This window comes from Ammodytes marinus (genome assembly GCF_949987685.1).
Source record: "Ammodytes marinus genome assembly, chromosome: 21".
In the NCBI taxonomy this organism is placed as follows: Eukaryota; Metazoa; Chordata; class Actinopteri; order Uranoscopiformes; family Ammodytidae; genus Ammodytes; species Ammodytes marinus.
Window position 1 is genome coordinate 12,001,175 of NC_137225.1, and position 121,443 is coordinate 12,122,617.

Sequence of the window (121,443 nt, forward strand, 5' to 3'; positions counted from 1 at the left end):
TGGTTCAATTCTTATCTTTTTAACAGAACCTGTGTGGTCACCATCGGCAACCACTCTTCCTCGACAACCCAAATAGCCTATGGTGTAGGCTACATAGCCTACTGTATATGCTCCCACTCGGCCAAATCATCCAGCGGAACAACACAGATATAGGCTACCTCCCGCTGAGATCCAACGATCCGAGAAGCCTGGCTGCAGTTTTAGATCCGCGGGTGAGGCCCTTACTGTTCCAATGCCGAGGCTCAAGACTAGAGGTGATCGGGCCTTCTCCACCACCTCGGCTTTGGAACGACCTGCCCGTGGAGATAAGGCTGGCTGAATCAGTAACCTCTTTTAAATCACTTCTTAAAACACATTTTTATAAACTTGCTTTTACATGATGCCATCTATGTATTCTTATTATTCTCTTCCTCAATGTCTTTTTATCCTAGCACCTATTAATCTTGTTTGGTGTGTTGTGTGTGTAGCCTATATGAGTATTTATCTTTTTGTATGTGTTTTTTGATTAGTATGTATTTATTTGATTGTACTTGCTCATATGTATTTTGTTAAAGCACTTTGTAAACCATAGTTATTAAAGGTGCTATATAAATAAATATATTATTATTATTATAATATGAGTAATACAGAATGTGGTAACTGCTGTGTGGTTTAAAAGCTATTGCTGCCTCCGCCTGTGATGACATGAGTGAATGTGTTTAAATGACAAGGTTTGTCCGTGTGTGGCTGATCAAACAAAGCGGTGCATTGCCACATGTTGCCCTCTACCTTTGTTGAAAATAAGAGTATACAGTAGCTGCCCATTTAACTAAGTGTTAATGACTGCTTCGTTAATGCTTGATTAAAAAGAATTAACAAAGCGTTAACGGTTAATTAATGTACCCTTAATGTACCCTTATCGTAAAGTGTTTTACGAAATGTTTTTTTTATCTTGTGATTTTTCACCATTTTGAACAAGTCGTTTTGATCTCTTAACATTTTCTTACACATTTTGTATCCCTCTCCCACATTTCCATAATGACTTCAATAATGGACAATGTTTATTTATATTTATTCATTGCACTTTAATAAAAACCATGCCATACAACTTCTAAAAATACCTAATAATCTCAAATCGCATTTATTGGTCCATGTCACATGTTGTGTAAGAACATCAGCTGAAATCATACAATTTAATCACGAACATTACAAAAGTGGCAGGATGAATTAAGCATAGTAATCCTCAGCCCCACTGGAAATCTGCAACAATATTTTTAATAGTATATGGACTTCTGATATATATATTTTTAATATCGAGCTTGATTCAAAATAAGAAAGGCATTTCATGAGACTGTCAATAGTGTATTACAAGAGTTGGTGCTAAAATGGACTGACAACCATTTTATGAGTAAAAATGTTAAAGCTTTTATGTACCTTCTTAAGAAAAATCTTTGGGCTTTAGCCTGTAAACAGCCAAGACACTGAATTGGTAAATTGGTCTCAAAGGCACAATTGGGCTATGTTGATTAGTGTCATGCCAAATTGTGTGAGTGAACAGAGGTAGTGACGTTAGCTTCTCTACATGGCAAGGTTTTTTTTTTTTTTTTTTTACAACTTCACAGAAATCTTCACGGAAATCTAACCTTCGTGTTGAGTGAACCAATGATTGAACTTACCATGTCTACCTTTTGTCCACATATAACATGTTGTACCAGCGAAAACCTGGTTCAATCTTAAGTTCTCTGTGTACATACACCCAGCCAGTGACTCTAGTGATTGCACCCTAATGATCTAAATCCTGTGCCATCAGTGACTTCCTCCCTATTTCAGGATGGACTTCCTAACGCTATGGTTTTACTTGTGCACTCTGTCCTCCAGTGCCCTCAGCTCAGCCTCCACCTGAGCTGGCAGATCAGCTCCGACCTGCTGACTGAAGTAGGCTCTCAGCTCCTTGGTCTCCTTCTGCCAGAAAGGCGTGGGCACGTCGAACAGGGCGCCCATATCCACATTGCCGCTCAGACCTTTAGTGTCGATGGCGCCATCTTCTGGCACCAAGCCGATAATGCTCTTCTTGGCCGGGGCTTCCTCCCTCTCCCGGTTGCAGCGCTTGAAGATCCACTCCAGCACGCGGGCGTTCTCACCGAAGCCCGGCCAGAGGAAGGAGCCGTTGGCGGGGTCCTTTCTGAACCAGTTGACGTGGAAGATCTTGGGCAGGTGAGTGGGGGCCTTGCGCTTCTCCATGCTCAGCCAGTGAGAGAGGTAGTCGCCAAAATTGTAACCGAAGAACGGCCGCATGGCAAAGGGGTCGTGCATTATTTCCTTGCCTGAGGAAAAAAAATTTAATTATAATCAAGAATTGACTTTTAAGAGTAAGAGTAACTTCCTTATTCCCATTAATAGTCACATTTTATCCTAATTTTCAGGTTCAAATTTGTAATTTGGGTTTGTACTAGAAACTTTGTAGCAGTGTTTCCCCTAGAATTTTAGGCCCGGTGGTAAAAGCTGACCAAAAGTAACCGTATTATGGATGAACCTCTTTTGACAGCCCGCTACAAATTAGGGCATAGGGTTATGCCTTCACATTCGGTACGTTTGTACATTTTGTGTTTCCCTCAGGATTTTTTGAGACTGCTGGGGGAGAATGGACCTTCTAGTGGGGTCTTAGGGCATGCCCCTGCGGAAGAAAACATTTAACTTTTTAAAGTTAAATGCATCAATCTGGTAGCCTGGCATTCCCAGACCTGCCGCTAGGCGCTGGCAAATTAAATTTGCTGCGCGTGTTGGTCTGGACACGCTCCGTTGAAGCTTTATCAAGAAGACCAGAAATCTGGGCTCACGTTTCAATTGGTTCTATCTAATATGGGCGCGCCAGAGCCCTTTATATGGTGCTCTGGGGAGGACGTAACCGGATGACGACAGTGACGTGCATGCGACGTCGAAGCCGTGATAGTAAACATCAAATATGGCTGCGGATATGTTGTGTGAGTTTGAGACTGCTTTGGCCTCGATCCTTAACGATTTGGAAGACGGCACTCAAATCTTTCATTAGCAAGTAAGTGGAATGTTCTATTTTGCCGACCAACAACGGCAAACGTTTAATTTAACAGTTTAACAGCTGTTCGCTAAACGAAAGGGGCTTACGTCGCCTTGTGCATCGCTCTGATTGGTTGTAGTGCTATTCAACTGCGTGCAGTGGCATTTGAAATGCACGAGTAGGAGCCGCCCCTTGAGTTGAAAATTACTAATGATCGTGGCCAGACCCTCTATCGTTCAAGATATCAGGGTCTGGATTTCCAGGCTATCAATCTGGTGCACTTTTATTTTTATTTTTTTGCTCGGTAAACAGCTGTCATATATGTCCTGCCTAAAACAATTTTCTGCTTTGCTTAATTGACCAAACCCCATCATTCTTTTACTAGTCCGACATTAGTTCTGGAATGTGTGGCTAGCTTTCAGTATTCTTACTGTTACAATATGTGTTGTTATGGTAGTTTCAGAGTGAAACAAGTAAGTGGATCAGTTTACCCCACAGCTGAGGTAAAGTGAGCCACATGACAACTTTTTTTAAAACAATCATATTTTCACTGCCCTTTGTCTTGAAACAATTCTGCTAATGCCCATTTCTAGGAAACATCCTGAATTAATGGGAAATGTGTAAATTTGAGTGATAAATAATTTTAGCTCGCTTAGAGAGGAGCAAATGTAAAAAGTGGCTCAGATTATCCTGTTCTCCCCTATATATATATATATTAGTGGTGGGCCGTTATCGGCGTTAACGTGCTGCGTTAACGCAAAACTCTTATCGGCGATAAAAAAAATATCGCCGTTAATCTCTTATTCCACCTCCTGTTCGGCTCAGGGGAGATGGTTCCCTCCAGGGCCGATGGCTGTTCGCCGTCAGGGTGAACCCCCTTCCGTGTGTTCTCTGGTCGGGTAATAATAGCCGGGGGCCGTTGTTGACACTTGAGGAGCCTTTATTGCAGGAGCGAAGCTTCTCTCACACACCCGCCGCTCTCTCTCTCCATCACTTGCCCACGACACACACCACCTGGCTGCAGGATCGCTAATGTAACACTCAGCGCCAAACCCCCTTCACAAATCTGTCTATTCAATGTTTACTTATGAATGTATCCATGTACGTAACTCTGACATGTACATAACTTAATTTATTGTTAATAATATGGTCTGTTTATAAATTCGGCATATGATTAAAGCATCTAAACGCCCGTAATCATGTTAAACGTTTACTGTTTTTAAGTTATTAATGCCACTCGCTCCCGCAGATACACAGCAGAGGGAGGTCTTATATTCAGCCATTGCTAAAGGGAGTGCTGTATTATGGAACGGCCGCTGTGGTACGAAATTCCAGTCTCAACAATGTTTCCTACACGAAATTATAACTCTAGCGTCTACAGCCCGTTGTTTTCATGTAGTGTAACTTGTGTAATGTGTTACATTATTCAGCTGTTGCCGTGATGTCGGCTAACGCTGATGCTAATGATAACTAGCTCTCCGTCGCACAATAGACTGTAGGGTGGTGTTGCAGCCAGCTGTTAGGTGAAGCGCTGTCCCACAGGTAAAAGCCATGGACCTATAAAGCCTGTCCAATATTCACTCTAGTCCAGCTTCTTGAAAAGTTTATAAGGACTTTATTATTTATGTAAAAATTATATTTAATGTTTCACTTGAAGCACAAAAGTAATGGCTTTATTTTCTGTTATAGCCTATAGCCTACCCAACAAATTAGTTTTTTCGTTTTTTTTAAGCACAAAAAACAGTGCAATGTTGTGATTTTTAGCCTTATATCTGATTAAATTGTTAGAATATTATTTGTTCGCAATAATTAGACACTCGTTCTGATGACGAAATGAAAGCCACCTGGCTTGAGAAACACGTTCTCAAAGACTTACTTTGAGTCATTATTTAGGGAGCACACACATATTATGAATGAATTCAAATGAGCCATTTTAATCTAGATTAATCTAGATTAATTCCAAAATTAATCTAGATTAATCTAGATTAAAAAAATTAATCTATGCCCACCTCTAATATATATATATATATATATATATATATATATTTTTTTTTTATATAATGGTAGGGGAAACACTGTTTGTAGTGTCCAAAACCAACCGTTTTTGTTTCTCACAGTCTCATTGCGGAAACGCTCCGTTATAGAGGCAGTCTTTTTAAGCCCCACCTTCTATAAAGCCCAGTTTGCTCTGATTGACCCTGAATCTAACTGCCTGTTTGAATCCAACTGGCAGTTAGATTAGATACTTAAACCACACCGGGGAACCCATACTAATGTTGAAAACCATAAAAAAGGGAATTTGCATAATAGGTGACCTTTAAGACACCTCTTCAACAGGACACCACTGATGTCTGATGTATTACAGGTGAATTATAAATAGTTACTATAAGAGACCATCCAATCAAGTCATTTTTTCAGAGCTGTAAATCAATACAAATGTACTGACAGGACATTCAGGTGTCACTTTGTACCTTTATGCTCAGCAGCTGCCGTGGCCTCAGACCTCATGGAGGCTCCAACAAAGACTCCATGTTGCCAGTTGAAAGACTCGTAGACCAGAGGAACTCCTGACAACGTCCACATTTCATCATGTTTATTGCAAAAGTAATATGTTGATATGTAATGCAAATGCGGTTTGTGTGAAACTATTTAGAGAAAAACTCTTGGTGTGTGATAAATAAAAGCAATACCAACCTTCCGGCCTCCTGCCACCGAAGATAATGGCATCAATGGGAACGCCCTCGTCGCTCTCCCACTGGGGGTCAATGATGGGACACTGAGCCGCCGGGGTGCAGAAGCGTGAATTGGGGTGGGCACACGGAGTGGAGCTTCCTTTTGACAAAGAGGAAACAACTGTTTATGCAACCTTCAATTCTTTGTAAACATCTACACCACGGTTCCTACTGCGTCTGATCTTTAGATCACTCCATTTCTAAGGATTACATTGATTTGTCATACTCCGTATGTTAAGATATACAGTCCCCTCCATAAGTATCGGAACAGTGAGGCCAATTCCTTTATTTTTGCTGTAGACTGGAAACATTTGGGTTTGACACCAAAATATGAATATGAGACAATAGATCAACATTTAAGCTTTCATTTCCAGGTATTCACATCTGGATCTGATACACAACTGAGAAGATAGCATTTTTTGTAAAGGAACACCGCATTTTTAGGTGAGCAAAAGTATTGGAACAGATAGACTTAAAGTAAATTAAAGTGAATAAGACTTAATATTTTGTTGCAAATCCTTCGTTTGCAATAACTGCATCAAGCCTGTGACCCATTGACATAAAAAAAAACTTTTGCATTCTTCTTTTGTGATGCTTTTCCAGGCTTTTACCGCAGCCTCATTCAGTTGCTGTTTGTTTTGGGGGGTTACACCCTTCGGTCTCCTCTTTAGCAGGTAAAATGCATGCTCTATAGGGTTTAAGTCTGGAGATTGACTTGGCCAGTCCAACACTTTCCATTTCTTGCCCCATATGAACTCCTTTGTTGTTTTTGCAGTTTTTTAGGGTCATTACCTTGCTGCATAATGAAGGATCTTCCAATCAGTTTGGTTGCATCTTTCTTTAAATTGGCAGACAGAATGTTTCTGTAGACTTCTAAGTTAATTTAGCTGCTGCCATCATGTGTTACTGTGTTGTTGTCAAGATGAACCTTTACCAAAGTGATGGAAAGGCTAAAGTTTGGAGAAAGAAAGGATCTGCTCATGACCCCAAGCATACAAGCTCATCTGTGAAACACGGTGGAGGCAATGTCATGGCTTGGGCTTGCATGGCTTCTTCTCGGATGGGCTCATTGATCTTCATTGATGATGTAACACATGATGGCAACAGCTAAATGAACTCAGAAGTTTACACAAACATTTTGTCTGCCAATTTAAAGAAAGATGCAACCAAACTGATTGGAAGATCCTTCATAATGCAGCAAGATAATGACCCAAAACACACCGCAAAAACAACAAAGGAGTTAATCAGGGTCAAGAAATGGAAGGTTTTAGAATAGTCAAGTCAATCTCCAGACTTAAACCCTATAGAGCAAGCATTTTACCTGCTAAAGAGGAGACTGAAGAGAGTAAACAAACAGCAACTGAATAAGGCTGCGGTGAAAGCCTGGAAAAGCATCAAAAAGGAGGATTCAAAAGTTTTGTGATGTCAATGGGTCACAGGCTTGATGCAGTTGTTGCAAGCGAAGGCTTTGCAACAAAATATTAAGTCTTATTCACTTTAATTTATTTTAAGTCTATCTGTTCCAATACTTTTGCTCACCGAAAAATGTGGTGTTCCTTTACAAATAATGCTATCTTCTCAGCTGTGTATCAGATCCAGATGTGAATACCTGGAAATGAAAGCTGAAATGTTGATCTATTGTCTCATATTCATATTTTGGTGTCAAACCCAAATGTTTCCAGTCTACAGCAAAAATAAAGGAATTGGCCTCACTGTTCCGATACTTATGGAGGGGACTGTATATTCAAAAGACAGAAAGTCTGCAATGAAAGTGATGGTGGTTCTACAATGTGTAATTTACTACTTTTAATTTCCACATACAGCAGACCTGCTGTACTGCAGTGAGTTCCAATGTCCAGGCTCCAAGGCCTTTTTATAATCACAACATCAGGGAAGATAACTGTGTTGGCTGAGAAACAAACCTGATTAAACCCCAAATTAGTTTAATAAATATGAATATTCATTAGAGTCTACACGATAAATACAAATCATCTTTTTTTCTAGAGCTGCTGGGCTGATACCTTTCTTCCAGGTGTTGCCGTGCCAGTCTGTTAGAGACACGCCAGCAGCAGGAGGCTCAAGCCCCTCCCACCACACTCCTCCATCGCTGGTCTCCCCGACGTTGGTGAACACGGTGTTACTGGCGATGGTTGCCATGGCGTTCGGGTTGGTCTTGTCTGAGGTGCCGGGAGCCACACCAAAGAAGCCGTTCTCTGGATTGATGGCTCTCAGTTTACCTGCAGAGACAGGTGTGTCGTGTAAGTTACGCGCAAATCTGCCACGCTACCAATGGAGTAACAGTGTGACTGCATGTGTGTGTGTGAGCAATCCTCCTCATCCCTTCTCACCTTGGCTGTCGAACTTCATCCACGCAATGTCGTCTCCCACACACTCAACCTTCCAGCCTGGCAGAGATGGTTTCATCATGGCCAAGTTGGTTTTACCACAGGCACTGGGGAAGGCCGCGGCTACGTAGCGCTTCACTCCCTGAGGGTTGGTGATACCCAGGATCTGAGGAGCGGAGAGAGAGAGAGAGAGAGAGAGAGAGAGAGAGAGAGAGAGAGAGAGAGAGAGAGAGAGAGAGAGTGGTGACCTCTTAAGTTCTCCAGCTTTATTTGGTGGCGGGTTTTAGGCAGCAATGTCACAAACTCACCAGCATGTGTTCGGCCAGCCAGCCTTCATCTTTGGCAATGCGGGAAGCAATGCGGAGGGCGAAGCACTTCTTCCCCAAGAGAGAGTTTCCTCCATAGCCACTGCCGAAGGACATGATCTGCCTCATGTCGGGGAGGTGAGATATCAGCACCTTCTGTGGGTTACAAGGCCACGAGTTGATCAGAGGGGCTGGAGAGAAATGGACAGACCAGAGAGAGAGAGAAAGAGGGGATTTTTAAGATCTTTTAAGCAATACAAAAGCACAAGTAACTTATTTCAGTCATTTGGAAATTGTACCTTTGAGTGGTAAAGGTCGCCCCACAGTGTGCTGACAGCGGACAAACTCCGCTCCTTCGGCCAGTCTGTTCAGGACAGGAGTGCCCATGCGTGTCATGATGCCCATGCTGGCCACAACGTACGGTGAGTCTGTAACCTGGAAAAACAACAAAATGTTTATCACCTTGATATACAACCCAAGTAATTATCAAAAAGTACAGCAGCATTCATTATGATATACTGGATGATTAATGACAGCAAAGAAGCACAGCACAGCAGAATGTATAGCTTTATTGCACACTTTTCTGTCAGTATCAAGTGTCAAGAGGAGCACGTATCTTACCTGGACACCATATTTACTCAGACTAGAGCCTACAGGTCCCATGCTGAAGGGAATCACATACATGGTCCGACCTAAAGAGAGGACACACAGAAGCAGAAACAAAACATTAACACGTTTTTTTTAAACAACCACACCTCAACATTATTCACCACAAATATTGACAATTAGGTTGTATTTGACTGGAGATATACCCCGTGGAGTCTTTAACTACTTGTAATCCTATTCAGGGACATAGGGGACGTTTTCCATGCTGATCCACATTTGGTGGAAGTAACGTGCATAGCAAAATGTGGTGGAGTCACCACCACATCAGCTATAAGATTAAAGATAACAATTATGGAGATGAATATATGAGGATATTATTAATAATAATAATAATAATAATAATTGATAGGATTTATATAGCGCTTTATTGCCTAGGCACTCAAAGATGCTTTACAGGGTTCCAGGTTCAATTCGTTCACACACAGTCATGTGTCATACCGGTGGTGGTAAACTACGAGAGTAGCCACAGCTGCCCTGGGGCAGGCTGACTATTAAGCCCCTATCTCACTGGGCTGCGACTGTTTGCGACAAGTTGGAGACTGCATTCACGAGGGAGTCTCTATACTGTCTCCAAACGTTCGCGGAGGTCTCAATTTCCTCGCATGAGTCGTAGAGCCGCGAAGTCCTGTCGCATGAATTTTGAACATGTTCAAAAAAAGTGTCTAGTCTCAAAATAGTCTCAGAGTGGTCACATGTGTTTCAAACGCGTTGCAAACCCTTCTCAATTTAGTCTCCGTGAGTCAGAAAGTGCGAGCAATGTCAGACAACTTTGCGAGGGTCTGGCGACATATGAAACTAAATTGTGACTGATTTGAGACAAAAATGAGACTGACATTCCGTTCGTGCGACGCTCGCCAGACGTTCGCAAGACATAAATGCTACCTCCTGGCAAGTGTTGGGCAGGACATTCGCAAACGTGTCGTGAGGAACCAACTCAGTGAGACTGCAAGTGAAAATTGTCGCTAATTCGCATATTTTGTCGCAATTTTGTGTCTCCAACTTGTCGCAAACAGTCGCAGTGAGATAGGGGCTTAAGGAGTAGTTTGTGGAGGTTTGGTTTCCATTCTTGGCGTGAACAACATGTTCCATCCTTGAAGTGATAAAAAGGGGAGCTGAAAGAAAAGATTAACCTGTCTGCAACAATGTACCATTGCTACCATTCTAAGTTAGCTACAGGAAGCCAGTGCAAAAGGTCTTTTCACAAGCTCAAGAGTCTAAACAGATATTTAACAGATGAATTACAACCGATATTAAATCTCTAAAATTATTATTTTTTGCTATAAAAACAACAAACCAACAATGGCTGTAAAAAGAAATGCGGAACTTGTTAGACCTTAAGAATTCCCACGATGTGTTTCATCTGGAAAAACTGAATGTTAAACATTACCATTATTAGTTTAGAAGAAAACCCAACAAGGCAGCTTTAACAGAGTTTTGTGACCTCTGCTGTTTTGCATTTTTATGCAACCACATTGATTCGTTTGGGACGTCTGATGTTTGTATTTGTAGTGACACTTTCACCTAAACACATTTTGTCAAGCAACTGTTTAGCAGTCACTCACCACACCCTAAAATGTAAATCTTGTCTATGCTGACATCCATTGGTTTAACTTCTCACCCCACTGCAGTGAAATATTGGTCTACACCAAGATTCCATTGACATCACTGGTGGGTGTGGTTACAGTTGCAATAAAGCATACTTCATTTTTATTTAATTTTTCAAGATTAAAATGCCACCATTCATAAAGTTCACCTTAAAAAGTTAAAGTTTAAACAAACCTCTCCTGGCATCAAATATTTCATAACTAAGGTAACACTGTACCCGTCATGCAGCCGGGGAAACGCTCCTCTCTGGCTTTCTGCCAGTCGGACTCGCTCATCCAGCTGCCCAGCTGGCTCTTAACTCCTTCGGCAGGGATAGGGACGGTGTCCCTCTGGCTCTTGGTCACAATCACAGTCTTGCTTTCAACGCGGGCCACGTCCTTTGGATCCGTACGTGCCAACCAACTAAAAAAAAAAGATCAGGAATCAGAGCTTGATGCAGACAAACTGAGAAACTTCAGAAGATAATTGAATAGAGGCAATTATCCCTTACCAGTTCTGATATTTGGGAAGCCTCTTGACCATCCCATCCCTCTCCAGACATGCCAGGATGTTGGCTGCTTCCTCCGGCGTGCCCGTCACCACATGGACTCCGCTGGGCTTACACTCGTCCACTGCTCCCTTCACAAACTCAGCCACCGCCGGAGGCAGCAAGGGGATGGAGGCCAGGGACCGAACCCCGACACTGGCCCCAACACCACCATGTCTAAAACAGAAGGGGAACTTAAATGATCGACCCCTTTTCTCACCCTTTTACCTCCTTGAAATTCCATCTACACCAATTGGACATACAGTAAATCATAACCATGCGTTTCATCTTTTGAGATGCCAAGTAGAAGGACAGTATTCTTTGGGCCTGTCAAGTGTAGGATATTGGCATCACTAGTTGCTTTTCGCCACTAACACAATCATCTTTATGTCCAAAGGGATATACGTAATCCGTGAACTGATATGAAGCAGACGTCACTCAAGAGGGAATTGGTTATCATTTAAGACGCCAGTTGGCCGTGACACATGTTATAAATAGAACTGACACTTATGATGTAGACAACCTTTACAAAAGTAACTAAATCTTCTAGCCGTGGTGTGGAATGCATTCCTGTGCCAAGGCAGCATCCTGCTAGACTTGCCACACTAGGTTCCTACAATAATAGAGACACATAAAAACAGTCTTGTGATCTATCAGACGTAATGCAGTGGCCTACTATTTGTACATTGGTAATATTCCCTCACCTGACGCTGCTCACTTCCCTCCCTCTGCATTGTTACATTTCCAGAAAGACTTCTTTAGCAATATATCAGGAGTCAGAAAACAGTAGAGTTGTATGGGAGAAAATGAGCAAAAGCGCACTGTTATTGGTGCTATTTCATCTTTTATACCAATTGATTTTTAAGTCACTGAAGAACATGAGCTTTATGTGACAAAGTAGAGATAATGAGATGCCTTTGCTGCCCTGTGGCAGTTATGCTACCTGTAGCAACCTGAGAGCCTCAAACATATGTCAAATGTTCGAGGGGGCCATTGTTTGTTAGTGGCATGATATTCACAAACACAAGTCACTGAGAGGGCTGCAGCTATGCAAACTGTTTAAACACTAGCCTGTCACTCTATGTGTGTATGTGTGTGTGCCCTCTCTGTCCCTAGCAATGGAATGACAATGGAATAGGCTATGTGGGTATGTTCTTTGTTTTCGGTCCGTGGACAGTGTGTATTACCCCAGATGACCTCTTTATAAATATGCTCGTAAATAATCCTGTATCCTCAAATGAGGAACAAGGAAGAAGAACACTTTAACATAAGTAGTCTAAAACTACTTCAACCTAAAGTTGACAAACAGGCTCACTGCTTTCAAAAATCAGCGGCTAATTTGACTGGGAATATAAATCATGTCTTCTACAATGACAGAGTTGTCCCCTCCAGTGTTCTCAATTAAGGGTGTCATTATACATGCAACAACACACACGTACACACACAAGTAAATCCAGTCGGAGTGTAAAACGGGCATGAGCAGGAGGCATGCTGAAAGGCTCAAGGCTCACAGTGAGTAAGAGATAACATGTTAGTTGACAGTGAAGGGGCAAAGAGCTGACAACAGTAGAACAGTCTAATGCCAGCCTCAGGGTTCAAACTCCCTCCAGATACGTGACTGTACCATGCCAGCTGTTTAACCATTGATGTAGGAGCAATTAATTATGGACAGACTCCATACAGCCAGAGAGGCATATTTTAAAAGGTGGAGTCAGCGATTCTGCGCTTGTTGTCAAAATCAGTGAATATCTCCTCAATATTCACTACCTGTCCGCACTGTGTGTGCGCTGAAAAATAGAATCTGGTGTTAATACACAGCCTAAGCTCTGTAGACTGGATGTAAACAAAGGGGATGTAAACAAGGAGGCCCACCCACTGAAAAGAAGAGACACAATCACTACTCAGGACTGAATAAAAGTAGCCTACACTCCCAACTGTTTTTTTTAAGACTATTTGCATTCACAATTAAAAATACCCCAAAAGAAAGATCCTTGAATTTAGCATCAGTCACAGATTATCTGGAGGGGAACAATGAGAACAATAGTGTTACTGTAGAACACTCAAGATGGTATTTTAGACACAAGAAGACCAACAAATAAAAGGCCCTTTGTCAGTCTTATTTGTGACATTACATGAACCAGTCTACTTTAATCAGCCCCGACCAAATTAAATCAATTACATATGCTTCCAATCATCCACCAGGTCATGCTACTAATTACGGTAACCACTCGAGTGGTGCAGAATATTACCTCAGGAAAACGGAAGGAGAGGATATGACGAAATTTGAAATTAATGAACAGAAAGTTATTATTTAGTTGCAAGACGTGACAAAAAGATAAAAGCAGGGGGCGCCCTTAGCTCAGTTGGTAGGGCGTCCCCCCCATGGGCCTCGGCCAGCAGCGGACCCGGGTTCGATTCCAGCCTGCGGTCGTTCTCTGCATGTCACTCCCCTCTCTGCCCCATTTCAACTCTGTCTCTACACTATCAATAAAGCATAAAAATGCCAAAAATATCTTTAAAAAAAGGTAAAAGCAGCAGGATAGATTAGCAGCTTTGTTCATGCTTCTTTGCATTGAAAAAAGCTGCATTCTGCAAAAAAATCCTGAGCTACATGTGGGTGACCTTTGACCCCTATTTCCCCACAGTCATTCATCCTCCAATGCCTTTGTCTTTCACCTCCCCATCCCCCACACCTGATGTGGACAAGCATTTGACAACATTAGCAGAGATTGATCCAGACAATTCGGAAGCATTGAAACAGGGACTTTATGCAGAGGGCGAAGTGAGGAATGTGGAGGAACACATAACCCTGATATCCAGTCTATAGCTTCCAGGGGAGCAACTTTTCCTCCAAAATCAGCAAGCCAATCATCACACAGCACAGGCAGACACGCCTACACACTCATGGATCCTGTTCAATAGCCTGTTCAGGGCAGAGTACACACACACATGAAGTAGTGCCACTTGGAACATGCACACGTGCTGCAGACATTATCCACACAGTGGGCACAGCGAGTACACAAGGTGAAAATACAAAGAACATGCTCCACGACACACAGGCAAATAGAGGAGCGATCGATCCCGCCATTAACAGTCAGTCAGTGAAGTACAAACAAAATGCATAGGGACATGGGCCTCTTAGTGGCATGCCCCCTACGATGGTGTCAGTCACTCACATGCCATCTTAATGATAAATTGACAAGAAAGCAACACGCAATGCAATAGAGTGCTCACAGAGTCCCTGTGTGATGGGGTGTCATCACAACGCCTGAAGGGGAAAAGTGGTGAAGAGAAGGAATGCAGAGAAAGTCGGTTTAAAAGAAGAACAAGTGTTGTATCCTCTGAGATCAAGTCTGACAGTAACTTACAGACAACGAAGACTAATCACAAGCTCACACTTTTTTTTATATTCTTGAAAAAGCGCGATAGCCTAGCCTACATGATGTACTAAAAAAGGGCGTTCTAACTCAGAAAACATTGACATGATACATTTAAGTATACGCACTAGACCTAGCCTATTAAAGCTACCAAAATAATAACCGTCTACTGAACCTTGTAATCTCACCAAACATTCCCGTAAGTATATGAAATATGTGAAACACGAAAAAAAAAAACTCACCTTCGTAAGACACCCAGCAACAGGCACGACATCTTCGGAGCAGAAACGATAGTATCTTATAAAAAAGGACAAAGTGTGAAAAGGCACATTGAAGTGAGCTGGAGAGAGAAGCGTTGTGCTAAAGCTGCTCGTAGCAATGTCTGTGCTCTGAGGGGACCTTGCACTTTGCTCAACATGTACATACACCCGGTGACGCTTTGATGTTACCAGTGTACTGGACGCCAACCGAAAGACCGACTCGGCTGCGTGTCCCTCCCGGATGATGCAAGTTTCAAGAGATCCTGCACGTTCGCGCAAAAACACTCAAGTGCCCCTGACTGCAGATCGAGGAGGGGCTTAGATTAGCCTAAATTTAAGCCCCTCCTCGTTCTGCGAGCTGGCTGCAGTCAGGAAAACACAGGCGCGTGGAGCAACAACCCGGAAACACAAGCGAGGGCTGGGAACAAGATCTCAACCCCATGATCTCAACGGGTGACATGCATGGTGACATGCTACTGTGAACACACCAACACACACACCTTCAAGTTACATGAAGTGTGTGTTATAGCAGCCTACTATATGCTACTATGGTTGTGTACATACCAGGCCTATGCCACAAGTGGGTATCAACATAATCCAAGTTTGCTTTTGGTTTTTGTAGGAAGATTACTTCCAATGTTCTTATAATCCATGAAACTGATCTGAAGGCTACTTTGTAGAAGCCTATAGGCTCAACTCTCAAATGCAATGGCTACTGAAAACAAAAGTATATCTTAAAAACAATGTTGTAAGCCTATTTCTTATTCCTGCACATTACCTTTAGCCTACATATTTCTCAATAATGAAAGATATATTTGGTGCAATGCAGGCTATTGTTTTCTGCCTTGCCTCTTTGGCCCAGGTGTGACATGACCTGCAAAATTGAAACTTGACAGGCTACTTTCTGATCAAGCTCCATACAAGGTTTGTAAGCCTAAGGCCCGAGAAAGTTTGTAATGACATTGTCCAGATCATTTCCCCAATATTTTAGACTAGAAAAGGTGACCTGTAGCCTACCATGCCTGTCATTTAACCATTGATGTGGGATTCCTTAATTGTGTAAAAACTAGAGTTTGTGCTGAACATGCACGCTCGACATACAGCAAGAGACAGATTAGCATAGTAATGTTTATATTCATTTGACAATACTTTGGATTTCACACTCAATTTGGGGATAGGTGGTAGTTGATAGTCAGCCAGGATGCAAGTGTGGACTTTTTTTTGCCCTGGGCTTTTCCTTTCAGGCTACTTAAAGGCTATCTTGACGGTGGTTGTTGGTTGACGTGGAGGTTGTTCCATATGGTTGTTTCCTTGTATGCAGCCAGTTAGGAACACCTGCAGAATCTACTCAGGGCTGAAAAAGGCAGACTTTACTCCCAACTGCATTCCACGTCCACATTATCTTGTGGTACATGTTTTTCTTATTACGGATATAAATCACGGATGCAAAGTATTATCTTCTGCCTTGCTTGTTTGTTGTGGCAAGCAAAACTGAATCCTGATACTTTTAGTTCTTGGAACTGATCAAGTTCCATACAAAGTTTGTAACTCAGGCACTGAAAAAGTTTAATATGATAACATTGTCCGAATAATTTCCCCAAACTTAAATACTTGATGAATCTGTTTTACAGGCTGATAAGCGCTCTTCACGAGGAATACACTGAACCTACGTAATTAGCACAACATGTCCTTTATTTGTTCTTATGCATGTAGTAAAGTTAATATATTTTGAGTTTATGAATGTTTTCAATGAGGTTACAAAGAATGAAACCTTCCCAAAAAAAGTGAATTGGAGGGTTAAGTGACAAAATGCAAGTAAGGTTAGGGGTTGACAGCTTATTTAATGGTGTGAACCTTTAACTTTCCATGCAGCAGTTTCAAGGTATAGGCCTACATTAGTAATATTTGAACTATAAATAAAAAGCTAAGTTAAGTTATCAGTTATCAGTGTGTATGTTGGGCTTGAGTAACAATTATTTTAGTTATCTTTTTATCTTCATTACAATTATTCTTGATTATTCGATGAGTGACTCATCATGTTAGTGACAAATGCCTTTCGCAATATCCCATCGCCCAAGCTGACATTTTAGGTGTTTGCGTTACTGTTTGAAAAACATGCAAACACTTTTAGAGACATAGGCTTCAGTTTCCTATCTCAAGGACAAATACAATGAGAAAGAAAAGAAAACAGACTAAAAAAAAAGTGGAAAAATCTTCCCTTTCTTGAACTCCAAGAAAAATAAAAATTTGGGAAAAAAATTGCCATCCAAAGACTGTGAGAATGCCCACTGAGGCTTTATAGTAAATATTGCCAGATATTGTTGTTGTTATTATGACTTTTACAACATTGATAAGCTTATTTTAATTAGTGAAATTGTTCTGACTGTGAAGCATGAGCCAGCAGGAGGCTTAAACTGTACATGGCGATCAAGATCAAGGGCATCAAAAAGTGAGTGTCTGGGTGAGGTGTTCACAGACATATGCACACACACACACACACACACACGGGAGCTGAGAGAGAGATACGGGTAATAAAGTGGGTGTGGTTGGACATAGGTAGAAACAGTATAGACAAGGTAAAGGGATACACAACAGTCCACCATGTCTGGTCAAACTTCAGCTATACTGTCTCACGTTCCCTGATAGGACCTGCAGAGTCAGCAGCCCACCAATGAGGCACGCAAAGCACATGTACACGCACACATTCACTATGAATGAATGCATACAAGCTGTACGTCCACAACTGCAGGCCACGGTTATGAAAGGGAACATTCAGAAAATGCTGCAACTGCCGAAAACAAAAAGAATCCATTACAAGCTGCAACCTTTCTACTCTTAAATGATTTAATTGTGACAGGTTAATTATTTGTTTTATTTTAGTGTACACAGGAGTGGCTATTAGACATCTTATTTGTCTTTGAAACGCAAAAGTTGCTGGTCACACATCTGCAGTCATTGAAAATATTCTGTGTCTATTCATTGAGTTCAAATAGGGTTAGCATGTTACTGTGGAGGCAGATGATGAAACTCTTGTGAACACATGAACACTGCAGTACAAGGAGATCATTTACTGACATGGCCACGAAATCCTGAAGCTCTCATCTGTCGCTGCCTGACTTTTGTTCAGGTGCCCGACCTTTGTCCTGAATACCTCTGTTAAGTTTTAATCACTCACTCAATCAAATTTAGAGAATCAATAGCTAATGATGCTCACACTGTAAACAAGTGCAACCTTCACCCTTTGGATCCAAGCTCCAGTAATAGCTCATACCCGATTGTGATTAACTGTATGGTGTGATTCACGCCGACGTTCAGACATATATTAAAAAGACGAATGCAGCAGTCCTGAAAATGATATTGGTAATTATCTTGTATTATAAGGCTATACATATATGGTCGCATAGAGTATGCGGGGTCTGTTAGTCTCCTGATCTGATTAGACATGATGGCTTTACTCGTTTGACTCCTAATCTGTTACAACATAGAGCCTGTTGACGTAATAATGGTAGCATGTAACAGTGCAGATGACCATGACCGTGTTTACAAAGGGAGGCTCTGACGTCCTTTCTGTCCACTCAGGATTTGTTTTAGGTTTGAACCAGACTGGGTCACCCCCGGCTCTGTCCACACAGCTCCTGATGAAAGGGCCCATGTGACAGCAGATGTACCATAGCAGCAAATAGAATAGTGGTCTCAATAGCAGCCACACTTTGGCTTCAGGTTCGTAGCAAGCTAAATGCTGTGTTCAGTCAAGTGTCAGTGAATGATGGATTCTTGCACCCTTTGATATACAGTATAATGGCTGTATGAATCATTAACATGTGATCTGATAAAAACAAAAAACACAGCATATGACACAGGTTTCACAGGTTTACTCTGGTGCTGTTAATCATTATCTGTTGTCTGTAGTTTGATACAGAGCACTTTGACTTACTCTGCAGCGGCGCCCTCTAGTGGACACGGACTGAACAGGACGTTTGAATAAATGTTTCCTAAACTGGCTATAATAATTTCCATTCATAGATGTAAACCATGTAATAACAGAATTTTTTTATAAATCATTCAATAAACAGAACATAATTTTTATTTAATATTGTATTTGTATTGTGTGTTTATTTAAGATCTACATTTTAAATTTGTATTTAATTTTTATTTTGTAAATTAGCACTAAAAAAAGCAAGTTTGTGATTGGATTTGTAACGTTTTTTAGTTATTGTTTTTTTTACATTTCTTATTACATCTTGAGAGTACTGGTAGTATAATTAGTCGTTTATTTTGGTGTTAGCCCTATGACATGAATTTCTGTTTTAGTTTATGGTGTAAAAACAATGATCATTGCTACCAACTAATACATATGAACTATAAGAATTACAATATTATTTTGTATTATTGTGAATAGGCTCATAATAATTAGGCTATTTGAAAAAAAAACATTAATTTCACTTTCATTCCGAGGGACTGCCTTGAGTCTTCTTTTGGAGGAAACCGTTTCCTTCCCCCTTAAAAGAAGGGCTATGGATTCACTTTTTAACATAACATAGATAGCAGCAACCTGAATAGCATGCCATTTAGATGCTGGTAAAACTCGCTGTGGTTGTTGGGGCATGTTTCAGACACCCATTTTCTCTGAAGGCTGGAATATTTTTTCAGCATTGGAGTGGTCCACTGGCGAACTACATGTGCCACAATGCAACGGGGCCAGTCGATTTTAAATTGGGGAAAGTACGGAATCGTCCCTGACCATTTACTTTCATTTTCGCTTTTTATGCTGACTAACTGCGCGTTTGTGCGTGACTCGTTCGGAATTGAATTCTTCAGACAAAGAGCTAACTGTTATATCGTCGCTTCGTCGACGTTTAAACGCTTTTAAAAACTTCACCAAACAACTTTCCTTCTGACGACATGACTTCCCTGGATATTTGCGTGGAGTCGAAGACACGGGTGAGCACGAAGTCTCGCTTCTGCAGCAGAGGTTCTGCTAGAACAATTTGTATGTGCTAGCAGACGATTTTATTTATTTAGCGTGTTTTATGGTAACATTTAAGCCTCTCAAAGCACTCAGCCGGGTATGGCTATCGTATCAGGTGAGCAGGTGTTCTGATTAGTGTTGGTGTTGATACCTGTACAGACAGCAAGGGTCACGCGAGGTGAACAGGTTATGAGCTTCAAAGCGGCCTCTATAGGCTTTAGTTCATGTAGCGTCACTGTCATTAAATAACAGAAAGAAAAACGACTTCATATCATCTCTCCATTGCAGGTGGATGATTTCTGCCAAAAGCTCACCAAGGAGGTAATTTATTCAACATTTACACATCTTTCCCAGCTGGCATAATACATTTAAGTGTGTCTCATTGAACTGAATAGTGTCATAATAATTTTAATATAAATTGATTTTTAATGAACAGGCTGAGGAGCTGGTTTTAAAGTTCTTCCCCCAGAAGATTGAAGAGCTGGACATGTTGCTGAAGGTATCAATCTGGGAACATATCAGTAGTCTGGCAGGGGGTCTCAGCAGCAATTCTAACAAGACTTCCTGTTCCTTTCCTTTTTATAAAAGGGTTAGGGTTAGGGTGATACAAAAGACACATTTTTAATTTAATTTTTCATCTTCTGCCAGACGTCTTTCAGCTGTGATGACCTGGCCTCCCTGAAGGCACCACTGGAAATCCCGATTCCAGACCCAGCTAAGGAGGAGGCCAAACGCAAGAAGAAAGAGGAGGTGGGTCCCTCCCATCCCACGCTCAGTTCAGCTGGAGGCTTTTATTGTCATACATTTTTTTTTAAAACAACTCCAGGTTCGAAGAAGTCCATATAGGCATATCAAGCATTGGAGGGTTGTTGGGGCATTTCAATGCGGTAATAGACTCTAGGTCTAATCTTGTCATTAAGGAGCACATTCCACTAGATTAATAGCAGAGCACATTATTTCTAAGTAAAACAAAGACACTTTATTAGGAAAAATAAATGTGTTGACATCGGTGTTCATCAGCCAAAGTAGTAAGAAAACACCTCAGAGCTTGAATGGAAAGAAAACACTAGCCACATATTATGTAACTGTAACAAGTTTCACAGTATGTATTTGATTCTCCTTCTATCCCGTTGCCATCCTCAGCCATATTCTCCATTTCATAAAATGTCAAGACAACACAGTTAGTGTAGTCAGATGTACAATGGCAACTGATTTTTACAACAGGCCTTTTTTCATATAATTCTTCAAATTAGCATATTTAAATTGTTGGGTGGTTTTAAAAAGTCTCTCAAGGGATACCACTCCTTAAGTAAAGGTCTTAAAGTGAAAGAAGAAGTCACTGAATCATCACATTACTTTAAGATGAAAGCAGAAAGGAAGTCACCTGAGGATAAGATATTCTTTCCACCCTTTATTTATCCAGATGTTTGCTCCACTTTAGCAGCTGCTGCAGAGAAGGAAAGAGTGCAACGCTGCCGGTGTCGTTAAAATGGGTTGAAAGAGTATTTGGGAACATACGGCGGTCTCACTAATCGGAGTGCAATCGAAGGCTATGCACAGGGAGCAGGGGCTGCTGGAACTGGGTTACATTTCAATTACAAAAAAAAATAAAAAAACACACATTTGACAAGTTCATTTAGCCAGCCTAGCCGGCGCGGAGTATGGGCACGTGGGTGAGCCGTCGGAGAGATTAATAGGCAACGAAAATGCTCTTGACCCACCGCTGTCTGTTCTTGTGATGCAGAAGGAGAAGAAGGCCGGGAAGAAAGACAAGGACAGCGATAAAGAGGACGAGGAGGATTCAGGTAAATGTAAAAACTTGCATAAGAAAGAAGTGTTAAAGCAACACGCTGGTTGAATTTGGATAGAAGTATGTTGTTAATGATGTCAAATCCTGAACCACGCAGTCATTTAAATAAGGATAAACCTGTTATGACTTCAAGGTGGTAGACTTAAGAAAATATAACTGCCATCAGATACATTATATGTGAGGATGGTTTTACAAATCTAATTGCAGGGAGCAGTTCTAGTTTTACATTTTTTTTATATTTACTTCAGCTAAAACTAATGAGAAAACAAAGACAATTTCCCCCGACATTCATTAGCGGTAGCTGGGGAGCAAGTGAACCATTCTTACGTTCCCGTTCTTAATTGAAAGAAAAACCATATGATATTGCAAGTAAGTAAAGCGGTGTTGTTTGGTTGTGTTTTGTCCACCAGGGCCTCCCTGTGGTCCCATCTGCTGCAACGAGCAAGTGGAGAGAGTGCTGGGGAAGGTGAAGCCTCAGATCCAGACACTGAAGGAGAAGCTCAACACGGTCAGACACTCTCTTATTGTTGTTTTATACCAAGAAAATCAGTCTGAATGTAGTTTATTACCTTATTTAAAACATACAGGGGAAGTTTTTTTTTTTTTAAATAACAGGAATAACCATGAACCCTATGACAAACTGAGATGTTGCACTAAATTCAGATTTTCCCGACAGGTGTCGATGTGGGTGCAGCTCCAGATCCCTAAAATTGAAGATGGCAACAACTTTGGGGTGGCCGTACAGGTTGGTGACTGGTGACAATTTATCTGGAAACTCACCACACATATCTTTAATGGGTCCTGTTGGGTTCAATATATTTTTGTTCCTGTGTGACAGGAGAAAGTGTTCGAGCTGCTGACCAACACACGCACCAAGATCGAGGCATTCCAAACTCAGATTTCAAAGTAGGAGCCCACACCGTTGCAGCTGATTTGCTAACGATTTTTAATTAATTTGTTATTGAAAACGATTAACAAAAGATGCGTCATCTCTTTCATCAATGCTGATTAGTTGTTCATGTCCCTTTTCATGTTAGTAAGCAAAATGTAAACATTGCTGTGCAACAGACATTACTGAGATGGTTAACAGACTTCATTAGCTTAGCATTAGCACTTACCCCTATCTGTCACTTCTAGCCACAGTGGTCGCTGTTAAGTCTCTGCGTTCTTGAATATCACAACTGAACACACATTTTGACGTAAAGTGAGACACTCAGGGGTTTTTAAAGGTGATAAGAATGTTAAATATCTTGTTGACAACTGTTAAAAATGTATGAATAATGCCTTCTTCTTTTGTTTGTCAGATACTACAGCGAGAGAGGTGATGCTGTGGCCAAAGCCTCCAAACAATCCCACGTGGTCAGTGTCCAATGTTGTGTATCTTGATCAGAGTGGTGCACTGTAATATCAGTGTTTCTGGGTTTCAATGCTCACACTCTCTCGGGATAGAATTAGTTAAGATGAAAGATACATGTTCATTGTGTGCCACCTGCACACTGTGCTCTACTCGTGTGTAAAATAAAATGCTATAATAATGTTCTGCACTGCGCAAATTGGGTACATACTGAAGCAGATGTGCCATCTACTGTATGTTTTTTGCATATAAACGGTTTGTTGTTTCCTTCTTGCTGCAGGGAGATTACAGACAGCTGGTCCATGAGCTGGACCAGTACCAGTACTGCGAGCTCCGCCTTGTGGTCCTGGAAATCCGCAACACATATGTAAGACACCTAGATTGCTTTGTGAAAAGGCTGTAGTTTCTGTATGTAATGTATGTGTGAGCACACAACTGATCATGACTTGATTTCACTGCATCAAAGACAGTGTTGTAACAACACACTGTATTCAAAGTAATATAACCATCTATACAAAATTCCAGCCATGTCTCAGCTGCAGGGACGGTGGCTAAATGGAATCCATTCCTTCTTAATAGGAGGGTAATTAAACTAATTGCTGCGCTTGTGTTAAATTGATCGGTGCTCCATCTCCCACCCATTAATCACTCTTGGTCAACTCCTTCTGGCTATTGTCCTCCTGTGTTTGATGCTAAGAATGAACACGGCAGTGCAGGTGATGATGAAAAGAACAGTATGACACGATTACGGCTCTGGATCTGGCCGTCTCTCTTTTATTACCCGCCTCTAACCTTTTCTTTCTCTCTTGCGCTGTCCATCTTCCTTACATCTTTCTCACGACACATTTCCGCTCACATCTTTCCGTATTTCTCTCTCCAGGCGGTGCTGTTTGACATTATTAACAAGAACTACGACAAGATTAAGAAGCCCAGAGGAGACGGCAAGGCTCTCATCTACTGAGGCTGACTCCAGCACACTCACAAGCTTCCTAACAAGATACAACTAGTGTCGTATTACACTCTTTATCAAGTAACAACACACCTACTTTGCAAAAGAAGAAGCCATTTTTTGTCATTAATTTTGGTTCAGGTTACAAAATAAAGCAACATGATTCTCAAATTTCTGTCTGCACTTGTTTTGTCTGAATTGAATTTTAAATAAGGTTTTAGACCGGCATTCAATTCATGTAATTCCAGTTATGCATGTAAGGATGTCACAGGCATTGCAATACACCTATATTCTTAACTAAAAATGTGTGCCTTTTTCTTTGAAAGTTAAAATAACATCCCCAAAACATAATCTACTGAGGCTGTCTGCCGATGTCCCTGGTGGTATGAAGCCCCTCTCCTGGCAGACCGGGACATCCCCAGCTGGCTTTGAGTTTGTACCAACCCTGATAGAGGCCTCTCCATCCCAGGTAACCAAGAGCACCCCCTAGCTGCTGGGAGGGGAACTTGGGGAAGTGTGTGAGCAAACAAAGCAGCAGGACCATCCAAACAGCGAGTAGAACTACACACAGGAGGAAGATAAACCTCAAAGGGGTGCCAGGCGACCTCTTTAGGGGCTTAATTTGAGCCAGGTGGGGGCCAAAGACAGACATTTCCTCCACAAGCAGCAGGCAACACAAGCAGAGGATGAGGACGTCCTGGGACACTTCGTAACCTCTCCACACCATGTTGGCTTTGAGGCAGGAGGCCTTGGTCTGGTCCTCGTGCAGCAGCAGCAGGGGCTGTATTGAGGAGGCAGTGCCTTTGATATCCTGGGTAGGGGCCATGGGTTCATAACAGGTTCCTGATGCGTCCTCCAGCAGGGACAGGAGCCGCTGACAGCCCCACCAAAGCAACCCAATGACCCCTAACCGAGAGAGGTGGCGGAGGAGGACAGAGTGGGAGTGGTGGGCTGAGATGGAGAGAAGAAGGATGAAAGAACCTGAAAAGATGAAGGTCCAACCCCAAGTGGATCTCAGGAACTTCCTGTGAGGGGAAAAACAAATGTAACAATACGATATAACTGCAGCTTGTGACTTCACATAATGAGAAAATTAGTTAGCACTGAGCAAAGCCTCATTATTCAGTTCATGCTAAAACTTGTATTAACTTCCTACACTTCAAAATTTCCAGTTGGAAATTTACCAATATGGGTAAAATGTATCAACAATATATCAATATACAACTTTTTACATCTTAAAGGTGCAGTGTGTAATAAAGTGCATTTTGGCATCATTTAGTGGTGAAAGTTAAAAAATAACGATAGTGATTATATAATAAATTACAATATACACACAAGGAAAGGTTGTGAATAAGACCCTCCCCCCTCGCATTTGGTTTGAGAAATGGTCCCACAATGAATATCGTGTGTAAAGAGGTGCGAAAACTCGAATTTGGTTTAAACACACCATAATCAAAACAAATTGATGAATATTATATTCCATTTCTATCAGGTCTGTTCTGAAAAATGCCAATTCCCTTCCCGCACTGCATCTGTAATAATATACAAACGTTATAATAAACAACATTAACTGAACAGTGGCAACAAGTGACATGGTCGTGATAATAGTGAATGCTAAATCAGAATGTAATAATAGAACAATTCTGGAGTAGCTATTATCAACTATCATTAGCCACTGGACATAGCCTACCAGACCGCTGTAGCAAGAGTTTTTTTTATTGCTCAATAATTCAAATGTATTAGACAAAGAATGTGTTGCATCCAAACTCCAAAATGACATGATCCAGCTTTAATTATAAGGGAAAGGTCCGCAGAGCACCTATATTAAATTGATTCTTGCATTTGATCTACATCTGATCTTAAATGTATACATTTAATAAAGCAATTGATGATTTATGAACTAGGTCATTACTTATTTGTATGTAGTGTCATACACCTTTAAGGCCATGTTCAGCCATGACAATGGCATGTATTACTTCTGCTTCAAAATCCTGCTCATCTACATTTGGTGTGAAAGTGCAATGATGATACATTTTAAACTGAACTCAGGACAGGAGCACGCAGGTCCAACTTAAGTCATGCAGCCACTTTATTTTACAAATAGTTATGAATATGAGTTTTTTTTTTATTTAAAAAGCAGAAGAACAACCATTCACTTTGTATCTCCAGTGCTCTTACCTGTACAGGTAGTGGTTGCTGTTGGCAAAGATGCTGTACTTTGACGCCCACAAACTCAGCACGGGACCAAACAGAACCAAACCAGACAGCATCAGGTGGAAATGTCCTCGGACCAGGCTGCTTCCTACAATTCTGGCCAGTAAGTTTGTCACAAACTCCAGAGCAGCGTTGAGGAGTCTGAGGAGCACTTTTCCCGGCAGCACCAGCTCTGCAGCCATCATGTGTAACTTTTCCAAGTTGATCTCTGGTGTGAAGCCATTTGAAGAGTTCTCAGTGTTTGGATCCATGTTTGTATTCTCAGCTTTCTCTACTTAATGACACCTTGTGTAGTTATCCTCCCCTCTTCCTCTCTCTTTGTATCTAGCCTCAAGGTGGAGTCTGCTTTACTTTCTTTGTCTTTGAAAGGCACACACCGCTTCAACTGTGGGAGCCTCTCTACTTTATCACTGTCAGGCATGCAGGCAGAGCACATGGTTTATAAAAATACAGCCCTGCTGTCCCCTTTCCCTTCAGAAGAAGCCCTACCCCCCTCCACAACAGACTCAGAGTGTGTACATGGTAATGGTCTGCTTCTGTAACTGACCCCATTATTCTTAAAACAACAATCCAACACGCTCTGAATTTGATCCCATCCAAACAGAAGATAGCTGATGATAGAAAAACTGATTGTGTTTGAAAAATAACTCCAAACTGTGGATCACAACTACTATGCAATCAGACTGGCTGCTATAATGCAACATCGTTCAATTACATTTTCATTTTAGCATCAAGAACCGTCTCGTTTGCTCCTGCGGAAAGAAAATAAAACATTCAGACATGAAATGGATCATTTGGCTCCTTCTTTGGTTCTCCTTCAGTCTCTCTCTCTCTCTCTCTCTCTCTCCATTCTTAGAGTCAGCTGCTGGAGCCAAAACTAATTTAAGTTATAAACTGTTGCCAGACTGCATTTGGCGCCATAAACAGCTGCGTTTCTCTCAGCACTTTGTCCTTTTTTATTTCCAGGCCCACTCCTCCTCAGCCAGAGCCTCTTAAACCTTTATTAAGTAAATTAAGTCTTTCCCCGGGATTTTTGCTCAATAAAACAGACTAGAACTGGGTTCCCCAAGCCAGGACATCTAGTCCCACCACTAATATAGAATCAAAAGGCATGAGGAATACAGCTGGAGTCAATGTGTGAAAAGGTGGTTATGTGTTGTGTAAGGTTAATGATGTGTCAAGAGAGGAGCTTTCTAATTATCACCTATTACTTTCTTCCACTTGTCTACCTACTCATTCAACTTTAAAAACAGATTATTAAGAGATTTTGGGATGACTTTTCTTCCTTGATTCAGCAGTAGTTTTGCTGAGCTGTGACTTACTCTTCTTAATAACAATCTTAGCCATTCCTATTTATTTTTACTGTAACCGAGACGATATATTATTGCCAACTTTGTGTTGGTGGGTTGTTATAAGAGTCAAATGTTGTATAATGTAGGAACAATAAGTGTCAATGACACCAGACATGCCAAAGAATCTGTCTAATTTTAGACCACTTCCTGCACTGCTGTCATTACAATGACCTCCACGTGACTTAGCTATGGAGTCGGTGGCTGGTAATGGTCAGTTGTCTTTTAACTGCTATTCTTCCAGGTACTAAAAAAAATTAAAAAAAAAATGATCCCTTAAAAACTATTTCATGTGACGTTGGTCCGGTGTAAAGACACTTAGTGCATTTAGTTCACTGCCAACATGATATATATGTTTTCTGTGAAATAACACAACTTGACATAAACAGCAGCAAACATTTAGTAAAAAAGCTTTAGACCTCGTAGATTTAAAGAGGTTTTATTGTGACTGTAAAACAAACAGTCTGAGGGTGAAATAAGGGCTTTGATATAAACACCTGAAAATTGCATATACAGATCAGTGTGTAAGTTTTTGATTCGCTCTCTCTCACGCGCACAGACAGACACACACACACACACACACACACACACACACACACACAAACACAAACAGTCCCTTCACCAAGTCCTGACCTCTACACATTATCACACACAATCAAATCTTTTGAACAGTTCGCAGGGTTATTTTATCCAACAAAATGTCTCTTCATTTTCTATTTATTTTAAATTCAACTCAGCGCTTGTGTTTCCAGAGTTGAGTGCTGATCCAGGGTCAATAACGTGACTTCAGACCCTCGCTGTGTCATCGAGGTATGCTGGGATATTTTCTCCACAGCGAGCAGACTATCAGGAAGTTGCCTGTGAACAGCTGACCAGTAGTTAGCTGATGAAAGCTACATGATAGCCACATTAAGCAGTTGTCATTTTGTGGCAACTGGTAAATAATGTACCGGATTATTGTAAAATACTGTTTGAATGTGAAGTTTGGACCTTCAAATAGGACACAGCTTGTGTATTCATAACAGCAACGTCAAAACAGAGTCCAGATCAGCACAACGACACCGATCTAAATATGCTCCCTGAAAACATATACCATTGAAATACTATACATTTATACACAATCATCATCCCCAGTGTCTCCCTGCAATGTCCAACATTGATTCTTTTATATAACTAACTTACCATTACATTTCAATAGCTCATTGAAGTGCAGTGCTTAGCATTTTCAGCACATCTGCATGAAGTGTTTCAGGCCAGATCCAAAAACAGGCCTAGGCCTGTTGACCGTGTGCAGAACAGCAAGACAAAAAGAAGATGAATAACAGAAGTAGGCCGTCCCACTGTGCCTTAATCTGCACTTTACTGTGTGAGGCTTTATTGCCTTCCAAAATGAACACTTCACAACCACGCTATAATCGTAATTATTAATAATCCAGCATTGAATTTAAAAGATAGCTAAATCTCTCCCATTTAAGTCATTAGTCCAAAGCTTATTGTCTTTTCCTTTTAGGGCCAGCCTCACCCCTTCTGCGTTGATGTTACTGAATGCAACATATTTTCCTTTGTCTCTCTTCTTCTCCTCTCGCCATATCAAAGGTCTTTCTCCGTTCGTCAGTTTTTCTCCCGCTCTGTCTCCTCCCGCTCCCTCTCTTCCTCTAGAGGATGAGTGTGTCTGTGCTCCCACATTCGCACCATTCCGTCCCACTGTGGACAAAACAATTGTTACATTTAAACTCCCACTTTAACTGGTAAGTGTCTTTGCATCATCAGTCACTTCGCTCTGGATACAACCTTGACTACTTTCCGTAGGAAAATGCTTTCTTGCATTATAGCCATTTTTGTATAAAACAACAACATCATTTAAAATAGTGGATAAACTTTTCAAAATGTGCATTGTTTGCACAAGGTGTAGAAAAAGGGAAAAAGCTGGCAGCTTATCAAGTTATTTATTTGACACTGTTTTGCCATCAAATCTTTTTTTGGAGACAAGGGTTAAGTAGTTTGCATTCCCCATGTAGTGTGAATTCACTCAACTAGTCAGCGCATTTTATTACACTACCAACTTTTTTCTTGCCGCTGTGGAGGGTGACAACATTGGAAGACTTCATGAATTCAGCTCAAATGCTTTTCCAGCTTTGAGTAAACTAAACTGTCCGTTTTGTATGCTAAAGCTAAATACAATATACATTCAAAACAAAATGCACCCGAATATTTCTGTAAACCGCCATATAATTCTCTGTAATTAACAGGCAACACATTCTCCGACTTCTCAGGAAACCCCGTCTGGTTTAATTCCTCCTCAATAAAAACCTTTCATAAGTCCTTCCATAGATTTTATGTAATGGTTATGTTCACAAGCGTCCACACTTTGACTCCAGTTGAACTCCAGTTTGCATTCATGCTACTCACAGAGCTGCTGATGATGGTGTCCTCGTACGGGTGCCAACTGACGTCCCTCACGCACGCGTCGTGGCCCGACAGCCTTGTCACCACGCCGCCCGTCAGCACGTCGTAAACTAGACAGAAACGCAAAATATTCCAACGTGTTCAGCTGCACATTCTGAATGCATTCATTTTCCACATTAAACTGACATTCCACTTATAATGGACATGACTACACATTGCGTGCACATACACACACACACACACGGCGAGACTCACTGATGATTTTGCCAGTGGAGCAGCCAGAGTAGATGTACTTCTGTCCAGTGCTGAACTCCGGAGAGAAACGGCTGCGGATGAGCGTGTGCAGAACGCCGTGACCGCGGTACGTCATCACAGAGGTGTCGCCCATCAGCTTGTGTTTCTTCAGGGCTGAAAGAGAAAACAGGCCAAGGAGCTGAATGCACATATTCGGAAACACAACTTCGAGCTTTTCATTAAAACCCTATAGAATTAACCTCACATCAATTTGGTACAACATTGTTCATTTACACCTGTAACATCTACACATTCAGGCTTAAAAGCAGCTATAGTAAATCATTTGTTATAGGTTTTCTTCTCCTCCATTCTCCCCCCCTTCACCTCATTATCCAAACCCCTATCCTTCATCTCTCCTCTAGCCCTCCTTTTTGACTTGTACAGTAATCACTTATCTCTCTAGACCTGGTTTTAATACTGTCCTATCCCCTTACCCTCACCACACCTTTCACCTCTCTGTCATTGGCCCCCTCTCCCTTCCATTCTTTTAAACATAATTTCATCTTTACCTCCTGCTCTCTTTCTTCCCAAAATGTGACCTCTCTTCCTAAATTCTACTTCTCTTGTCTTGTTCCCCACGGGTAGCTTCCTCCCTCTTTCCTCACCCCTCTGGGGAACCTGCTGCCAGCGGTAATCCCAGTTTTGTTGGGTGACGGCCAGGCGGGAAGCTGCCAGACCCTCTTTGGGAGAGAACTTCCTGATGTCCCAGAGCTTGATGGACTGGTCCTTGGAGTTGCTGATCAGGTAGCGTGCGTCACCCTGCCGCGGTCAAGACACAGGTTAAATAATAAAAACCCAGGGTTAGACCAACATACTCGGCTGAAGATACAGTCCACTGGGCTAATAATGGCATTGAATCCAAATCAATAATCTTACAACCAATCATCAGTCAAATCAAACCACCCAGGAGGATTAGGAGGCTTTTCCCTGACAGATTGATAGAATACCAGTAGCATTCCTGCCTTGGCTCCCTCACCTTGCTGTGTATGAAGGTGATGCCGTCTCGGTGGCCGGCCAGCTGTCCCACAGGCTGCGGTCTGTCCTCCCGCAGCGTCCGTCTGTCCCACACCTTGCACAGCGCGTCGTCGCTGCCAGAGAAGAGCAGCTGGGATGAGCTGTCGGCAAACGCCACCGCATTCACGTCGTCCTCGTGGGCATCAATCTGACGAGTCGAGACGCAAAGAAAGGGAGACAGTCGGCATGTGTATGTGGAGGGCGAGCAGGCCAATCATAATGTGTGTGTGTGTGCGTGTAAGATTGTGTGAATTCCTACGTTAGAGACAGTGTGTAGTACACATTGTATGTACGTTATGACCAAAGAAGGATAAGTTGGCTGGCCACATTTTTCTAGAACTGCACTAGTTCCTATCTTTCCTATTCATTTCATGGCACATCACATTTTTATGCAAATAGTTCAAGCTTTGGGAGTGTTATCTACTCAAGATGTACTGTACGTGTTAACCATAAAGTCTATGGTGTTAACTGAACTACTGTATATATCTACTACTTCTACTATTAGATGACACATATTCTGCATTTTCTGTACGCCGTTATTTTGTATGGCTGTAATGACAAAGTCTTAAGGGTAGACAATCGTAAAAAATAAATTCAATAAATAAATAAACTTTCTTTTGAAAAAAAGCTAAATAATTACTGAAAAAAGCGGGACATTGTAGTTTTAAGCAAACATTACTCATACCAAAGTAAACCAAGCATTTATTTTGCTACTATTTTCACACCACTTTGGTGCTCTATTGAGTATTTACGTTAACAAACGGTGTGTGTGGGATCGACTCAAAATAAACTACAATGTCTGATGTAAGAAAGGAATGTGTCATTCAGTCAGCCGTTGTGTTGGTGAGTACTAGTAGATCTCTTTAGCACGGAACAATGAGACATATTAGGCAATGGCTAAAAATGGGCCGAAAGAACAAGGTCAGAGATAAAGCGCAGACACACAGAGGTAATGGGAGGGAACAAATGAGATAGAGCGCAAGACAGTGATAAAGCAGATGGTTGAGGCCAGCTACTGACTTCTACGCAGAGGGGGGTTGTGGGAAGAGGAGGAGGAGAAGGAGGGAGGGCGCTTTAACCCCTCCCTGTCTCACTGCAGGGTGGAGTCTGTGCTGCTGCATTACAGACAGGCAGGGCAGTGTGAAACTCCATGTGAGCCGGAGTTTCACACTTTCAGCTCTACTAATGTCTGGCTCACCTTGAGCGAAGGGATGAGGCACAAACAGACGGTGGAGGACTGGACTCAGAAACCGGTAAGAAAAAGGAGAGTGCACACGAGTGAAGGGCAGCGGCAAATTCACTAACCTTCAACGTTCTTTTATTCTGCTCGAGATCGAAAACGTAAAGGCAGCCGTCATTTGCTCTGAAAGGAGAGAGGAGAGACAAATACATTCTCATTAAAAAGGTTAAAAAGAAAAAGAAAAGTATGTTGAACTTCAACCGTGATCAAACGGCTATAAGAACAAAAAGAGCTGCTTGAAGTGAAATTTCTGAAACAGACTTCAGTGCTCGCTCCTTCAAACATACAAGGAAATCGTACTCACCCTCCAAGGATTTCATTGCCATCTGTGGACGCAGCCAGTGAGAACACACAGAACCTCCTCTCATCAGGGCTACAAAGCACAACAGCAAACACAGACACAGGTTGAAACTAGAGCAATAGAACCATTGTTAAATCAAAACTACACCTACTACTGTGCGACCACCCACACCCCAAAAAAGCTTGATGAAGGCACACAATAGCCTGTTAAACAATTCATTTGCCAGGCGTGCTATGGCAGCCCTTTTTGAAATAGTTATCTCTTCAGCACACACACACACGCACAGAGAGAGAGAGAGAGAGAGAGAGAGAGAGAGAGAGAGAGAGAGAGAGAGAAAGAGAGAGAGAGAGAGCACACGGGAGGATGGATGTGAAGGTGACAAGTTCTGACAGCATCATTCATCCAGGTGGTAATGAAGGCAGAGAGAAGGGGCTGGCTGCTAGGGAATGATAGATTTCCTGCTCAGTTATGTTAGAAGTTACTATTAGGGAAACACTAACTTGAGGTCCAGGGCGGTGTGGTTTTCACTGTCTCCGTCTATACTGCACAAATGAACTGTGAGGGAAAACACATACATTGCAGAGATTAGAGGACTTGTGAATAAATCGACACATGGTATGAATACATATTAAAGAGGTGGAGTCAGCAATTCTGGATAATGCATCAAAATCAAAATCACTTTTTGTCAAAATCAGTGAATAACTCCTCACGATCCACTAAGTGTACATCCTGTGTGTGAACTGAAAAAAAATCCAGTGAGTGTTAACACGCAGCCTAAGCTCTGTAAACAGTCATGTTGCTAGCTACGGTGGGCCCCCTTGTTAACATACCAGTTTAAGGAGCCTAGGCTGTGTATTAACATTGTTTTTCAGTGTACACACAAATACGGACAGGTAGTGGATTGTGAGGAGATTTTCACTGATTTTGACAAAAAGTGATGACAACAATAGTTCTCAAGAATCGCTGACTGGTGGCAGCAGACATGTATTCACAATAAAAAGACATAGATATTATTTTCAGTGTTTTCCGTTTAATCAAGTACTTTACTTCAAGGTACTTACACATAACTATATCGGTATTAAACTTTTTCAGCAGTCCAAGCCATGACTCGTGTTAACAACACACTTGACTAATTGTACAGGTCTCCTAGCCTTACTGTAGTCAGACCAGCTGGAGTAGAGCACGTGCTGTGCGTCAGGGGTGAAGCAGACGTCCAGCACACTCCAGCCAACATCCCGAGCCTTCACCGTTCGCCGTAGGCTAAAGCGGCCCTTACTCGTGTCGTACAGGCGGATGTTCTGGTCTGCGGCGAGCAACAACAAAAAAAAAAAAACACAAAAAACTGTGTGATCAAAAAATTGGTGGTTGCAATCACATGACGTGGAAGATGTTTGAAGGTCTGTTGTCACTTGTTGTTACTGTTTGCTTAAAAAAACCATAGGCATCGTTTAAGGTAGTCATCATATGGAAAATTGTTAAAAAAAGAAGCCAAAATTAATGAAAATTACATGTTTTGTCACTTTCATTTCTGTTTTTTTTGTGATTTTGTTTGTTGTTTTTGGAAATAGCAAATTAATGTCAACATGTTTTTGAAGGTTAATTTCCTCCCTTTTGATCCTGATAAAGAAAAACACATTGATTTTCAATTTAAAATTTCAATGGCTACAATTTAAATTTATATTTTTGTATTTTAAAAACGAAAATCAAATAACCTGTCATTTTTGTATTTTATTATCCTTTTGTGAAATGAAAATCGAATGACCGAAAGATACACTGACCATGGTGCTACATGATTTGGTATTGTTTAATCATTCCTTCAGTTTGTTTTGCACAAACAATTCTCTGATAGTTTGGGGATTGGCATCAATAGATGTTCACAAGTGATTCAAAAGCTGAGCAGTTTAAAAAAAACATGTCAGATGTGATTGCCATATCAGATTAATTTTCTCTGGGTTCTCTGGTTGGATCCCAGGCTATTTACCTTGGCAGGCGGAGAGAAACATGTTGCCATCCTCGCTGTATAATCCACAGAAGGCTTTCTGCTGGTATTTATCCCGATGGGACACATAGTTTGGCAGAAAACTGCGGAAGAACAAGGGTCAATATTAGCCGACAGACACCAGCATGAGTCCGCTTGTAAACATCACGTCTCATGTGTTGTTGTTTTTTTGCAAAGAAAATAATATATAGACATCAGTCGCAAGAAATACAACTAGAATAAAATAAACTTTAAAGAACTGATTGATTCTTATTCTCTCTCTCTCTCTGACAGCTTTTGGTAACTTGTTCAGAAAAAGTGGAAATTGAAACAATAACTTACTGTGTGCGGATACGACTGCACTCCCCATGGGAAAAACTGGAGCCTCTACATCTGCCTTGTTCCCTCTGAAAAGCAAAGAAAAACACCAAACTGTTCAGAATTGATTGGAAAATGATGCAAACAGGCCACAAAAAACATCATCTTTAAATTTTTGACAAAGTGAGTATGAAAAAATTTACATTAAAGTAGTTTTCAGTATTATTATTTCAAACATTTTCTTGTAAAACTGTGGATGAAAGTGATGAAAAAGTGTCATCATCATTGTCTTCTTGCTACATCCTTCGTGCCAGAAAGTCTGACCTCTGTCAGCATGCTGGTGAAACTCTGTCTGCCTTTCAGGGTAGAGGATGCAGTGGCCAGCAGGATCTGTGTTCGAATCTCACTTTGGTCCACCTCATGTGTGTCTGGCTGGGTGTCCACTAGAGATAACAATAAAAAAATAAGTTTTGTAATGAATTATAATCTGACATCAAACTCAAAGAAGTTACTACATTCAGTACATTCAGATTCAACAGTTGTACATATTAATGAGAACAAACTACTGGACTTTTCTACAACTGAAGCATTTGGTGGTTGGTTAGGTTTCGTGATCTTTTAAAACGATACAGAGGATCAGATTGGGAAAGTAAATATGTACTCCTACCATCTACTACTCAGTAAACAGTAAAGGTAAAGTAAAACCCTCATTTGTTAATTAGGTTAAATATTTATTTTCTGTTAGCAAAAAAAAAAAAAAAAGGGGGGACTCTTCACTATTGAACAAGATACAATTGAGTGTTCTACCTTTGGGCCTGGACAGTAAGCAGTGGCAGTAGAAAGTTACCTGGTGGATTGTAGCGGTCGCCCAGCCGACCCTCCCAAGCTCCGTCGCTGTCCTCATCAGAGTCTGAGTAAGACTGGACCAGCTGCAGCCCTGTGGCTCCACTGCCATGGACCAGTCTGACCTGGCCCCTGCATCCACAAACACCACGTCAGTTTGAGAAACAGATGTGCTGCATAAACCGACTCAATTGACTAAATCCGGTACATGAAATGTCCAATCAAAAAACTTAGTAGCCAAATCGGCCAGTGTGCTGTGGGTTAAGCTACATTCTTGGAAGGGTTTTTTCCACTCCAGAATAGCTGAATGCCAACTGAAACGAGACAGGACTGCATAGTCCAGTCAACTCTCTGGCTTTCTAGTTCTGACTCCTCCTCTGTGTTATTACTAGAGGACCGTGACACTGTCATGGATCAGTTCCAAGTGCTGGAAACACTTCTTTTCTTGTCATACTCAAAAAAAGAAATTCCCATCCACTTCAACACATTAAAATCAAAGCGAAACAAGGAACTCACAAAGTAACACCATGTTTCAGTTATTTGGTGTCTTTCGCCAGCAGTAAAAAATTGTAATAAGCTTTCCCCTCCACATTGTGTCATTTGAAGAGTGCCTAACCACCCAGATGTATAATCACCTTTCTGGCAGCTAATATACAGGTGTGGAGAATACTGCGGAATTTGAAACATCTAGCATTAGGTATCTATTTATAAAGAAATCAGAAGTGATGAATTGGTGTATAGGGATAATTAGAGCTATGTATTGCAATATTTGGTATTCCAAACAAGAACTTGACTCTAAACTCGAAATAATCAACAATATTATTATTGTTATTATGCATATATTATGCATCAACCATGCATAATAAGCCTTGGCTTCAGCCTACACCTTTTTGGTCATTGTTTTATTGATCTACCTACGGTGTATGTACTATGCTTTGCTATCATGGACCGAAATAAAATAATAACTACTACAATCAGACATTATTGTTTACAGTTAAACACTGTATACGTCGGCATATAGTTGTGTTCTTGTTTGAGGAGTGTATACCCTTGAACCGTCTTGAAAAAAATTGTAAAATTAACAAAACGGAAATGTTGTCAACACATGGGGAGGTGGGAAAGGTGGGACAATTCAGTAGGCAATGTTCTATTTGCTAGCTTTTAATTTTATTTTTGTATTAGGTTTTATTTGTTCTGTAAAATGTAACCACCTTCATCCTCTAATAAAAAGATTTATTTTAAAGTGATTAATTGATGTTGTGTTTATGTTTTGTTTCCTGACACTCAAGCTACGTGCAAAGTGACAAGATAGGCAAATATCTCCAAACCATCTGCTACTGTGTGTGTACTGAAAAAAAACTGTTGTTAAATCACAGCCTCTGGCTCTGTAAACTGGTATGTAAACAAAGGGTATGTTAAGAAAAAAAAACGGCCACAGTAGCTGGCAACATGCCAATTTACCCATCTAGGCTGTGTGTTAACAACACTGGAGTTTTCTTTCAGCGCACACACAGTAAGGCCAGGTAGCAGATCATGAGGTGATATTTGCTGATTTTGACAAATTGATTTGGACAACAAGGTTCTCCAGAATCCATGACTACACCTTTAATATAATTTAATACGGCATAATGCCCTGCATCACACAGAGGTGTTTCTATTTTTCTACTGGGGATGACACTAACACACACATAAAAAAAGACAAGTGTTTATCTTTGTTTTTTGTCTGGGACCAGAAAAGTGCTAAGGGCACATGGGATTTGTGGTGTTAATATCAGGGTGAGTATCTCCCACTTCACCTCCTCAATAGGTACGCCAGAACTTCAGCTAAGTCAACGTCCTCCTCAGAAGCGGGCTGTCTGTCTCCTTGCTGCCTGTCTCCCGTCCTGCGGCCTCGGCTGCTACTGCTGCTGGTCTGTTCGGATCCTTCTGCTTCAGGCTGCTCAGCTGGGTTGCCACTGGAAGAGCCCCTTCCACCAGACATCCCAGAACTGGACTGAGAGCCCATAGACTGTAGAGGGCCTGACAGGGGAGAATGATTGACAGCTTTAGTTTCACCTGGGGGAAGATAGGTGAGCACAAATGCAGTGTGTGTGTGTTGAGTTGAGAGGGAATGATGAAACAGAAGTTAGGTAACAGGGACACTGCATGCATTAAATTGACTTCAATTCAAGTGATTCGCTCGAGTCACCGTACGCTACTCCCACTTCTTAAAACTACGTTTTCAGTGAAGGAATTGGCCGGTGCATTTAAGTACAAAAACTAGTCGCGATTAAAGATGCAGAGGCTGTTTTTTTGTTGAGCTAGCTTATAATGCTAACGTTAACATTACCGTTGGACGGTCTTCCTGACAGCTCGTCGGTCCAGCTATTTTAGTCGTTTCGGTGCTAACTGAACAATTTGCCCAAAGCGCGACTATCCGCGAGGTCTACCGTCTACAAGCGCCTCTGCCACCGGAGAAGCTGAAGGTCTGTCAGCTCGGAGTTTGCTCAGTCGGCTAGCAGCGCTAGTCCGTGGATCGCCATGTTGTTTACAAAAGTGAAATAAAAACCCTGCGCGTGCCCCTGCCCTTTCGCCGTCACGTGACCCTCACCGCTGTCGCCCCCTCACCACAAACACAGCAGCAATGTTTAACACTAGACAGTAACACTAGTTTAACACTTTAGGCTACTAAACTATGTTTAATGTGCTTTGGGCAACACAAAAACAAACAACCAAAATTAAATAAACTGATAAAAATAAACAAGGCAGAAACCAGTAAAACACTAACATCAAAAGATAGGCTATGGCTACATCAATAACATAAAAAAATAGGCCCAACAAGATGTAAAGCACATTTAGAGGCTAAGCAATTAATGTATTCCGGTGTAAGAGAAAGTCACCCTTATAGTCTAACTATTTTAATTGGTCTACCTTTTTTTTTTATTATTCTGGTTTTACACATCAGAACTCCCTCCCAAAAAAGCAGTAGGCTTATATAAAAGGAGAATGAAATGAACTCATTGACAACGCTTATATTGAGACACATAATAAAGTAATATAGCCTAGAATTATCTTTATTCGTTTGATGTATTACACTTCTACAGTTCATTGCGTTATCAACATTGTTGGGAGATCATGAAGTCCTAGGTTTTTAGAATGAACCTAGACAGCAACAAGCTCGTCAGCCCCATGTCAGATAAGACCTTATATTTCTTGTTGGAGAGTGAAAAGACTCAGTCTAAAGTTTGCAGTTTTTGCTCTTGATTTTGGAATATGCAACTGAAATGTGAAAGGGCTTATGACACATCTGGTATCAAGATTCAAGATGGTTTATTTATATGCGGTATTTAGGCTACTGTTTGTATATCCAGTAAATCCCTGGGAAGGTATGGTTTATTGAGTTTCTAGGTAACATATTGTGTAGTCATGATTAGTTTGTGTGTACGCAAAGAAAGGTTGGAGATGACTACATCAATACACAGAGAGCAGAAAGAACAAGTGGGGCAAGGGGTGCTTGTTCCCAAAAGGCCCAGGCCTCCATAGCTGGTTAATCCGGCCCAGCTGACATTGATCTTCCTGAGAAATCATCAATGGTTGTTTAACTCAATGCAAACTTATTAAAATTTTTAAATGTTTAGTTATATTCCCCTGATGGAGTCTCTTTTCCGGCACAGAAAAAAACTATATTGGTAACACAGCTGTATCTTGATACGCCCACAGTAGCCTACTGCTAATGGGGAAGGATATATATAGACAGCCCAAACGTTAATTTGCATATACAGTATATCTTAAAAATGTCTTGTTTTAAACTTTCCTATTTATATTCTGATGTTGTTCTGATGTTCATTGTTTACATCAATATACAAAGTGAAATCCCGTGTATGTGAAACGTACTTTGCAAAAAACATGATCCTGGTTGTGTGCACATAAAAAAAACATGTAGAATAAACTGCATAATTTTTCACCCTGAAAATGTATGTGATTTATTTTTTGTAGATGAGGGCCTCACTGTATTGCTACCAACATCACACATGCTGTCTGTTATACCATTAACAAAGTTGAAGGTTAACCTGAGCTGGTCTCAAAAGATTGGAATGATTAAAGTACTGTATATGGTTATCATGGTTTATTGCTTATAATTCTCCTGTAAAGCTCATGCAAAATTGACCTGCAACTACAGTATGGTTTTGTTTTTTGTCTTTGACAAAGGGGGCCTGCATTATGTTTGAAGAGAGCAGATGTGGCTTATTAGTGTATCTTAAAGGCCATGCATAAAGTTGGCCTCCAGTGTCGTCTTCCTAAGATCAGGACGAGGCCTGTGGGCACCCAGCTGTCAGAATGCGCACCGATACACAGAAGAGGCCTTGGTGCGTGTCTCTCTCAAATGACTGATGATTGCTCTCCGTGTGAAAAATGCTCAGCCACGTATCACATTCTTCTATAATCTACACAGTCTGGTATTGTGTGTGTGGATCACAGGTGTCCAGACAAAGCTGCCCACAACAGGTGCTGGTGTTGGTACAATGGAGATGAGACCAACGGAACAATCCAAAGGAGGGCTAATTTCCAGCTCTCAGCAACCTGTGGCTAATTGGTCCCAGCCTGAAATTGAAGACTTGACAGTGGTAACTCGTCTCTATGTTTCACATGTAGCTCTCACATGCAGGAACAATACTGGCTGTGCTGTAGTACGTTGCAGCATAGACTAAATCCAGCAGTGACTGCATACCAATTATCATTTATTGTATCTTTCAAGAGATTGCTGCAAAAAGACTTCAGTTCATTGATAATGCTTCCTCTAATCTATTTGTGTTGAAAAAATCTATTTATAAGTTGTGTCAGTTTGACAAGATTATTTTCTCATTATAACTGGATGCTTTGTCAGGATAAAACTAGAATTACCTCCTGGCGGCCATATGCCTTTTTTATGGTTATGTGATGTTTTGTACTAAACGTCAGATTACTGAACTGAATGGTGTTCAAATGAATGCACACACTTAATATCAATTAAATGGAGGTATAAGAAGGAGTGTTTGTTGGTCGGATAAAGATACTGAAAAATGTCATATGAGTCGTGTATAACCCAGTTTTTAGTTGCATAACCTGGTTAAAAAAGGTAATTGATAATATTGTTAGGTGAAGATGAATATTGGCAAAACCAATTAAGAAGGGGATGGATTTTAATTTGAACATGAGGTCGTCTTGTTTTGTATTTTGGGAGAGGAAGTTAAATACTGAGTTGCCCTGAACAATAACTGAAAAATATTGGTAAAAGACAATATATGATATATCGCTATCACTTTGCATGGTAGTCTTAACTTGCATTTGTGGATGAAGATAGGAACTGTGTTTACTGACAATGGTTTTCTGAAGTGTTCCACAGCCAATTTAGTGATATCCTAGTAATTCATGTTTTTTTAATGCAGTGTTGTCTGAGGTCATGGGCACTACATTTTTATTTTTTGACCTTGTAATTGTTGGTTAGCATATCTCCAAAGTTTCAAGTTGAGGAAAAGAGATTCAGGTCTTTCCAATGTGTGATCACAGTGAGCGTTTTAACAATAAACACATTCTATTGAATGCGTTTCTTATAGACAATACATATGTTTAACAGATGTAAAATGTACATGTCAAAAACTGTTTTGCTGCAGCTGTGCAATTTGTCTTACAAAACATGTACGCTCAGTAGTTTTGCATAGTGCTCCGGATGATATCTTTTGAGGTAAACAGACATTTTCCCTTCAACTTTCCGGTCTCCAGTCAGACCTGTGGAGAAGAAGACGAAACATTTAGGTTTTTCAAGGAATGAATCTGATACATAAAATGACATCTATGCTATATTTGAATTAAGGGTTGGGCAGTTCTGACACTTCTGAACTCACCAAGCTTTCGAGCCGTTCTTTCAATCTTCTCCAAGGCGGACTGCACGTCTCCTCCCTCTGGAATCAGAACCTCAATCTCTCCCACGTGGTAGCCAAAGTCGGCTTGGTCTAGGTCTACCTGCACGCCCTCCTCCTCTAAAGTGAAGGACCGCCGCACTGTTGTAAACTCTGCAAAGCACACCAGGTTCATTTTGCTCAGCCAAGACTCGTCCTCCTGTTGGGCGTTGCTCTCTGTCAGTCCGTCCTCGCCATCGACTCTCATGACCTCACTCACCCTCAGCTGAATCTCCAACAGGTCAGTTATCTCCTTGTAGCGAGTGCACAGTGCTGCGGCTTTGGATTTCTCGACACTCGACTCCTCCGTCACAGCAACTGTTGTTGGACACTTGAGCTCCCAGCATCCTTTGCGCTTACGCAGCCACGTGTCTTTTAAAGTCAAGTCAAACTTGAGGGTGTCAAAGTACTGGTCCTTGAACTGGCGCTCACCAACACACGCTGCCGAGCAAAACAAGTGGAAGGAAGAGAGGTTTTTAAAAACATGCATGAATAAATATGAAAACACTAACAAGGCTAAAACAGATCATTAAATGTCCATTTACTATCAAACGGAAGATGGCACCTGTCCATATAGTTATAGTACACAATCAGACCACAGCAATTAGTTTCATTACATAAATGTTCTAAAATGCCACTTTATTGACTACTTGTAATTAGACGACGTGGATCACAGCATTCGTTAAAGACCTCACTTCTATACTCACCCAGGCGCTAAGTGTGTGGTAGGCTAATTAAACACATACCCCCAATCTCCTCCAGCATTTTAAGAGCGTCAGCATTGCATATAAATTTCCTCTCAACTTCCACACTCATCTGAAATGACAAAGTAAGTTAGGTCAACGCCGACAATATAGTAAGGCAGATGGGTGAATGTATATGCACCTACAATGGCGGAGAAGGTAAAAAACCTTCCCAATGTCTGTTTTGATGGTTTTTATCATGTTTTATCACACTTACGGATCGGAGATGATGCTAGATAACTCGCTGATTGAAGACAGCAGTGCATTAATGTGGTGACGTAGGGAAGAGGGAGGGGACCGCTAACTGCAGTCACTAACAGGAAGTTAGCTAAACTGACCATTCCGCTTACTTCACCTTTAAAGCAACTACGAGGAGCTTTCGGTTTTTGTTAATTCTAGCGGCCTCTCTGGACAAAAGCGGTAGTGTTTTTTACGACACTAGCACCTGTTGACGAAAAGATGTTTGGAAGTGCATGCCGACAGCAGGGTGCATTTGTTTAGGAAGCGAGTGAAACAGAGACCGCAGAATGCATTGCGATAAAGTCGGCTGATGTATTTATATGTGACTATAAGATTAATAATGGTAGTATGACGATGGTGAAGCAAAGCAAACTTTAATTTAGTACCGCTCGGGAGTGGCGGGGATTCAGACCCGAGCAAAGGCATTAACAATAACAATTATTTTCTGACGGTCTAGTTTGCTGAAAAAAGTCAACTATAATCATCAGAGGAAAAATAAAACTTTTTCATAAACATTTTAAAGTTCCTCGTATTCACTTTCAAGTAAGTAACCTAATAGGCAGGTGTATGTTTTAAAATGAGATGTTTTCTAATTATTATTATTGGGTGAAAAACATTTTGTTTTGTTGTTTGCTACTCCACAAAGTTTAAACCCAACGCTCAGTCAATCATTGACAGTGATTCTAAGATCCTGTCAAAATGTAGAAAATCAAATCAAAACATAACAACACTATTAGGCTACAGACTTTTTGAATGTAACCCAAACCAGTGGCGGAAATGAATAAGTAACACTTATTTTATTACTGTGCAGTAAGTAGAGCGCCTCCATTTCTATAAGCCTATAGGCTACATAGCCTTGGCTACTTTTATTTACTGATTTAACTATAGAATAGCTATTAAATAGTGGATTAAAAAGTAGACTTTACTTTTAAATGTAAAAGTATAAAATACAATGCATTTAGTAATTATTAGGCTATAATTTCTGTTGTTGTTGCTGTACCAATTAGGATATCCATTTGAATGTGTCACTATGGGTCTCACATAGGCTATAGCCTAGTCAATCAGCCCATAGCTACTACAGGAACTAGCCACAAGTCAAAATCCCCAAATTGATACCCTGAGTTCCAATCCACAAAGCGCACTGCAGCTTCACACACCTTTCTAAAGTTAGGGCCGTCAATCCACACAAATCAGAATGAAAAAGAACAGGGTGACGAATAAATCCAAGCAGCCCCTCTCGCTCACACGTCAGCGGAGGTTTATTTTTGCACAGGCGCAATTGGAGGCACCTATCGGGGTATTCAGGGACATCACTTCCTGCCCCAGTAATGCAGGGACATAACAGCTGGTGCAGTTTTAATCCTCCCTCTGCCTTCTACGCTTCATAAATATTGATCCCGCACACTCACTCGCTCACTCACTTCCTCGACTCGTTGATGTAGCCTACCACACCTAGGCCTATCATCAGTCTGATTGAAAACATTTCACGGTGGCTGCTGTGCGGCGGTCACATCTGTATCATTCCGCCTTAATTAACTCGTCTCACTCTTTAAATTGTGACAATCCGAATTGGCAGAATTGGGACTCGTACTTATTTTATCAAATCATCTACAATTTTTAAAACATTAAATAAATAAATAAAAAATATTCACCTTTCAGTGTGGAAGAAAATAAAGAAATAGGCCTATTTTTTCCACATTAAAGGGGATTCCGTGTAGCCGAATCCATATGCCTTCACATAGGCCTACTTTGGTGGAATATTATCTAGCCTAGATCTAATTGCCTTTAATGTTTTCTTCTTCTTGTTTTTATTGCTCAATAAATTATCTGCGTTTTTGCGTCATTAATAATATCTTCGGCTTACATAAGGGATTTGATAGCCGTGTGTATGTCCCCTATGAATGTCAGCAATCAGCCTTGGGGGGAGCTGTGGTCTGTTTACCAGAGGGGAGAGGAGAGAGGGATAGGGCGAATGAAGGGAGGGAGGGGGAGAGGTAGAGAGAGAGAGGGAGGGAGGTAGACTACAGAGAGAGAGAGAGAGAGAGGGCAGGCAAGAAAACTTTTCACTTCTGAGGAGCCAGTACGGGAGGAAGCGTGTGTGCGCGTATGTGTGTGTGCGTGCTGGAGCAGCGGCGACCATGCAGGTAAAGGAGGAAAACACACACTGCATTAGCTAATTGCTCCGAACTTAATTAAACGCCGTACGTGATCGCTTTAATTGTGCCGATGTGAGTGCGGAGAGTGGCCTGTCTGCGACTGATAGGGGGAATCGAGCTGCGAAACGACGGATCGTGCCCGTGTAGGACTAATCTGATCCTTTATAGAAATCCAACATTAAAACCCAAACTTTTTACCCCCCTCCGTCTTCCTTTTCGCCTACTCTCCCTAAACGCCACCCCCCACCGTCGAGTTTAGTAGGCTATAGGACCGCGGCGCACGTACTCCCCGCAAGTAGCTATCCCCCCCCCCCCCTAACGTTTAATTCTTTCGCCAATTACGGCGTGAAGCTGCCCAAATGATAGTTTAAATGGCCGTGTGTTGCACTGTAAGTATGGGTGTTTTTGAGCAATGGGAACGCGTCAAAAAATGGCTCTATAGCTGGGCGGCGGAGGCATGAGAAGGAGGGGGTGCGAGTGTTAACACATCTGTAAACGGAGCCCACGTTCATTAATTAAATGGCTTAAGTCCGGCTAGGCCTCAATTTGCGCTGTTGAGCAGCAGGCGGCGGGCGGTGCAACGCCACACGCCCGACTGGCAGCCCACAATCAGCGGTGTGAGGACGCAACTCGAGGCCGAGGTTTTTTTTGGGAGCTGAAAGCCCCTCAGTGAGTGTTTTTCTATCCCGGACGAACTCGCTCGGTGCTACCGGAGCTGCAGTTCCCACCTGGACCAAGGGGCAGAGTTTGTGGGGGGAGCAGTAGAGCAGCCAGTTGGAGACAGTTTGAGGAGCTGGTTAATTATCTATGCCTTGCTAACAGAGCTAGCTAGCAAAGTGACACGACTGTTATTAGCTCAGCACCCCTGCCTCCCCTCCCCTATTTTTTTGTTTATTAATGTAATGACCGTCCAGCCGTCAACGACAAACCAGCGAGGAGATTATAACCGTCCTGTCCTGTTGCAGTTTTTCGGAGAAGGGACTGGCCGTCGCTGCGGGATTATTTTCACTAAACTGCCCAGCTAACACGACTGTAATGCGACGTTACCAGGGAGGGGGGCTCCTCAACCTAGCTTGCTAGCTAATTGATTCATCTCCGGTTGGCATAGCTAATTAGACCGCTCGTTAATTAGCCAACTACGAGTAAGGATCAGTCAGTGTCGTTCTATATCTCAGCTTTTAATTATGAAACTCGTGACCAGGAGCTTTCCAACATGATATGCTCTGCAGATATAGACTTGTCGTAATTTTATCTGGTCATATAACCCTGCTAGCAGCTTGCTAATTGGCATGACGAGGAAGTGAGCTTCGGAGCTGTGTTGGTATTTTTCCTCAATCATGAGCATGAATTTGCTGTGTTGGATTATGAATGCTTGCAGCTGTGTGGTAAATAAAGAATCCTGCTTACAGTGGGTCTGTTTAGACTTCCTTAAATAACTGCACGCGAGGAACAGTTTGGACATTTTATCATGCATGACGCCCGAACGCATTAAACTCGATCTCGTATCATATTTAATGCAATGCAACCAGGTTTTCCTCGTATTGATTTAAAACGGAAGGGAAATTAATTGGTTCGAGAGACAGTGTGCGCGTTGCAGGCTACACTGTCAAGCAGCAAACGGATGTTATGATCTATGATGTGTGTGTTCATTGAATGTCACTTCAGTATCTTCTGTATCTAATACATTGCAACGTGTATGATCCGTCAGATCACTTTGCTGCACGTTAGAAGTCTCAAGAGGTTTGAAACAATGGACATTGCATGTAGATCACACTTGAAATTGTCAGCAGTGCAAAGTAAAATCTTCTGAAAGCCTTATTGTCAACACAAAGCTGTCTTTCAAAACAATGTCACTGTCTTTTAATTTGATTCGGCCGCTGCAGACAAAATGTTGGGATCGCACCTACAAAACATGGTGGTCGATCTTAAAAACAAGTCAGGTATGCAACTTTGAATACATGCAGGGATGATATACTAATTCAGCTTTGGCATTACTGTTCATAAGGACATATGCCTTTTCCTTTGAAGGGCATATAACTGGCTTATGATTGTGGGTTCAAATTGGTAAACATGGAAATGCGTGATAAATACTGGTTGCCTAGCTAAGGTACCACCAGTAGGCTATACTGTTTTTGATAACATGAAATTGCTTCTTTTGATCACTATTTCTTTCTTTCTCACTTCTATGAAAACTCAAATGCTGCTTTTGTTATAAACATAACTGCCCCAGAAAGAGTAGGATTCTATTAACCTTGTAATTTTTTTTAAATGTACTACTTTTTGTCAGGAGGAGTGTGGAGAGCCTGTGAGCAGTAAAAGTAATGGGGTCGCAGAGTGGCTGTGCCCCCTGTGCCAAAAAGGACAAACGGACAGATGCTCCCTGTCTCTGCATCTCACTGAGCAACACAGCGTACTTCCATCTTGTCTCGACAGACTGTTAGACATTGTAAGTATAACTAAATGATATTATAAGGTTGTCAGTGTCATAATCTGTGTGTGTGACACAGGTTGGACTCCCTGTAGGGTAAAACTTTGTTACTTTGGGTTGTACATCAATTATGTGCCGTGTTTATTGTGGCCACTTGTTGCTGGCTGACATAGAGGGCAGAGGGGTTGGACCAAATATAAAATCCAATTACAATGTTGTTACTCTGAAGTAAATACACATTTGATTCATTTTGTTAAGTATTTATTTTATTGCTACTCTCTGAGGGATCAACTTGATAGTTTTTTTTTTATGCAGACAAGGTAAAAAAAGGCCTGATAGTTGATGCCTTCACTGCATTGGAAAACATTTCTTTTGACGTGGCAGGTTTTTCAGTTTATTTTTGCATAATATGGTACATATACAAAAACAAGAAACTGCATTTTAAAGAGTGATAGTGGTGACAAGTAGCCTGGTTCTACCAAGCCATCGTACTTAATTTCCTTTGTACAGAAGGTCTGGAACTGCTCAATTGACAAACGTTCACTCACTTGTAGGCGGGTGTCTGTTGAGGTTTAAAATGATTGGATCTGCCCAGTGCCACTCCGGATCTGCCATAACCAATCGCATAGCGTTTGGTTGTGACGTATGTCTTGCGCCGGGACTGCCCGGAAACCAACAAAACTCAGCAAAGCTTGTTCTTGCTCCGGCTTAAAATTAACGATATTTGGCAGCTTGCCACAACAGACTAAATAGCTTCTCTGGTATCCTTATCCATTGTCTTCCTGTGACTACAACTGAAACTGGCGCACAACCTCGACGTCATCGTTCTCAGCCACTCCCTCTGTTCGTTGATTGGACTGGCAGAAATCTGTTCGAGCCGGAACCCACGCATACACCGCAGCCCCAGACTGACTACTGAAGGGAAAATTAAATTTGAGCGGAAGTAGGTAGGCGGGCGGAGCCAGGCTAGGTCACAAGTAGACTTCCCACCATTTTAAAAAATAACTGAAAAACATATATGAGGATTACAAAATCAGTATTCACTGCTCAGCTGCTGGAACGTAATTTGTCTCTGTTGCTGTCCACCCTCTATATATCCGATAGGATCCCTTAGATGGATAATTTTTTTTTTTACTTTAACTTTTTCCAAATTTTGTGCAAACAGAATACAGACAGTACCGCAACACTGAATAGGTAGACCCATGAAGAATACTTTGGAAAAAGGCAAATAGAATTGCTTATGATACATCTAAATAACACATGTAAAATATACTATACTCTTTAGCTTTCTAGTTAAGCTAGAACAAATGGATAGGAAAAAGAAACACAGAAAAGCAAAAAACAGATGAAAATGTACTTGAAAAACAAACAAAAGTGGTGGTATGAGTAGGATACTCGAGACTATAACGGTATCATCATTGTTTTCCCTAATCAGTTTATCAAGTGCAAGACAAGTTATCACCTCTTTCTATGAGGTATGGGTCCAATTTTAAGATGTATAACTTCATTAATCTACTGTTGGGGTCAACAAAGCAACAAGAAACGCAAGGACGACAGGTAACATGTTTGCATTGGAAAGTTATATTAAAGGTGTGATTATGACTGAGGGTGTTGTTTTCTGCCAGGGTTGCTAAGTGTTATATAACTACACATCTGTCATGCCTATATGTTGTGCTACTTTATAGTATTCAGCTGATATGAAAGGAGGTATTTCTGAATTAAGTTTGCTACAGGAATCTGGCTGACTCTCTCCTTTCATTTCTTTTAACAGGCTGTTCTAAAACAGGCTGCCAGTAGAGAGAAGGACAAAGGTGCTCACACGTCTGCAGGTGAGTGTTCAAAATGCCCTTTAACAAATTATTATTTAGATCATGAAAATAAAATAGTATGTCTTTGTTCTCTTTTAAAACGATCATTAGTAATTTCTTTAATTTTTTTTTAAGAATTTTAGAATTTTTTGCTTTTCTGTTAGACAGTTTTGGAGGGACAGAGGTGAAATGGGGTATAGAGGGTAATGAATGAAGGAATTTTGTTTCAGTTAGTTCACCATTTATTAGAATGTAAAAGTTTAATTGTGTATATATTTCATCAGGTGCGGAATCTTTCCAACTGAAGCCAGCTGAAGACACCAGTTCAGATCTCTGCCTGTCTAGTGAGAGCTCAGACGCTGCCCAGATGCTTGGTGACAAAGAGATGGAGGAAGAGGGAATAAAAGAACAGGAGGGGGGTGAAGTTGAGCCAGAGCCAGAAGAGGAGGGAAATCGGCTCACAGGAGCCAAACAGCAAAATGCAACTGAAAACACAGAATTGCCAGACACTAGTGAAAAGTCAGTGGGTAAAAACGGCGTGCCAGCTGAAAACAACACCCGGTCGTTCAAATGCAACGCCTGCCTGGAAACTTTTGCAAGCAGAAGTGCCTTGAGTGTTCATTACAACTCTACGTCCCACATTCAGAGGATGACAACAGGCTCTGCTAAACAAAGTGTTGAAAGTGAGCCCCAAACCCTCTCGGTTCCTCTCCTGTCTCGGCCATTTATATCAAACAAACCCTACCAGTGTGCTACATGTCGAGTCTCTTACAATCATGCCATCACCCTTGAGAGCCATATGAAATCTGTCTTGCACCAGTCCCGCAGCAGAAATGCTGGAATCCTTGCACATACTGCAAACAGCGCCGTGGCCACTACTAGTTTGGGTGGTAGTACACCCAGTGCTGCAAACACTGTGGTGACCACATCTGGAAATGGAACCATTCAGATAGGCACCACCACAAACTGTTCTGCTCCTGGGACATTGATGGTTACTGCTACGAAAGACACAGAGCAGATACCAACATCGCAAGTCGCTTCCTCCCTTCTCACTGCGCCTTTGGCCTCAGCTCAGGCGGTCTCAGCCTTTCTCACCCTGCTCACATCGAGTCCCAGCACCCTTTCACACTCCCTAATCCCCACCCTATTTGCGGCCGGTGCTGCTCCCGGTGCCGCCGTGCCTCAGCTTGTGCCTCAGCCTCAAATGGTCATGCCCTTGATCTTGAATGGGCTCCAAGGCCAAACCCAGCAGCACCAAGAGAACCAGCAACAAGGCCAGCTCCTTACCCAGTGTATGCCATTTGTAGGTCTAAGCCCAGCCCAGCAAGCCCTGCTAACCCAAAGACTAAACAGCTTACAGAACCAGTGGCCATCATTAGGAGTCCAGACAAACGTACAGTCCTGCTCGGAAGAGCAAAAACACACAATACAACAAGAAAGGCAGGAGAGTGATGAGACAGTTAAAGAGAAATTCAAGGATGGGGATAATAGGACTACAGAGAAACTAAAGGAAGAGGACAGTAAACATTCTGCACAAGGTCCTAATAAAGAAAGCAAAGTGGAGAATAATGAAGACAATGGGGAGGCACATAGAGATAGCACAACAGATGGAGACAACTCAATAAATCAGTTGGACCTGGAAGGGGACAAAGCAGCTCTCCTGAATCTCTCCCCATTGGCCACAGAGAAGAGCTTTCACAATAAGAACCTCTCTCCTGCATCGGTGCCCAGCAATTCAAGCCTAAGTCCTTTACATTTAAACCTCACACTTAGCCCCGATTCTACTCCTCAAAAATCCCAATCGGGCACCAGCCCTTGTGGCTCTCTTGGCACCCCAAAATCCAGTCCGAGTACAAATGCCTTAACTAACCACCAAACACGACCCCATTTTAACACAATGGGATCCATTTATCCAGACCTTCCAGTGCTGTCAGAGTTCCAGTCTGAGGTTCTTTGGGCGTTCTTTGAGTCCCGCAGTGAGGCTGATGCTGCGAGTCCTCCGCATGAGGACTGTGAGGCGCTGGGCAGAGAGGTAGGTCTTTCTGAGGAAAAGGTACGTAGGTGGCTAAGCCAAGCAAGACATGCAAAGCAGAGGCAGAGGGCAACAGAGTTAGAACACCTGCAAAGTTTGGCAGGCTTTACAATGCATCCCCAAAGTTCTGACAATGACGATGAGGAGAACTCACTGATCATAGCAGAAGATGAAGAAGAGGCAACAGGCAGTCAGGCAATGGATTTATCAAGTACAAGAGTTAAACGCAGACGGAGAGAGGGTCAGGAAAATTCCTGTCTCACTTCTGACTCAGAAAACGAGGTCTACACCTCTGTCATTGTGTCTGACGAGGAAAGTCAGAATGATTCTATGAGGGAAGGTCTCGAAAGCCCTTCCAAAGATGAAACACATTGGGAGGTTCATGGCGAAAAGGGCTCAGTTGGAGGAAAGGTCTTGCGCTCCACAACCGTGTTTCTCTCAGATGCAGAGGAAGAGTATGAAGATGAAGAAGGCGGCGGGGGTCAGAGGGCCAAGAGGAAAAAACGAAAAAGGGAGTTTGATCGGGACGAGGTTGAAGTGAAGAAGGAAAGACAGGACCCGGATGTGGATCTAGAGTTGGAGGCCCAAGGGGATCCTCCAAGTTCCCTGTCCCATGCTATGGACCTCCATGAGATTCCGACCGGTGCTCTCCACTCACTTCCCCTGTCCCTTGCTCCCTTTTCTACTCAGTTCCTCAGCCCTTATGTCCTCTCTCTTACTCCGTCATTGGTCGCAGATGGACGCAAGATACCAGTCTTTCCTAACCCGCCAAATATCACGCGCTTCTCAAGCTCGCTTTTCTCCCAGTCGCTCTCCTCTCACAACCAAACTTCTCACTACCTGTCCAATGGTGGTGACTGTGAGTCAGCGCTGGATTTAAGCATGGGGAAAAACAACTCAAAATCTACTTCCTCCTCATCACTGGCTGATAAAATTGCTGCACAGAAGGGACAGTTGTTAGATGGGCTTGGTCTGAGGCCCACATCCAAAGGTCTGGTAGTAGTCCAGGTGAAGCCTGAACCTCTTTCTGCCATGTCCTCTTCCAACAGCAGTATGAGTCTGGTCAACTGCAATAACATGACAAAGTCTAGTATTTACATGAGAGCAGCAGAGAAAATGAATGCCACACTGTTGGAAAGGGAGCGAGAAAAGGAGAGGGATCATGATCAGCAGCAGAGGAAGTCCAAAGGAAAACGGTATCGGGATATGCGACGTTCAAGGACCATTATCCAAGCTGAACAACTTGATATTCTGTATGGCTGCTATTTCAAAGACCCAAATCCTGGTAAACATGAGTTTGAACAGATTTCAGAGTGGGTCCACCTTCCAAAGAAGGTTGTTCAGATTTGGTTCCAGAACATGAGGGCCAGGGAACGGAAGGGTGAGGTCCGATTCATCAGTGACGGGACCCTGGCGGCCGTTGGCAAACCTCTCATAAAATTTACTTGGCCTCTTTCTAAACCCATCTTCTCCAATAAGTCTCTTCCAAATAATACCGGTTGCATCCAAACTACTCCTATTGTACGCACCCTCATAAAGACGGAGAGAGAACCTGTAAAGGATGTGGCCAAACCTGCTGTGTTGAAAAAATTCATCCCAGTCCCTATCAAGCCTAAGGAGGTTGTTTCCTCTACCACAGTCTCTACTGTGAGCAGCAGTGCTTCTGCAGTGCCAAAGACCAAGCTCGAAACCACCAGCAACGTCACTATGGTCAAAGTTGCACCCAAAGTAAATATCCCTGTCCTTTTAGCACCACCCAAGGATCCGATCCCCATAGCCCCTCGACCAACCCAGAAACGAAAGCTAGAAGAGGAAAGCGAGGAAGAAAAGACTGATGATGAGAGAGATAGTGAAAATGAGATTGGTCCTGTACCAGGGACCATTAACCGCATGGTTCCCAAACTGCCCACAACGCCCATCAACAACAGGCCCCCTGGCACAACGGTGGTACCACATAAACAGAATGGTATCAACTACTGGACCCCCAAAGTCCCCATTAAGATCAACACCCTATCAAGAGAACAACTGGCTCTTCCCACACACAAGCCTGTTCGTACCATCCCCCCTCCCCCCACCCCCAGCATTGCGCCAGTCAGCCCAAATACCCCCAGCTCTGCCAAAGCGGCCAGCCCCTCCACCCCGGTTTTAGCTAAATCAAGCCCGACAGAAAGCAGCTTTCTGCCCCACTCATCCAGCCGTAGGCCACGCACACACCTGTCCTGTCTACAGCTGTCCATCCTGCAGTCCTGTTACGAGACCTGTGCTCACCCCAACGCCATGGAGTGCGAGGCTATCGGCACCGAGCTCAACCTTCCACTCAAGGTGGTGCAGATCTGGTTCCAAAACACAAGAGCGAAGGAGAAGCGCTGGAGGCTACAGCAAGAGAAAATGGTAAGCTGGCAAGTAGACTTACTCTGCAGCATTTTGTGAAGGCTTTGATACAATATCACATAATTGTAAGGAGAATGTAAGTCATTGAGAGGAGGAGACATTATTTTTTGTTTGCATAACATTGCTGCGTTACCCCTTTTTTCAGGGCTGGGTTATAGTATAACATATTTCATTGACTTGCAGTAGAATTACATTGATGCAATGTTGTTGTTTTACAATATTTATTTGAATTCATATAATTCAAAGCAAATTCTAAATAAAAATCATCTTGACTCATCAAGAGTTTTTCCTGATGGAATGCAGAGCAAGGGAGCTCAGTTTATTATTTCATGCAATCTGGAATGTTTTTGTCAGATTGTCATTACAATCACTGCCAAAAAATTTCCTTAAAATTGACTTCAACTTACAACAAAAATGTTTGACCTATAAAGCTAATGTGTCCAGAAATTCTGCAGTTGACATTCAGCATTTTTACTATAGTTTGCGGATTTATTTTAGTTGTATAATATAAACCGTATTTGGGGTACGAGTATTGCTTAGTTTTAAGTACTGAAACGGTTTCACAGATGGCACATGTTGGCCAATATAATCAATACATTTCCTTTCAAAACAAAATTATGAATAGATAACACTACTTATCGTTATATAGAGGGGGTGGAATTTTAGACAGCTTGTTAATTAAAACAAATCTTGGCCTTGAAATCATAGAACATTTAACTAATTTCCTCTCTCCCTCTATGGTCTCATCTATCCATCCCCATTCTTAGTCTCCTCTTTCTGGTGGGAAGGTGGACATGAGCTCAGGAAGCTACTTGCAGTACAACGCCATCAAAGCTAATCGGCCCATCCTGCCCAAACCTGTTCAGCTGACAGTTACTGAACCTCCAGTTTCCCCAGTGGCCGGCCAGCCAGTGCCAAAGGAGACCCTGACAGGCCACTGCGATGCCTGCAACGTCACCTTTGAATCCCGCGCTGCAGCGAGGACCCATGTCTTCTCCCCACGTCATCTGGCCACCCTGAGAACCACTAACTTTGGCCAGCCGCCGACGCTCGTCAACAAGAATGGAACCGGAAATGGCGGACCTGGCAGTGGTGTGCCGGGCGCTCAGGGCCCTCTTTCCGCTTCTGGAACTGGTTCCGTAGGGGAGATAGTAATTGAGTCACCTCCACCGACGGCCACCAGCAACAGTTAAAGACTCAGATCAGGATTGGTCTGCACACTGACTATTCTTAGACCCATTTGGGCTCCCTAGATTTTAATAAACAAATTTGAGCACTAATCCTCGAAAGCTAATATTCTCTAGTTTCTGAAGTTGGCTCCCCCTGCACCTGCTACCCCCTTGCTCAACGTTGGCTGACTCACTACCCGTTCAAAGCTATAGTTCACCTGGAATCTAATACAACAGCAGACTTTTTTTTCATGCTGCTTCACACTTAACCAGTTGCTGTTTGATAAGCGATGAACACATGTAAAGTCTCCTGCAGTCCTCACACACTTATCCAAACATTTTTGGTCCTACGCCTGTGGTTATATATTACCTTACGTCAATGACCTTCCTATAATTTGTAAAGGCACTCACCTTGCCATGCTTGAACTGTCCTACCCTGAAGACTGATGCAAAAGTGTTCTCTCTTTGGAAGTGGCCACTTGATGATAGGCCCCGAAACACTTTTTGGGATAATGATATGAAATACTCACATTAACACCGAGTTTTCTCCTGTGGAATTGTTTTTTTTTTCTCATGCCTACTTTTTACTTTTAGGGCAAAGATTTCTTGGATGATATGTGACTGGGCTGAACCATTGGGAGAGCATGAACTGGTATTGACTGTGACCTTTTTATTTGCTACAGAAGTGTGATCTGAAGAGTGTTGTGTCCACTCATTTGGGATGAAAAAAAAATAGGTACTTAAGAGTGAATAGGGTGGTTGAAATGTCTCCATTTACATGTTCATAGTTTTCACGACAATCCAAATCGACAAGGCAAAAAGAGAGGCTGAGTAAAGTAGAATCTTGGCATAGCGCACTTTGACACATTTTACATAGTTTGAAATGTTTTTAAGCATTCTAATGAAAGTGTCTTTATGGAAAAATGAAAGATGCATGTTGGATGCCTTTTTAATATAAATCACGTGAAATAAATTGATTTTTGCTAGGCTTTTGAAACATGCTTTAGGTTTGAAGCATAATATTGTGGGAGAAGCAAACCCGGGTATATAAATGAAGGGGAGCTCTGTTCCAAAATGCTTTTTTATCCATCTTTTGGGGGAAACATGAATGTTATCTGTATCTAGAACATAGTGAATCCTGCCGGTAAAATTGTCTGCACTCTCTTGGCCCAGGACTATAATTATAAACTAGTTTTTTTTACAACACATTTCTTTGATCCTGTGGATTTGACTTTCCCTCCAAACTGTGTATATCTCGTTTTGAAACATAGCTCTTCTAACCTGCTGGGAGGAACAAATGTTTTCACCTACTGTAGGTTTTTCAAAAGAAATGACCGCCTTAAGAAGAATCTCCACCAGTTATATCCATTTAAGCCCAGGTGTTCTTCGTGTAAATTTTGAAAATTAGTATCACGCCTGACACAGGAGGTTCAGAGCAATCTCGTAAATGTATGGTTTTCTTTGCATAGAAAACTGTATAAGACGGCAAAGTAAAGTACTCATTTTAATAACGTCAATATTTATACAAATGACAATAGAAGCAATTAAAAACTGGTGTAACAGATTTATATTTATAGGTCAACAGCCAAGTCTCTAGAGATATAAAGAGAAGGGGCTGTCCTCCACCCCGGCCCCCCCCCGCCCCCTCTCGTTTAAAAAAAAGTGTTGATAGAGTTACTAATTCTGTTAATGTACGTGCTGTGAAATGAGATCTAATATCTGGAAAACCATAACAAGGGAGAAAGTTGGATATTTCAAGTATCCTTATGGGGCTAATGGATACTCAAATCTTGGAAGCGAATTGGGGAAACATTAAATGTGTTGCCTGAGAGCTAATAAGATGGTGCTGTGTTGAAGGACACATAACATACTAAAGATGTTTTCCTTCAATTTAAGTTGTATATTAATGTTACTATTGATAGTTTTAACAAAATGCAAAACTAAAAACATGAACTTTTTGTAAAGAAATATATTAAGAAAAATAACTGATATTCCAAAGTAATCCTCCCTTTGCTTTTCTGTCTTTCAAAAACCAAAAAGCAATCTTGAGGTTGACAGAGAGCAGGAGAGGTGTTCGTAAATGCAAACTGTAAAGGACACATCCCATGGCTTGACACTTGCACTATAGTCCACAATTTTTGCACAAGCTACAGACATTTCAAATGAACACAGCCATTAACAGAACCGTAAAAGTCACTTGGTGTTTTTTTCTTTGTTTGTTTTTTTTCTAAACAAAGGGTAAGAATTTCCTTTCATGAGTAATAATTTGTACTCCTGTTAAACTGTATCTTGTGTGTAAAGCAAGGACCGGAGTGCTCTAACTTCAAGACTGGGATTACATACACACACACAGACATGGTGTTGCACTGTCCAAGATAGAGAGGTTTTTATGGAGATCTGATTTTTATTCCCCTGTGTTTCAATGTCACTTTGATTATCACTATTGTTATAACTGTACTACTTCTTATGCGATTTATCATTACTACTCACCACTGTTTTTGATTATTATTGATCCATAATGGTTTTAAATGCCACCTTTTTGCTCAAAAACAATATGGTATTCCTATGAATATTGAACAATAATAGTGGCAGTGTTGTTATGACTTGTTAGATTTTTGATTAAGCTTATTTTTTCCTCCTCACTTGTACCTGCCTTTTTGTGTTTGGTCTCCATTATGCTTTCTTTGATATACAGAAAAATAAATAAAATCAGTTGAACAACAACTCATATCAGTCTGAATGCACTGCCATTGAAACATGTATTCTTTTTCCATGTGTGACAACTAAGAGTGTTAACATTCTTCATCTAATCACTCTACTTGAATCTAAGGTTTTACCTGAGTAGCATATTTAAACAAAGGTTACTGAGGTCACGCTGGGGGAGACAATTTATATGACGCTCAAATGTGCCTGGAATTAATTTGCTGAACAATTGGCTCCCCTAGTCAATTTACTGACAGAGATATGATCGACAGGAAAGTAATCCAATTAAAGACACCCATGCGATTTGGGAACCGGAAAATCCAGCGCGATTACCCAATAAGAAGGCAGCTGACACCAAGAAGGTTTGTCTATAAACGTCTGCTGACGAATAGGAGTGAGAGTTTTACGGCTGCAGTGTTCAATAGCTCCGCCCCCGGCTTCCATTTCCGAACTGAAGGGACGCCGCCGCTCGCGCACAGCCCTCGCCTTTTTATATACATATTTAAGTAAATAAACTAGCTTCTCTGTCGTAAATTAGCACCATTGCGTAAAGGTAGCGAGTGAAACCGCAGTCTTTGTTAACCGTGGTATGCTGTTTGAGTAGTGACTGGAAGTGTAGCTGGCATTTCATTCACCATTTTAACTTTACTAAGCGGCGTTGTCCGCCGTTTTTTTTTCTCCGCCGCCCCACTCACTCTCCCCCCTTGTGTGTGAGTAGGGGCCTACAACGTTGGTTTGGCCACGAGGCGCGTCGGAACAGTTGGATCAGGGAGATGGCGGAGTTCGGTAATGGACTTGCGGAGGAATCCCTACTAGATTCGGACCCCGGACATCCCGAGCTGGAAGACCCGGGTGTCGGTGACGAAGAGCCGGGGTTAGAAGAAGGAGAGGCCGCAATTGAAGACCCGGTAAGTGAAGGGCATTGTTTCAGCTGTGAGGAGCCCACATGAACACACATGTGCGTTATGGTCATATAGGTGTAGTTGGTGTAAGCTGGCAAACAATTTGTTGATTTTTTTTTATCCCTACCCCTCAACAAATGTGTCACATGCTGTGTGCATTTCTGCTATCGCCAGATTGATATTTATCGCCATTGTGGTTCACGCAGTGCAGTAGAACTGGGTGGTGACATGCGTGCTGTCGGCCGCCATCTTGGCGCAACAGCGGCGCCAGTTTCTCTGCGCCAGGGAGCAGCTCGAGCAGTTAGGGGGGGAAATCCTCGTCGCAAAAAAATGTGAGACGGCGATACAGGAGACAGTCAGGGGCGAGGGAAGGACAGGCCGCCGCCATTAGCCGCCACCGTGCGAGTCTACCTGCTGGAGAAGGCGACCTGCTTACGGTAATGGCTTATTTTATTCCGTTTTCCTTACTAGGCAGGCGGCTGCTGCATTTTATGCACCGGCGTTTGCACATGCAAATGACCGAGCGTCGGCAGGCTAACATAGCTTATCGCAAGCACAAGCAGCCAGTGTTGCAGCTAAAATGGCCAGTGGACCTGTCAACTGTGATCATTAGTCACGAAATAAAATGTGCACTCTAAGCTGCATGGGCTAACGACTATTAGCAGCTAGATGTAATATAATGCAACAGCAGGACTCTGACTGGCAAACAAGCTAGCCGATTTTAACAAAGCTAAGGGTGGAGATGGCAGACATTCACCTGACCCTATTTGTCATTTACTTTGGACGACGGTTGGCACCACGCAGCATCAGCATTTCGTGTGTCATGCTTGTACAATTCAGGATGCACAATGAGCAGTAGTCGGACAAATGTTAAGTTTGTAACACCTGCAAACCATTGCACATTCACAAATAATGTCTGTGCAGCGTGTTCAGGAGGTTTCTTCGGGGTTGTAGTGCTGTGTTTCGGGCAGTGATAAGCAGAAAGCAGGGGGTTGCGGTATTTGAGGGGCTGGGTTTGCATCCTTCAATGTGTTTGCTAGGGCAAGGAGAGTGAGAGAAGGGAGGGGAGTGAAAGGGCTTGCTCTGAATATGCGACAAAAAAGGGTGCTCCAACGTGTCCGATGGCTTATTCCAGCAACGTTGCATTGCATGTGGATAACTTGTTGGTGGTTGACAGTTGATGTGTCAGAATGTAAGGCACATGCATGCAAAACGGATAGAGCCTTTTACTATGATCCCTGCATTCACTTAGTCACTAGGCAGTTCTTCTGTCCTGTGGTGAGTACCTGAATTTAATATGGTCTGACTGTGTCACTGGCTGCACCCAGTTGTACAAAGAGCCTTCACATTACAGATCCTGTCAGCATAGGCAAGGGCCCTGGATGGAGATGGAATGACTCCCACTGTGCTGCAGTGCACCACTGTCAGACAGGAGGTTCCGCTTCCCCGTGAGCACACTACCATCTCTGTATTCACCTTAACGATATTGCATCCCTGGCCTGTGATTGTTATGTGGCTTTTTCAAAAATGTCCCCTATTTAAATGTTAAGTGTTCAATCAAACAAATAAAACGATTGATTGAAATCCTTAGGGTCAGAATAGAAAAGTAAATGTGCATGAGCTCAAAGCCATGTCGGCCAGAAATAATGTCTTTATAACAGAGAAATAAGCCCACATTCATGTTAAGTTAGGTATGTTTCATGGCAAAAAGCTTAAACGATGACGGTTATTTTGAAATTTATATTTGTTTTTTTTTGTGTACACAAATGTGTTAACTCGCCACTTGGAATCTGTGTTTTATCTTTCAAATGCTGTTCCTTAACGCTGGCTTTAGTGAGAGGTGACAGGAGATGTGAAACTGATTGAAAAATGTTGTCTGTGTCCCATGAGATTTTGAATGCTAGTCAGGCATATCGTGGTCAAAATGGTACTTTAAAAACACTTAAAGGTTAATCTTCAAGTAAGATGCGGCTCCTGCCAAATTTATTTCTGCTGGTTGACAACACTGTAAAAAAATGTTGACTATGAGAAACATTGCATCTATATAGGTGCAGGACCAGTAAGAAGGTACATTTTTAGATGGAAGTAGTCTTAGTGGAAGATTATTTTGTTTCTCATAAGCAAGACAGATGCTTGCTTTTTATCCTGAGGTCATGACATGAACCTCAACGAGGTCATGACATGAATCTCAGGACCTCAAACGTTGCCATAGTGTTTTGGCAACGTTTGTTGATTTATGTTTTCATGGCTAGATTTGGTTTTCCACTTGTGACTGTGATAATGTCACTTGCGATCAGCGTTTCGGTGAGATGTGTAATACTCGTGATGGGCTGATGGATTTTGATTTTGTGTTGCAGGAGCTGGAGGCAATCAAAGCCCGGGTGAGAGAGATGGAGGAAGAGGCAGAAAAGCTGAAGGAGCTACAGAACGAGGTGGAGAAACAGATGAATCTCAGCCCCCCACCAGGTGCGTTTTTATGAAGGCGAGACATTACTCATCTGTCTATTGATGCTGACCCGAATTGTAAAATACAAATTGAACGCTCTTTTAAAATGATCTAATTATTTGAACTTTGACCTAGTTTGCTGCTGATCTTTCAGTGCAACTTGTGAGATACCAGCTGTAGGCTGTGACGTTGTCAGAGGCAAACTTAAAGCGACACCACGCACAATACGAAGATAGAGCTGGTGGACGACAGATTATTTGTTTCCCTTGACTTTATAACACAACATTAGCGTGACCTCCAGAAGGAAAAGCAAAACTTGGTGAAATGCTCTTGTTAGTTTAGCTGTTTGTGTATGTTCTCTATGCAGCACTGTTATTGCCCATCAACAGTGACTGGCTTGCATCATGGTAATACCTGGTCAATAATGGATATAATATGCACAAAAAAGACTATCAATATTGGGTCTTTGTATGGATTTATAAATCCTACGTTTCGGGATGAATTGAAAAGCTCCTGTAAGGGCTACGATGGCACTGAGGATAGCTGCTTTGGAGCGACACAGCTGTTCGCTTCCACAGGGAAAAAGTAAGGACGTCCGACTTACTTACTGTTCAAAAATCAATAAATCATCAACAAACTACGCAGACTACATTGGGATTATTTATGTTTATTTTTTTTTAGAACGAGTATTCATATACTCCCTACTTGTTGGAAAAAACAACAAGTAGTCAAAGCCTTTACAATGGTATTCGGGACAGCCCTTCTCTATCCCTACTGTCAAATTATCTAGTAAAGAAAGAATACCATAATAAAAATAAACGATCCTTTGCTTTGTGCAAAAAAAAAATCTCACACTATAAAACAAATTGCCACCACCTAAGGGGGCTTTCACACCTAAAAGTCCGCATCAAGGTCCAAACTAAGGACTACTTTTTTTTTTTTTTTTTTTTTAAATCCCCCCGGTTCGAATCAGACCTGTGGTTGGTCTCTGCAAATTTCCGCCCCCAGAGTTGTGTAGGTTTACCAAGGGGGGACAAAGTTGTTGCTGCTGCAGGTTGCCTCTTACCTACAGCCAATAGTATCTAGCTGCAGACAAAAATACACCATGGCAACTGCTGAAACGTCAACCTAACTTGAACCCCCTCCTGCTTTTCTGAAATCACCAGTGTCAAAAAAATTGCATTCCCGTATTGTTAACTACAGTTTGAAGATGCTATGCCAGGGCTGTATGCTTATTTTTTTAGGTGGTAGCACTGGTGCTAGCAAGCAAAAAGTAGCACAAAAATAAATTTGGTAGCTCACAAAGTATGATCGAAAACTTGCAACTTGCATAACCTTAACCCTTGCATTTTGCTCTAATTATCTTTTGAGCCTGTCATCTTGGTCTCATTTGAAATTCTCAATTAATATTATATCCTAGTGTGTGTGTGTGTGTGTGTGTGTGTGTGTGTGTGTGTGTGTGTGTGTGTGCGCGCGCGCAGTAATAATTATAGAAAAAGGAATAGGGGTGCACTGATTACAATTTAGACAAAATAATCTAACCTGCCAATTGCAATTTTTTGCTGATTCAGAATTATTTCTCCCCATAAAAATATAAAAATAATATCTATATTTTTTTTATATACATATCATTATAATAATAAACATTTTTAGAAAATGTCCTTCTGTTAATTAAAACCAAACTTTTAAAAATAGCCTATTAAATAAATAAGTATATATTGGTACAATTTAGGATAAATTAAATAGGGTGTTGGGAGTAGTTCTTCAGTGGCTCATTTCAAACTTTGTTTTTTTAGACTACTGTTGACTTTTCTCTGCAGCTGAAGGAGTTGCCTTTCAAGCTAGAGCACTGCAGGGATGGGAAGCGCTAACTTCCTGTTCTTACCATCTTCAAAATAAAAGTCAACTCACGTTTGGCTAGTAACAGGCTTTTAATGTGAGGGCGCACAGGAAATGTTCTGTTTGCACACACTAACTTAACTGCGGTAATGTAAATAGAGCAGAGAGCCGTGTCCTTCCGGTTATTACCGTTGGTGAAGTTTTTTAGACGCTAGAATCGCTGCACAAGCACAGATCCCGTTCTTTCACCAGCCAAAGTGGAGGGTGGACTCAATAACTTACTTGCCTAAGACTACATTTACCCGCTTTTGGGGTGTTTATGTAGAGCCCTCTAAGCAGTGTTGTGCAGCGCTTCTCTGTGTTTCAAAGACAGACTCTGCTCATTAGCAACCTGTCGCACTAGTGCGAGTGGACTTGTATTCATCATCGCATGCGATCAATTTCAGTAGCAAATGCGATCAAAACTGTCGCACTGTACATACTGGCCTGAGGAAAGCGATTACATTCATACTGAAAACAAAGGCTAAAAGAAAAACTAAATGAACAAACAACACATGTACTCATAAAATAATAGTACATCTATTTCTTAATGGTCAACCTACAAATCAAGTTAATTATTATTGGACATATACATTTAATCCAGACTTTAATATTCAGCAAAAGGTAAAGTACTCGGTTTTATTTAGCTAAACAATATCAATGAAACAAATTATGCATTACTTGACAAATGGTCTTAAAACTCTCTAAACTCAGTTATCATTATTACTGTTGCAATGTATGTAACTCTACACCAATTTCAGCTAATATAAAAGCTAGACAACTGCTGTCAGGCCCGACCCCAAATGGGAAATTTAATGTTTCCTCTGGACCTGCTCTTGATACACCACCCATCCATCCATTCTTTTATTTGATTAACTTATTTCTAGGGCTGTCAAACGATTAATCACAGGATTCTGTGGATTAATCACGATTAATTTTACCATTCGAAATATGCCCGAAAAATTTGAATTTTCTCTGTATATTGTTGTATGAACGGAAAGATAAATGACAGAAGATGGATATGTACATTTAAAATTAGTATTTTTATTAATTGAAAATCCAAATGATGGTTTCAATACTGAAAATAAATTTAAATCAAACTAAAATATATAGGCCTACCTACCAAACCATAATTCAATTGGTCTGTCTCTTTACTATGTCTTTCGGCAAATATAGAATAGGCTATAGAATGGCATTTATTTGGTGAATCTATAGGTTGTGCATTCTTGAATACAACTTGATTACAGTCCGCGGTGTGTGTGTGTGCGCGCGCGTGTGTGCGTCTGTACGCGCGACCACGTCCTAGGGGACTGTTCATGTGTGCCAGGAAGCCAACGTTATGTTGATGTCTGATCACACACCGCTGAAAACTGCAGACGTGTGTGTCCTCGCGGGCTCTGAACAGAGCGGACAATGTTTCTCCTCCTGTTGCTTCGACAGCAACTGCCACCCGCGGCAGTTGATTTTATATACTATCTATGCCCCCAACACAGACGTGACCGTTAGCAGTTTAAAACTTTAAAACATGGCACGGGCTAACGTGCTGCTATGTTTGGCTGCGCGCAGCTACTGATCCTGGGTCAGCCACAATGTTAGAGCGACTGTGGTACAGAGCCGGTGGGATGTACAGGGCGGATCATTCTGCACATGCGTTAAATGCGTTGAAAAAAGTAACGCTGATAATTCCAGAAATTAATCACCCTGCGTTAACGCGTTAATTTTGACAGCCCTACTTATTTCACAACATGTAGTTTGAAAACTGCAGTCTTAAATATTTTGGTTTTTATGGACATATTTTGTTGCACATGTAGAATTGTTTTTCTGCTCCCCTTTCCCTGTCCAGTCGGCCCTGTCATCATGTCCATCGAGGAAAAGATGGAAGCAGATGGCAGATCAATTTATGTCGGAAATGTGAGTAATTTGCTGCTCAAGCTCTTGTGAAGCGCATTGTGAACAAACATGGTGGCTGTTACAGGACCACAAAATTGCTTAACAATCACGGGACGTAGGTTGTGATCAATCTAGGATTTTTCTACTGCTGTATTCTAATTAATTTCAATACATTACTTGGAAATTTAACAACTTTGAGTTTGTAGCTTTGCCATTCTGTTTGGGTGGTGGTCTCACTAAAAATAAGTCATAATTACATTATCATTGTATGGGTTATGCCAAACATAGACAGTAGATCTCAAACAATAACTCTTTTCTTTGATACTCTAGCACAAATCCATACTGGTGCCTTAAGTTCTCACACACTTTTGAACGACAGCCCGCTGAATTACAGCTGTTACATTTTTCACTTAAAATATAAATAATTATATATATTTTTTTAGATCTACACTGAATTATAGAGAACGTTTGGTTTAGCTGACGTTCCTAAGTATTACAATATTTTTAAGGAAAATTGACTAAGCAGCTGTTTGACTTTACAGATGCAGCTATAATTAACCTGATATAAGTAATGTAATCATCAACGTGGCCACCACGTCTCTAGTAACAGTCAGCGGGCTGTATAATGCCATTAAAGCGGCTACGAGGAACTTTTAAATATCTTTAAAACGGCCTATTTTTTCCTCTGATAGTCATAAATTACTTTTAACAGCAAACGAGACCATCAGTGCAAAGAAAGCAGTTTTCATATAGTTTTTATTAATGCAAAGTACAGTATGAGGTAGAAATGTATCATTATAATGATATGACAATATTAAATCAATTTGATGCACTGAAGGGACAATAATTGCAACAAAAAAAAAAATTCAGGCATAAAGCCCCAGCCACTTCCGGCTTCATATCCGAATACAGATTATTTTGTTGGTTGAACAGATACAGATAATGACGTCTCCGAACACCCCTAAAGCCTACCCTGAAAGCAGAGTAACATTGGTGTCTGAACACCGAGACAATACCTTTTTCATGTAGTGTTGATTGCGTCGTTGGTGTTAAATTTGATTTCAAGTGGCATTAAAAAGTCTTAAATTTAACTTGCTGTAGGAACCATGTCTCATCTTTCTCCTTTCTTTTTCTAGGTGGACTATGGTGCCACAGCAGAAGAGCTCGAAGCTCATTTTCATGGCTGCGGTTCAGTTAACAGAGTCACCATCCTATGTGACAAATACACAGGGCATCCCAAAGGGTAATAAAGCATCAATATACTGTACATTTTCACTGTGCAGGATGCATTTACTGTAGGGTTGCATGGCAAATATACAGGTCCTTCTCAAAAAATTAGCATATTGTGATAAAGTTTTCCATAATGTAATGATAATAATTGAACTTTCATATATTTTATATTCATTGCACACCAACTGAAATATTTCAGGTCTTTTGTTGTTTTAATACTGATGATTTTGGCATACAGCTCATGAAAACCCCAAATTCCTCTAAAAAAAATTAGCATATCATGAAAAGGTACTCTAAACGAGCTCTTAACCTAATCATCTGAATCAACTAATGAACTCTAAACACCTGCAAAAGATTCCTGAGGCTTTTAAAAACTCCCAGCCTGGTTCATTACTCAAAACCTCAATCATGGGTAAGACTGCCGACCTGACTGCTGTCCAGAAGGCCATCATTGACACCCTCAACCAAGAGGGTAAGACACAGAAAGAAATTTCTGAGCGAATAGGCTGTTCCCAGAGTGCTGTATCAAGGCACCTCAGTGGGAAGTCTGTGGGAAGGAAAAAGTGTGGCAGAAAACGCTGCTCAACCAGAAGAGGTGACCGGACCCTGAGGAGGATTGTGGAGAAGGGCCGATTCCAGACCTTGGGGGACCTGCGGAAGCAGTGGACTGAGTCTGGAGTAGAAACATCCAGAGCCACCGTGCACAGGCGTGTGCAGGAAATGGGCTACAGGTGCCGCATTCCCCAGGTCAATTCACTTTTGAACCAGAAACAGCGGCAGAAGCGCCTGACCAGGGCTACAGAGAAGCAGCACTGGACTGTTGCTCAGTGGTCCAAAGTACTTTTTTCGGATGAAGGCAAATTTTGCATGTCATTCGGAAATCAAGTTGCCAGAGTCTGGAGGAAGACTGGGGAGAAGGAAATGCCAAAATGCCTGAAGTCCAGTGTCAAGTACCCACAGTCAGTGATGGTCTGGGGTGCCATGTCAGCTGCTGGTGTTGGTCCACTGTGTTTTATCAAAGGCAGGGTCAATGCAGCTAGCTATCAGGAGATTTTGGAGCACTTCATGCTTCCATCTGCTGAAAAGCTTTATGGAGATGAAGATTTCATTTTTCAACAATACCTGGCACCTGCTCACAGTGCCAAAACCACTGGTAAATGGTTTACTGACCATGGTATTACTGTGCTCAATTGGCCTGCCAACTCTCCTGACCTGAACCCCATAGAGAAGCTGTGGGATATTGTGAAGAGGAAGTTGAGACACCAGACCCAACACTGTGGATGAGCTTAAGGCCGCTATCGAAGCATCCTGGGCCTCCATAACACCTCAGCAGTGCCACAGGCTGATTGCCTCCTTGTCACGCCGCATTGAAGCAGTCATTTCTGCGAAAGGATTCCCGACCAAGTATTGAGTGCATAACTGAACATAATTATTTGAAGGTTGACTTTTTTGTATTAAAAACACTTTTCTTTTATTGGTCGGATGAAATATGCTAATTTTGAGATAGGGATTTTTGGTTTTTCTTTACTTTTTTGCCAAAATCATCAATATTAAAACGATAAAAGGCTTGAACTACTTCAGTTGTGTGTAATGAATCTAAAAAATATGAAAGTCTAATGTTTATCAGTACATTACAGAAAATATTGAACTTTATCACAATATGCTAATTCTTTGAGAAGGACCTGTACAGGTAAATAAAGCAGTCCCAAGTGGACACCTTTTTTGTTGAGCGCTCTCTCTCTCTCTCTCTCTCTCTCCCCCCCTCATTCTTAGAGTCAGCTGCTGGAGCCAAAAGTAATTTAAGTTATAAACTGTTGCCAGACTGCATTTGGCGCCATAAACAGCTGCATTTCTCTCAGCACTTTGTCCTTTTTTCTTTCTTTCTCTCTCTTTTGGTGCTGTGCATTTAGGTTATTCTGTAGTCCAATAACTTTTGCTCTTTCCCTCAGGTTTGCCTACATTGAGTTTTCAGACAAAGAGTCTGTTAGGACAGCCATGGCTTTGGACGAGTCCCTTTTCAGAGGAAGGCAGATCAAGGTGAGATAACATTACAAGGTGAGATTTTTTTACCTAGTGCAACAAAGGTTCTCACATTGAGATTTAAGTAGTCAAAGGTCAGAATGTGAGAAAATAAGAAAAAACCAAGGTGACCGGTTCCAGTGGAAAAAATTACTTACAGATAACTGTTATAGGGTTCAACGCTAAGTTTTTTTTCTTCACTTGCCCGGTCGGGCAAGTGGGTCTGAATTGTACTTGCCCGAAGTAAATTTTTACTGGCCCCTATATAATTTTTTTTATTAGTGGTGTACAAATATTTGTTACATTTGCTCTTTATTTACAATGTATAAACGCATCATGGACAGTGTTATAGATGAGTTAAGGGCCATACTGAAAGTGGAGGCTATTATTTGAGTTGGAACATTTGTAATTTTTTAGTTTCTAAACTGACGTGTTTTATGCAAAAAAAAAACATTTGTCACACCAATGTTTTTTCTTTTACCTTATTCTTTTTACAAAAGCAATTCTTTAAAACTTTTTTCTGTAAGACATTTTTTTTTAGGCCAAAATCTCAAATTATGGTTTAGGACAGGCTGTTTTGAACACTTTTCCAGTAGCCTAGTTTCATGCTTCCACTTCCTCTTGGTATGTGAAGTCAACACCTCTGGCCCATTTATTGAGATCTACATGCAGGCTGTAAATATGTTCCTCTGCCAACTGTTACTGATGTTTGTGTTGACCTGCACACATTAACTGTTAGTAGGCTACTAGCAGCAGAGCTAACTTTAGGATCTTGCTACGCTACTACTAGATTCACGTTGGCAATCCTTATTGTTGAGCCCTGTATAGGTATGTTTAGTTAGATTAGATGTGTTCTAAATGGCTGAATTTGTTAGCCTGGAAAGCCAGACCTGCCGCTGGCCAATTTAAATTTGCTCAGCGTGTTGGTCTGGGCATGCTCCATTGAAACTCATTAAATATGTCAGAAAATTCTGAGCTTTCAATTGGTTCTATCTGATATGGCCGGGCCATAGCCCTATGTATGGTGCTCTGGGGCGGACGTAACCGGATGACGACAGTGCTGTGCATGCGCCGCCAAAGCCGTGATAATAAACAACAGAGATGGCTGCGATTTGTTGTTTGAGACGGCTTTGGCCTTGACATTTAACGATTTGGAAGACGGCTATTAAATCTTTCATTAGCAAGAAAGAGGAATGTTCTGTTTTGCCAGCCAACCACGGCAAAAGTTTAATTTACCAGTTTACACCGCTGTTCGCTAAACAAACGGGGCTTAATACGTCACCTTGTCCATTGCTCTGATTGGTTGTAGTGCTATCCAATTGCGTGCAGTGGTAGTTGAAATGCATGCGTAGGTGCCGCCCCCTCCCCCTTGAGTTGGTAAGGTCTATTGATCGTGGCCCGACCCTATATCGTTCTAGTTATGGGTCTGGATTTCCAGGCTATGAATTTGTGTTTATAGAAATATGATGGCAACTTTCTTTTTTTGGTTCACTTGACCTACGACTTCTAAAGAGTAGTACAAGTTTGCATTTCAACCAGGCTGTACGATAGCTCATTTAATGATAATTTCTTCTTTGGTTAAAGGTTTTCCTCATATTGACCCTAGCCGACGTGCAGTCGGGTTTGACTAGAAAGGTTTTGCATGCTACTGTCATTGTGGCACATGATTTAGATTTAAAACTGAAAGGTAAAAATCTTTTACAAATTTTTATATGAGCTACTACTAAACACTACACCAAAACCAGTAGGACAGATTTTTTTTTTAATTAGAAAAAACACGAAAGCTTTGAAGGGGAGAGTTTACCTTGATTGATTTGTTGCTCCTCAGGTGGGCGCTAAGAGAACAAACAGACCAGGCATCAGCACCACAGACCGCGGCTTTCCACGGGCTCGGTTTCGATCACGGGGAGGTGGAGGAGGCGGCGGCGGCGGAGGAGGAGGAGGAGGAAACTTCTCGTCGCGTGCACGCTACTACAGCGGCTACACGCCACCCCGAGGCAGAGGACGGGCCTTCAGGTGAGCTGACGCCGAGACCTTTCACCTCTGACACCATGGGACAGAACACCACACCTCACTCGCTGTTTGCACTGAAAGGACAGGACCGATATCTAGAATCAGCAGCTAGAACTTAAGATTTACATAGACCTGAAATTATACAGCCAGGGAACCTTTAGGGCAAATAGCACACAGGGAAGGGGTCCATAAATCAGGAACTTGACGGCTTTACATCATAATAGATCTGTAGGAATAGCTTAGTTAAACTATACTCCTAGTGGACGACATTTGTCCCTGTGCTTGGTGCATGTTGTCCAAAAATGTCATGATGGTCCAGAGAAGCAGCAGTCATTGTTTCATTGACTTTATCTACAATTGTGATTGTATCAGACTGTAATAGAAACCCAGACGCACCAACATGCCATGTAATCATGTTACAAATCGCATCTCTCATCACGGCAGTTTTGGGACTGAGGGGCTCATAGCATGCCACATCACATACAACCATTTCAATGGAGGCCAACATAATCTGTGCACATCAGTTTGGTAATCCCAGGCTGTACACACACACACACACCATGTTTGGGTCAGTGTCGATGCATTTCTTCTGCAACTTAATGATATCAGAAGAGTAAAGTAGACTTAAAATAGGAAAGATTGGGGTGTCATTTGCGATTGGAAAATTTATGTCAGGAGAGAGTTCAAACCATTTTGAAAAACTGAAAGGTTTGGACTGTGTGATCAGCAATATTGCTTCACTCTACTGCAACATTGTGGCACTTGTGTTTAGTGCTCCATCTCATCTGCTGGAAATTTGAGGGTAGTGCTTGTATGTCGAACAATATAAAAAGTCTGGCGTTGAGAAGAGTGTTGTGCACTGGGATTCTGTAGTGTTTCAAGGGGCTTTACTTCAGAGCGCTGCAAATGGCTTCTGCGAGTCTTGGTAGTCTAGTTTCTACTACAAGGCCACATCGAGTTTGTCAGTGCAAACTTGACTGCATTAGATCAAAACACTTGGCAGTAAACGTTTATCCAGTAAGAGCTGCATGGTTTCTTTTTCTCTTTTGAGACTGAGAAAGAAGGTGTGGTGCCAAATGTGTTGATCAGCATGCCAATTTCCCCACACATGCACTGAGCTTTGAGACAGAGAGATTCTGATTTGATCATCACAGCAAAGCATTTGGAACCTCCAGGCCTGAGCTATTGCTTCATGCTTAATGTTCAGCAACAAACATTTTCCACAAGATACTGCAGCAGTTCTTTTTTTAAGAGCCTAAAAACCTTGCTGTAGCAGCCGTAACCCTGAGTTGTTCTGAAAAGCCCCATTTAGTCATTCTCCCTGGTTCGTTTCTCTCGCCTCTTTGCTCTTGACTCGAGTATTTGGGCAATTAATTCCCATTTCAGTGAGGCTGCCTTTTTTTTTCAAATCGCCACAAGAAAGTTACATCTCTATTCATTCCTTTGTGTGAGAAAGTGTCTGAACCTCAAGGTCAGAATCTCTCTAATCACTCTGTGTGCTTACCCCAGCCACTCCCACACATACCAAGAAACCCTAACCCTGCCAGTTCACTCACTGGGATTTGGCCCAAGCTGCAGGACAAGGCACACAAAGACTTTGGAGGAATCTGAGGGGTTTCTGATATTAAATCTCCAGAAGCATTAAAGTCTCCAGAAGCTGCAAGTACTTTTACAAACAAGTAGTTAGTGAGCTGACAAGACTGTACGCATTGATCTGCATTCTACTTTTAAAGGCTTTAAGTCGGCTTGTTGCTTTCTATTCAATAGGCAAGACACATTGTGATCGTTAGATTTTAAAGCTCTGGCTCTGATAAAAGTATGAATTGACTTCCCATTCAGCAGAATAAGAAAGAAAAGTGTCAGATCGAACATGGCCGTACCAAGGTCTTTATTTGTTGTTGTTGTTGTGGCCAATAGAAATGGACTGATGACTTGCATAATCATAGAAACGGCCTTAAGGGTATTACTGATAACTGCATAGTGTGTCTTCCCATTATCTAAAAGCATTGGTAAATAGGTAGTAATCACCCACAGAGAGTAGTATGCAAAGAAACAGAGTTGTTCCACTCCAACTGGCCTTGATCACGTCTTGAGCATAAGGGCTGTTTGGTTGCTACATCAGGAATTCATCACTAGTCTATTTAAGACTGTGCTGCAGTTGAACAGAATTGGGCTCAGATCTGAACCAAGTAACACATTTTCACTGGTGCCTTGTCTCTGTTGTTGGAACACATCTACAGTGAGGGAAAAACACATGGTGAGTTCAGAATCTTTGCATCTACCCGTTGTGTACTTTGGGAAGATTTCATGGTGCTCGGCTCTAGTCCTGCAATCACCGTACAAGAGATATGATTTCAAGCAATTATCTGGAGGCCTTTGTTTACATTAAGTTAAGATTCAAGTCCACGGCAAGTGTTGTCTATGCACGATAAAGGAGAGACTTTAATATTTTTAAAGGGCGACACAGTTGCGAGGTTGCACCTTAATTCCTTGCACCCTGAACAAAAGCCAGTGAACAAAGAAGACTTGTACGTTTTCTATTTCATACATTTAAGATTATCTTCACCTTCCCAAGTCGGCACAGTGAAAAGCAAAGATTCTGATGTGAGCCGGAAGAGACCCATACTATACTCATTATGAGGAAGAACCTCTTTTGGGGGTTTCTGTGCTGTATGTATGTCCTTGCATGTACATGAAATGCCACACACACAAAACACACTCCAGCTCAGATTCGCCTTTACAGCGTTCACTCCCAGAAACGAGGGTTCATTACTGCAGCCTGACCTCAGCATCTAGCCTATCAACCACTGGTTTCAGTCCCAGTGTTTGACCTTTTTTGTGTTTTGTTGCCACTGAATGGTGTGTGGGTGAGAGAACGAGGACGTGTGTAGTTTGCTGCCGCCTGGCTTTTGTTGTGTGTTTTGAGTGTATAATTGTGTAAATCCTTTCCCCCAATTTGTCAAGTGTGTATGTTGTGTCTTGCTGGGGGGTATATGTTTGGTGCTGTTTGTCCTCAAGGTTTTTTCCCCCACAGTGACCCCAGAGGCGACTCTCGCAGAGAGACACAGAGAGAGAGAGAAAGAGGGAGAGAGAGTGCCTTTGCTGTCCCCTCACACCCACATGCTAATCATTATTCTGATATCTGGAAATTAAACACTTTTCCTTTCTTGGCAAAGCTGCTTTCAGCTTCTTTCAGCACTGTAGTCCGTTCTTCCAAGATTGATTTGTTGTAACGCAACACCTTGATCAAAGGCACAATACCGTTAAGATGGTATGTCTATTAAGTTATTTGTGAACACTGTCCGTCATTCATTTTTTTCATAGAAATATCTATATAAATATATATTCTTTCCCCGTCAGTTTACCTTTTGGACTGAAATTTCAGCAGACCCTTTTCTGTGCCCACAATAACATCTATTTTATTATATCACACCAGGAAAATGGTGTCCGACTTCTTAAGCCAACCAGAAAAAAACTCACCCTCTTTTTCTCTCTCTTTTCCAGGGGCCGAGGGCGAACAACATCGTGGTATTCCCCTTACTAAACACACCCTCCCTCCACAAACACCCCCATACTATCATCCCTCTCCCAGTCTCTGTTCCAATTTAAAAAAAGAAAACGCAATGAAAAAAATTCTTCCCCCTATTCCCCATCAATAAAAGAAGAGATCCCCAGAAGAGAGGAAAAAAAAGACAAAAAAAGACAAAAAAAAAACCCTCTTCTCCTGGACAGAGAGACTGACTGGCCGCAGTGTGCGATTGTGTGTGAGCGTGCGTGTGCGGAGGTTGATGCAGTCGCCCCCCTGGTAAGGTATAAGTTGGCCATTGGGGAATGGGTAACTGTGGCATATTTTTCTATTTGTTTTGTGGGTTTTGAAGGGAGGGAGGGAGGGAGGTGTGGGGTGGGTCTAAAAAAAAAAAAAAAAAAAAAAAAAAAAAGAGAGAAGATGATGGTATCTCAGGCTGCAGATGTGTCTCCTTCGGTCTGGCTGTGACCTCCTGCTTTCACACCATCACCAACACAGCCCACCCACTCACCCTCCACCACCACCACCAAAAACAAGGGAAAAAAAGAAAGAAAAAAAAGAAGTTGGTGGGGACACAACAAGAACCGATACTGTATTCATTTTGTTTTTAATGTACCGTACATATGTGAAACGTCCACTAGCCCAGGAGTATTTGTTGTGTTTTTAAGTTTGTGGTTTGGAATATATCATTACCTCCCCACCCCCTCCCCCTGAATCCCTTATGTGTCCTCCTCACCCCCTTACCCTGTCTGCATTTTATAACTCATGCTTTTTTTCCTCCCTCCTCCTCTACTTCCTCTTTGGCTCATTACACCATGGATTGTGTTTTCGCTCTGTCCATTGCTCTCTGGGCAGCGATGGACTGTCAGTGTTCAATGGGAATGTACATGCATAGTCATAGATATTTTTTTTCTCTTTTTTTGCGTGGGTGGGAGGGGGTTCCTTGCTGTGCTGCCAACTCCTCACCGCTAGTACCATACCTGTCACCTCCAACCTCGGGCATGGCATCAGTTCCTTTTTATTTCTTTGGACAGCAGGTCGTCAATGTTTTTATTTGGTGCAACCCCCTGCATCCCCCCCTTCCTCCCCTCTCCCTCTGTGTTCTTCGTCTCCCTCCCTCCCCCCCAACCCCTCTTCTCCTCTCTCTGTATATTAGACCACTTCTTGTCGTTTCAGGTTTCAGGACCAGTGGAGGCTGACGACCCCTCCCCAGGTGGCACAGGCCCCCCCCACTGTCTCTGCAGCGTCTCTCTCTCTCTCTGCTCCCTCTATGCACACTCACCCCATCCTGTCCGTGTGGGGGGGAGGGGGGCAGGGCGACCACAGGCCTGCCGCGGGGGGCATTTACTACAACAGCAAACGCTGATGATGCTTTTAGTCCCTTTTCACATTTCAACACACACGCGCGCACACACACACACACACACATATACTCGCATACACATACACTCGCATACACACACACACCTGTTCAACATACAACGCACATTGCAGTACAGGCGGCATTTAACATGCAGCCAAAACCCAACACATGATTTATATACGGAGAGCTGAGGCCAATATAGCCGAGTGGCAGGCAGGCAAGCAAGTTTGCGTGCGAGTTGAGGAAGGCAGGGCCAGAGAAGAGGGTGTTTTTCGGGGTGTACAGTGCGGACCTTAAGGCGCCCCCTTTCTCTGACTACGCGCAGTGCAGTCACGGCTTGTCTGAGGAAAGGCTGTCGAGCTAACAGAATTGATTATTCATTTAATAAATGGGGTGGGCCGTAGCTGTTATATCAGGACGGGGGAAAAAAGTCAGGGGTGGGGTTTGTGTGGAGACTCTTTTTTTTCGAACAGGGGGAGTGGGTTTGAACAAATGTTTTGCTTTTTTTAATTTTTATTTTTAACCCATGAGTCTGTAATTAGAAAAAAAATAAAAATAAAGACATTGTGTAAAAATGAGACTGTGTCAGCATGAGTTTGTTCTGACTAATCAATCGGGTTAATTGATAGTTTTAGTATCTGCATGTACCTTCATTGATCTTATCAGTTGCAGTTGGTTATCATTACAGCCACTGATGAGTATAGTAATGGTTATAATTGAATTACTGCTCTGAAACAAATGGTATTGATCTGGAATATTTCGACCTCTTAATGAGACTACTTGATGGTACATAATCATGAATGGTATTGACACACTTAAGGTTTATGTATATTGCTTTATAATGATTCATTTCTACCAAGAGCCATTTATGTTCAGTGGATTGTGATGTGCAATGAAGCTCCTGAAAAGTCATTCAAGGCAGACATGTTGACTTGTGACTGAAGGGAGCAGCACAAATGTTAAAGGTGCACTATGTAACTGAGGGTGTGTCAGAAGAGAACATACACTCAACTTCTTATACATTTTTACTCACAGGAAAATTGGATCCCAGGAACATTGTTTGAAGTTAGAAAGCTTCCTGAAAAGTTACTGTTTACAGCAGCAGGGCCCACACTTCGGATTACATACATACGTTTGTTAACGGGTGGTCCAAAATAAAAACATTTGTATTGATGAGAATTATTCCATACTAAAAACTACATGTAGAGGACAATGTTTTGTAAACTAACCCCTCCCCTGAAACGACAGTGCATCTTTAACATTAGTGATGGTGTACCAGAAAGGCAGGGTCCAAAGGACCAACTAGACCGAACACAATTCACATTTTATGAAGTGCTGTTTTTCCTAATTTTAGTTTCCTGCCATGCACAACTAAATAAAAAGGTAGGGTAACTTTATTTTACTTGTGCTTTTATCCAAAGGGGCTTGCAGTAAGTTCCTGAACATAAATGGGGAGCTTGAACAGCAAACAGTCCTGGTTGTTTCTTTTTTTTAACCTTTATTTCACCAGGCAAAATTGCTTGAGGTCAAATGACCTTTTTAGAGCAAGGCCTGGCCAAAATGGCAGCAGAATGAAAAATAAGACAAAAGCACAGACATGAGAAAAAGAGACTAATACATTTCAGTGGGTTAAAAAGAACAGTTTTGAAACTGATAAAATGTTTCTTTACCTCCTCATAAAGTAGCACGCACAATAACAACATAATTTGCATCATACGGTATCTGACCCATTTTCACGTTTACGTATTCATTTATTTGCATTGGGATCACTACTCTTCCAGGCAGATATCAGTCCTTTCTTGAACATACGGCTGCTTCTCAGGCTGCTGTGTTCATCTGAACGGAATGGTATTCTTTGCAAGGCTGACAATACTGGCTTAACATTGCACTCCTTGCAAGGGGTTCAGTAGATGGTACAAGAGACAAATCTGGAAATACAGTAAAGGTTGCAGTTTTTGTCCCAATTGATGGTCTGTTTGTCACTGCCCTCTAATGGAGAAATATAAAACAAGACGTGCATACAAGAGCCAACAGTTAATGTTTATTCCACAAGCTGAATGAAAAGCTAATACAAAATGCAGGCATAGTGGGGGATTTATCACTGCAGTATGTCTGATGGCCAATGGTGTCTTCTTATATCAATGGACCTCACGGTTCAGGTCTATCTGTGCTTCTTAAAAGCTGTGGAGAAGAACAAATTATCATTAATTAATATGAAATTGAATTAAACTAGAAAATCCCGCAGAGATTTTAAAAGTACTGGGACCCCGAGCGACGGCCGCCGGCCTCGCATCAGCAGCGCCCCCCACACTTCTTCAAATTTTTGTCCGTCAGGGTTTGCTATATTTTGAACATCCTCACCTTTTCTTTTGGTCTTCTTCTTCATGACTTTCTTCTTCTTCTTGGGGCGAAGGTTGTCCCCATCCTGTGTCAATAAAAGACAACATGTTAGAACCAAGCAGCCACATTAAGAATGTGATTGATATTATAACAAGTCACAATGCTCCCATTCATTCATAGTGGACAGATTGGAGCCTGTTAGAAACTTCCCTTATGTTGGATCTTTCTCATGTTCATTACAAAATCTAAACATAGCAATTGGATTTTCCCAGGTCCCCTTAAATACATTAAGCTGAATGAATGTTCCACATCTGCAGGCAGTGGAACAGACCATCAGCATGAGGCTGGCCAGTCATTGCTCTCACACTCTTACTAAGTGCAAACAGCAGACAGGAAGCGGTACGGACAGGGGAGGCATGCCAAACCTGTGTCAGCACAGCACCCGAGATCTGAGTCACCAAGATACACAATTGTATAACTTCATAAGAAAATAAATAACACAGCAGGCATGTTAAGTCATACATGACTAACGCGCCCCACACACATCCTACCTCTACTGCGCGTCTACCTCGCGTCTGCGTCTGACTTTTGGTCACAGACTGTGAAATCAACGTAGAGCGAGCACACATCCAACCTCAGACGCACTGCTGAGGCGCGTCGGAGGCACGTCTGCAGCGCCGCTCCCCTTCACCTCAGGAGGCTCGCCTATTTTTTTCTGAGAGCAGCGCGTCTCTCTCGCGTCTCTGTGCTTTAACTGATAGAGAAATACTCTGCTGACAGTCATACCAGCAGCATTCACTCTAGTTACACGTTTACCCGGTGTGTTTATTTCAAAATAAAACATCCCTCAGTCGTATACGCAAATAATCCCTTTATTTCACGATGTAATTGTGCAATCAAAATCCGAGGGATTCAAAACCTAATTTTCAATTAGTTCTGGCATTTCATTTTTGGATAAATGACACATATAGAGATCCAATATAGTGAAGAAATAAAAAAGATCATGATGAGCGCAACAGTTTTCCGTTGCTCTATCTGTGTCTACGGCCTTCTTCTTCCCCGACCACACCCCCCTCTCTCTCTCCCGTATAAATCAGTAAAGTGATTTTTGAAATACTCTGCTGAGAGTCATATTGACTTCATACTGGCAGCTTTCGCTGTAGTTTCACCATTTCCTGGTGTGTCCCCTTCAAAATAAAACTTCCAACAAGCAGCAGCAGCTGCTGAGACGTTGCATGTGTGTCCGAGAAAAGTCCGAGAGAGGCAGCAGTAAGGTAAGGCGACGCGCTCCAGAGGTAGACGCAGGATGTGTGTGGGGCGCGTTATGTGCAGATGGAAGTCGGAGTTGCAATAGGAATAAATCGAGCCTCTTCCAATGAGTACAGATTTAAAAAGGCATACAACTCTGGTCAGCCCATTGCAATACTGCTCTACCTGGCCAAATTTCCAATAAATTCCTCTCCACATGCTAAAGGGGATTTAAAATAGATTTCATACTTCTGGACCAAATCACCAGCAGAAGTGTTAGAACGGGGCTCAGTGAGTGAAATGCGTGAAGATGTCAGTGTGAACTCACCTGGCCGCCGTCGCCGCCTGTCAGCGCTGAGATGTCGCCGAAGTGTGTGATACCGCTCAGCTGGCCGGACATGGACATACGGCCTCTCTTTTTGCTGTTCTTCTGACTTTTTGGCATGTTGAGACGCACCATCATCGACTCCTCATAATTTTTCCTGTAATAAAAAAAAAAGGTTATTAATTATCCCGTATTAGCACGTCCTAGATCTCTTCTTATCCTTATCAAAGAGTCAATTTATGGATATTATAGCAGTCAATCCCTACACCCTTTCCTGCTAGATATCACTTTCAGTCTCCATGCTTCTACCTGCTCAAATAAAGGTAATAAGTAAAGACCTGTGCAGCGCCTCTCGGCTGTCCCGCTCGGTCTGGAAGTCTCTCCGGTCACTGATCTCCTCTGGAGCGTCGCTGTACTGCTGTCTGAGCTCCTGGATCACAGAGCTTCTGAGGGCGGCCCGCCGCTGCCGCTCCGCCTGAGCCTTCTTCCGGTCTGCGTCTGTCAAGTCGCCATCTGCAGAGGAACAGGATAACAATGTTTCATTTGATACACATGAGCGACACAGATGAAATAGCACAGCTAAGTATTTTTCTATATTAACAGTGGTGTGCTGCTAGCTTCACTCCAAACAATGTGATTCACTTTCACAGAAATACTTATCCAACTGAAAAAACGTCTTAGAGGAAATGATTTATGGCAGAATTGACAGAAACCTGTCTAAGAAGACAAATGACATTACCATAATGCACTGCAGCAATCTTTGGCGGTACATATTTCTTGCCACTAGAGTGGGCTGCTTTCCTCTCTGTCACATTCACATCGTCTGCGTCGCCTTCAGACTCCTCAGATTCACTCAACTGGTAGATGAAGCAAAAAGAATGTCATTCACAATGCTGTATGCTCAGTATTTAAAATGATTACTCTTTAATCAATGAAAGCCTGACTGACTGATTACATGTTTTGAGGCAATCACATACAAGGAGCAACACTTTTGTTCGGACATGAGTCTTCAGTTCATATATAATAAGCTGCCATCCAATAAAAAGAGGCATTGAATTGAAGACTTACTTTACTGACGAGATTCTCAGGATTAGGGCGCAGATGCAGAGGGTCATTTTCAGCTGAAATCAACAAAATAGAAGGCAATGTAAACTGCAGCCAGCCATTTCTGAAATGTAGGAAATAGTCTGATGTTGTCCTGTAAATCATATTTGTTACAGAATCCGGTACGCTGAATATCTGATCATCAGTTGGCGCATTCCTATTCTTACCTAAGCTGCCGGTGACAGCTGCACGCAGGAGTTTATCAATCTGGTACTTAAGCTTGTGGTCCAGTGGTCGCATCTTCTCCAGGACCTTAGGAACAGACAGTTAGAGCCAAAACATAAGACGCCGGTTCAGACATTCACCCGTAGAATCATTTTATTAAGAGCACCAACCCGTTTCTACGATTGTCTCACCGTTCGGACTGTGACCACTCTGTTCAAGGCCTCGCTCTCTTTTATTTTGCCGCCTTCTGTTTTGATGCTGATCAGGTGAGTGAGGTCCTGGAGGTAGAAGAGCAGCAGGTGATACCGCAGGTCCAGGAACGACAAACCCTGCAGGGGGAAAAAGTAAATTCCTTAAGCTTTTCTTGCTTGATGTTAATTACAAATAAGATGTAGTTTCAAGTTGACCATTGGCTAAAAATTCTCCATTTGTTATTGATCAAATAGAAACCAGCAGAAGTGCACTGGACGGCTTGATGTGTTGATCCAGGCCTCGAGCTCGATGCCCTTGGTTTCTGACAACAGTTTTAGACCAAGGGCCGTATTACAGAAACTTCCTAACTCACAATTCCTATCTTAACTGTTAGGTAACCATGGTTATTAGAGTTAGGACCTGATTTAGGGAAATAGCCATTACAGATTAACAGTTCCTAAATCAATGTTCCTATCTTAATTCAAGATATTACAGAAGCATCCTAACTGCCCAGAATCTTTAAAAAAGTCTCCTAACATTAGGAACCCTTCAGCCAGCCTAACTTTTCAGTTGGACCCAGACTAACTGTGTTTTCTTTTATTAAACCAAGTCAATGGAGACATAGTTAATGTATTTACTGAAATGCTATTGAATGACCCGAAATTACTCTTGAAAAAAAATAAAAATAAAATTGTTGGAGACAAAACTTTATTCACCCTATCCACAGATGTCACCTACAGCTCAAACTTGTCTTTTTTTTTTTTTTTTTTTAATCAAAGGCATTTTCTGCTCCATAAGCAAAGTTAGCTGTTAGCCTACCTACACAATACTGTCAGGCTGGGCTGAGAGTCAGTTGAGATAGAACATTGTCGGTTGCTATGCAACAGACAGAAATGCTGCAAACTGATGTTTGATTTAGCAGTTAGGATTTCCTAAACAGACTTGGGATAGGATGTGGTAAGATAAGATAGGATTCCTAAAGTTAGTTAGGATTTGCTTCTGTAATACCAAATAGGAAAAAATCCTATCTTAGACTCTCCTATCTTAAAGGTGCAGTGTGTAATATGACATCATCAAGAAAGTTCTACAAAGTTCTAGAATGCAACACTCCCTGGGTAACCCCAACCCTTTAGAATAATAACAGAAGCTACAGTGGCCTTCAAGGACAAGAACAATTCTAAATTTTAAACAAGGCACCTGATGACATTCCAAAAACATGGATTCCTCCATAAGACTTGCCTGCTCAATGTACAAAATGTAACATTAATATTTGTAATTCTCCGCTCAAGAGGATAATTCAGATTATTGGCAGAGGTGATTTTACACCAATGAGGACATATTTATGAATGAGGATATTGATTTCAGCAAATACATTACTTAAAATGTTACACAGTGCCCCTTTAAGTTAGGACTTAAACCTGCAGTGTGTAGAATTTTGGGTTTTTATTTCCTAGAAGATTTTGTAGAAAGTAATTATAATATCCATAAGTACATTTAATTTAGTGCATAATAGCTGACATTTAAAAAAAAAAAATCCCTTAGAAAGGGTCCATATTTCTGCATATTTTGGACCAAGGCCTAGTGCCACCATCTTGAAAGTGTCATAGTTGGAATGTCATCAGGTGCATTGTTTAACATTTAGAATTGTTCTTGTCCTTGAAGGACACTGTAGCTTCTGTTATTATTCGAAAGGGTTGGGGTTACCCAGGGAGTGTTGCATTCTAGAACTTTGTAGAACTTTCTTGATGATGTCATATTACACACTGCACCTTTAAGATAGGAAGTTTCTGTAATATGGCCCAGGTCCCTGCTCACCTTTGATGTCTCAAATGCCCCATCTTTGACTTTCTTCAGCAGCTCTTGGACGTGGCTCGTGACTGAGGCCACCTAGAGAGAAAAAAGCCAAACATATAACAAGCAAGGGACCATGATCAAACCACCATCACGCCATGATCCATCAACAGATACACGTGATTCTTCTGTGAAACGTCAGAAAGATGTTGGACTATGCTTACGAACGTTTTCGCATAGTTTTAATACTTTCCGGTACTGATATTACATTACAGGCCAGCTCTTACCTGTTCTGTAAGACAACGCACCAGCTGCACTGCTTTGGGCAAATCACTCTCAATTAAATCCTGTCAGAAAAAGTAAAACCACAAGTCAAAAACACAGGGTAAAAGGTGCCAACAGCATTTGTCTACAGGAAAAATAGGAGTATGTGCAAGAAGGCTACTAAAAAGTAGAGCTAGCCGGCTAGCTTTGGTTATTCAAAACAAAATCAACTATCCCCACTCGCTTTTATCAATCTTTCTCGTATCAAAGGCATTCTCATTACACACGCTGAACCGCCAATAATGCAAACGCGCACTGTTGAAAAATAAAATACATGTCTCTAAAGCTAGCATCTAGCTATGCTACACTCACGTTGTCAACAGGGGCAGCCATTTCGCTTCCAATGTAGTCTACGGAAGCCGCGGAGGGACATAGGCATAGCGCTTGGTTACAAACCTAAACATTTCCGAGTTCAAATATTAATAGCTCTCACACTTCAGACGACTGTGTTACGTTACTTATTGTGATGTGTTAAATTATGTTTAAGCTGCCTACTTTTCTGATCGAAAATTTAGTTTTAAAATAAAAAGAGATGGAGAGACTCACACAGACGAGACCGAAAGTCTGTCGCAAACATTTCTAAATAATTAAATCTGTTATGTAGGCTTCGAAAAATAAATACATAGGCCTAACAATAACAATAATAAGAATAGATAAATAAATAAATTAAACGTGAAAACAATAATTCTATTAATTAATGCCTTTGAAGTAATATGTTAATCATTTTCTGTATGCCTACTGCTGCTATGTCAATATTGATAACTGACCTGTAATGCCAATGAAGCTTATTTGAACAGTGTCAAATTGAATTGAGGGGGGAGGGAGAAGAGAGATAGCCTAGAGGAAGTTGTGTGATAATCAGAGTGTACCTGTCAGTCTTCTGTCATTCAGCCTGAAGAAGACTTTGAGTTTGTGGAAAGCTAACATGGTAAGTGAGATCCTAACTTTATACACATATACAGTAGGCTAGTTATAGTAATATGTCACTAAGTTGGCAGCTATCTGAACAGGGAGATGTGAGGTCAAACAAGGAATATGTAGAGTTAAACATTTTTTAAATATAATTTCTACTTTATTAGATACTGTGCAGAAAAGTAGCCTATTGCAGTAATCATAATCATAGGTTACAATTCGATTTAAATAAATAACGTTGCTGTCCAAGGAAATGAGTTCCTATTCCAATTAAATAGTGACCAAATAATATTCTAATATTTTAAAGCCTATTTTGCTCATAATTTTTGATTAATCTGCCGATTATTTTCTCAATTAACTCATTCATGTTTTTGTCTATATATACAATGTCAGAAAAGGATGGTTTAAAAGACTTATTTTTCAAAATTCTAGGCTATTAAATATTTTTAGTTCATTACTATAGACTGTTAAGAAAACCAGATATTCACATTTGTCAGAAAAAGGACCTAGTGGACTTTCATTTTTTTTTCTTTACTTTGTAAAAAGATTTATATGATTTAGTGAAAATAATCCTAATTGTTTCAGATGGATTTTCTGTCAAAGAGCTCGTGCGTTAATTGTCTTATAGTTTCAGCTCTAATATACTGGCACTGCACCCAAACTTGGAAATTGTCACTAGTTATTTGCAACTTTCATTTAACATTTGATTGTTTTTTTGTAATAAACAATACAAAATCTAATACCCAATTATCCATTTTACCATGGACATCTGACTCATTAAATCCTTTAATCAAGTAAATGTAGATACTTACACCGTAAAGACTCAATTATGAATAAAAGTCCTGCATTCTTACTTAAATAAAACAGTAAAAGTACAGTGGTCTTATCAGAAAAATGTATAGCCTAATGGTAGGAATACACAATATAAGGTAGAATAACGCTTTTTTATGGGCATTCAATTGGGATACATTTTTATTATTATTATTATCATCATTGTTATTATTCGGACAATAGCATGTGAGCAGCCATTTACTTTCATACTTTGAGCTAATTTACCTACCTTATATATGTTGTTCTGTAGTTCAATTCAAACTATTACAATGTATCGTGTTTTAGAATTAGAATGTTCAAAGTAACCATATATGTCATATCAATTTAAGGGAGTACAAAGTACAACGTTTACCACTGAAAAGTGCCAATGTAAAAGAATGAAGCAGCGTAAAACAAAATCAAACATAGCAAAAAGAAAACTCCTTTTCTTCTTTCCGAACCCCCTTCAGATGTCTGATTCCAGGGTGTCCTCTGTCATCCAGGACTGGTCAAGCTCATACCTGGGTCAGACCCACAACCACAACCACACCCAGACCCTGAACCCCACCACTTCCAGCCACGCTGTATCAGCCAATCAGCTGGCTCAGATGGACATGACACAGTACGGCCAGTCTCAGGGGCTGGTGAGAGGGGGCGCTGACGACAGAGTGGCTGAGCAGATGATGGGCCTGTCCTACCTGCCGTACACCTCGTCCTGTCTGAGCAACACCTCGAGCCCCGTGAGCACAAACCACCACCAGGGCCACGCCAACAATCAGCAGGTGTGTGTGTGTGTGTGTGTGTGTGTGTGTGTGTTTTTTATATTTTTTTATATAAGTCATCAATTCTGGAGAATGCTTGTTGTCAAAATCACATTTTGTCAAAATGTTTGTACAGTGGGCCTATGTATGTACAGTGTGTGTGCGCTGGAAAAATGTCCGTAAACAGGTATGTTAACAAAGGGGGCCCTCCGTAGCTGTCACCAGGCCCGTTTACAGAGCCTATGCTGTGTATTAACGCTGAATTTATTTTCAGCTCACACGCAATACGAACAGGATGCGGATCACGAGGAGACATTAACTCATTTAGAAGAAAAGTGATTTTGACAACAAGCTTTCTCCAGAATCACTGACTCCACCTTTAAACATTGTATGTGTGTTTCCAAACCCCGCAGGACTTCTCCTCCTTCCTCCTGCCGTCTCTGCGAGCCCCGGTTAACAAGAGGAGCATCAGCAAGGACAGCGCAGAGTACCGGCTGCGACGCGAGAGGAACAACGTGGCGGTGAGGAAGAGCCGGGACAAGGCCCGCAGGAGGATCATGCTGACCCAGCAGAGGGCCATGCAGCTGCAGGAGGAGAACCAGAAGCTGCAGATGAGGATCGGGCAGCTGAGCCAAGAGCTGGACACTCTTAAACACATCCTGTCGCAAAGGCACTTGCACGGGCCCGAAGAGGCAGCAGCAGGGGACTCCACTCTCTAGAACAGCATCTGGACCTGGTATTAAAGTTTAAGTGTCTGCCTCAGTTCATAACTGGGGTCTAGGCAGGCCTTGAGACTCAAAGTCAAATGTCTGCATTTTTTTTACCACTAAAAGGCAAACATTTGTGAAAGACTCACCAAGTAGATTTGATATAAGGCATCTTGTTGGGTTATGGAGCTTATTAAAGTGGTTACTTTAGTTTCATATTGTACAATTGTAAAGAGAGAAAGCATAACAAGCAGAAAGGGCTGTAGCTACTGTCACTGAGGTCATGACCCCTGTCTTTTTACTTGTTTGCTACAGTTATTGTTTATCAAGCCGTGTACACTGTTGTTACACCTGCTTAACATTGTCAGCTGACATTTAATCCATGGGCGATTTAAAACTTAAAATGTTCTGTAATTTTTAAAACAGTCTGTCTTCAAATGTATTTTAAATGTTTCCAATTGACTCTCAATGGATAACCCATAACGTTTCTCATGTTGTTTGCAAACTGGTCATCTATGCTAACATTTGCACATCATGCCCTTGTGTTTTTGATTTAAGTAAGGCTAAAAACAAAGACACTTCAACCTACAACTCTTTCGCTTAAATGCTGTTCAACCGCTGTTAAGACATAGGCCTACTGGACAGAAAATATTATTAAAAATAAAATAAAATCATGGTTGTAAATACCAAACAATTATAGGCCTACGGTCTAAGTTGACTAAATAAACAAGATGTTTTTCAAAATGAATTTTTGAGACTTAATTTTTGGTAACTCCTAGCATCAGTATCTCTGACATTGTGTCTTTGGCCCCTGCACAGCAGAGCTTTGAATAAATTAATGTAACACCTGGGCATAATGTTAAAGAAAATGAACCTCAAAGTATTAATAACGAGCAGGAAGACATGTTGTGGATTGAATGTAGATGCTTTTGAGTCATTGCATATCCTAAACAGTGAGTGGAGAGAGTGTAGAGTGTGCATAAGCAGGTGTGTGGGATGGATTTGATGGGTTTAAAGGAGCGGATGATATACTGTACTCTACCGAAGGATAAAACTAATTTAATTCGGCAAATTCCAAATTAACTTTCCCAAAGTCCCTCGGAGACATCTTCACAAACATGCATAATGGACACAGGCCCCAAAAGAAAATCATTAGACATATTTTTTATGGTATGATTTGATTTAACAAGCATTGCCTAATCATCTATACCTGACACTTCTAGTCATTGTCAGAGATGTTTGTAAGTGCTGTTACCCAATGAGGTTACACAATGGCCTGTGGTTTCTAGGGGATTCAATGAGATCTAAGTGTTTCTCTCTGTAACATACAGTATTATTATTGTTATCTATTGTTACTCAATACATGTGGGATTACTTGAAATGATGAAATGAAATTATATAATCTTTAATGTTGTCGAGTGTGTTTTTCTAATTTTTTGCTGATACATTGTTGAAGTTATGAACTCTGTTACATAGTTTCGTAAATAAACCAATAAATTGAGTGTGCTTGAATAAACCATTAGTGTTTTATATCTGCCAATCCTTTTACCTATTGCTATAAATGTCCTATTTAAAAAATTCCCATCGGGGGAACATGGCGTGCACCTGCCACATTATTTAACATAAGTTGTCTACCCACAGAAACGGACGTCATGCCATGGACCGTTGTGCACCAGCGGTTTCCCTTTGTGGGATGGGCAAGATTTCGACACAGCGGAGGACAGAGATGAGGAGCGCAGAGATAGTATCAGTGTTTCGGGCTGCCAGGGCCTTCCTGTGGCTGTGATGGCAGTGAAGGGACTTAGAGATAGGAGACAGACGGGGGTGGGGGCAACCAGCCAGACGTTTTTTCTTTTTTTTCTTCTATTTTTAAATTTTTGCCTGAAACACTAGCTATAACATTTAATAAACTATTTTGTAACACTATTAGATAAACAAAAACAGATTACATTTTTTTTACGTATGTCACTGCAGGGATTATTTGACTTGATCAATCAGCAAATAAAAAAAAACACAAATTCAGTTTCCTTTTTTTATGTCTTGTTTCTTTGTTGACTAAAATGTTTAAAAGTTTAAAAATAAACAAATAATATATAAGCTTTTGTCATTGCTGGTATGGCAACAAAGACCAAATGAGGCAGCATGGACACAGATGTTCACTTCCCTCTTTTACAAGATTTTTTTGGACAATAAAAAAATATAAGTTCATCATCATTACTCAAACATTTCTGTATTTATTCATAACGTAAAAGCAATTCAAAATTACACATACTTGTTTACAGCTATCTGTGTTGAAAAATGAGCTTCCCATGCAATTTGTGATGATAATAATCCTCCATCCTTTTATAAATCAGCACTACTATGCAGTTGGATGAATCCAAAATTGAAGTTTGTGGGTTTCATTAGATGTGATTGCAGAGAGCCCTACTGCATGTATGATAGGTGTCTGTAATAGCAACGTAGTGCAAATAACTGTTTAAAAAGCAGCAGAGAATCACTTAAGTAGTATAAAAATTCTGAAATTGAATTTAAATGCCATATCAGCACAAAATCTTCCGCTTCAAATAGGATTCATATCAGCATTATGATAGAAGGAAGATGGAAGATGGAAGACAGATGATGGTGAGATGTTGGACTGGGGGCCCATCATTTCAAGAATAGAACAGACTTATTTTATTTGGACAGTGTAACAAAATTTAGCAGCAATCCTTAAGGTGCTCAATATGAGACGAATGGCAGTTGTAAGTTTGTAGAAAAAGGAACAATATACATGAATAAATATATTTTTTAAAGTAGAAAAAAAATAACCGAATGCAAATATAAAAACAAGTTTGTGTCCATAGTGCCAAAGTGTATATGTACAGAATGTGCATTGAATGTGAACAACATTCACATTTACATCTGTGTCTGTGTTTTCCCATGGAGATAGAGCAAATTAGACACATGCATGTACTAATATACTTTCAAATCGACAAATATTTGACTTATGTTGGCAGAATATAGATACCAACAGCTGATCTGTGGTATTGTCTATTCATGTATAGGACCGATAGAGTAATACCTTAGTTTTGATTTTGTTGTTATTATTCTACTTGAATAAATGATAATATATAAATAATTGGAAAAAAACACAAAATATGAATGTAATCAATAATAATCTATGGAGCTTATCATATATTTTTCTTTTGTTCTACTTCTCCAGAAAGAAAATTGAGATATGGATATTTAAGCATGTACACACATGTAAATATGTTTTCTAAATCTAAGATTTTGCTTGTCACAAACAAAACTGAAAATTAATAGAATAGTAGAGATAGAAAATAAAATGAAAGTTGCAAACAGACTAAGGTTCCTCTGTAACCTGTTTTCATGATTATGAAATAGGCCTATCATCTACGGTACTACAAACATGTACTCCTCTAATTAATGTTTGCTTTGTGTCATTTTGGATATGAACATTTAGAAAAAGGAGAGTGAAAGTGTGACACTGACTCCTTCCAGCCTGTCGAGTATTAAGAAGCACATAATGACTTCTTGTGTGACCGTGTCTGTTGAAATGTCCCGCAGCGCCGTGTGGGGCAATCTGTGGTCCCAGGACTGCAACATCTCCGCAGAGTGAAGAAAGAGTGTATTTCACCTAATCCCTACCGAGTTACTCAACAGCAGCAATATGAACCCCACCACAACCTCACTGAAGCAGCTCAGACCTTAAAGCCCCTGTTCATTAATGCTATTTTTACGGCGGTAAGAAGTTGGACTTTTTTTTGTATCTGTGTCCAGGGATTTCAATAAATCATCGGCACATTATTAATTCCAAACGTGGGAAACTTTCTACCACTATTTCAGCACTTCTGTCCTCCACTCTCCTCCACTAACACGTATCCACAGCAAAGGGCAGCCCAGCACAACTCTGCTTTTATCTTCAGGTTCCAACTACACCTTCAAAAACTCCCCAGTGCTGGTAATCAATAATAAAAAGTCCTTCAGTGAGAGTTTGCTTGGGAGCATTTTTACACTTACAAAATCTCCTTCATTCCTACTGCAATGAACATTTTAAGTAAGAAGTAATCATCCACACACCCACATACACACTATGCTACTTTGCACACATTTACAATTTTATCCTGTGGAAATAATTTGTATTAGGTGTTTTATTCTGTTTTTTAGGAACATGTAGTACATTGATTGTTCGAGTTTGCCTTGCACTATATGTTATAAGTTTGCGCCACGTCTAAGACAATTTTCTGTCACGGCAGACAATACAGTTTTCTGAATCTGAATGACTTATCTGAGTATTATCTGCTTTAAAGCGTGGAACTTTTTTTGTTTGTTGCAGGAAGTCATTTTAAGGATCTACTTCTCTGATAGCAATAGATAGTTTACCGCACATTTTCATTAGCTACAATACATGGATGTTATCTTGGTATTTAGAGGGGAAGTGACAACCATCATGGTCATGGTGGGTGACACAAACACAGGCCAGGACAGAAGACAATAACATAACATGATATGATTCCAATGGAGATTTTCTATTAAAATGACAACATCAAAGGCAAAGAGCACTGTCATCCTGTGTGACTGGCTGCATGAAGGGCACTTTAGATGCTTGATGACTCACAAAATTCACATTTAACGCTGTGTCTGTGTTGGAGCCAAAGGCTTCCACTATATTAAGTCCACTAGTGAGTCTGTTGTTCGTGATGGAGGTAGTCAATTAAATTGGGACAATTGTAACGATGGCAGAATCTCCAACGCTGCTTTATTAAATTAAGGTGCATTATGCCAGAGGAGCAATACATATGATGGGAGATAAATGTGATAAAAGTGATGTTTCCAAGCAGACAATATGTAACATTACACTGCACGTACATTTTCATGAGAAAGAAACAAAGCTAACATCATACACTGGACCCTGGAGGTCATTAGACCTGTCACTTGTGCTGGTCTGTGATTAATGGCTCCACCATGTGGCAGGGAGCTGCATGCAGGTCTTCTGTAGAGATGAGTTACTAAGGACCAATGTCTCACTCCTTCAATTCTTCTGGTGTGCAAAGATCAGCACTTCCTTTGTTGCATAATGATTCCTTTGTAACTAGATACAGTTTAAACCTGTAGGAAATGCATATGTGAACTTACTTAGAACTGCAAATAGTGTCATTTCATTTGTATGTCTTTTGAGCTGATTATTCATTAGTCAGTCATAAACAACAATAAAAATATATGAAATATTTGGGTTAGTCCTCAAGTTTAATAGCCTGGCTCCTCCCGCCTACCTACTGAAATGAAGTATGATGGTCTGGTTGGACCAGGCTACAAGTTTAAAGCTTTAGAGAAACATGTACATTTTGGTCATCATATGTCGTAGTGCCATACTTAAGTACTCAATGCACATATTAAAATGGCTACTATCCTGAAAAAATCCCAAAAAAGAGGGATCACATTACCCATGATGTGCTGCTTTTCTCTCTACTGTGCTCCTGTTCGCTACAGGATCAATTTTAAAATGTTGTGAATCGATTGGCACCGTACTACTTAGGTGAACTGCTGCATGTTCATGCTCCACCCAGAGCAATATAGTACAGGCATTGTGTGAGAAAATATGGGTGGACCTCTCAAAAATTGCAACAGAAACCATTTCAACTGTTTTTGACTCATGAATAGGTAATTAATAACATACTAAAAGTTAAATGGTGTTGGGCATGTTCACATAGGAACTTACATGCGGAGTAGCTGCATGTAGGGTCACTATGTCTCATATCAACCAATGGGGTAAACACAAAGGATGTTTTCCCCGGGTGATTGCCATGCTGTGCAAATTGCATCATACTAGACCATGCTGGTCTTTGTGAGACAAACAGGATGGCAGTTTTTCATATCAGTTCCAGGTCTGCTGTCGGGTCATATGGTTCTGATCTCTCTCTCTAACTAATAAAGGCAAAAATTACCCAAAAATAAATTGACATTGTTATCTTGAAAACATTTCATAAATGTATGGCAAGAAAATGTAATCAAATTAATATTATGACTTCATAGTTAATCATTTATTTGCACGTGCATTGTACCATATCTCTTGTTAAACAAAGTTGTCGGTTGATTTGGACAGTAATGAACGATTTGTGTGGATATCAGAAAAGAATGTATGTTTTTTTAACATTGGATTCACCCTTAACTATTGACCTTAACTGTTTCTGATGTTGTATGTGGTATCATAGTAATCCCTGACCATGAAAACTAGTTATGTGGTATTATGTGTTGTTCAGGAGTTATGATGAAAAAAGCATAATTAGGCTATGGCGGAAAGTAAAATGGTCGCCATGGCAACCATGATTCGATGTTGCAATGGCTTAATATCTGAAAATGTTCAGAGCCCCAAACTGTAGTCTATAGGCCTAATTGTACCAAGTTTCAAGCTTTTCTGAAAAGGTTAATAATTTTGCAAATATCCCCTCTACCATAAAACAGTAGGCTACTTTAGGAAGCCGAAAATTTACATAAAGGTATGGTTGAGAAAACCCTTAGAAAATAACTTTCCACCACTGGGATTCCTTAAGACTTTTAGTAATTACATAGTCATGAGTCAAAAACAGTTGGAATGGTTTCTGTTGCAATTTTTGAGAGGTCAGGTTATATAGGCCTAATGCCTGGACTAATAAGGCCCTCCAATCAACTGCTCCTGGATATGCCCAAAACAAGGCAAGGCAAGGCAAGTTTATATAGCACAATTCAGACACAAGGCCATTCAAAGTGCTTTACAGGGGCAAGATTAAAATACACAATACACATTAGAAAAGCGAATGAATAAAACTTTTAAAAGCGAATGAATGACATTTAAATTAAATAAAAATTACAGGTTAAAATGGAAACAGAAAAGTCTTCAGACTTGATTTAAAAGAGCTGAGAGTTGCAGCAGACCTCAAGTTCTCTGGGAGTTTGTTCCAGAGATTTGGTGAAAAAAAACTAAAAGCTGCTTCTCCTTGTTTAGTCCTAACTCTGGGGACTGTAAGTAGACCTGTCCCAGATGACCTAAGGGCTCTGGACGGCTCATAACGTATCAGCAGATCAGTAATATATTTTGGCCCTAGACCATTTAGGGCTTTATAAACCAACATTAATATTTTGAAATCAATTCTTTGAGTGACAGGAAGCCAGTGTAAAGATCTCAGAACTGGGGTGATGTGATCCAATTTTTTGGTCCTGGTGAGTACTCGAGCAGCAGCGTTCTGAATTAGCTGAAGCTGTCAGATATATTTTTTTGGAAGGCCTGCAAGGACACTGTTACAGTAGTCAAGTGTAGGGGAGAACGGGGTAAATTGTCACACGGGTTTGTTGTCACAATCGTTATATCTCGGAACCAGAAGGCGCTGTCTGTGAAATTTTGGTATTTAAATATCCATAATTGGGATCAGAAGTCACCTACATAGTCTTCCTTGGAGTTAGACTGCTGAATTTGAGGTGAGACGACTGTTTATGTTTTTCATGTCAAATTGAAAATATTTAGCTCCTCAGTATTTTTCTTCTAGGCTTTTACACAATGGGTTTATAACAACACACTTGTTACCCATACAAAGTGTGAAGGGTAAACTATAGTTTAGATTGTGGTTAGCAAGCTAATTAGTTGTCAGATGGTTGTTGCCCTTGATGCTAGCAAGAAATTCAAGTTGGGGTTGGTCGTCACATTTTTTGGGGGTTGGTTGTCACATGTTATCTCAAGGCTGCAGCCAGAAAAGGAACCCAATAACGAAAGAAATTGTCAAGCTGTATCCTCACTGACACCCCAGATAAGGAAAGAATAGAGCAGGAAAAGGCAGCTAGCATGCAAAAGAAAAAAGGGCAACAAAATCAAAACAACCCAGTGCATCCCAAACTAGACCAGCTGCCAAGGCTACAGTAAGTTATGTAGGCCTATTTGTCAACTTGACAAAGCAATTACACTTTCAAATTTAGTTCTACTTTCTTGCCTTCTTTTTAAGATTATTCCCATTAAGATAACATGGTGACAAACAACCCCATAGTGTTTGACAACCGACCCCTTGATGGGGTTGGTTGTCACAATGTGTAAGGGTGTCTTTGATGATTAATTTCTTCTTTATTACAGTAAGATAGAAAAAGTGAGGGGTGCACATTTCAAGCCAACACCTTAAGCTTCAATTTAATGTAGGAATGACTATTGAAAGATGTTTAGGTGATGAGCAATTCTCACTAGAGTAAAACGTGTGCCTGCCTACTTACCCCGTTCTCCCCTACTAAAGATACATGCATGGACAAGTTTTTCTAAATATTGCTGAGACATAAGCCCTTTAATTCTTGATGTGTTTTTAAGGTGGTAATAGGCTGACTTATTAATTGACTTAAAGCTACTACGAGTAAGTCGGCACGTTGGCGACACCTTTGAACAAAAGCGGTAGTATTATTACGACGCCAGCTGTCGTGAAGCTGTTTGCTTGCTCGTGCAGGGCTGCAAGATTCAAATAATCAGGAAGCAATATGGTGCGTGTCCGTGTGTGGACTCTTTTCGGCTCGGTGAGAGTGGTGGTGACACAGCATCTACTAATGCCAGTAAGTGCTAAACACACCTGATTGCAATGAGTTGATGCATTGTCACCTCTCACGGAGCTGAACGAGTCTTTAGTAGGCAACCGCTCATTCATTTAGGACAGGGGTGTCAAACTAATTTTCACAAAGGGCCGAATTACGACTTGATAATCACACGAAGGGCCAGACATGTCGCTTACTGACATGCCTTCTTTTTAATCCAAAAATCAAACAACATATCTAGGTTTATAACCTGCGTACATACGGGGCATAGGCTAGGTTTTGTTTACATATTTTGGGGGACAAATTATAGGTGGGGGGTATGGGGGTGCTCCCCCAGAAATGTTTGTGCGTCAAACACTTAATTTCCTGTATTCTGGTAGTTTATTCTGTTTCTGTTTTCTGCGTTAATTTATTGTAGAAATGTCTTTATTTTTCTAAAGGAAAAGACAACATTCAGGTTCCTGGTGAAACAAATATAAAGGACTATAATGCAGTAAGGCTCTCAGGCATCCTGGATTGAGCCACAATATGTTTTCTCTTGGATTTTTCTAAACTTTCTGCACATTCAAAACATATAACGTTTTTTTATTTTATTTTTTATAGGAATCATGACCCAGCACCAGTGTTAACTATTTATGACACTTTACATTGGTAATGAAATGCAAAGCCACCAGTGGAAACAAAAGGGGTGGGCTATCAGCGGCTATCTAACATTAGCTAGTGAGCTATATTGTAACTTGAGGCAAAAGTTAGAAACCAGATAATGTTAGCATTCATCCTTAGACAGTTGACACAATCAATCATCAATATTAGCATACTATTTAGCTACATAGATTGGCCTATTTACAGCCATTAGAAAACTGACATATTTTCTTCAATGCAAGTTCATCAATCCATGGCTTAAAATCCTGAGCTGTGGAACTTTCAGAAGACATTCCTAGTGGTAAGCTATGCGAGTGTCCTAACGGTTGGGAGCGTGTGCGACGTGCAGATATGGCACAGGCTCCACATGAGAGAAAAAATAAATAAATAAATAAATAAATAAAATAAATAAATGTATGCGGGCCGAATTTAATGGAATTGCCGAATTGGTTCGCGGGCCAGATTAAATATCAAAACGGGCCAGATTTGGCCCGCGGGCCAGAGTTTGACACCCCTGATTTAGGAGTAAACACTGCAGTCTAGGTTCACTCCGTGAAATTGTGTAGGCCTATACGTTGCTTGGCAACGCCCTCCCACCCGCCTATCACTCTCCCTTTTTTGCTTTTCTTCATTGCATTTTCTTTTTTTGCTTTGATGGTTCAGCCCCGTTATCAATTATGACGACAAATAACTGTCTCAAACAAGGCTCCCGCTCCCCTTCTAGGGTGACCAGATCGCATTTCCATTACTTTTCACACGTCCCGCAAATTGAGACGTTGTCCCGCATTGTTATTGAAAGTGAGCCCCCCTTTTTAAATGCGTGTTTTATAATCTGGTAGCCTATATATCCGATAGCTGTGTGGAGACAGCAGTCTGTGAGTGTGCGTCTCTCCGTTTGTCTCTGTGTGTGTGTATCGCACTGTCGGGGGGCTGCTGGGCTCATTGGGCTCTGTGAAGGTGCTGCCTGCTTCAGCATTTCCTTTCTGTTACTTCAAAATAAAAGCCAACTCACGTTTGTCAAGTGAAATGCTTATGTGAAGCCAGTGAAATGCTTTTAATGTGAAGCCGCAGCCTTAACTCTATTTGTTTAACAGTAGCTAACTTAACTGCTGCGCGCTGATCTAAAGATAGTGTTTTTTAATATAGAAAGCCGTGTCTCTGGCATTACCGGTGGTGACACGAGTTTATTTTGCTAAAGAAAACGGCACTTTGTCCCGCACAAACGTAGTCTTTGTCCCACATCTGGTGAATTGGGATCTGGTCTCCCTATCCCCTTCCCTCACCTGGAGCCATAGGCTTCTCAAATCGCGTTCCTGCGCCACACTGAAATCTGCGACCAATGCGGATATGTGACCATAGAGCATGCACGCGTGAACCGAAAATCGGACTGGGTGTACGACCAGATCAAATGCAGTAATAAAAACTATATAAAAACGTCTTTCTTTGCACTGATGGACTTGTTTGCTGTTAAAGGTAATTTATGATTATGAGAGGAAACATGAGGCTGTTTAAAAGATATTTAAAAGTTACTCGTTGCCGCTTTAATGTGTTTTGTCTATGACAACACCAAGATTTCTGGCTCGGTGTGTGGTTTCTAGCATAACAGATTTAAGCTCTGCACTGACTTTTAATTGTTAATCTTTAGCACCAAAGACAATTACTTCAGTTTTGTCGTTGTTTAATTGAAGAACATTTTGGCACATCCAATCATTGATTTGTTCAATGCACTTACTTAGTATTTGAATTGGACTATAGTCACCTGGTGATATGGTTATGTAAATTTGTGTGTCGTCTGTATAATTATGGTAGCATAATTTGTTCTTATTCATAATCTGAGCTAGTGGGAGCATGTAGATGTTAAACAGAAGAGGCCCAAGAATGGAACCTTGGGGAACCCCGCAGTCAATTGTTCGCTTGGATGTGAAATTGCCTATTGACACATAGTATTCTCTGTCCTTTAAGTAGGATTCAAACCAGCTTAGCACAGTTCCAGAAAGTCCAACCCAGTTTGCAAGGCGATCTAGTAATATGTTGTGGTCAACTGTGTCTCAAAACCAGGGGCGATCAAGCTTTTTCTGTAGCAGCACCTTTCTTTATATGTCCATGAGCAGCACCGATCCTTTGGAACAGCTTAAGCTTATCTTAATTTTAAACAATATCTTAATATTGGCCTTCAATAACACATTAAAATAGTCAACGTGTCAACCTTTGGAAAAGTCAATGAATAACCTAGGCCTAATTCAAAAAAAGGAGTCTAGTGTTGAGTGACTCATCAGCTTATCATACACAATCTCTGACAGCAGCGAGACGAGAGGTGACGTCGCTCTGACGATGTTTGCCGACCTTTGCCGAAGTGTCCCGCCGCCGGCGGAGCAGCTCGCCCCGTAAACTGGCTTCTCCCAATGCAGCTTTCCTCCACCCGCTCTTTGTCCGCGGGCGGGACTGACTGACGACGTGTTTCCCTTTAAGAATATGACGGACATAATTATGACCTATTTCAGTATTTCGTGTGATGTCGACAGGCATGAACTTGGACTTAACAACAACGTTACATAGCAGCGACCGTAGGAGCAAGCAGTATAGCATCCCCCCGCCCGGAGTCTCCTCTTGAAGGTGGTTGTGTCAGCAGAGCTCTGGACTAGCAGTCCGGTATCCTTGTCTGTGTCAGGGGGCAGCGCCGGTGTGTGTCAGAGGCTTCAGCACCAGCACAGCTTCAGGACAGACATGTCTTCAGACAAAGCAGACAGGCGTCGCGAGGAGATACGGTGAATGCAGTGAAACCCCTCCTCAATGCTTTGGACGTTTGGAATAGGCATCGACCAGTAGCCACCTGGCTCACACTTCACAACATTTTGAAAGGGGTAAGTTACTGTAGCTAGGCCTAGTTTAGGGTTTGTGACGTTGTGATAGCAGCTGTGTTTTTAGCCGGGGCAGGTGCGGTGTGAGTCTTATTGTCAGTCAGTCCCGAACTGAGAAGGCTACGGAAACCTGGCCCAGCTGCTCCCCCCCCCCCACACACACTGCAATTACATTCCCCTCATAGCCTACTGCTGCTCTGTTTTTTTGAGTGTCCTCGCACTTCCTCAGAGGCCAGGCAGCCCCTTCGTGTTACATTCCCTCCACGTCCCTGGCTTTCCCCACCTCGTGTACAACAGCTCTTATGTAACCTTGTGTATGGGATTCCTATTGCAAGACTTCCTGGCCCTGTGCAAGGAAAACGCTGCGACGCTAGTTAAACAGAGGAGCCCCATGTGCACCGAGAGAGAGAGGAGGAAAAGCACAGGCTGTTCACATTCCAGCCCCTCAAACCACCGGGAACGTACTGGGAGCAGCCTGTGAACACCAAGCATTTCACTTTTTTTTATGTCACCCTGTAGGCTACCTGTCAGCCTTTTAATGCACGTTAGTGCATGCCTATGTGTTTTCTATTGGACTGGTTTAATATTTTTCTCTATTTTGAATTTGAATCACAGGTGACATCTAAATTGCCTTCTCCTCAGTCTTAGTAGCCTTAAACTAATTTAGTGTTTCAACACCTAGTCTGGAGAACCTTCTGTCTTGTTTGACAGAAGGTTCAGAGATAAGTGGGTCTGAAGAAGGCCTTCCACTCCCCATAATCTCCTTTATCAATGAATTGTTTGGTCTATTACATTTGGTGAAAACCGTAAAAAAATGCACAGCGCAGTTTCCTACAGTTTGTGTTGTCATCTTGCTTGTTGTATCCGAACAACAGTCCAAAAGTCAAAGCAGCAAATCCCTGGCTAAAACAAGCAAATGTTTGGTATTTTTTGCTTGTAAAGTGGTATAGTATATAGTTTGTGACTATATATATTTTCAGATCTTTTTTTGTCACATCTGAATCTGATCTCATTTTCAAACCCAAGCGTACAGGTGGGATCTCGTAATACTTGCACTGAGTTTACTCTCAGCGTCGCCTCGCTTCAACAGGTCTGGATTCAGAGTTTTTTTCACTTGGCATATTCTAAACGGTGTAGTGACCCACAGTGTCCCCTCTTGCCCTGGATCTGTTTTGGACAAAATGCAGTGTTTACTGTGTTACAATATCTGTTTCAGCAGGGAACAACCACATGGTCGAAGATTTGATGAAGTCATGCCGTAACGTAGTGTGGTGTAAATACTGTGTCATAACAGTAAGGTCAAAGATGTTCAATTGAGTTGGTCTTAAACAAGTGTAATTGCATATATTTGAGCATTTGAACAGTCTCTAAATACATAGGCCTATGTATTTCCTGTATTTCTCTATAATAAAGGCACAGTCAAAAGAACAATGTTCTCACTCCAATTCATTGAATTTTTTACAGAAGACTTATTGACTTGTCATGCCTCATAGCAGAAACAGCAAAGGAGATGTCAGGACCCTGAATGAAGTACCTAAATGAAACTTCAGGCATTATTCCTTTTTATCATCCACACATGTCCACATGCCAAATTAAGTACTCATGATGAACCATTCCAGTTCTGTTTACTTCAGTCCTGTGTAATACAAAATAATACCTTGCACTTCTTTCCCCCCACAGAGCCCTCCCACACCTCTTCCCCCTCTGCATCAGGGACTGACTATCTCGACAGCCCCCCTTATCCCCCCCACACTCACCTCCTCCCTTAACTCCCCCCGTGCCATAAACGATGACTTCCCCAGACTCTCCTCCGCTGCTGCTGTCCCCGTCCCCGTGCCCGGCTCCCCCTCCATCCCTCCCCTCCTCTCCGGTGCCCTCCTCCCCGGCCCCTTCGTCCTCATGCTCGCTGCCTGCGCCGCCCTCTCTGCCTCCCACGGGCGAGGTGATGGTGCTGGCTCTGGGCCGGAAGAAGCAGAGGGTGCTGATCGCGCTCACCATCCTGCCCAACCTCTTCCTGGCCTTCCTGCTCTCTTCTGACCCCCTGGTCACTCTCTCCCCTCCCCACCACTGTCGCCTGCCGGGGCCCTCACCGACGCCCGGAGAGCTGCTCAACGCCTCGCTGCCCTGGGAGAAAGGGGAGAGGCCCAGGGATGGTGGTGGCCTGTCCCAGTGCAAGCAGTACGCCAACGGCAGCCAGTCGGCGGTGGTGGACTGCCAGGCCGGCTGGGACTACAACGTCACGGAAGGGTTGAGGAACAACATTGTTACAGAGGTAAAAAGCTTCCCAGCCTAGGATCCTCTTTTAATTATGGTCCCGGGGTCATCTTCATTGTTTTGGCTTCCTGTGGGAATGCTGCCTTTTGTGTTTGGAAATAGTCTTAAAGGCGCACTATGCAGTTGATAGGGAGGGGGATTTCTTTACATTTGCAGAGCCTGCAGTTAGTTTACAAAACATACTTACTAATTTAATTATTTTGAGGTACCTAGAACCAAACATTAGACTAAAATATGTTTGTAAACAAAATGGTGGGCCCTGCTGCTGTATAAACAGTGAAACAGTAACTTTTAATGAATGTGTGTAGTGCCTACCCTTTGATCTATTCATATGAGACTGCTGTCATTGGTTAATCCCAGAACGGTAGGACAATATTGTTACATACACACCACTGCTAACAATAGAACTACTAAGAATTAAACACAATTACGTAGATAAACAAGGTTACGTATAGTGTTTCTCGTTCGCTGTTCTGGTATTTTTCTCTTTTTTGTATCTTATTGCATTATATATCCAGCTGTAGTAAAACTGCACCGATGTTCCAAAGTGTGACAAAGAAGGAATCTCCTCATCTCTACTCGAGTCTAGTGGCTCGGGGCTACATTAGCTACTTGCTAGCATAACACACCATTTGCATTGTGGGTTTTGACAATGAAGAAGAATAAACAAAGACGTCGTTAATGAGACTTCCATCCAGTGTTGAGAAGAGTGCTTTGGAGCCAGGTTTGTGGACGGAGGTGTGTGCTCTTCCCACGTCTCTATCAGTGTGGAAGTGAAATGGCCAAAAGAGAGGGAGAAAGGGAGAGAGATATCAGAAATATGTGAGAAATGTCTGACTTGTCAGAGGTCAGAGTGTCACAAACATAGGAATGGTCTCTTTGAATGCGTGGCTCGTGGGTACCTCCGTGTACCACCACTGTTTACAAAGTTGGGATTGGGGAACTTGGGACACAATGAAGCATTCTCTAACCTACCCACTGTATATAAACAGCAGACAGGCAGGTTGAAGATACAGTGGAAAAGGGAATATTTTATGACTATGATCTTAAGGTTGACTTTAAATTGCATTAAGTCTCCCTACAAAACAGCAGGAACCTCTTAAGGTTTCAAAAAATGAACCCTTTATCAACAATAACAGGTAAATAGTTGTTTTCCTCTAATGCTTGTAAATACACAGTCCATGTGTAGTGTGAGGAGAGAATAATCATCTATTCTGGTTGCTGGTGTTGCTTGTGTTTCCTGCATCATGTGTTTGCATTGTGATAACAGACAGCCAATAGTGAAACCAGCAGCAGATCAACTTTGAGTTGGCGCATTAATGTGTCACTCTGTACACGCCTCGACAATTTGACTTGCATGACGATGAGTGTTTGAGATCATGGGTTAAAACAGAGTGTCATGGATTAACAGTCAGAATGTTGAAATGCTCTTGTTAGTGTCTATTACAGAGCCTCCCAGTTTTCCCCTCAGGCTGGTCTCTCTGCGGCCCCTGTGTCTTCTTTCATTTCTGTGCCTACTCATGTGGGAACCACACCCAGCCCTCCAGTCCGTGTTAATAGGGACGTACGCCGGTAAACCCCACCCCACATTACTGCAGTGAGCTGAGGATACATAAACACTAAGACTAGTGCCAAGGGAGACATTTAGCACAGGGCATACAGTGAGTAGCATTCTTACAGTCTCCCTCATCCATCAGTTAATATCAGCAGTGATGGTCAAGCAAACCGACTCTTATGGCTAAGAAGTATTTTTTGCATTTGTCATGACTCATGATGATGTATTTATCTGGTGCTGCTCTGCTTTGCTGAGCTGGCAGTGTGGTGAGCAGGAAGCATCAAGGCCTTTGATCAGCTTTGTCTCCACCACTAATCAATAATAATACTGCGTGACTTCTCATGTCTATGCTGTGGATCTGTGGGCTGATAAACACACAATAATTGGTTTGTTACGGTTTTTCCCTCCATGCTGTCATTAGGGTTGGGCAGTATGACGACAAGATTTCACGAGATGATGCAAATTTGTTCCAAATGTGTTGTTGTCATACGGTAGTAGCTTTATATTGGATGTTTCTATGTTTATCAGGCCCCAGGTGGCAAATATAAATAAAATATAAATCAAAACTTAGCACTGCTTAATGGCAGTATTCCTCTTTTATGTGAGTTTTGCATCAATATAATTAAGTACCTTGATCTCATTTGGCAAATCAACTGGTTCCCAATAGTTATTTTCCATTAAATTAACTGCATCATCATTTATGTAAAATTGTACACATCACAATCAAATGACCGGAAGTCAGATGGGTACAAATGGGAAGTAGTAGCAGGTTTCAGTCCGTCTTGGAGGAACATGCCTGATCGCTGACTCGGCCTCATTCCCCAAACCAGTCTGGGGAGTTCACAAACTGGTTTGTGTGCATTTTCCCTCCCACCTTTGTCCAAAACATTCCAGTCATATGAAACCTACGGGTTGCTATGATGCCCTTTACCCTGCTATTGTGCGCTATTGTGGCTTTGTGCCTCAGATGATATAATGTGACAGGCTTTTTATGTTTCCTCTACCAATTATGCGAGGACCTTTTTTTTCTTCTTTCTTTTTATCACAGGGCCTCTGCTCCAGATCATTAAAATCATTTTGCTCTCAACGGCCAGCAGTGGACAGCGACATTAGCACAGCTCTGCTGTTAATGAAAACCAGTTGTTTGGCTTAATGTGATTAAAACTCAGACGTCAGAGCCGATATCTGTTTTTATTTGTAACTGATGTGCTGACTTTTAATGTTGAAGCACTATTATGTAGCCATTAGTTTTTTAACGCTCATAGCAAATGCATATAGTTTTCTTTTTGGTGTAAAACTACTGCTGCCTACTGTGTATACCACTGCTGCCAGTAGTGCTAATAATAACAGATATACACCCACTTTCTTCTGACTGTCACGACCACACACCTCTTCCTGTGTTTGTTTTATGAGTCCAATGGATCCTGGAGGCTTTGTACTGTGTCATTCTGTCAGCCTGTAATCTTTCTTTTTTATTCCGGGTCTGGTTACACCTGGCTGGGACACAATTATTTATGAATGAGCAGAAATAATCTACATGCAAATGCCACTGAATACTTTATCAAGGTTTTATCAGAACCAGCAACGTTATTTTGTGTCGTAAATTAAGCTGGGCTACCTTTTGAATCTAAGTAGTTTATATAGCCGAAAGCACATTTCTTCATGAGTGAGTCCAGCTAACATTCAGTGTGGATGGAGTTATACATTTTGTTTAAAGGCTTTAAACCATGCAGAGAGGAGGGCATTATCTAGTAACTCCAATGCAAAGAGCTCCCCTTTGTCTTGTTGTTGTTGTCTAAACTAGACACATAGTACATCCGAAGTAAGCCTTCACAGCCAAATGTAAATGAGGTCTTCGGAAAATTAACCAGTTGGCCATATAATCTACTTTTTATTCATCGTTTTAGGATTAGAGATAATATTCAATCTTAATTATAAAACTCTTGATTAACAGTCAAATGTAAATGAATGAAGTCTTTCTCAATATAAGCATAGACATCACATAAAAACATCTAATCTCATCTATTTAAGTTTGCACAAGTTGTGCATACAGTTTAAGTCATTCACAACTAACAGGCGTTAACATTTTCTCCAAGGCATCCGTTGCTCCTGATGTGTGGTGACACCTGTTTCTCTCCTCTAACTTGCACATTGTTATTGTGAACAGATGATAACTGACTCTCTCTCTCTCTCTCTCTCTCTCTCTCTCTTCCTCTCTGTCTGTGCTGTCCAGTGGGATCTGGTGTGTGCTCAGTACTGGCTGGTGCCCGTGGAGGAGGTGTGTTTCATCCTGGGCATTCTTACAGGCTGCCTCGGCCTTGGCTACGCCGCCGACAGGTATTGCATGCACAATACACGCACACACACGCACACACACACACACACACACACACACACACACACACACACACACACACACACACACACACACACACACACACACACACACACACACACACACACACACACACACACACACACACACACACACACACACACACACACACACACACACACACACACACACACACACACACACACACACCAGTGTCTCTTGTGTGTTGGGAGACAGCCAAATTGGTTAAGACAGTGGACTGCGAGAAAGTTCTGTTAATAGGTCACTGTGTCAACTTGAAAAGTTTTTTGGGCTGTTGTCATAGCATCCTACGAACAATTTATGTAACACAAGACACACACACACACACACTCACGCACACTCACGCACAACTAACTATATAACTAGATAATACAATACAACACAAGTCCATCTGCCCGCTGACCTATGTGTTGTTAATTCACTTTGTTCCTGATTCTGCAATCTTTACTTTGCAGTTTCACTACCCTACAACCCATTTATACAGCTCACAGAGTCCTGAACACTTAAACACACAAAGCTCAAGCAGCAGCCTTTAATGTGAATGTTGAAATGAAATTAGCGATGGATTTACTCTGCCCTCTGTGAGCCTCAAGCTGAAAAGAGGAGATTAGCATGAATCTGCCACTTGCAGTAAGAAGTGTTTTGAGGCTGAAATGATGCTGAACAAATGCATTGCGGTGTAAACCAATGATTACAACTATTAAAGTTGATATTGGAGAATTTGAGCCTTTTCTCCTTTTGTACGGTTTATTTGACATATAGTAGATCTTGGATATTGTGCCCAGCAGTCTGCATCAGGAGCACCCAGAGGACCTCAGACAATTGACATAATGGATCCAGCCTGTGTCTGCTGTGCAGTCGGATTGGAAATCCCACATAGGGGGATGCTGCAGTTTTTTGGGGGAATTGCAAAGGAGATGATTAAACTTGAAACAGCCTTCGTTAATTTGCCGACCAGCTAAGCATAACATTTGTTTGTTAACACTAGCGAGTGAATGCTTTCTCATGGAAACGTGCGGGGAAGAAAAAGGAACTAATCTGTAGGTTGGAAATAAAACTGCTGCGCATACAGTATATGCAGCCAGAGCCGGCCCAAGCCTTCAGGGGGCCCTAAGCGAAATATGATTAGGGGGCCCCTCTCCAATGTTAGCGCTGCTGAAATTATAGATCTTTGCTAAATTAAATATTATGGAGGGTCCTCTGGGTTGGGCTTGGAGCTCTTTTTCTTTTACTGGACATATTTCTCTGTAATATAATGAATGCATTTCAATTCAGTGAGAGGAACGAAGCAGAAGAACTCTGTTGTCCAGCTACTGTATCTTTTTTTCCACAGACGAGGCTGAAATAGGCTATAGACTATACACAGTGCATGGGCAACTGAGGGCAGACCCATTTCCAATTGTTTTTAAATAAACTCAATACACACTATGCATGGATGTGAACGTGACATGATCAGATAATTTCGGATTACCTCCCAGATGAACTGATTACATTTTTAGGCTATTAATTAAGACCAAAACATTTTATTCTTTTTTGTATGTTAACTCACATTTGCATAATATGATGTTAATATCAATCACAAAAAAAAAAATAAAAATGTTTTTTTCTTTTTTTTTTTTTTTTGAGGGGGCCCCCCTGGCGGTCGGGGGCCCTAAGCGACCGCTTAGTTCGCTTATGCCTCGGGCCGGCTCTGTATGCAGCTGTAAAGTTGCTGATCATCATGTTTAGTGATCCATTGGGGTTTATAAGTCTTTGTGTTTCAGAGAAGGTTTCTTTTTTTACTTTGATTTAGATGCTATCACAGTATTCAACCGGTTGTCTGCAGGTAAATGTAATTAATCTTCAAATGTGAATTAGTTTTTTTGAGAAAACCCGGCTTTAGAATTGTGTTAACTTTGAACTTCTGAGCTTTTTGATTTTCTTAGTAAACATTGATCCATTGATTTTAAATTTCCATCCTTGTATGATAACAAAGAATGCCTGTGTTGTCTGACTCAGGAGACTATCGGTTTTCAGCATGGCTAGAATGGGAGGAACAGTAGTTTTGTTCAAAGCTCACATCTTCCAGATTGTGTAATATATCTGTGTTTCCCGGCAGACTGGGCAGATCCAAGACTCTACTGACCTCCCTGACTCTGTCTGTGGTGTTTGGGGTCCTGGTGTGTGTGTCTCCGTACCCATCCGTCTTCATCGTCATGCGTTTCTGTTTGGCGGCGGCAAGTGCGGGAGTCTACCTCACTCTGTACATCACTCGTAAGTTTTTGAAACACTTGATAGTTGATGGTCATTATTTTCCATGTGGACGATGTGATTGTTCTCCATTAAGCAGCAGCTTTGGTTATAGCGTGATTGAAGTTGTTTGGAGTTTGCTTCATTTCTGGCCTCATTCTTGATGTTTGTCTGTCAGGTCTGGAACTGTGTGAACCATCTTTGAGGCTGGTTGGGACCATGCTGGCCGGGCTGATGACAGTAGCCGGAGAGCTGCTGCTGCTGGCCGTCGCTCTGGGCTGCCAGTCCTGGAGGGGCCTTCTGGGAGCCGGCGCAGCCCCACTAACACTCTTTCTCTGTTATGGGTACGTGTGTGTGTGTGTGTGTGTGTGTGTGTGTGTGTGTATTTATCCACATGTATTTGTTTTTAAGTTTCTGTTTTTATAAAATAATTTTAAATATAATTTTTTCAGTTTTAGTCATTCATCATGAGCATTTTCTTTTCATATTGAAATATTTGTCTGTGTAGGGAGGGACAAGGGTATGAGCGTGTGTTTAGTTGTCAGAGATACTGAAGGGACAAGACAGTGAAAGAACCTGATAGTCTTCTGATAAAGTGTCTTGATCCCAACTGACTTGCTAAAAGCTTTGTTGGATTGTATTGATCTCAATCCCCTCAGAAAACATTAGGCCAACTTTGTTTAACGCCCTGGATCCCCTCAGACCACTGTTGCAACAAGATAAGCTACCTTTGCTGTTTCAAAGCCAAATTAATAAGGATTTAAGTCTGAAAACTGGCATTACATTACAGGTTTATCAATAAGGATGTAAGAAAAGCTGGATTAAGAAATAAAGAATGTTGCTACTCTACGACCCAAGTTGCTTATCCATGCTGAATGAGATCAAATGTGGGTTTCAGCAACAACATCTTAAGGGTCTAAAGCGTTTTGGTTTGTAGTTAATGGTCAGCAAAGATGATAGATTTCGCATGACTTATGTTTTGTCTTTGCTCTTCTGTAGCATTCCTGGAGTGTTTCCAGAGTCTCCTCGCTGGCTACTTCTGTCAGAAAGATCGTCAGACATGAACTCCTTCAGCGAGAGAAGAAACTCCAACAGAGATGTGAGGGACGACGAGAGCTTCACAGGTGTGTGTGTGTCTGTGTCTGTGTTCGTAGATTCTTATCATCACCCTCAAAATGACATGCTTTTTGTGTCATTGACGGGTCGAAAGGACGCTCAGCCTGCATTATTTATTGCTGTGCATTTGACAACTGTAACTATATCACACACAGCTACATACTAGGTAATCACTAGGTACATCATGATTCATGATTTATTAGAGACGCATAGTTCCTGCCTTAAAAGTTGAATTATAACAGATCATAGCGATCTGCAAATACAAGCGGGTATTGGGGTAATATGGCCACGGGAGGGAAAAGGAATTATAGAAAGAAGTTTTTTTTCTCATTATGCATTTTGAAAAAAAGACGAAGAAAAAGAATAAAGTGGAAATACAATTTAGTGAATAAAGACGAAATTTAATTTAGAGAAAAAACTGGACAGTTCAAGACTGCGGCAAAGCTGAAAATCCAGTATCAGTAACTCATAAGCAAAAAGTTATTAAAACACAAACAATACGTCTTTGCTACAACCTCACTTTTACAGAAACTAGACGTCCTCTAAGAACTAATAACTGCAGTGCACTGTATAAGATTAAAGGTATTGAATATTTTTCGCTTCAGTATTGCTCTTTATAGACGGCGCTCTCACAGCGCGCACATAAAGAAACAAATATTATTACTTTTTCAAGCTCAGAGATTTCTGCAAAAAGTAGGTTGTAGCCTATTATCTGCTTTTTGACGATAGCAAAGATGCATCGCTTGTGTTGTAATTACATTTTACTTTAGAGTTATTGATACCGGAAGTTCGAATCAGTCAACATCTTCCAAACTCTACCCTAGTCTTTACCTCTTTGTGACCCTAACCATAAGTTGAAATGCTGCAACAAAATGCTAAATCATAAAGTGTCACAGTAGAATCTATTGGTAGGAACAACATTGATTTGATCAGTGTGCTGTTTTGTCCTGTTGGCTTGCTGCAGAGCTGGATTCAGAGCCGACCCCCTCCTCGCGCCCCCACCTGTCCTTCCCTGAGCTCTTCCACAGCAGGAACATCTGGAAGAACATGTGTGTGCTCGGCTTCACCTCGTAAGTCCTCCCACACTCTTGCCATCCACTATGCAAGGCTGCAGTTTAGAATGGCTCCTCTATTTCTCTCCAGGCCCCAGGTGGCTGCTGCTGTCTCATATTTCATTCTGATTTCGCAGATTCATCTCCCACGGCATCAGTCACTGTTACAGCTCTTTCCGCGGTGACGTCAGAGGCACGGCCCCCAGCTTCTATTGGACGTACCTGCTGTCTGTGTGTGCGGGGGGCGGCGCCTGGCTGTTGCTCTGGGCGACGGTGGACAGGTTCGGCCGCCGTGGCATCCTGCTCCTCTCCATGACGATGACGGGGCTGGCCTCTTTGATCCTCTTGGGACTCATGGAGTGTAAGCTAAGGGCTTCGGTTGGCAGCAGGATATTGTTTTGGCTTTGTAAATCTAGAGTCAGATAAAGAAAAAGCCTTTTAATAGTCTGTGCCAACGGGGTGGACACGGTCCCCACTTCACCTCCCTGAGAACCCCCCCCCCCCCCCCTGTTGCTGGAGAACCAGTGTGTGAGGTTTGTATTAGGATTAAAGGCCTTGTTTTCTTAAATCCTTACTGGAATGAAGGTCAAAGTAATTGTATTTGATACTAAGCTCAGATTTCATGTTAGATCACCTGTACACCTCTTACTTCATGTTGGGCTTGTACATTATGAAAAACAAACTGCTCATGGAAAAATTTGTTCCAGGTGTCTTTCTCTTTTTTATGTTGTGAACAAACCTCTCACTGTTTCCTCAGTCGCAGTCTCCCCCCTGTGGCCGAACATGAGTATTACTCAGTTTATGTAGGACACTGCAGTGGCAGCAAAGTCACCTGTGTCAGGTGCTGTGCTTTAATCATGCATCAAAGACTGAGGGGGACAGCAGCACTGACCTTCCTCTGAGAGGCTTCTCCCTGCTCTCTGTGTCTGCTGCTCACAGACTAAGTATTGAAACATTGCAAGGAAAAGATTAGGTTGTGTGCCTACTGCCTAGGTGTTGTTCCGATGAAAAAGACGTCATGATATATCACCGGTCACTTCATTAAGGTGATCTATAATTACCGATGCTCTTCTTCCTCTTTGCCCCCCCCCCCCCGTTAGATCTGAGCGAGACGGCCATCACTGTCTTCTCGGTGCTGGGTCTCTTCTCCTCCCAGGCCACCGCCTCTCTGTGCATCCTCTTCACTGCAGAAATCATGCCCACCGTCATCAGGTAACGCCAATACAGCAACGCTCTGCAATTGCAAAAACTAATATTTCTGCCTTTTTGTTTTGTTTTGTGAGAATATGATATAATATAGATGTGTTAAGATTTATTTTCTGTCAAAAAAACTTCCTGCTCAGCCATGATGATTCAGCACATTGAAAATGCAGTCTATGGTGAAGGTTGAGAGGAAATTTCCGTCTATCAATATGTAATGAAGAGAGGTTTTAGGACACGTAAAACAATCCCCATTAACTGGGAAAAAAAGATGATTTTTCCTTATAATGTTTTGGAAATAAAAGTATAAAATGTTGAAATTTGTACTGTTTCAAGTATCTTTAGTGCCTGAAATTCCTTATTTTTTTTTTTTGATGTATAGTTATATGAATAGTTTAGCTATTAACTTTCCTTCCGAAACGGTTTGCATAGCTTTGGTTGAGTGTGATCTTAACAAACAAGATATAAGGTGAATTAGCGAGCTTTAGAGGGCAGAGGCTGTTTACCCAGTATCCAGTCTGTGCTAAGCTAAACTAACTGTTTCCTGGCTATGGTTTCATATCAGACAAACATGTAAGCTGTCTAAATCTTTTTTCATCTAACTCTTGGAATAAAAATTCCCATTTTCCAAAATGCTGAACTGTTGTTCCTTTAAAAGAAATAAACCTTAATTATTTTTTTGGATACATATTGAACAGAGCAACAGTAAGCAAATGTAGCAGCTTAAACATTGTAACTCTTTTTAAACACATTTTAAAAAACCATTAAAATAGGATGTGATCCAAAAACTTAAATACAACAATCAAATTAATAAGAGTTATGTCATTCACGGAACTGAATTAGAAGAATCGAATCCTAACATATACAGTGGCTTGCAAACGTATTTATACCCCTTGAACTTTTCCACATCTTGTTACAACCATAAACGTAAATGTATTTTATTGGGGTTTTATGTGATGGACCAACATCAAGGGGCTCACAATTGTTAAGTGGAATGAAAATGATTCATGGGGGGGCGTCCTTAGCTCAGTTGGTAGGGCGTCCCCCCCGGGCCAGGCCCAGCAGCAGACCCGGGTTCGATTCCCGCCCGTGGTCGTTCTCTGCATGTCACTCCCCTCTCTGCCCCATTTCACCTCTGTCTCTTAACACTATCAATAAAGCATGAAAAATGCCAAAAAAAATCTTAAAAAAAAAAGAAAATTATTCATGGTTTAAAATTGTTCTTATAAATATAAAACTGAAAAGTTTGGCGTGCAAAAGTCCCCCTGAGTCAATACTTTGTTGAACCACCTTTCGCTGCAATTACAGCTGCAAGTCTTTTGGGGTATATCTCTACCAGCTTTGAAAAATTGAGACATTGGCGTTGGCGTGTCACATAAAATTCCCAATAAAATAAATGTATGTGTGTGGTTGTAACATGACAAAATGTGGAAAAGTTCAAGGGGTGTGAATAATTTTGCAAACCACTGTACACTGTATGTGGAAAACTTCAAATCTGAAGTTTTGTGTGTCCACAGGGGCACTGGTGTGGGTGCAGTGCTGGCCCTGGGCTGCGTGGGCCGCCTCAGCTCACCGCTCATGGACCTGAGGAACCACTATGGCTACTTCCTGCACCACGTGGTCTACTCCTCTCTGGCCCTGCTGGCCGTGCTGTCCATCCTGCTGCTGCCCGAGAGCAAGAGGAAGCCGCTGCCCCAGACGCTGGCCGACGGGGAGCAGTACAGGCGCCCCCCGCTGGGCAGGAGGAGGAGGGACAATGTGCCACTGCTGGCCACCCCCAACCCAGAGACCTAAGTAGGGAGGGACTGTGGCCATATCTCACTTTGCAACCAAGACATTTACACAAATCATGTTCATGCAGACGTACAGATCAACAGAGCAACATAGAGAGACTGGATGGAGAGCAAAGGGCTGCACAGATGGAAGGACGATAATGAACGTGATGCAACACACTAAGTTTCCTAACATATCATCTTCTAGTCATTCCAAACGCGGGCGGTTTGGTTGAGCTGCCATTTTCCTTCATCTTTCTATTCCCTGCCATTCAGGTGTGTGTAGATATGACACACAATGTGCACCTTTAGGCACACACACATGGGACATCTTCATCTTTAATTCCGTTGCCTCTGGGTGGTCCCCCACCATGTGACACACTAGCAGACGCTGCTGCACGCAGTCCTCCAGTGTGCTCGTCATAGAGCTTTTAGCTGCTTAATACTGAAGCTCCAGACCACATGTGGCTTGGAGAGTTGTTGCATATTATTCCCTAGCTTTTGTCCTGACTTGCATAGAACGTTTTTTGTCGTGTTTTCTGTGTAGGACAACAAAATAAGTGCTTGGAGGTGTGCAAGTCAGTTTTGTATACTTACCTTTGACCGTGTTAAAACTCTCCAATTTGACACTCTAAGCAGGGATTGACCACAGTTCTCAGACATATGCTGTAAGAGAGGTGTGGGTGTGAAATGCCTTGTAAATACTGTAGACTCTAGATTTAATTTCTTTAACTTCTTGGGGCATCTGAGTTTTGTTAAGGCAGACCCCTTAGCTGGAAACTGTACAGAACAGTTCACTATGCAGTGGCAAAGTGGTGTAGAGCACTTTGAAACTTTCTTTTTAAAGATGATGTTGGATCATTTGACCAAAGTCTTCAAATCAAAAAGACAGTCTTTTGAACATAAATCCAATATTATCAATATTGGGCTAAAATCAAAACAAAAGGAGGCCCACAAGAAGAGAGTTTTCCAAATTGTGAAAATTCCGTTATTGAATCTGGCCTGGAGCCAGCAATATGTATGTCTTATTTATGTTGTTATTAAGCATAATCAGTAAATTATCCAGAGCATTTTTAAGTATTAAAATTAATATTAAATTAAATTGGGTTGAGATGAGGCGGCATGGAATAAGCGTTCCATTTTCGGATGTCTCTGATCAAGTCACAGTGAAGCTGTTCACTGTCACAACATTCCTCTGCATGTTTGGAAGCACTGAAGGGCTTGTTTTTTTCTGTATTCAGAAGCTTAGTTACTCAATACCTCTCTAGAATAGACGGGTACGAACAAACTACAGTACAAGATGTAAAACCAGGCACATATATTTTTTATCAGGGCTTAAACGTGGACGTTTTTAAAGAGGTTGTCTGTTATTTTTCCTGAATGTTTATCGAGGCTGGAAAAAGGGGCCCGATGACGTATGCTCTGTGAGGTTTGGATGGGAGCTGAAGAGGGCCCCAGTTCCAAATGAACCCCCCTGACTCCACAACTGCGCAGCAAGGATTTTATTTTTTATTTTGATTGTGTTAGCTGATGCCATGAAGCATACAGCACAAGTTGAATTATGATAGAGAATTACCTAAGCATGTCTGTTCTTGTGCTTTAATGCTTAAAAAAAAAAAAAAAAAAAAAAAAAAAAAAGAAAAACAGCGTATGCTTGTGTGCTCGGGTAATTCTTTTTCTCAAGCTTTCTTGGGTGCGTGATATTAAGAGGAACAGGGTGTTGTTTAATTTGGTTGAGTCTTTAACTAAATCACCTCTGCTGATGGCTTCTTCCTCCGTCAGCCTTTTGGTAGATTTTATTTCCTCTGTATGTTGCACTTACACACTGATGATTATTATCACTGATTAACTTGACTCGAGTAGTATTATGTCTGACAACACTGATGGTCTGTTCAATGATGAGTGTGATGCAGTTAACTATGTAGCCCGATTTAATGTCAAATAAAACTGGTTAAAAAAAACAAGACGTGGGCCTTTCTTTGTTACAATAATACAAACTGAAAAATTTGATTAGATTCAACTTTATTGTCATTGAACAATTAAGGTCAACCAGTAGGGGAGAACGGGGTAATTTGTCACATGGGTTGGATGTCACATTCGTTATATCTCGCCACCAGAGCGTGCTAGCTCGGAAATGTTGATATAAAAAAGGTCCAGAATTGGGATCAGAGGTCACATACATAGACTTCCTTGGAGTTAGACTGCTGCATTTCAGGTGAGAGGATGTTTTGTGTTTTTCATGTCAAATTCAAAATATTTTGCTTCTCAGTATTTTTCTTCTAGGCTTTTACACAATGGGTTTATAACAAAACACTTGTTACCCTCAGAAAGTGTGAAGGGTAAACTATAGTTTAGATTGTGGTTAGCAAGCTAATTAGTTGTCAGATGGTTGTTGGCCTTGATGCTAGCAAGAAATTCAAGTTGGGGTTGGTCGTCAAATTTTTTGGGGGGTTGGTTGTCACATGTTATCTCAAGGCTGCAGCCAGAAAAGGAACCCAATAACGAAAGAAATTGTCAAGCTGTATCCTCACTGACACCCCAGAGAAGGAAAGAATAGAGCAGGAAAAGGCAGCTAGCAAGCAAAAGAAAAAAGGGCAACACAATCAAAACAACCCAGTGCATCCCAAACTAGACCAGCTGCCAAGGCTACAGAACGTTATGTAGGCCTATTTGTCAACTTGACAATGCAATTAAACATTCAAATTTGGTTCTGCCTCCTTGCCTTCTTTTTAAGATTTTTCCCATTAAGATAACATTGTGACAAACAACCCCATAGTGTGTGACAACCGACCCCTTGATGGGGTTGGTTGTCACAATGTGTCAGAGTGTCTTTGATGGTAAATTACTTCTTCATTACAATAAGTTGGAAAAAAAGAGAGACACACATTTCTAGCCAACACCTTAAGCTTCAATTTAATGTAGGAATGGCTATTGACAGATGTTTTGGTGATGAGCAATTCTCACTAGAGTAAAAAGTGTGCCTACTTACCCCGTTCTCCCCTACAACGAAATGCAGTTTAGCATCTAACCAGTAGTGGAATTAATAAAACGTTTTTTGTTATAGCAGCGCTATAAGAATAATAATACATAAGACAAAGATTGCAGTTGGTCAACAAAGTTAAAAATATTCAGTCCATTATTAAAGTGCATATAGTTCTGAGGGGTCCATAGAATGCAGTATGAATAGAAAGTGCAAGTAATACATAAGTCTCAGATTGCAGTTGATCATCATACAGTCCCTGACAAAAGTCTTGTCGCCTATCAATTTTGTAGAAACAACAGCTTATAAACTGACTTTTAATTAATTGGTTTTAAAAAATGGCTCATATGAAAGCTAAAACCCTCCCAAATTATGTTTAATAAACTAAAATAAATTTGCTTCACTACAGAAATATTGATCATTTAATGAACACAGAAAGGTCAGATTTTGGCAGGACAAAAGTCTTGTCGCCTACAGAGAGTAATGTGAAAATTGAACAAATAATTTACTTCAAATACAAAAATATGTTGCATATCATCAGTGAATTAAGTAGTGGTGCTGTGAGATCCATATTTAATATCTTGAACATCATTGAGCATGTCTGGGGTAGAATGAAAGAGGAAGCATGGAAGACCAAACCAAAGAATCTTGATGAACTCTGGGAGGCATGTAAGACTGCTTTCTTTGCTATTCCTGATGATTTCATCAATAAATTGTATGAATCATTGTCAAACCGCATGGATGCAGTCTTTCAAGCTCATGGAAGTCATACAAGATATTAAATATGGATCTCACAGCACTACTACTTAATTCACTGATGATATGCAACATATTTTTGTATTTGAAGTAAATTATTTGTTAAATTTTCACATTACTCTCTGTAGGCGACAAGACTTTTGTCAGTTTTTTAAAACCAATGGATTAATTAAAAGTCAGTTTATAAACTGTTGTCAGGGACTGTAGTTAAATATTCAGTCCATTATATAATAAAATATATAATGAATAAAATAATCATACAACTGAAATAATCATGTACAGTATGTTATGCCTAAGTGATGAGTTTGTCATACAGTCTGGTTTTGATTTGAAAGGACATTTTTCAGAGTAAGACCTGTAAAGTCAACAGTACTGTTGTAACCTTTAGAAGGTCATTATGTTACATATCTTGGAACATACCAATCCTTAAACAGAATAACAGTATACAACAATATCCCTCACTCACCAACATCACATATAACATAATTATGTTCTTCTGACACTTGAACACTAGACTATACATTTATTTGAATAAATGAGTACATACACAAAGGACCTTCTTCTATCCCTATTTCTGTTGTGTTGAATAGCAGATGTGTCGAATGTGATGAAGAAGAGAGGTAGAGGGAGCCAGATAACAAAATGTGTCAACATGGGATTGAGTGGACGAAGATGACTGAAATGAATAAAACTACAAGAAACGACAACAAAAACTTTTTGTTGACAAATAAATGTGAACTGTACAAATGTGTTTGTGATAAGAGATTGAAGAGAACATGACTTGTGGCAAGTGTGTATATTTTAATGAAAATGTCCCAGTACGATTTGATTTTTGACTTTCAATTGTATATCGCCCATATTGTAATACATTCTATAATTGTTTATTAAAGGTTAGGTTTATTTGTAAAAACACCACAGAAACATAACAAACTGAAACATTTTAACTCCCAAATATAATGAATGACACTAGACATTTAATTTATAACCAAAGGCACACTATTCACATTAAGTATACATGTATACCTGTATTCGACAGTGTGCTGTAATAAAGAAGCATAGCAGCAATATGTGCATGTGTTGCTATTTAACCCACACCCACTTGTGCCTCTCTAGCTGTCCACCTAAATCAAACAAAGGCACTTTGTGTGATTGCCAGTGAGTTATCTTTGTCCTCAATGACATAGGAAAGGAGACAATGGCAGTTCCACGAAAGACTGGTCGGGTTACGTCCTCTTAGACACAGCAAAGGGTGGCAACAGCTACAGCCCATTAAACACTTTTGGACAGACTTGCTGCACTGTGCACCAAGTTCAAGCTTGTATGCTATTCTAACTGTAAAACAATACAAGGATGTAAAAACAACACAAAACTTCAGACATAAACACAAACATATACAAAAAAGTGTGCCCTAATAAAGCACAGAACATTAAACAACTAAGTGGCATTTTTTATATCTGTTAATGAACCTTTAAAGCATTTAACTTTTTTAATGAACTTTTTTTCTTTTTTATAGAGATCAGGCGTGGTAGATTTGTTATTTATGCAGGCCCTTATGTCCGGTGAGACATTGAGCTATACAAATACTGTAAACTTGACTTAAAGCCTCTTACATTTACAGTCTATGCTTGAAGAACATAAACGAAATAGATAACAGAGTAGCATAGAAATATGTGTTTTTTGGTCATTGCTGACTCAAATCCTGCCAGGTTCAGCTCTGTGGAAGGTGTGTTAAATCCTCAGGGTCCAGATGATCTTCAGAGTTCAGTGTGGGAAATTACCACGGACGCTTTCAGGCTAAACAAATATCTTGAAGGGGAGCCAGGGCTGGATAAACTCACTAGGGTGCAGGTGTCCCTGCATGGCCCTCTGTTACTCCCATTCTCATTGTGTATGTATTGGTTGTTAATAGTTACATTTAAACTACATGAACAATGTACTCTTCAAGCTCATGTTGAAATAATTATCACCACACACAGAATCTCAAGATGGGGACTTTGTAAATTAATTAAATAACCAAAAACAAATTTACAAATAGTGAACTGTATCCTGATTGAGAGTGATCAAATTATATTTTTTTTAAGCGGCAGCACATTGGAAAAATTGAGAAGAAATAACACATTATTCTGCTTACAAATTAAAAGTTGAATTCATGAGCAAATCAACACAATGTTTTCTACTACAGCCGTACATGGTTTGGTATGTCCAGTAGCTATGGGGGCTATTGTTAGCAAACTTTACTTTAAAAATGTCTTCTGTTAAACTAGGCTACTAGCACATCTAATGCTTACTTACTTAATTAATGTTATTTTGCTTGTTTAGCCTGTTTTAGTCTGTCAGTGAGGGAGGGAACGGTACCATTTTCTCCATTGGTTCTGCCTTTGAATGAGGACTCTTCTTCAAGGGTTTCCTTCAACAGCAGCGTTGGCTGGCCGGCCTAAAGGTAGCTATAAAAAGATTGTTGCTTTGGACTGGCAGGCCCCACAGTCTCTCTAGAGACAACAGTGGCTACTTGCTTTTTAGGAAATTCTCAACATGGAACAGTCGGTTGCATGATCACAGTGCAAAACCAAAGAACTTGAACGCTTTAATTGATGCCGCGAAAAGTAAAAAACTTTAACTTTTTCCTGGAAATCAATTGTTAAAACAGATAAAACAAATGATTTGCTAACTTTTGTATGTGCAAAAGTTTGTGAACCCTGAGCTGCATTGCTTAAATCGAGCAGGTAAAAACAATCAGGTGGGCCAATTTGAGTGATTAAATGGACCAATGTAATGAGAGATCTTTTGGGAAAAAATTGGGCCGAACTAGATAAAACAGAGATACAACAAGGTCAGATTAGGCTCACCAAAGTGAACCCATACAGGTCAGACATGCCAAAAGGGAAATAAAATATCAGAGGATCTCAGGAATAGTTGTGATGTTGCACATTTTTCTGAGGACAGCTATAAATTAATTTTAAAATAAGTTTGAGCTCCATCGGTCCACCGAGAGGCAAATCATCTACTAATAGAGAGCTTTAAGAGTGACTGAACATCTGCCTAGAAGTGGACTTCTTTCAAAAATATCACAAGCGCCACAAGAAAAGAGATTTTTCTGGTAAAGGCCAACCCAAACATGAGACTCCTTTGTATGCGCAAGATCCATAGAACAGGTGGCAGGCCTCCGCGGCCCAGCGTTGAGGCTGTGAGGATGACGCTCAGATTTCCACTCTCTGCCAGTGTGCACCAGAATTCTGCTTGGACCCAGACTATTTTCTACAGCTACCCCAGCATCCCCCTTCTCAGTCAGCCACGCTGCTCAACACCTCAGAAACGCTTCTCCCAGAAACCATGTTCTTGCCTTGCCTGGCTGCCAGCCCACCTACCGGTCTTCCTCTGCTCTGTTGACTTGTCATCAGTTAAGAACAAGAACTCACTCTCATAATAAATACCCATCTTGTATTACACAGCATCTGTATCTCTCTGTATCTGTAACTGAAACCTTGGTCGTTGTTTATACCTCGAAAGCTAACCTTAAAAACACTTCCCTCTAAGGGGACAAATGGATCCAAACCATGCCAGAAAAGGCCTCCAGCTACAGTGGCTTGCAAAAGTATTCATACCCCTTGAAATTTTACACATTTTGTCACGTTACAACCACATACGTACATTTATTTTATTGGGATTTTATGTGATACACCAACACAAAGTGGTGCAACATTGTGAAGTGGAATGAAAATTAAACGTGGTTTTAATTTTTTTTTATAAATAAAAAACTGAAAAGTGTGGCGTGCAAAAGTATTCAGCCCCGAGTCAATGCTTTGTAGAACCACCTATCGCTGCCATTACAGCTGCAAATCTATTGGAGTAATAGAGAAGTAGAGAAATACTCAAATACTCAATACAATAGATTTGCAGCTGTAATGGCAGCGATAGGTGGTTCTACAAAGCATTTACTTAGGGGGCTGAATACTTTTGCACGCCACACTTTTCAGTTTTTTATTTATAAAAAAAATGTAAAACCACGTTTCATTTTCATTCCACTTCACAATGGTGCGCCACTTTGTGTTGGTCTATCACATAAAATCCCAATTAAATAAATGTACGTATGTGGTTGTAACGTGACAAAATGTAGAAAATTTCAAGGGGTATGAATACTTTTGCAAGCCACTGTATATCACAGAGCCACCAGATTTGCTCACTATAGCCTTAGTCAAGCAGTCAGACCTGTTCTGTTCTCCACACATGCCTTCCCCCACTTGTTGACGATATGGTGAGTGATGAGTCATCTGACCATATCACCTTTTTCACATTTGTTTAGAGTAGTCCCTGTGGTTTTTGGACCACTACACTCTCATATTTGTATTCATATTTTTAGTGAGGGGTTTTATACCCTGCAACTCTACTTTAATATATATATATCTTTGTAATTAGCAACTGACTGTTGATCCCGACCTGCATTGACATTCTTGGTCATATCTTCTTTTTCAACTGAAGCTGTTTCTTAAAGCCAAAAAACACAAACTTATGGTATTTTCACATTTCAAAAAAGTCAGGTTTTTATTGCAGGACCAAATCTTGCTGTTCTGTTATTGCCAGAAAACAACTGGTTGAAGCAACCTTGCCTGTTCTTGATTATGGTGATCTGTTGTACATCAATGCATCAGCTCACTGTCTATGTTGGATCCTTTATATCATGGGGCCTTAATGTTCACAACAGACAGCAGGGCCTTACATTATCACTGCATGTTCTACTCCAAACGTAACTGGCTTTCTATTTATACAATGACTCAGTCAGAGTCAAAGGTATGTTTTTATCGACAAAGTGATTGTAGGTTAATTCCCCTGTTAGCCTATTTGTCGTTCTTCACGTCATAAAAATATGTCTCCTATGGGTAACAATGTCTGGACATTGTGCTAATGACTGGAATTCTAATGTATTTTCCCTATTCCACTTCAGCTGCATTTGAACTTGTATGTTGTCTTGATGTAAGTGATATGTTGTAACTGTAACTACTGCTGTCCTTCAAGGCCAGTTCTTGCTTGAAAAAGAGGTTAAATAAAGGTTAGCCTACTAATGAAAGAGCATCATGCACAACAATGTATGTTTACTTTAACTTTACCATAGATCTAAATGCAGATGTAATTTTAGTCACTTCCTACGAAAAAACAAGTAATTAGAGCAGTCTTTGTAACTGAAGCTATTCCCCCAACAATCAATCCTCTTGTGTGAGTGTGTTTGTTTATACACTGAAGTGAGTATCAACTACAGTACATCCTGCTGTTCAACAGATAGCCGTCATGCCTGGTAATGTGTAAGACTGCTGAGACAAGCAGACAGCTGAGAACAGAACCCTATACATCATTGTTAGCAGACCTCATGCCCAAGGAGGTCACATATAATCGCAGAGTGTAAATTGGTGACACTCAGAGGCTCTCAAGTGGAGTTTTGAGGTCCCGCAAAGGAATGAACTTACTAATAACTCAGTCAGCACCTTGTCGCTTTCCTTGGACAGTAAATCCTGAGAGGAATCTTGAGGGTGAAGGAGATCAAAACCTTTTCACTGAGCAGTTTGTCAAACCTCTCCCCAGTCTCTGTTTGACGGACCTGTTTCAGTCTTATTTGCTTTACACCAATATACATTAAGATAACTAAGTAATTACTGGGGTTTTCTAATTCATGATCGTCTTAGTTATATTTGCCATTAAATTAAACTTAAAGATCCTATGTAGTATAAATGTGCAATTTTTTTTAAAATCGGTTCATCCTAGCCTGAGAAAAGGCAGAAAGAGTGTTTTATGGTCTCACTGTCTACCCTACATTTTACTCACTGTGTGAGTCATAGTGAGTAAAATGTAGGGTTAGACAGCCTTTTCTCAGGCTAGGATGAACCGATTTCATTTTATTTTGCACATTACATACATAGGATCTCAGAATTCAATACACCTTCATATTCCCACCGGTGAAGTAGGCCTTTAACTAAAATAAAATAAAATAAAGCCTGTGTTGTGTGAGTTATTATCGTAAATGCTTATGACTGGTATTGATGATCTAATGTAAATGTTTTAATTACAATTACAAACTTCCAACCATCTTTCTATAATAATATCCAAACTTTTGGTTGGCTCATTTTGATAGGTTAGCTGTTCCCCATGTATGGCCTTTAAGTGTTTATTTATGTCCACTGAGACCTATACGTAGTACAAAGCACCTGCTGCAGAACAATCAGAGTCCAAGGTCTGGCAATCAAACCAACCTCACAAGTGTCAGGAAGAATCCAAAAAGTATTTCACAGGTTTATCTTTGTCCTCAATGATGGAGAAGGAGCAGCTGACAAGACAAATGTACAGTATACAGAAGCTGTTGCTCTTACTTGTGACAATGGAGCATTGTGACCTTGTCCTCATCAACAGGAGACAGGTGGATGTGCTTAAGTCACATGAATAGAAGAATACGTGCAAATGTTTTGAGGAATTTTGTTAACAGAAAGGCTGTTAAAAAATGTTCACTTATGCTTTGGTGAACATGTTGTGTCTTAAACATCCCTATAATGCTGAAAGAAAATGGTGGGCTAAAATAGTTTGAGGGCTCTGAAATGTACAATTGCTGACCTTCTGTCATCACACCAGCAGCTTCTCCTTATCTGGCGTGTGAGAAAAAATGGAAATGAGCCTTGTATGTCGAAGAGGTAAACACCTCCAGCCTTACTGCAAGCAGA

General features: G+C 41.2%; 9 protein-coding genes across 10 annotated transcripts; 4 read left to right on the forward strand and 5 right to left on the reverse strand.

The window, feature by feature from the left end:
• Positions 1–1,034: 1,034 nt before the first annotated feature.
• pck2 (phosphoenolpyruvate carboxykinase 2 (mitochondrial)) lies at positions 1,035–15,108 on the reverse strand. Its single transcript, XM_080049961.1, has 11 exons — positions 14,812–15,108; positions 11,157–11,369; positions 10,884–11,068; positions 9,017–9,087; positions 8,695–8,830; positions 8,399–8,586; positions 8,094–8,256; positions 7,767–7,982; positions 5,708–5,845; positions 5,485–5,580; positions 1,035–2,303 (listed from the first exon to the last, which is right to left on the reverse strand). Exons 1-11 carry the CDS (start codon positions 14,841–14,843, stop codon positions 1,834–1,836), a joined length of 1,908 nt encoding a protein of 635 aa, XP_079906087.1. The 5' UTR covers positions 14,844–15,108; the 3' UTR covers positions 1,035–1,833.
• Positions 15,109–19,536: 4,428 nt separating this feature from the next.
• psme1 (proteasome activator subunit 1) lies at positions 19,537–24,084 on the forward strand. The gene is made up of 11 exons (XM_080050523.1): positions 19,537–19,770; positions 20,087–20,119; positions 20,235–20,297; positions 20,447–20,548; positions 21,543–21,603; positions 22,019–22,116; positions 22,285–22,353; positions 22,447–22,514; positions 22,913–22,967; positions 23,243–23,329; positions 23,843–24,084. Exons 1-11 carry the CDS (start codon positions 19,732–19,734, stop codon positions 23,921–23,923), a joined length of 756 nt encoding a protein of 251 aa, XP_079906649.1. The 5' UTR covers positions 19,537–19,731; the 3' UTR covers positions 23,924–24,084.
• Positions 24,085–24,263: 179 nt separating this feature from the next.
• On the reverse strand, positions 24,264–26,376 carry fitm1 (fat storage inducing transmembrane protein 1; the record flags this gene model as incomplete). Its single annotated transcript, XM_080050607.1, has 2 exons — positions 24,264–24,936; positions 26,090–26,376. The coding sequence occupies 2 exons, from the start codon at positions 26,374–26,376 to the stop codon at positions 24,264–24,266; spliced, it is 960 nt and encodes a 319-aa protein (XP_079906733.1).
• A 2,575-nt stretch (positions 26,377–28,951) lies between these two features.
• Positions 28,952–38,400, reverse strand: dcaf11 (ddb1 and cul4 associated factor 11). The gene is made up of 15 exons (XM_080049818.1): positions 38,198–38,400; positions 37,665–37,887; positions 35,873–36,000; positions 35,350–35,468; positions 35,050–35,114; positions 34,711–34,811; positions 33,886–34,032; positions 33,230–33,284; positions 32,733–32,801; positions 32,494–32,551; positions 31,151–31,336; positions 30,780–30,933; positions 30,136–30,288; positions 29,884–29,990; positions 28,952–29,178 (listed from the first exon to the last, which is right to left on the reverse strand). Exons 2-15 carry the CDS (start codon positions 37,871–37,873, stop codon positions 29,086–29,088), a joined length of 1,644 nt encoding a protein of 547 aa, XP_079905944.1. The 5' UTR covers positions 37,874–37,887; positions 38,198–38,400; the 3' UTR covers positions 28,952–29,085.
• Positions 38,401–38,972: 572 nt separating this feature from the next.
• Positions 38,973–44,032, reverse strand: thtpa (thiamine triphosphatase). The gene is made up of 4 exons (XM_080049944.1): positions 43,924–44,032; positions 42,530–42,599; positions 41,730–42,224; positions 38,973–41,613 (listed from the first exon to the last, which is right to left on the reverse strand). Exons 2-4 carry the CDS (start codon positions 42,597–42,599, stop codon positions 41,513–41,515), a joined length of 666 nt encoding a protein of 221 aa, XP_079906070.1. The 5' UTR covers positions 43,924–44,032; the 3' UTR covers positions 38,973–41,512.
• A 791-nt stretch (positions 44,033–44,823) lies between these two features.
• zfhx2 (zinc finger homeobox 2) lies at positions 44,824–57,452 on the forward strand. Its single transcript, XM_080050160.1, has 5 exons — positions 44,824–44,910; positions 47,210–47,368; positions 49,122–49,179; positions 49,443–53,581; positions 54,349–57,452. Exons 1-5 carry the CDS (start codon positions 44,905–44,907, stop codon positions 54,772–54,774), a joined length of 4,788 nt encoding a protein of 1,595 aa, XP_079906286.1. The 5' UTR covers positions 44,824–44,904; the 3' UTR covers positions 54,775–57,452.
• Positions 57,453–57,908: 456 nt separating this feature from the next.
• pabpn1 (poly(A) binding protein, nuclear 1) lies at positions 57,909–75,193 on the forward strand. 2 transcript variants are annotated; one of them, XM_080049885.1, is made up of 7 exons: positions 57,909–58,361; positions 60,713–60,821; positions 64,523–64,590; positions 65,706–65,812; positions 67,749–67,836; positions 69,647–69,834; positions 74,534–75,193. In XM_080049885.1, the coding sequence occupies exons 1-7, from the start codon at positions 58,227–58,229 to the stop codon at positions 74,721–74,723; spliced, it is 885 nt and encodes a 294-aa protein (XP_079906011.1). In that variant the 5' UTR covers positions 57,909–58,226; the 3' UTR covers positions 74,724–75,193. The 2 variants fall into 2 exon arrangements, with proteins under 2 accessions (XP_079906011.1, XP_079906012.1); XM_080049886.1 differs by lacking the exon at positions 74,534–75,193 and adding an exon at positions 73,336–74,133.
• A 745-nt stretch (positions 75,194–75,938) lies between these two features.
• ngdn (neuroguidin, EIF4E binding protein) lies at positions 75,939–82,553 on the reverse strand. Its single transcript, XM_080049918.1, has 11 exons — positions 82,522–82,553; positions 82,173–82,232; positions 81,910–81,981; positions 80,094–80,231; positions 79,905–79,989; positions 79,702–79,754; positions 79,373–79,490; positions 78,972–79,146; positions 78,637–78,790; positions 77,082–77,145; positions 75,939–76,901 (listed from the first exon to the last, which is right to left on the reverse strand). Exons 1-11 carry the CDS (start codon positions 82,540–82,542, stop codon positions 76,882–76,884), a joined length of 960 nt encoding a protein of 319 aa, XP_079906044.1. The 5' UTR covers positions 82,543–82,553; the 3' UTR covers positions 75,939–76,881.
• Positions 82,554–97,028: 14,475 nt separating this feature from the next.
• slc22a17 (solute carrier family 22 member 17) lies at positions 97,029–112,932 on the forward strand. The gene is made up of 10 exons (XM_080050144.1): positions 97,029–97,437; positions 99,115–99,706; positions 103,497–103,600; positions 105,739–105,893; positions 106,048–106,213; positions 106,869–106,993; positions 107,950–108,055; positions 108,175–108,398; positions 109,138–109,249; positions 110,755–112,932. Exons 2-10 carry the CDS (start codon positions 99,224–99,226, stop codon positions 111,029–111,031), a joined length of 1,752 nt encoding a protein of 583 aa, XP_079906270.1. The 5' UTR covers positions 97,029–97,437; positions 99,115–99,223; the 3' UTR covers positions 111,032–112,932.
• The last annotated feature ends 8,511 nt before the right edge of the window (positions 112,933–121,443 follow it).

Excerpts from the sequence above, each read along its gene's own strand:
- pck2 (XM_080049961.1), bottom strand. The coding sequence starts at position 14,843 with ATGTCGTGCCTGTTGCTGGGTGTCTTACGAAG. Across the intron at positions 11,370-14,811 it reads TTGCTGGGTGTCTTACGAAG|ACATGGTGGTGTTGGGGCCA; the intron begins GTGAGTTTTTTT and ends CTTCTGTTTTAG. Across the intron at positions 8,831-9,016 it reads TGAGTAAATATGGTGTCCAG|GTTACAGACTCACCGTACGT; the intron begins GTAAGATACGTG and ends TTGTTTTTCCAG.
- psme1 (XM_080050523.1), top strand. The coding sequence starts at position 19,732 with ATGACTTCCCTGGATATTTGCGTGGAGTCGAAGACACGG. Across the intron at positions 20,549-21,542 it reads AACGCAAGAAGAAAGAGGAG|AAGGAGAAGAAGGCCGGGAA; the intron begins GTGGGTCCCTCC and ends CTTGTGATGCAG. Across the intron at positions 21,604-22,018 it reads AGAGGACGAGGAGGATTCAG|GGCCTCCCTGTGGTCCCATC; the intron begins GTAAATGTAAAA and ends TTTGTCCACCAG.
- dcaf11 (XM_080049818.1), bottom strand. The coding sequence starts at position 37,873 with ATGGGCTCTCAGTCCAGTTCTGGGATGTCTGGTGGAAGGGGCTCTTCC. Across the intron at positions 35,115-35,349 it reads TCACCAGCATGCTGACAGAG|AGGGAACAAGGCAGATGTAG; the intron begins GTCAGACTTTCT and ends TTTGCTTTTCAG. Across the intron at positions 29,991-30,135 it reads CTCCACTGGCAAAATCATCA|TTTACGACGTGCTGACGGGC; the intron begins GTGAGTCTCGCC and ends GTTTCTGTCTAG.
- thtpa (XM_080049944.1), bottom strand. The coding sequence starts at position 42,599 with ATGAGTGTGGAAGTTGAGAGGAAATTTATATGCAATGCTGACGCTCTT. Across the intron at positions 42,225-42,529 it reads AATGCTGGAGGAGATTGGGG|CGTGTGTTGGTGAGCGCCAG; the intron begins GTATGTGTTTAA and ends TTTGCTCGGCAG. Across the intron at positions 41,614-41,729 it reads AAGAACGGCTCGAAAGCTTG|GTCTGACTGGAGACCGGAAA; the intron begins GTGAGTTCAGAA and ends TCTTCTCCACAG.
- zfhx2 (XM_080050160.1), top strand. Across the intron at positions 47,369-49,121 it reads TCGACAGACTGTTAGACATT|GCTGTTCTAAAACAGGCTGC; the intron begins GTAAGTATAACT and ends TTCTTTTAACAG. Across the intron at positions 49,180-49,442 it reads AGGTGCTCACACGTCTGCAG|GTGCGGAATCTTTCCAACTG; the intron begins GTGAGTGTTCAA and ends ATATTTCATCAG.
- pabpn1 (XM_080049885.1), top strand. The coding sequence starts at position 58,227 with ATGGCGGAGTTCGGTAATGGACTTGCGGAGGAATCCCTACTAGATTCG. Across the intron at positions 58,362-60,712 it reads AGGCCGCAATTGAAGACCCG|GAGCTGGAGGCAATCAAAGC; the intron begins GTAAGTGAAGGG and ends TTTGTGTTGCAG. Across the intron at positions 69,835-74,533 it reads GGCAGAGGACGGGCCTTCAG|GTTTCAGGACCAGTGGAGGC; the intron begins GTGAGCTGACGC and ends TTGTCGTTTCAG.
- ngdn (XM_080049918.1), bottom strand. The coding sequence starts at position 82,542 with ATGGCTGCCCCTGTTGACAAC. Across the intron at positions 80,232-81,909 it reads GGGCATTTGAGACATCAAAG|GGTTTGTCGTTCCTGGACCT; the intron begins GTGAGCAGGGAC and ends TTCCCCCTGCAG. Across the intron at positions 76,902-77,081 it reads GAAGAAGACCAAAAGAAAAG|CTTTTAAGAAGCACAGATAG; the intron begins GTGAGGATGTTC and ends TCTTCTCCACAG.
- slc22a17 (XM_080050144.1), top strand. The coding sequence starts at position 99,224 with ATGACTTCCCCAGACTCTCCTCCGCTGCTGCTGTCCCCGTCCCCGTGC. Across the intron at positions 99,707-103,496 it reads GGAACAACATTGTTACAGAG|TGGGATCTGGTGTGTGCTCA; the intron begins GTAAAAAGCTTC and ends TGTGCTGTCCAG. Across the intron at positions 106,994-107,949 it reads GGACGACGAGAGCTTCACAG|AGCTGGATTCAGAGCCGACC; the intron begins GTGTGTGTGTGT and ends GGCTTGCTGCAG.